Source organism: Vulpes lagopus, chromosome 1 (genome assembly GCF_018345385.1).
Source record: "Vulpes lagopus strain Blue_001 chromosome 1, ASM1834538v1, whole genome shotgun sequence".
Taxonomy (NCBI): domain Eukaryota; kingdom Metazoa; phylum Chordata; class Mammalia; order Carnivora; family Canidae; genus Vulpes; species Vulpes lagopus.
In genome coordinates this window covers 183779081-183923259 of record NC_054824.1, presented here as the reverse complement: position 1 = coordinate 183923259, position 144179 = coordinate 183779081, and the positions used below count along the sequence as shown (strand labels likewise).

General features: G+C 41.8%; 1 protein-coding gene across 7 annotated transcripts; it reads right to left on the bottom strand.

Moving 5' to 3' along the window:
- Positions 1-28635: 28635 nt before the first annotated feature.
- On the bottom strand, positions 28636-141467 carry CAMSAP2 (calmodulin regulated spectrin associated protein family member 2). 7 transcript variants are annotated; one of them, XM_041758793.1, is made up of 18 exons: positions 141329-141467; positions 118757-119016; positions 76499-76660; positions 67145-67228; positions 57179-57211; positions 54215-54356; positions 53776-53915; positions 47115-47211; positions 45436-45529; positions 41901-41983; positions 41540-41609; positions 38958-41160; positions 36776-36912; positions 36057-36277; positions 34963-35062; positions 34062-34177; positions 32218-32336; positions 28636-31569 (listed from the first exon to the last, which is right to left on the bottom strand). In XM_041758793.1, the coding sequence occupies exons 1-18, from the start codon at positions 141465-141467 to the stop codon at positions 31264-31266; spliced, it is 4506 nt and encodes a 1501-aa protein (XP_041614727.1). In that variant the 3' UTR covers positions 28636-31263. The 7 variants fall into 7 exon arrangements, with proteins under 7 accessions (XP_041614727.1, XP_041614745.1, XP_041614737.1 ...); XM_041758811.1 differs by having other exon boundaries at positions 34963-35035; XM_041758803.1 differs by having other exon boundaries at positions 47118-47211.
- Positions 141468-144179: the final 2712 nt, after the last annotated feature.

Below are 144179 nucleotides of genomic sequence, written 5' to 3'. Positions count from 1 at the left end.
CTTCTCTTTTATTTTTTAAATTTTATTTATTCACGAGACATACAGACCCAGGCAGAGGGAGAAGCTTCCCCGCGAGAAGCTTCCCCGCGAGAAGCTTCCCCGCGAGAAGCCTGACGCCTGATGCGGGCCCACGACCCCAGGTCACGACCTGAGCCATCCATGGAACACCCCCGGGCGCCCCAAGGGCTTGTCTCTCTTTTTTTTTTTTTTTTAAATACTTTATTATTCATGAGAGACAGAGAGAGGCAGAGACCCAGGCAGAGGGAGAAGCACGCTCCATGCAGGGAGCCCGTCGTGGGACTCCATCCCGGGTCTCCAGGATCACGCCCTGGGCTGCAGGCGGCGCTGAACCGCTGCGCCACCCGGGCGCCCCTAGGGCTTGTCTCTTAAAAGCCGGAGCTGACGATCCTAATGTTTACGCGAAGCCTCCTGACCCGCACCCATTTGCTTCTTGCAGGAGGAACGCGGAAGGGGTGCGGCGAGGTGCGCGCTCCTGGGGCGGGCGGGGCGCGCGGGCCGCGGGGGCCGGGAGGGGGCGCTCCGGGGCGAGGCGGCCCAGCGCCCAGCAGGTGTCCCCCCTCGGGGGCTGAGGGGGCGCGGCTCCCCCCGCCGCGTGGCTGTTCCTGGGAAGGGGTGGCGGGGTCTTGGCTTTGTGCGGGGCGCGGGCGAGGGCAGGGGACCCACCCGGCGGCGCCCTGCAGCTCAGCCCCTGGAGCCCCGGGGGGGGGGCTGTCTACACCGCGACGGCCCTCCGCACGCTGGGGCGCAGGTGTCCTCGGGCTCCCGGGGGGCTGGGGGAGAAGGATGAGCCGCTTCTCGGCGCCCAGACTGTGCCCCGTCGATGCCCTCTGCGAGGAGCTTTCTGGAAAGCCCAGCATGACTCGCGCCCTTCCTCTGCCGACCGCATCCTGCGCGCGGGGGCGGGGGCGGGCGCGGGCGCGGGAGGGGCGGGAGGGGCGCTGCCCGGGCGCGCGTGGGCGGCCGGTGGGTGGGGGGACCCGTGGGAGCTGCGGACACCCCCAGGGGCCACGGCGGGGGGTCGCTCCCCTGCTCAGGTCCCTGTGTCTAGAGGGCGCTTGCAGCTCAGGGCAGACCCTCCGGGGGGCTCACCCCACCCCTGCACGGGTGGAGCAGGGCCCGCCTCCCCCAGCCGCGGGGTCCTGGCCCGCACTGCAGGGGCTGCCTCGTGCCACCAGGCCCTGTCCCCGAGAGGGGACACTTTCACTGCTCCTCCTCCCCTCCCTCTCCATCATCCCTCCCTCCTCCACCCCTCCCTCCTCTACCCCTCCCTCTCCACCACCCCTCCCTCTCTACCCCTCCGACTCCACCCCTCCCTCCTCTACCCCTCCCTCTCCACCCCTCCCTCCTCTACCCCTCCCTCTCCACCCCTCCCTCCTCTACCCCTCCCTCTCCACCCCTCCCTCTCCACCCCTCCCTCTCCACCCCTCCCTCCTCTACCCCTCCCTCTCCACTCCTCCCTCTCCACCCCTCCCTCCTCTACCCCTCCATCTCCACCACCCCTCCCTCTCCACCCCTCCCTCCTCTACCCCTCCATCTCCACCACCTCTCCCTCTCCACCCCTCCCTCCTAGCCCCCAGGGCCGCTAGAGGATTCCACAGGACTGGTGGAGCGCCTCCGTGGAGCGCTGGCCCCCAAAGCCCCTCCTGCCCCTTCCTCTGGGGCACAAGGCCCGTTGCAGCCTGTCCTCCGCGGTGGGGCCACCAGGGGGCGAGGGCTGACCGCGCTTGGGTGTGGCGGGGGGAGGGGGTGGGGGACGCCCGGTGCCTCGGTGCCTCGGGGTGCACCGCAGGAAACAGAGCCTGCGGGTGGAGAGTGGAGCTGCCCCGCCTACCTAGCCTGACGCTGCCTTGCTGCCCAAGGCCTGCCGGGGAGGTCGGGGACCCTGTCTCTCCGGGGCAGACGCCCCCCCCTCACTGCAAACCCCAATCCCCAGGCTACCTTCCCTCTCCCCCCGGAAACAATCCAACCACGAAGACAGAAAGCCCAATACCAGAGCAGGGACAGCAGTGATGATTGTGGGGCTTGCAACTATGGCAGAGACCAGCATCCCCACCGGCGGCCGCGTGGGGCCTGAGGGCACCTCTGCTCCTCACCCCCCTTCCAGTGCTCCCGGAGAAAGCCCATATCTGCTAGAGGTCAGCCTGGTCCCCACGGGTTGCTTCCCTGGCCGGGTGAGTGTGCTGGAGAATTCCCAGGCCCCTGGTCCAAGTCCCTGTCTGAGCCGCACCCCAGGTCATGAGTTCGAGCCGCTGGCAGGGGGGTGAGAAAGGTGGAGGGCGAGAGTGGGGGCATCTGCTGCTCTGATCCGGGCCGGACCATCAGAACCCTAATAACCAGTTGCTTTTCTCAAAAGCCTGGAGACAAGGGGGCCCTCCAAAGTAGCGCCTGACCTACTTCACCTGGTAGGTGGTTATTGAGCAGCTCGGGGACATAATTTAGGAGAGGTGTGCGAAGTGTGTGTTTTGGAGTCGGACGGACAGCCTCGGTTTCTTCATCGGTTACATGGGGATGCTGGGCCCCGGTGTGGTTGTGGTGAGGACGGTGAAATCGTGTAGATAAGGTGCGTTTCAGCGTTATTTAACTATTGAAATCTCTCCACCCCGCGTGGGGCTCCAACTCATGACCCCGACTCCATGGACTGAGCCAGCCAGGCGCCTGGGAAAGGGAGCAATTTTTTTTAAAAGATGGGCTTTATTTCCCCCCACATTCGTAGTCTTAAAAGAAAAATAAGTTCTTCCTCACACCATACACTCAGGGAAAAGAAAGAAAGAACCAAGAAAAAAGGAAAGAAGCTTCTGCATAATAATTATATCTTCAGTGGTCCAAAGCTGTTTACAGGGGACCAAGTTTCACTTCCTGTGGTTTAGCTGCTCGAGGCTTCAAAAGGCCACCCTCGTCCTGTGACCAGGCCTAGGTCTGGGGCCTTGGCATAGATTAACCAGAAACAAATTCCTGCCTCCCACCTCTGTCTTCTCGCAGAATACTCTAGTACGATGAGAAAGGGAGAGAAAGGAGGAGGGTTTCCTTGGGGTACGGTGCTCTGGAAGTCAGTTTGAAACGATCCCCAGAAGCCACATGTGACCTCTTCATACCTCCCACCCCAAAGCTCTTACCCCAACCCCTCTGTGACTGGCCAGTGCATTTTCATCTCTCTCTCCTTGAATTCACACTCTAGAGCATTCTCTGCTAGCCCTGTGGGCGGTGGGCAGAGAAGGGGCTTAGGGCTTGGAGTCGGTCCCGTGGACCGGCTGGAAGGCACCGAGCAGGGTCTGGCAGAGGATCTGGAAACCGGGTTGAGCTGGGTGTCTGTGATGGGCGAGAGCCCCCTAGGCTGAAATCAGGGAGAGGAGGCCACTCAGTTTGTCCAAGAAACTTCGAATACGTCTTGGATGCTGGAAAGTGGGTGATGCCTACTTTCTCTCCTTGCCCAAGGCTAAGAGCTGGGATTCCAGCAGGCACAGCTGAGAACCCGAAAGGCAGTTTCTATATGGTCCAGAGCCAACGGTGAGTTCTTCTGGGCAGGGGGCTGGCCTAGGGGCTGGGGGACGGGGACCAGTTGAGCCTTATTTATCATTTCCACGTGGGCTTTTTGCTGTGAAAATGTGTTCTTTACTCATATGCAACTTCTGCGATTTTAAATTAGTAGTTTAGGATCCCTGGGTGGCTCAGCGGTTTAGCGCCTGCCTTCACCCGGGGCGTGGTCCTGGAGACCCGGGAGCGAGTCCCACGTCGGGCTCCCCGCAGGGAGCCTGCTTCTCCCTCTGCTTGTGTCTCTGCCTCTCTCTTTCTGTGTCTCTCATGAATAAACAAACAAATAAATAAAATCTAAAAAATTAAAAAATAAAAAATTTTGCTAAGGAAACAAGGAAATGTTGATAATCGGCAAGTCTAGGTGATGGATAATGAGAGTTCATTACACTAGACGCTTTCCTTTTTTTTCTGTTGGAGAGTATTCACAATAAAAAGCTTTAAACTATTATTTTAAACTACTAATTTTATTTTTTTCAAAGATTTTATTTATTTATTCATGAGAGAGACAGAGAGAGGCAGATCACAACCTGAGCCAAAGACAGATGCTCAACCACTGAGGCCCCCCAGGCATCCCTTTAGCAAAATATTTTAAAGGAAATCCCAGACGTGGGGCATAGCACTTCTAAATGTTTCAGAGTGCATCCCTGAAAAATAAACTGGGCACTTTTCTTACATTATCATGGTCATTATCACAACAGCCCCTTAATATCACCTGATACCAGGTCACAGTCAGAGTTCCCCGGTTGTGCCAACACTGTCTTCTAAAGTTGGTCTGTTTTTATCTGGGTCTAAGTGAGGTCTACACATTGTATTTGGCTCTTTTAATTTTGTGTAGGTTCCCTTCACCCCACTTGACTGTTTTGTTTTTTTATCATGTCAATGACTTGTTGAAATCAGGTCACTTTTCTCATAAAATGCCCTACATTCTGTGTTTTATCTGCTTGCCTTCTTGCGTCGTCATTGCACTTGCTCCTGACCTCTATACTTCCCATAACCTGGAAGTCATTCCCCATCCCCATCCTCACAATCCTCGGTTGTCACATTGTGTTTTCTCCCTTCTCACTGAGAACTAATCCCTGAGGTGACATATTAGCATCTTGCAATAATCCAGCTCTCGCCTCGTGGTTTTAGCATCCACCCGTGATAGTTCCCTGAATCAGTGACTGGCTTAGAGGTTGCAAAAGATGACTTTCTGTTTCTATTTAAAATAATTTTTTTCTTAAACAGCAGCAAACTTCCTATGGTGTGAGCAACCAGCTTCTTATTGACCTATCTTCCAAATTCAGATTATAATATGAGAAATCTCCCAAAAGGTGCCCATATTGAATTTTTTTTAGATTTTATTTATTTATTTATTTGACCGAGAGAGAGAGAGAGAGAGCGAGAGAGAGAGAGAGCGTGCAGGAGCAGGGGCAGAGAGAGAGGGAAAGAGCAGGGAGCCAGACTTGGGGCTTGATCCCAGGACCCCAGGATCATGACCTGAGCTGAAGGCACTTAATGGACTGAGCCCCCCAGGCGCCCCAATGATTTATTATATATTTTTTAAGATTTTATTTATTTACTCATGAGAGACACACACACACACACACACACACACACAGAATGGCAGAGACACAGGCAGAGGGAGAAGCAGGCTCCATGCAGGGAGCCCAATGTGGGACTCGATCCTAGGTCTCCAGGATCATGACTTGGGCCAAAGGCAGATGCTCGACCACTGAGCCACCAAGGCGTCCCTGATTTATTATATTTTGAAATAACTTCCCTATTCACGCAGCACTCGGAGGAGCCCCCGGTGCTCTGCTCTGAGTCTGAGAGGGCCGAGAGTATGTGTGCGTGGAGCTCCCTTGGTACCAGACCACAGAGAAACAGGTTCCTAAGAGTCAAAAAGGGTTTATCAAGTGGGCTAATAAATGAATATTTATTACTTTCAGACTTGATGTTAGTTGTTTTTCTTGCCTTGTCTTGCCTCGATGGGCTTGATCATAGTGATGGATGTGGCATGGTCAAGTTGTTGGCTTTCTGTGTGTGGGGGGGGCTGTTTTGCCTTGACTCTTTGATTTTTAATTGATGGATATATGCTTTCAGCCTTTCAGTGGGTGCGTTTTATAAAATATTTAAAAATTTTTAAGAGTAGTAAATTAGCTAAGTATCTGGAGAACAGGTTGGGGCTGTAATCATGGGGCTGTGGACCAGAGAGGTCCCGTCATCCAAGCCCCACTCGGGGCTGGGACCTGGCCTGCAGCAGCCTGACCATCCCCTGCTGGACACGGCACCTCAGCAGCGCTGTTGCGGTGCGTAAGGCTCCCGGCCCAGCTCAGATCAGAGAATGTTCTGGGCTCTTCAGGACAGTCCCAGCCCCGAGGGACAGAATGACCAGAGTCTACTCACAGGCTTTCACTCAAGGGACCCTGGTGGTCAATCAATTCTCTGGAAACCAATAATATACAAAATTGATTTATTCACAGAATTATGTACAGAATTCTTCATATAATTTTGAGTTTCCAGAAAGAGGAAAAGAAAAATAACATTTTGCCCACAATTAAAAGTCTGCGTGGCTTTTATTTCGTTGATGCCAGGACGCCTACACTTTCCATCTTTTCTGTGTGTGGGATGAAGACTCAAGTTGCCAGTGATTATTATTCTTCAGGGGAACTGGGAATCTTCTTAATTTCTCTAGTCCCACGGCCTTGCTGATGAACCGATGCGTGGCAACTGCAAAATAAAAACGTGTTGAATCAATGAGTTTGAGAGGAGAAATCCAAAGCCACGGTTTAATTCAATTCCATTTAATAAGTAGTTTGTGTTGTTTCTTTAACTCCCAATAATTAGAGTAAACGTCTAATGCTTAATATGGGTCACGTAGCCCTCAGCACTTCATATTAACACAGGTAACTCTTGCATGAGCCCAGTGAGATGAGAAGCACTATTCTGGTTTTACAGATGAGGATTTTGAAGCGGAGAGGACTGAACACCTTCCCCGGGGAACAAAGAAAGTGAGAAGCAGAGCTGGGGCTTCGACGCAGGCCCTGGCCCCAGCTTGTGCACTAAGGTCCTATGTTACACTGTCTTTCCCGGTCGGAACCTTAGGATCTGAAATAATAATCAATAATTACTGCCATGCACTTAATCCCATGAATGTGCTGGGCTACTTTCCAAAGTGCTTCCAAAGGCATTGCCTGTGAATCCCCAGCTGCTGCTCTTGAGCCGAGGGGCTTCCCTGTCCTCACGGAGAGAGGCCCTAGCAGGTGACGGGATCACACGGGGCAGCACAGGCCACGAGCCTGAAGGAGAAGCAGCAGGTGGCAGGGAGGTTTGTTCGGTTTGGAACATTCAACACCCGTCCTCACCCGTCCTCACCCGGCCTCACCCGGCCTCACCCGTCCTCACCCGTCCTGAGCTGGACGGCAGAGATGCTCGCGGCTGCGTGTTTATCAAAGTGAAAGCTCCTGAGCAAGTCGAATGTGTAATACAGAGGGTGGGTTATGGCTCATCCACAGAGAAAGGGAAATCTTCAAAAGTCACCCTTAGGAAATCTATCTAGCGGCATAGAAAAAATTTTATGGTATATTCTGGGGTGGGGGGGGAAATCCCCAAAGCAGACCATCTCATGATTCCAGCAATGTAAAATGTGACCACGACAGAGAAGGGTTGGAAAGACAATGAGCAACACGAAAATTACTGCAATTAGGGTGGAGGGTCTGGAGTTATTCTACTCTTAATATGCCATTTTCTTCCTTTATGGCCATTGTAATTTAAAAAATGAAACCTGAGAAGATTTAGAACAATAGGTTATTTTCTAAAAAAGAAGAAAAAAACACCTAAGACTTCGCTTAAAAAATTAGAAGGAATTCAGCAGGCCTTGTGCCCTCTCCTACACTGTGACTTTGTGCGCCTAGGATCCAGTGTGGGGACCACGGCAGGCACGACCTGCTTGTTCTAGGGTGGCTGGGGGCCGAGGCCAAGAGACAAGGTGGATGAGAGATGAGATGCGAATCTGAGCATCATGAAGACAGTCATTTTCAGAGCAGGGTGAGCAAGATTAATCACCCTGTGTCTGGCACATCTCCCCAGGGCAAACCACAGCCTCCACCCAGACAGTCGCAGCCGTTGTCTCAGATCTGTACTTCAGGCTTTACTGCCCACCAAAGCCAAGGCCCCTCGGCTTTCACTTACCAGCTAGGGCTACCCAAGCAACGTGGGGGTGGGGCGGGGGGGGTTGTGCACTATTTCTCCCCGTTTTGATCCCTTGCCTCAGCACAACTGCAAAGAATGCCATTCACCCTCTCATGCTGATGCCCAAGCTCTCCTTAGTGAGGGGCCCCTGATTCTATTAGTCTGGGTTCTCCAAAGAAACAAGATAAATATATCTATTTTTTAAAGGATTTTATTTATTTATTCACGAGAGACACACAGAGAGGGGCAGAGACACAGGCAGAGAGAGATGCAGGTTCCATGCGGGGAGCCCGATGTGGGACTCGATCCCGGGACCCTGGGGTCGCACCCTGAGCTGAAGGGAGACGCTCCACTGCTGAGCCCCCCAGGTGTCCCAGTAGATCATTATATGTATCTATCATATCTACAGATACATGTACACACATCTAACTCCAGCCATCTCTCAATCTACATTTACTATAAGACGTTGCCCCACACACTGCAGAGGCTGGTCTGTGAGATGTGTCCCAAGGTCTGCAGTTGGCAGGCTGGAGACCCAGGAGGGTCCATGACGTGGGGCCCATCCCAGTCTGAGTCCAAGGGAAGAAGACTGACGTCACAGCTCAGACAGTCGAGCAGAGAGTGGATTCCCTCTTATTCAGCCTTTTTGTTGCGTTTGGGGCTTTAGTGGGTTGGTTCAGCCCCCTGCCTCCCACCCCCCCACACACACCCCACGTTAGGGAGGGCAATCCTCTTTACTCAGGCTATTGATTCTCGTGTTAGTCCCATGAACGCCTACGGACACCTCAGAATAATATTTGACCAAATGTCTGGGTACCTTGTGACCCAGTCAGGCTCACCCATAAAATCAACCATCACTTAACCATTGATCTTTTGAGAACAGAAGCAGGGTCATTCAGTGCAGCGCCAGGAATCGTGCGCTCAGCGGGCCATTTCGTTTAGTGCTGATGACGCTTTAGGGAAGATACTTGCACAAGTTATACAAACTCCCCAAGACTCTAATCTCTAGAACAGGACAATAAATTCTATACCTCATGACATTGTTGCAGGGAGTCGTAAGATGATATATATAAAGCCTTTAGCTTGGTGCCTCTCATACAGTGTGTGCTCAGTGGATAGTGGCTAACGTTTTCACATCTGCTTCCGAGCGACGTTGTAATCACCTGCTCTATATAAAACGTCTCTGGAGTAATGTCATAAGGTGGCGATCTTGTGTTCTTTTAAAGTTGGGCAGATACCAAATTAACAAATATTTTTAAAAATAATCATTCCTGGGACGCCTGCGGGGCTCAGCGGTGGAGCGTCTGCCCTCGGCTCAGGGCGTGACTCTGGGGTCCCAGGATCCGGTCCTGCATCAGTCTCCCCGCAGGGACCCTGCTTCTCCCTCTGCCTGTGTCTCTGCCTCTCTCTCTCTGTCTCTCATGAATAAGTAAATAAAATCTTAAAAAAAAAAAATCATGCCTGGTGGTTGTCAAGGGTGCTCTCACACAGCTCCAGAGAGAATATACGTTTTTCAACAATTTGGCAAAATGCCCCAAAAGTCCTAAGCTGTTTATAATCTTTGATGACTACTTTCACCTCTAGGAATTTGCTCTGAAAAAAAAAAATGAATTAGAAATGGTTGCAAAAACCTTTGTACAAGGACGTTCATCATAGAATTATTTATAAGGGTGAAAAACTGAAACAAGATTAGGGACTTCAGGGTGCCTGGCTGGCTCGGTCGGAAGAGCATGTAATTCTTGATCGTGGGGTCATGAGTTCACATCCCGTGTTGGGTATAAAGATTCCAATAAACAAACAAACAAACAAACAAACAAACTTAAAATATTAGGGGCTTGGTTACATAAATGAGGTTATATTTCATATAGTGATGTATTGTTGTAACCTGAAAAACATATTTTAGAAAAACATCTAATGATATGATAAAATGTGACATATCGCTAAGTGGAGAAAGCAGGCTACAAAATAATGTATAAATGATGAGCCCCTGGCTGGCTCGGTTGGTAGAGCGTGGGACTCTCGATCTTGGATCATGTGGTCAAGCCCCACGTTGGGTGTAGAGCCTACTTAATTAAATAAAACAAAAAAAAGGAAGTGCCAAAATAACGTATATAATATACATTCAACGTGTAGTCACTGAGTGCCAGTTTTGTGCCAGGCACTGGGTATATACTTGGGAACATGACACACTCGGTCTATGGTCTCATGTAGATTGTCCCTAATTTAGCTGAAAAAAAGAAAAAAGAAAAGTGTATACACATGTATATTATTTACAGACACAGAAAAATATTCCACAGTATCTTTTCATGGTGGAATAACAGATGTTTTTCATATTTTCCTGTAATTTCCATTTTTTATTGATAAAGAACCGGTGTTTCTTTAATTATTAGGAGAAAACTCTGAAAAAGGCCCTGAAAAATTTTTTTATCTGAGTATAGTTAAGGCAGCGCGTGACGTTAGTTTCAGGTGTAGACCGTAGTGATTCCAGAGCCGTCCACGCGGGCCGTGCCCCCCATGGTGTAGACCGTAGTGATTCTGAGCCCTCCACGCGTCTGTCCCCGCACCACGCTGCTACGTGTCACCCGCCAGATTCCCTGCGCTCTGTGTTTTACCCCCGTGGCTTATTCACGTGCCATTCCAGATGCACAGGCCTGGATCTCCCACTCCCCTTCACCCCACCTGCCCATTCTCCCCGCCCCACGCCCCGCAACCCCCAGTTTGTTCTGTGTGTTTCTAGGTCTGAGCCTGCTTTTTGTCTCTCTAGCCATTTGTCTTGTTTTCTTAGATTCCGCATGTAAGTGAGATTATATGTACGTGGCTTGGAAGTTCTTAAAATGTTTGAGAGAGAGGCTGGGCAGGGCGTGAGCAAGTGTGCGCTGGGTTCAGAACGGAGCGAGGGCCTCGCCCGGTGCCCGCAGGAAGCGGTGGCAGGGGGTGAGCGGGCAGGGGGCTCCACAGGGCTCTGAGCTGCAGGGTGTGCTTCTCTGTGACCCTCCGAGATTCCCCACTTGTCCGGTTCGGTAAAGTGGAGCCGATCAGTCCTGCTTGCCACAGGGTCACGAGAACTGGTGGACTCGTGTGTGTGCTTCTTAAAAACTCGCGGCGTGTGGCACAGACGCAAGTGGCGCTACTATTACCCAGAGCAAGTGACTTGCCATCTGTGATCCTCAGCGTCCTCTCCTTAGAAGGGACAGAAAGGGTTTCTAGCTCTACAGGACTGTGGTGCGGTAAATGGGAGGCCGGCAGTGTCTGCCTTCAGGGGAGCTGCCACCACACACCCCAGGAGCACTTTCTGACTCTGGTGATAATGGGGAGGAAGAGTGATCCAGCCTCTTTTGCTCTCACTTTGCCTCCTCCTGTCCCCTCGCTTGCCAAGCACTCCCCGGTCTTTCGGGGCACGGGCCTTCCTATCCCTTGCCCCGGCCGCCTGGGGCTGCGGGTGCGGGCCGGGCTGGGGTGTGCAGCAGCTCAGCCCTGGTAAGGGAGGGCTTTAGACGAGAGAAGGGCACCCCCTGAGATGCCCTGAGTCGCGTCCAGAGGCCTCCATTTGCCCCCAGAGTGACACGGGGGCTGAGTCATATCACCAAGTGCAGCTTTGCCAGCTCTGCCATTCTTCTGAACTCTTCAGATCACTCATCACCCCGGGGAGGGCCCTGGGTTCCCACACTGTGCCCTGAGAAAGAACCCCGGGGGGTCAAGGGAGGTGAGAAGAAAGCCCAGAATTAGTCACAGAATGAAATCAGAATCACAGATGGCAATGGTGCCCACCCTGTGACCAGGTGCTGACCTTTTTTTAAAATACATATATATATATATAATTTTTTTTAACCTTGAGTATAGTTGATGCTGACTTTTTAAAAACCCAGAGCAGCTCCACCCTTCTCACCTCCACAGCAAAGGCGGGGGCGGGGGTGGGGGGCAGGAGGTGGGAGGCAGGGGGTGGGGGACAGGCCGCCTGGAACAAGATCATCCCAAGGGCGGGGCTCCTGTGGTTTGTCTAAAAGACCACAGCTGACAGCGACTTTCAAGAACACGACCGCCTCCGAGGACCCCGCCGCCCAGGCAGGCAGGCCCGGCTCCCGAGGCAGAGACACCCCAGGACGGGCCGCTGGCTGCGGGAGGGCAGGTGGCCTCGCCGTGGCCCGGCGCCCTGGCAGGTTCACAGCCCTTGATCACTGCCCTTAAAAAAAAAAAAAAAAGTTATAGAAAACGTGGAGAATAGAGAGACGGAGGGGAGGGATCTGTAGCTCCCGCCTCCTGCCGCGGGCTGGAGCCCCCCTCTAGGCCCTCCTGGGTGCCCCTCCATCACACATCCGTGGAATGCCTCGTCCTTCCTCCTGCTTCGCCACACGCTGGTTCATAGATGCTGTGGCTCTGAGGACCCTTCCTTGCACGGGTCGGGAGTGAGCGCCTACTGCATGCCAGGCAGTCCCAGGGGCTGCGGCACTGAAAAAAGCCCACGAACTGCCCTCAGGGAACCTTCTGGGGAGAGACGACCAACAACAAAGACGGAGGTAGAGGGAAGAGAAACGTCCCTGTGTCGCTTGAAACCTGTGCGGGAGAAAGAAAAGAGCAAAAGATGGTTTCTAGGCACAGGACATCGTGGCACATGATGTTTTGCTTTGACCAACCCCATCCAACAATGATCCGTGGAGCTTGAAGTGAGTGGGTGTTTAACTCAGGCAGTTTTACTGACCTTCTTTTCTTGTAGCATCAACATTTTTCAGTCTCCCCGCTAAGCAACATCTTAAAGTCTGCGGAACAGCAGCCCCTTATAGCGAGGCGGGCGTGACACCAGCAGACATTCCGGTTGTTCCCTTTCAGGCGAAGTCTTTAAGAATGTTTTATTTTATTTTATTTTATTTTATTTTTAAGATTTATTTATTTATTTGAAAGAGAGAGAGTGTGGGACGCCCGGGTGGCTCAGCGGTTGAGCACCTGCCTGCGGCCCAGGGCGTGACCCCAGGTCCTGGGATCGAGTCCTGCATCGGGCTCCCTGCATGGGGCCTGCTTCTCCCTCTGCCTGGGCCTCTGCCTCGCTCTCTGTGTCTCTCATGAGTAAATAAATAAAAGAGAGAGATGGAGCCCAAGCACAAGGCAAGGGGAAGAGAGAAGCAGGTTCCCCGCGGAGCAGGGAGCCCTACGTGAGGCCCAGCCCCGGGCCCCCGGGTCATGACCTGAGCTGAAGGCAGACGCTCACCGGCCTGGGCCCCCGGCCCGTTCGGGGTGTTAGAGCTGCGTGCATCGAGCTCCTCCTAGGCAGGACTGTTGTCCTAGGAGATGGCGGGCATGAAATCACAGGGTCGCAGCGAGGGGACGCTCGGAGGGACGGGCCGTGGGTGTCTGCTAAGGCTCGGGGCGCTGGCGGGCAAGCTGCTGTCTAAGGGCCGCTGCCCGGCAGCTCCTCCCCGAACCCGCGCCTCAGCTTCCTCAGTGAAAACCCGAGGCTCCGGGCCGCTTTCCCTGCTGCGGGAGTGTAAGAAAACGTCCAAGGGACACCGGCAGCCTAAGTCAGTGACCCCCCGGGTGCAGGCGGGGAACCTTCTCTGTGCCCAGTGGCCGCCGGGCCTCTGCAGCGGGAGGCGCCCGGCTGAGGAGCAGCAAGAACCGCAGGAGGCTGCGGAAGGCCGCCCGCACCCCGAAGCCCGCCCCGCACCCCGAAGCCCGCCCGCCGTCCGACTTCGGGAGCTTCGGGAGTCACTGAGGCACGAGCAGTGACCTGGCGTGAGCAGAATCCGGGAGCCAGTCGAAGAGCCGAGAAGTGCCTGCTCCGTAAGCGGACGCTGACGCTGGCCTCCCGACCCTGCAGCCTCGGCACGTGGCACAGAATCATTTTTCTTTTCTTTTTTTTGAAGACTTACTTATTTAAGTAATCTCTTCAGTCGGTGTGGGGTTCGAACTCACCACCCTGAGATCAAGCGTCACTCGCTCCTTGGGCCGAGCCCGCCAGGGGCCCTGACGCAGCCGAACTTCTTGCCTCACAGAGCTATGGTGAGGATTGGAAGAGCCGCGGCATACTTGACCCCTTAAACCGTGACAGTGTCTGAAGTTTGTCCTCCTGGCACCAGTGACCCCCAAGGCTGCAAGTCCTTCCTGTCTTAGGGGGTGTGGGAGGAACGTGCTTTATGTTTCTTAACAGTCTCACCAGGAGGGGCAGCTGACAGGTGGGGCCACAGTGGGGTGTGACGTTCAATCCACTTTAGTCCAACAGCCCCAAATGCTAAAGACGAATGCAATGGCATCAGGTAGGAGCTTAAGCAGCTTGAGGGGGGATGCCCGGGCTTCAGCCCCAACCTAGCACCCAAGTTGCTGACCTAAGTGGATGTTGCCTCCAAAGCCTGCGACTTCACGGTCCGGCTGCGAGGTGGTTCTCAAGGAGAATTCCGTTCCTTTCCCTGCCCTGCCTGACATTCCTTTAGGCCAAATCCTCTTAAATCAAAAGTATAAACACTGAATTCCCAAGCCCTCCGGAAACCTCAGAGGATAAGTCACAGAGTCAGAAAATGGACAGATGGTCCCCGAAACGATAGGAAAAAAGTGCCCACTACGTATTCAAGAACTCACAGTGACAGATTTCCTCTCTGAAGTGACACCCGGCTGGCAGACGCCCTTAAATCTTTTCCCCCCTTCTCTGTAACCTTCAAAATGTGTGAAATAATAAAGGCAAAGGATCCGTTGCCTTTCTGTAGGGTGACTGCACCCACAACGGTGCAGCTAACTGTCTAGGTCCCTGACATCACACCAAATCCCAGTCGTCTGAGGTTAACCTCAGTGACTGGGTTGAATTTTGTCTGACCCAGGGCTGGATTCGCCTCGTGACACTCATTTCACCACCACCGCTCAAGTAAAGAAAGACATGATTGTCAAGCTCAGGGTAGCGACAGTTTTTATTGAGTAAAGGTGAACGGACATAGAAGGTTCTGGTGTCTCTGGCTGAGTGATAGGGCATCTGAATGTCTGATGAAAGATTTCAGAATCTTCTGCGCAGAAGAAAGGGCCGAGATGATTCCCGGGGTGAGTCCTTCAGCTTCGTGGGAATGGAGAGAGGGAACAGGACCGGGGCGGGTGCAGCACCGTCGGGGAAATGGTCAGGAGGGCTGAGCCGGGCGGGCGCTGGGCTGGTTCTCATGGCTTCGGGAGCTTCGAAAATGAAAATCTGAACCGACAGTGACTAATGGCACAGCGTAAAGAGCTACCAAGATGACTAAGTACAGAAGGGCTGCCAATTCCCATGGCCTATAGAATTTTTTTGGAGAGGGACAGAGCCGGAGGCTCTGAGTTCCAGAAGGTGTTTCTCAGAAGGCAGCGGCTACTTGTAGGGGTTCTCTGGAAGCGCAGCCAGAGGCAGCCGGCAGCTTTTGGGGGGCTGGGGCTGGGGTTCCGGCCAGCGCTCCCCACCCCCCACCCCCAGGCAGAGCAGGAAAGCACCTGCGCACCTGCGGGGGCCCCGGCTGCTGTGCGCGCTGTTGCGGAGGGGCCCGCTGCCCCGCGTGTTGGAACCGCTGCCTGGGCGGGGCGGCTCCGGCGCGGGGTGGGGAAGGTGCGGGGTCGGGAAGGCGCTGGGGTCCGGGGGAAGCTGGAGCGGGAGGTCCTGGGTGTCCAGGCTGTTGTCCCGGGCGGAGGATCCGCTGCGCTCGGCGGAGGAAGCGCTGCGCTGGGCTGGCTCGGGCGCGGGGTCCGGAAGGTGCGGGGTCGGGAAGGCGCTGGGGTCCAGGGGGAGCTGGAGCAGGAGGTCCTGGGTGTCCAGGCTGCTGTCCCGGGGGAGGATCCGCTGCGCTGGGCTGGCTCGGGCGCGGGGTCCGGAAGGTGCGGGGTCGGGAAGGCGCTGAGGTCCTGGGGGAGCTGGTGCAGGAGGCCCTGGGAATCCAGGCTGCTGTCCCGGGGGAGGAAGCGCTGCGCTGGGCTGGCTCGGGCTCAGGGTCCGGAAGGTGCGGGGTCGGGAAGGCGCTGGGGTCCAGGGGGAGCTGGTGCAGGAGGCCCTGGGTGTCCCGGCTGCTGTCCCGGGGAAGGAAGCGCTGCGCTCGGCGGCTCGGGTGCGGGGTCGGGAAGGCGCTGAGGTCCTGGGGAGCTGGAGCGGGAGGCCCCGGGCGTCCCGGCTGCTGTCCCGGGGGAGGATCCGCTGCGCTCGGCGGCTCGGGCGCGGGGTCGGGGTCGGGGTCGGGAAGGCGCTGAGGTCCGGGGGAGCTGGAGCAGGAGGCCCCGGGCGTCCCGGCTGCTGTCCCGGGGGAGGATCCGCTGCGCTGGGCTGGCTCGGGCGCGGGGTCGGGGTCGGGGTCGGGGTCGGGAAGGCGCTGAGGTCCTGGGGGAGCTGGTGCAGGAGGCCTGGGTGTCCAGGCTGCTGTCCCGGGGGAGGATCCGCTGCCTGGGCGGGCGGCTCGGGCGCGGGGTCGGGGTCGCGGTCGGGAAGGCGCTGAGGTCCTGGGGATCTGGAGCAGGAGGCCCCGGGCGTCCCGGCTGCTGTCCCGGCGGAGGGTCCGCTGCGCTCGGCGGCTCGGGCGCGGGGTCGGGGTCGGGGTCGGGAAGGCGCTGGGGTCCTGGGGAGCTGGAGCAGGAGGCCCCGGGCGTCCCGGCTGCTGTCCCGGCGGAGGGTCCGCTGCGCTGGGCTGGCTCGGGCGCGGGGTCGGGGTCGCGGTCGGGAAGGCGCTGAGGTCCTCGGGGAGCTGGAGCGGGAGGCCCCGGGTGTCCAGGCTGCTGTCCCGGGGGAGGGTCCGCTGCGCTGGGCTGGCTCGGGCGCGGGGTCGGGGTCGGGAAGGCGCTGAGGTCCTGGGGGAGCTGGAGCAGGAGGCCCCGGGCGTCCCGGCTGCTGTCCCGGCGGAGGGTCCGCTGCGCTCGGCGGCTCGGGCGCGGGGTCGGGGTCGGGGTCGGGAAGGCGCTGAGGTCCGGGGGGAGCTGGAGCGGGAGGCCCCGGGTGTCCCGGCTGCTGTCCCGGCGGAGGGTCCGCTGCGCTCGGCGGCTCGGGCGCGGGGTCGGGGTCGCGGTCGCGAAGGCGCTGTGGTCCCGGCGGAGCTGGGGCGGGAGGCCCCGGGCGTCCCGGCCCGCGGAGCCCCCCTCACCCCGCCTGGGGGCCGCCGGGGCGCCGCCCGCGCTCGCTCCCGGCACCGCCGGCCGCCGCCGCCCCGGGGGCGCGAGGCCGTCGAGCTGCCCCCGCGCGCCCGCACAGCCCGCGCCAGGCCCTTGCGCGCAGCGAGCGGTCCAGCAGCAGGTAGAGGAGCGGGTTGGCGCAGCAGCTGGCGAAGGCCAGGCCGGTGGCGAGGCCGAGGCCCCAGCGCAGCGCCAGCAGCAGGCCGCAGGGCAGCGGCAGCGCCCCGAGGCGCGCCAGGTGGAAGGCGGCCCGCAGCGCCCCGAAGGGCAGCCAGCAGCCCACGAAGGCGGCCTCGACGGCGAAGAGGGTGCGCAGCGCGGCGGTGCGGGCGCGGCCCAGGCGCGGCGGGCGGCGCAGGCGGCGCGAGACGAGGCAGGCGCAGAGCAGGCTGGCGGCCAGCGGCAGCGCGCAGGTGAGCAGCAGCAGCGCCAGGCTCAGCGCCTGGAAGGCGTCGGACGGCTCCTCGCCGCACTGGCTGCCCGCGCCGCCGCGCAGGGGCCGCAGCCGCCGGGAGGCCAGCGAGGCCAGGCCGGCCAGCAGCGCGGCGCACCAGGCGGCGCGGCAGGCGGCGGGGGCGCGGGGCGCGGGGCGGCGGGGGCGCGCGCGCGGCGGCCGGGCCACGGCCAGGTAGCGGCCCAGGCTCAGGCCGGCCTGCAGGAGCGCGCCCGCGCAGCGCGTGGCCGCCAGGGCGAAGCCGCTCAGCCTGCAGAGCGCGGCCCCGAAGGGCCAGCGGCCGCCCCGCGCCGCCGCCGCCGCCCACAGCGGGAGCGGGAGCAGCAGCCCCAGGTCGGCGGCCGCCAGGTGCAGCGCGAAGGTGTCCACGAGGCGCCGCGGCCCGCGCCGTCGGGCCAGCAGCCAGAGCACCGCCGCGTTGCCGGGCAGCCCCGCGGCGAAGGCCAGGAGGTAGAGCGCGGGCAGCAGGGCGCGGCCGTGGGGCAGCTCGGGGGCGGCGCACGGCTCCGGCGCCCCCGCGCCCCAGCCCGAGCCCCAGCCCGAGCCCCAGCCCGAGCCCCAGCCCGAGCCCCAGTACTCCGCGGGCGCCGTCCCCGCGCTGCGGGCGCTGCAGGGCTCCGAGGGGCGCATGGCCGGCGGCGGGGCGGGCGGCGGGGCTCTGGCCGCGGGCGGGCGCGCCGGCACCTCCCTTCCTGCGCCCTCGGGGGGCGGGTGGGTGGGCAGGAAGGGAGCGGCCCGGGGCGCCCGCCCTGCCTCCCCGCGCGCCCAGGGCGCCCCGTCTGCGCTCAGCCCCACTCCGCTTGCCTCCCCCCCACGCCCCGAGCCGAGTTGTCTCCATCCCTATCACAGGCTCAGGGCCTGGGGAGGTGCGGGCGCTGCCCCAGGCCTGCTGCAGGCCCCCCTGTCCTTCGAGAAGGAGGGTGCCTGGGCTGCATGGGGGAGCCGGCCCTCAGGAGCACTTGGCCACCCCAGGCGCCAGGCTCGCTGTCCCAACTCAAACGGTGGCTTCTTTTTTTTTTTTTTTGCCCCAACCAGGCCCTCGTGAAGCCACGTGGGAAGGTTGCAAACTAGAAAGGAGATGGGCCTGGGATGGAGACCCCAGCACCTGTTTATCCGCCCTCCTCTGCCACACCTGCCTGTTAAGCCACTCGCACCTGTGAACTCGGGACACAGGATGACTCAAGATTTAGCAGCAGAGGGACGCCTGGGTGGCTCAGCGGTTGAGCATCTGCCTTTGGCTCAGGGCGTGATCCCAAATCCTGGGATCAAGTCCCACGTCCGGCTCCTTGCATGGAGCCTGCTTCTCCTCCCTCTGCCTGTGTCTCTGCCTCTGTCTCTCTATGTTTCTCATGAATAAATAAAATCTTGTAAAAAACGTGTTTGTTTGTTTTTTTAAAGATTTAGCAGCAGATCAGTTGTCTTTAATCAGGAGTCAGAAGCTTAGAGTCTTAGCTTAGAGATGAGGTTCTTATGGGCAGAGAGAGTCGGGAGGATTCATGGGAGGGTAGGAAGGGCGCCTCACCTTGAAGGGGGTGATGGGGTGATGGCCGCCCAGGAGGACAGGGCGGGCCAAGGAAAGTTTGCCCCTTCTACAGCAAGGATTCTGGGCCAACTCCCCAACTTTTTTTTTTTTTTATGCTACCATGCAACAAAACTTTTATTAACATTTTGAACAGCTATTGAGAAAAACAGCGATTCAGCTCTTACCAAAACTGGTAATTTCTAAACTTAAATTGGGGCAAATGGCTAGAGTGCAGAGCAATGCCGTCACTGGGCACTAAGAATTCAAGATTGGAGAATTAACAGCCACCCCTCAGACGGAGAACCAGGTGGACAGTTGACTCTTTCTGGATGTTGTAATCAGAAACAGTGTGGCCATCTTCCAGCTGCTTGCCTGCAAAGATGAGCCTCTGCTGGTCAGGGTCCAGATTCTTTTTTTTTTTTTTTCTTATAATATTGAAGTATAGTTGACATACCATCTATTAGTTTCAGGTGTATAACAGGGATCTGACAGTTCTGTACGTTACCCAGCGTTCACCATCACAGGTGCGCTTACCTCTGTCACCAGGTGATGTTGTTACGGTATTTCTGACTATATTCCCTATGCTGTTACTTTTCATTACCGGGAATTATTTGTTTGATACCTGGAAGTTGGTTCCTCGTAATCCCTTACACCCATTTCCCTCACACTCTGACTCTCCTCCTTGCTGGCAACCACCAGTTCTCTGTATTTATGAGTCTATACTTGATGTTTGTATGTTCATTTGTTTTTTTAGAATCCATATATAAGTGGAATCGAATGGCATTTGCTTTTCTCTGAATATTTCACTTGGCAGAACCTTGGTGTTTTTTTATGGATGGTTAATCTTCCATTTATATATCTACACACACACACACATAGAGCATATAGAAGAGAGAGAGCATATATATATACACCACATTGCCGATGCCTGTTTGTCAGTTGGTGAACACTGGTTGTGGTTCTAGATCTCGGTTAATGTAAATAATGCTGGAAAGAACATAGGGGAGCAGATACCTTTTTGAATTAGTGTTTTCATTTTCTTTGTTGTTGTTGTTGTTGTTGTTGTTGTTTTTGAGGAACTTCCAGACTGTTTTCCATGGTGGTTGCACCTATTTCTATTCCCGCCAACAATACACAGCGGTTCCCTTCCCACCACATCCTCGCCAACACCTATTTCTTGTCTTTTTGATACTCGCCATTCTGACTGGTTTGAGGTGAACCCTCGTTGTACTTTTGATGTGCGCTTCCTTGATGATTAGTGATGCTGAGCATCTTTTTATGTGTCTGTTGGCCCTCTGGGTGTCTTTGAAAAAATGTCTACTCAGGTCCTCTGTCCATTGTCTAAATGAGATTGTGGGTTGTTTTTTCTGTTTGTTTGTTTTTGTTTTTGGTGCTGAGCTGTAGGAGTTCTTCGTATGTTTTGGATATTAGTTCCTTATTGGATATGTCATTTGCAGATATCCTCTCCCGTTCAGTAGGAGAACATTTTGTTGGTGGCGTCCTTTGCTGTGCAAAGGCTCTTTATTTCGGTGTGGTCCTGATTTGTACTTTTTGCGTTTGTTCTGGGTCCAAATTCTTAGCAGACATCCCTCCCGGGAGATGCTCTGTTGGAACCAATCCCATCCAGCACTGCCACCAGAAATCAGTGACTGACCTGTTGGGCACTCGGGTGTTGAAAATATGAGGTGGATTATCAGTTTTGATTCAGTTCACTTTAGCAGCGAGCTCATGTAGCAGGCAGTGTTCTAGGCATTGCGAGAGAGACGCCATTCTCTACCTTAGAGGTTCCTCCTTTAGGCAGGGGGTTAGATACCCATGCAGCATATGCCACGGCCAACGTGCCAGAAGTCAGACTGATAAAGGGGAAAGTCCTCTTGGAGGTTAGAGGAAAGAGCGGTTACTTCTAACAGAAGGGTACATCAGAAATGGCCTTCCAGGAGATGACCCTGGAGTTCAGGTCCAGGAAGAAGCTGGAGGGTGAATTAGAGCGGCGGGACCTGGGCCCAGTGACCAGAACCCAGGGTGGGAAGTGGGTGGCAGGAGAGGAAGCAAGAAGGATGATAGGGAGCAGATCTCAGGGTGATCTTGGTTTCATTCTGTAGATGGTGGAGGCCACTGGGCATTCGTGAGTAGGGCATGACATCTGTCCATTTGGAGAAGGTCCCCGGCGGAACTGTGGATTGGACAGGGGAGAGGCTCGGGGCAAGACGAGCCCAGCGTAGGCTGTTGTCACTATTTGTGTGGGGATAGGGAACATCTGGAGTGGATTAGTGGCTGTGGGGACAGAAAGGCCGGGATCTATTCAAGAGTTACCTGTAGCATTGGGTGTCTCCATAGAGAGGAGTCAGCGATAGGCCTGTGGCGGATGTTTGGGAACCGTATGAATGCCATCCCGCTCACTGGGGTCAGGGGTCACAGAGAAGCTTGGGCATGTGGGCGAGGCCAGGTGATGAAATACCGTGTGATCCGAGCCGGGACACTTCTGGGACCTGTAGTAATTACCCCGGGCCATAAAGCAGACTGTTCTCTGCAAACTGGGACACAGAGTCACTCCAGCTGGAGGTCCCTGATGGCCCGTGGGGATCCCCAGGGAGTGCGAATGCTTAGGGGAGTCGGACAGGCCTGTGTCCAGGCTTTCTCCAAGGTGGTTTCTCCCGGGCCAATTGCAAGGGGCAGGAGGGCCCGGCGGAGCAGAGGCTGGGGAGGGAGTGGGTGCTGGCCCGTCCCTCCAGGAGCTTCCTCCGAGGACCCAGCAGGGGGCTGGAAGCCCATGGGGGCTGCTGGCGATTCAGAGCAGTTTTCTGGTGATCACCCGGCTGCTGCTGAGTGGCACCCACCTCCTGGGGGGCGACGGGGCTGCAGCCCCCTTCCCTAGAAGGCTGGCAGGGGCAGTGCTTGCTTCCAGAGCCCGGAGGCAAGCAGGGGTGGGCCGGGAGCTGCTGGACTTCAGGCCCGTGGCCCCGTCCCTCCGTCGGGCAGGGAGAGCATGGGGGGGCGAAAGCGAGGGGTGGGCAGCCGGGAGCCGCCAGGGGTAAAGCCGAATGGGGCAGGGGACCGAGAGGGGAGCCTCGGGAGGGGGCAGAGGGGGAAGGAGAAGTAGGTTGTTTATGAAAAAGACCGATTCTTGCTTCCTGGGGCTGCGGTCTCTACCCAAGGGAAGGCAGGGCCGACTCGGGCCTCCCTGCCTGTGGGAGGAGCATCAAAGGCCAGAGCTGCGCGGATTTCAATCCGCTTTCAGTGACCAAGGTCACCCCCTCGATTCTGCTCGCTTTTCCCCAGGGGGATCCCCCACAGGATCAGGAACCAGTCCCCTACTAGGGCGCCCGGCCTGCTGGGGCCAGGAGCTTGGCTCCCCTGACAGGTGTCTTTGCGCTCCCCTGGTCCCGGGAGCCTCCTGGGACCCCAGCCCTGTCCCCTCTCTGTGTCGTGGGCCGCCTTGCCTCGCCCACCGCCCTCCGCCGTGGCTGCCCCGAGCCTGGGAACAGAGGCCACACCTAGTGAGTAAACGGAGGCTTGGCACTAGGTTGCTTTCAGGACCAGACGCATTTTATTTCTGTCCCTTTGTGAGCGTTATCTGAGCTCCCACAACTTCTTCCCCCAATTTTGATTTTTCTGTACGCGTGATCTTAGCCCTGTAAGAAAAATCTTGCTCATTCTATTTGCCTCTTTCATCACAAAAGCCACACGGCCGCTCCGGCCTGTGGAGTCCAGCCTGAGGCAGTCGGCCCAGTCCCCGGGCTGCAGCCCGGCCCGAGCTCGAGCCTCGCTCCCGAATTCCTTTCCAGCCGGAGGGGACACTCTATTTGCCATCCCCTTCTTCTTGGACTTTTTTTTTCCACATTCCATTTCTGATGTTCTCCACAAATCTTTTTTTAACACAACAGTTTCAGAGTCCTCATAATCAGAATGTCCACACTTTCACAGTTTGCTCTTCTCGATGCCATGCAGGTCCACATTGTCCTATGTCGTTTACTGTTTATGTTTAATATGATGTTTCTAACATTTTGATTTCAGACATCTCCGATTTCTCTAGGTTTTTTTTTTGCTGTTATAGAAATTCGTAAGGGCGCCTGGGTGACTCCGTCGGGGAAGCATCTGCCTTCGGCTCAGGTCACGATCCCGGGGTCCTGGGAGCGAGCCCTCCCCCCGCCCCCCACTCAGCGCAGAGCCTGCTTCTCCCTCTGCCGCCCCTCCTGCTCTCTGTCAAATTTCCCCCCCAAAAAAAAAAAAAACCCCCGGGGGGCCCGGGGAAATTTTGGGGGCCCCCCCCCGGGGGGGGGGCCCCGGGGAAAAAAACCCCAAAACCCCCCCCCCTTTTTGGGGGCCCCCAAAAGGGGTTTGGGGGGGAAAAAAGGGGGGGGGAAAAATTTTTTTTTGGGGGGGGGGGGGAAAAAGGCCCCCCGGGGGAAAAAAAGGGGGGGGGGGGGTTTTTAGTGGAAAAAAAACCCCCCGGGGGGCCCCCCCTTTTTCCTTTTTTTTGGGGGGGGGGGGGCCCTTTAAAAAAGGGGGGGGGGGGGGTTTTAAAGGGGGGGAAAAAAAATTTTTTGGGCCAGGGGCCCCCGGGGGGGCCCCCCCCCGGAAAAACCCCCCCCCAAAAAAATTTTTTAAAGGGGGGTTTTTTTTTGGGTTTTTAAACCCAAAAATTTTTTCCCCGGGGGTTTTTTTGGGGGGGCCCCTTTTTTTTCCCCCCCTTTTGGGGGGAAATTTTTTTTGGGGGGGGGGGGGTTTTCCGGCCCCCCCCGGGGGGTTTTGGGCCCCCCCGGGGGGGCCCCCCGGGTTTTTTTTTTTTTTTTAATTTTTTTTTGGGGGGGCCCGGGGGGGAAAAGGGGGGGGGGCCCCCGGGGGCCCCCGGGGAAAGGGGCCCGGGGGGGGCCCTTTTTTTGGGGGGGGGGGGGCGGGGCCCCCCCCCCCGGGGGGGCCCCCCCCGGGGCCCCCCCCCCCCGGAACCCTTTCCCCCCGGGGGGGCCCCCCCGGGCCCCCCGGGGGCCCCCCCCCCCCCCCGGGGCCCCCCCCCCCCCGGTTCCCCCCCCAACCCCGGGGGGGGGGGGGGGGGGGGGTTTTTTCCCCCGGGGGGGGGGGCCCCCGGGGGGTGGGGCCAAGGGGGCCCCCGGGGGGGGGGGGCCGGGGGGGGGGCCCCCAAAAAAGGGGGGGGGCCCGGGGCCCCGGGGGCCCAGGGGGGGTTTCCCGGGGTTTTTCCCCCCCAACCCCTCTGCCCACAGCTCACGGGCTCTTTTCGGGGGAGACGCAAAACCCATCAGGAGCTTGAAAGCAGCGGCAGGGCGGCCCCTCGATACACAGTGGGCCCCAGGATTTGCCCGACGGGAAGTAGCGTTTCCTCCGGTGACTGTTGTGCCCACAGAGGCTTCTAGGCCAGGCCTTGCGGGCTCCTCGCGGACTCGCGGCGAGTTGCTCCGGGGACAGCGCGGCTTCCCGCTTTGCAGCGGTTCGGCGGCTCCCTGTGCGTTGGGGGCCCCACTCCGGGCTCTGCTGACCCCCCCGGGGCCTGCACCCCCCGGGGCACCCCGGGCAGCTCGCTCCTCCGGCCGCGGTGGCCCCTCGCTGCGCCGCCTTAGACGAGGCCGGGCCAGGGCGGGCGGCCCGTGAGCAGCAGGTCCACGCAGGCGACAGGGGAGGCCTCGGTCGTGCCACCGACGGTCCCGGGTCACCCGGCAGCCCGGCCCCCTCCTCTCTGCACCCCGGAAACTGTGAACTATACGAAAGTCCTTACAGGTTGGTGGTTCATGATTGCTTGGAGGAGTTATTTTGAAATGTCAAGTCTTTTCCGAGTTTTGCTGCGCCCGTTGGGACTTTTTGGGGTGGTTTTAAAGATTCGATTTATTCATTCCTGAGAGACACAGAGGCAGAGGCCCAGGCCGAGGGAGAGGCCGGCTCCCTCCCTGCGGGGAGCCCGACGCGGGACTCGATCCCGGGACCCGGGGTCACGGCTTGGGCCCGAGCAGACGCTCCACGGCGGAGCCCCCCGCGCCCCGGGCCTGCGGTGTTTGCCTCGGAGCCGTTCGGCGGCCGCCGAGAGCCGCTGGCTCCCGGGGCCGAGACGCCGAGGTCGAGGTCGGCGGGGGCCTCCCGCTGGGCCCACGAGGCCTCCCGGGCCCACGCGGAGCAGCACCGGTGCCCCAGGGCACCCGACGCCAGGCGGCCGCGGTGCGTGGGGCACACGTGGACTTAGGCCGTGCTGGGGCTCAGAGCTGGAGCGCGGGCTGTGGGCGCCGGACACGAGGCCTCGGGGACGACCGCGGACGGCGGGGAGACAGGACCGGAGGCTGTGCGGGCGCGAGGGACAGAGACCGTCGGGGCTTCGGCCGGGGTGGCCACGTGTGACCCAGGGAGTGCGGCTCTGCCAGGGGTTCAGGCCCGGTGCTAGACCGTGTGCCTTGGGGACTGTGGCACTGGCCGGGCCGAGGTGGCACCGCACGGGTGGGCCGGCGAGCGGGTCCTGGAGGCCTCGGAAGGGAAGGGGGCGCAGGGCACACGAGGGGCTGAAGGACGCAGGGGAGCCGAGCACCGGCCAGGCCCCGGCGGCTCGTCCAGCTGCACCTGGTCCCCCGAGGGGTCTGTGCGGAGCAGAGGGGGTCAGACCGCTTTGTACTTTTAGGGCAAAATCTCTATGGTCAGGAAGTTAGTGGTGGCCCCGGGGACGTGAGACTGAGTGTCGGGTGGGGCTGTCAGTCTGGGCCGGGCAGTCCTTTCAGCCACTCATCCGACAACTTGTGAAGACCTGAACGTAGGGACCGAATATAAGGCGGAGGAGTCCACGCATGACCTGCCCAACACGCACGGGTGTGTCCGGGCCTCCCGAGTGTTGCACGTCCGCCCTCGGTTTTATTTTTTTTTGATATTTTATTTATTTATTCATGAGAGTCACAGAGAGGCCGAGACAGGCCGAGGGAGAAGCAGGCCCCTGCGGGGAGCCCGACGCGGGACTCGATCCCGGGACCCGGGGTCACGGCCTGGGCCCGAGGCAGACGCTCCGCCGCGGAGTCCCCGGGCGCCCCCCACGGCCGCCCTCCGATGAGACTTCAGCCTTGGCCTTCTCTGTCTGCTAGGAGGGGCCCGCAGCGAGTGGCAAAGACCAGGCCGTCAGCTGTCCGCGGTGGCGGGCGCTGTGACACGTGCCCGTCGAGGTCTCTCGGGCTCTCCCCGGAACCGAGGCCTCGGCAACTCGGAGCTCAAGTCCGAGGAAAGCGGGGATGCGGCCTCTCACTGGCTGATAATGGAACAGCCTTAGGGGCGCCGGGGGCTCCGCGGCGGAGCGTCTGCCTCCGGCCCAGGCCGTGACCCCGGGTCCCGGGATCGAGTCCCGCGTCGGGCTCCCCACGGAGCCTGCTCCTCCCTCGGCCTGGGTCTCTGCGTCTCTCTCTCTGGTGAATAAAATCCTTAAGAAAAAACAAACCTAAAAACACCACCACGGAGACCCTCAGCAGCCAGGAAGAGCCCGCGCGGGCCTGAGCAGATGCTCGTGGAGGTCTCGCGGCGCCCGCCTGGCGCGGTCCCGGTGGGGGGGACCTTCCATCTTTGGCACCTTCGTTCTTGCACGCGGTCAGCGTGTCCTGGGTCGGTTGGATCGACCTTTGGCAGAGTCCGCCCCTTGGCGCCACGTCTCACTTCTCCGTCCTTCTCCTTGTCCAGCTGTTACAGCGGCGACGCCCCGGCCTGGTGCGGCTGTCGCGGGTCGGTGCGGCCTGGTCGTGAGGCGGAGGACGGAGGCCGCGCTAAGTCCTCAGGTTTCTGCCTTGGGCTTGGCCAAGGGGATCTGAAATCCGGTTTCGGCTCGGGCTGCGGTGCCACGGAGCAGCCCCGGGTCCCGCCGACTCCGCAGCCCCAGCAGCCCCGTGCGGGGAGGCCGCCAGCCGCACGCTCCCGCCGAGGCAGGACCGAAGGGAGGAGGGCTCGTGTGCCTCGGCCCAGGGCCCGCGGCCTTCCTCGCACAAACAGCAAACGGCGCAGGGGGCCCGGGTGGGGCCGCAGTCACGGCAGCCGAACAGAACTACGCGGGCCATCCTGTGTCCTCAGCCCCGGGCTGCTTCGAAGACCCACGGGGCTACTGAAGGAACCGATCGGCCCCCTGGAGAGGCTGCGGGGGGCGGGACGAGCCCTCGGGATTCCAGGCCCGCAGGGGCCGCGCCTACCAGAGCTAAAGGGAACAGAAGCCGCGTGGGCCCTGTTTTTTTTAAGACTTGTTTGCTTTTTCTCTTCAATGGAAAGTGAAAGCATTTTTTCTTTTTCTGACATAAATATAAGCCACTGTGGAGAGAGGGAACGGGAGTTAAACGCCACCGGGACGTTGCACACGCGCACACGCACGCCCGCTACCTCTCACCGTCCACGCGTCGGGACTTAACACTGCGGTGCTGGAAGCCTGTGGCCCACAGGTGCCAAGCAGACAACGGAACTAGATTCCAGCCGTAGGTGAAGAGCAGCTGGGAAGGGCCAACCCAGGCACGCAGCACCTCCCCCAAATGACGCCGAATTGCTCATTTGTTTCTTTTGCTTTTTAAGGAGATACACATCTCTCTCTCTCTCTCTATATATATATATATATTTTTTTTTTATGATAGTCACACAGAGAGAGAGAGAGAGAGAGGCAGAGATACAGGCCGAGGGAGAAGCAGGCTCCATGCAGGGAGCCCGACGGGGGATTCGATCCCGGGTCTCCAGGATCGCGCCCTGGGCCAAAGGCAGGCGCTAAACCGCTGCGCCACCCAGGGACCCCCCATCTCTATATATTTCTTAAAGATTTTATGTATTTACTGGAGAGGGCGAGCTCCGGAGCAGGGGGGGGGGGGGAGCCGCCGACTCCACGGTGGGCAGGAGCCGCACAGCAGGCCCGGCCTCATGACCCCGAGCTCGGGAGCTGAGCTGAAACCGAGAGTTGGGCCGCTTAACCCGCGGGGCCAGCCAGGCGCCCCAGACCCGGCTCTGGATTTTAGGCATCTGCACCCTCCCGAGGGGTAACAGAACCTCACGCCCACTTTATAGACGTGTTTTTCCACGTTTCTGATTCCGAGGCCAGAGGATTCCAACTGCTTTGCTTTCTCTGGATGTTATTCTTCGTGATCTCCCTGTGTGCACAGGTTACAAAATAAAGAAACGTTCCTCTTCACTACAGAATATCCTCCTCTGCCTCGTTAAGAACCATCAAGCCGCCAGATCACGGAACATACTCTCAAGTTGCGTGTGGGCTCCAGGGCACCGTGGTTTGTGCGAACGCCACCTGAGTCTTATGGTTAAATATTTTTATTTCTGAAAATCACAGCACTACAGAACACCGTGGAAGCGCAGCTCCGTTCCGAAGCGTGGGGCACGTACCCAGAGGATCTGCAGGCAGGGAAGCGCGCTTACGCATTTAGCCACGGCAGTTATCCCTTCAGGCAGGTAATTGTATATGACGAGTGTGTTGCTAGATCTTTTTTTCCTTAATTGCTCTGGTCTGAATGAGTAGAATCCACAAAATCAAAGTCGGAAACTTAGAGTAAATCAAGAACGGTTTTGGCTACTATAGACCAGTGAGTTCGTTAGCCATTTAATTTCAAAGGTATAAAGTGTTGATTTTGGCACAATTTACTACAAAAGGAAGGGATTTAACATGGACAGAATATAAGATGAGCACGTTTATACACCACTACGTAGACAATCCGAGCTAAGCACAGAAAGTTAGACTTTTTAACACTGCCTTATTCAGACAACGTCTAATGTTATCAAAAGTTGCCTCTCTGACTATTCAAGTTGTTCCATTTAAACATAGGTTAGGAGAGAGGAAAACTTTATGATGAGTTCACCCAAGTTCAAATATTAAGAAAAAAACATGTTCAAGAGACAGAAAAGGAGTCAGTCATTTGGTGCCATGCTTTTATTCAAATGAAAGGGGAAAAACTACACTGTACCAGGAAATAGCAAATATGACAGTATTTTACAGCACAGCATCTTAAAAAAACCTGTAAGCAATGCTCTAGAGTGGACAGGTAAGCACACCATACACTGTACATTGCCCAACAGTGTCCATGAAACCATAATTAAAAAGCTGAATTTGGCTTTAAACAGCCAAATAAAAACTGTAACAGTCATTCTAAAACAAAATTGAAAAGTCAAGAGGAATTAAAAGCTTTCCAAAGCTGTGTCAAATAGAATTTGACAGGCTGCACTGGAAATCATGACTAGTGTTTAGCAAACTTAACTGAATAATCATAATAATTTGACCTCTAATGATGAAAGCACCAGTATGTTTCAATATGGTTGATGGAAATCTCCAGACTTTATGAAATGCCATAATTTTCTTTGTATAATTTTTAAAACATAATTCTTTTAAAAGCTGCACCATAATAAAAAAAATCTGCAGATTTAAAGAAATATATCCATATTCCTTCTGTATTAATAAAGTAAAATATTATACTGAGAGCAATGAACTTTTGTGGCAATGTTCACATTCTACCTTTAGACATTATGGACATTCATTGTTGGACACACATGAGTTTAAGAAGAAAGGGTGGTCCTACCTAGCTTAAAATAGTTCCTCCATTGTCTTGCATCCAATTTTTAAAAATTTAATGGCCAGGTAATATCACAAAGAAGATTGACTTGATAAGGGAAATTTGATGGAAAAGAACAAATTTAGTAATGTAAAGTGCTTATTAATTCTCCTTTTGACTAATATTTACCGTATTTTGATTAGATTTACATTTTTTTTTAACAACTAGGCTTAATCTAAACTTGTATCTGACAGTCGTTTCCCTCTGTGATAGAAACTGTTGTCTGAAAGGTAAAATGTGCAAGTCCCCATTCTTAATATTCATATATTATATACAAATATGTATACACTTAAAATATAAGAGTTACATATCCTGGTCTTTTACATGCAAACAGTAGATCACAAATAGTTTTGAGCTACACATATATCTTGCACAGGTATTGGAAAAAAATCTGAAATTTTTTTTACAGTTTTAACAAATATACATAAATATAAGAACATAAATTACAGTAAAATATTGACAGCATTTGAGAAAATGTGGATAAACCCAGATGCACTGATGCCTAAAGGCCTTATAATAATAGAAAAGTACAGCTCAGGGACATCTCATTCCTATTCTCTTTTAAAATAAGTAAATACATCATGTGAGATATTAGTTATTTCTCTAAACAACTCAATTAGAGAAATGTATATATTTTAGTCTCTACTTCCCACGAAAGAAAACAAGCCCCGCATCTCATTTATGATACAATACTGCCTCTCCCCTCTACGTTTACACAGTTGTCACAACACTGAAACATGACAGGGTCACATAATCATTCAAGTCTTTTCCTGAGAATGAAGTTTTTCCCCAACTAACCCTCTGATATACACTGTTAAAGGAAAAAGATCATGTAGAGAAGATTTCAAGTGTGTACTTTAAGCTGTTCCACTTGAAAAGGATAAAAAAGAAGAAAAACTCAATATAAGTAAAATAATGTGAAGCTATTTTAAAATTAAACTGTAGCCCTTTGTACATGTTTAAAAATTCTAAATATAATTTTAATATCAGTTATAAATATAATGCAAAGACCTCTTGAGAACGTGTGGCAGGAAGTCTTACATCTTCAGACTGAAAGACGACTCTCAAAGTGTCATGCCCTTCTGCCAGCTTATAAAGTGACTTACTTTTAAAAGAGATAGAAAGCCTTTTGTGTTAAAAGAACAATCTAAATTATTCTGAGTTGGCCCGAAGTGGTGTAAAAACAGCACTGATTTAATCAGCAACTTCTTATTACATATTCCTGGTTACTCGTGTGGTTTAAAGTGAACCTACTAGCAGCTCTTTACAATACCTCCTCTTACTTAATACTTGAGTGAATAATAAATACAGAATTGCAAATACTTAGAATAATTCTTGCAAATGCTCTAACACCATAAAAACATGAGGGTTATTGTAAAACTAAACACTAGTGTTTCTCTTAGCATCATAAGGAAGGTGCGAGTTACCTCTGAAGGCGCATTTCCTACGCTCATGGTCTCTACATGAAACAAAATACAAAAGGTATCTTAGAATAAACTCCCAGGAGAGAAAAACAGCAAAATAAACCATCTGAACACAAGCATGTAGGTTAAAAAGTTAAAAAAAAAAAAAAAAAAAAAAAAAAAACAAGTAAAACACATAATTTGTAATCTTAGCCATAGTTCAACCGTCAGTCCAACTAGTGTCCATGAGGATTCAGCGCTCCAATGTGTCTGATATCACGCAGGTGAACCTGATGCCACAGATGTCCATTTGTGATCAGAACATTCCCTTCATCACTGGACTTACCACCTGTGGGAGAATCTTCTGCACCCCCAAAATACTGTGGCTGACGTTCCAGTTGTTCATGACAACAGAGCCTAATGTTCAGTTTCAATTAATAAAAGTCTTGTTGGCAATTAGAAAGATTTTCTATAGGCAGGAAAGATGAAGTGCAAATTTACCACGAATGTTCTGAAGCAAGTATCTCCCAACTCCTATGCTTTATTGGGTAGAAGTTTTTTGGGTGTTACTGGTCTCTTGGTCTGCCATAAATGACTATGAATGGTAATCGCATCAACACTGGCAGATAAAGTTTTAGCAGGTATGTGGCTAAACTGTTTCCGGTCAGAATTATATTTGTAAAGTCCCTCAATCATTTTTTTAGTGATAGATTTAGGGCCTATCCCCGTCAGTTTGTTAATTTCTTCGGTTTCTGGGCAGTAAGTATACAAAGACCTGAATTGGCAGCCTGAATCCCGGAACAAGATTAAAAAGTTGTTGGCATCTGACTTCTCCATTTCCTTCAGAATAAAAAAACAAAAACAAAACAATAAAAACTCTTAAACATTTTGCTGTATAAAATTTATGTAATTGTTTTACACCTATCTTGGTTAAATATTATGACATGATTTAAAATATAAATTCTGAAGAGCCAAAATAAAATGTGTATTATAAAAGCGAAGTACACTTGAATTAAAAATGTATGCAAACACTTCACCTCTGAAGTTCTGCTGGCTCTGTGTGGATATGATTATCGTGCAGGAAACTTCTAGAGATATGAAATATTTGCTAATCTTGATCTTAGTCAAACAACCATTAACAAACCAAGTGCTGATTATCAACCTTGCAATACAGCCTCATTTTAAAAAAGGAAAATTATATTATCTACATTTATGAAACATGAACAAGTAGCTCTAGGCAAGAAAAGAGTTCATAATTTTACATTATTCTTGAAGTCTCTTCTAGTCTTAATTAAGTCTGAAGTCTTCTAACACCCCATGTGAAAGTGAACTAACTCAGTCTAAAATTGAAACATAGCTACAGATCTCTTCTGGGCTGTTGATATCCTAGGAGGAGATGAAGAGTATTTTCTCTTGGATCGGTAGCTGTGAAGACTCCTTACAATTTTAGAATGTTGCCAAATTTAATTTTCATGCAAACGTGCTTACCTCCAGTATTTTTTTCTTCTGACCTTCATTTACTTTTCCAGCCAAACAGCAATGAGCTAAAGCATTTTGTATTATGTGCTTATTGGATTTTGCACTGGGTTCTTTGTAGAGCTTTGGTCCTGTGGTAAGAATTCAGCAGCAAAATAAAAAATAGCATTCCTAGGTCAGAACACTACTATGTTTAAATGATATAATTGTTCCTATACTGAGGAATCACTAACAAAAAATCAAAATCTGTGTCTAAAGGCCTCTGACTGGCTATCCTCCAGTCAGAACATTGTTTTATCCACACCGCGATACATCTTAGGGATGTTCCAAGGCTGCTGTGAGACGGCAGTGCTGGAAATCAGACAGGGCTATGTAATTGCCACACTGTCTGCTTCGCCTTCTTTCTGAAGTCTGGTAATGTTATTGGTGAATTTAAAGCAGAATGGGTCCATGAGTAATTGTAACTTTTAAAAAGAGAAGAAAAAGCTTCATCTTTCTCTTCGTCCACATGTCTGAGTTTTCTTAAAGCATTTGTTTTCTTTAACCAATAATTCTACTCCTCAGTCTGCAAAGTACAGAAGCATCTTCTGCCATTTTCCTGGAACATTCCTACTATGAAGGGTAATACAGTACAGACTCCCTACTTCATTCTCACTAAACTCTGTCCTGGAAGGCAAGGACTGTCCTTACCCTCAGTAGTGAGCTGAGAAACCAGTTACCTGTGCGAAAAAAAATCAGCCCTGATTTGCAGCATTTACCTATTTCTGTGATAGAAGTCACTGCTACCATGACCAGGGTATCAAGCTACTAATGGTTCTGCAGCCTGCATAATTCCTGAAAATTTAGCAGTTTCAAGAGCCCTATGGTACGAGCTCGTCTGGCACACCACTGCAACTCTAGCTCTAGATCTGGAACACTGCCTGGCAGATAGGATTGTTAAGTGAACGTAGAGAAGCAGAGGGAAAAACAAGGAAATCCTGGCCAATCCCCGGCATTAGGGGTGTCAAAGTGACCACAGGAGCGGAGTACATGTGGGAAGTTAGCAAGTTCTAACCTCTTTAGGCCTTCATGGGGCTTCCGCTTCCAGTGGGTCACATGCAGAGGGAGGCACACTCCCTGCCCCCTGCTCTTCCCCTCTGCACATCCTCCTATGCCTTTCCACTTTAGATCTCAAGGGCTGCTCATATTTCTTCTCCTGCTTCATTTCTTTTTAAGTGTTTTACATTCTCTTCTTCAATTTGCTTTTGTTTCAGTAATGCCCACCCAAACAAAGCTCGAGAGGATCTGATGGGAGGCTGGATGCCCTCCTGGATCCAATGTACTCTTCTTATCTTTCAGAACCTCCTTAATACTTTTGGGTTTGTTTTTTTTTTTTTTTTTAGTAGGAATCTATACCCAACATGGAGCTTAAACTCACCATCCCTAGGTCAAGAGTTGCACGCTCCACTGAGCCAGCCAGGTGCTACCTCCTCTCCCCTACACCTTGGCTTAATATATGTGAAAGATGCACAACTCTAGATACCTGAAATCCCAATGTTAGAGAGGCCTTTGTGGATTCTAGCCTTTTCTCAGTACAAGACTCAGGACCTATGTACTGCTGATAGAATTTCTCTAAAAATGAGTACTACTCATTTTGCTTAGAAATTGATTTCAAGTCATCTGACACAAGTTACTACCTCCGTAAGTGCAACCGTATCAAGAAACCGACCTCCCTAAAAGGGACCATCTGCACTCCGTGTTCCTGATCACTCTCCATGTCTAGACCGAGAGACGAACCAATGAAGCTTTCGTTAGTAGAGCCTGTATTTGTTCTCATGACTGTGGTAAATTGTCTCCCTAAAAATGTAGACTCTGACCTGTGTATTCTGTTCCAGAAGCTACTGAAGAGGTTGTCGATGCATTTTCCCAGTCCTTCTCCCCATTTCGACTGCCGCAACGACTTGGAGACAGGAAGCCTTCTACAGACTCAGATCTGAATGGTAAATAAAACATTTTTTTAATGCCTCAAACAGAAGAATATTTGGGGTCAGAAGGGGTATATCTGACAGTACCAAACAAAATAAAGCTTAAAAATCAAAAGATGGTGTAACTGCCTTATTCGCAACTATATATCCAAGAGCCTGGACAGAACAGGCATTCCGTAAGTACTTGGATGAAGTACTTGGATGAAAGGATGAATGTTTTCTGTTTTCCATATGAAATGTTTCCTAACCAATGGCTGCGACAGGTTGGTAATACAAAGATCAAAACTCAAAGCTCATGCCTGTCACGACCTTCTCTTTGTATACAGGTATTATAGTGTAATGTAATGAAATAGGACTTTCAGTTTCTAATCTACATCCCAGAGAGACAATAAAAAAGATCCTTCGTAAGTTAGGCAGCCTACTTTGGAATTATTCTATGGGGACAAAAGTAGAGAGGCAGGCACTTAAATGAGGTACTAATTCTGAACACTATGACTACCATAACCATATCAGCAATTACTGTTAATGTTCTACAGTTTATAACAAAGTATCTTACCAATATCAGTAACCCTAAAATCCTAGAAGATAAAAAAGTCAAATATGAACAGACCACTTTATATGTAAATTTCTTTAAACAGAAACACAAATAGTCCCAATCATGAAACTATAAAAATTTGTGTTATGATCCATTCATTATAAAATACAACATAAAAAAATAAATAAATAAAATAAAATACAACATAATTGCAGGAAACATTCTTTTCAGTGAAAAATGTTCACATTATGGATTTACCTTGGTGTCCTCTTGCCTGAATGCACACTCTCGTTGTCACCCGTGTTCAGTGATGCCAAAGAAAGGCTAGAGACTGAAAAAACACGATAAATTCGTGATCCTGAATAAAAACAAAATTAGAAATTTAAAAGGAGCAACTAGAAAAGAGTCTGTTCATTAGATAACACCAGCATATGAAAACTGCACTTCTGTGGTTTTTCTTTTTTTTAACCTTTTACTCTAAACCCGTGGTATGCCTGCATGCATATATGCACAATTTACTTACAATTAGCAGTGTACCTACTTTTGAGAAATAAAACTAATTGCTGTTAAAAGGGAAGTGATAATATGAGACACTGATAGTCTAGCTGTAAGAAAAAGAGTTAACAAAAGAAATTTAAAAGAATAAAATATATTTAGGAATATCTAATTCCTACATGGGAAATTAATTTACTAATTTTAGTCAGTACAGGGTATCAAGAAATTTTGTTGGCTAGAAAAGGCAGAGCTCTCTTTAAACAGTCAGTGTTATGTTGTTATTTTTCCTCAGTTTTGGAGTAACTATGGGAATTCTCTAAAATTTTCCATGGTGCTTAGTTTTAAAAAATGTATGTATTTTTAAAAGTGAGTATGTGTCCTAAATTTTAGGATTCGACTCTCAACTCCAAATATTATAGATTTGGACGTGTGACCATTTCTGTCTTAAAGAAGGGCCTCATGAATTCTTGTTTTTATATTCCTTATCATACTAATGTATTTCTTACGTATTTCTACGCATACAGTATTTACCCTTAAATGGACAAGCATGGAAAGGGTAATTAACAATTCAGAGAGATTAATATCTGAGAGCAGAGTTCCCTAATCAGTTAGTATTTACACTGGATGCTTTAGCACTCACCCTGGCTCTACTGAATATATGCATGCACACATAACACACTTAAGTCATAAAAAAAAAAAACCCAAAACGACATTTGCTCATTTTGGCTTTCCAAATTAGGAGCATGCATCATCTCAAATAGTGTACCCAATTTAGCATTCCAAAGCACAGTCGAGTTAGTATGAAAACCAGGCTGGTGTTTTTTTATGAACAGACTCTTCATAATAAGCTGTGTTACCTGGAGGACCTTTTATTGGTGTTTTGGGAGACTCGATATGATCTCTGTGAATAGATTTTGGGCGCTGTTTTTTTTGTTTTGCTATTTGAGGACGGGGTTTGATTACTGTATCCATGTCTTCCATTAGTTTCAATTGTTTGCGCCTCATGTACTCTTGTCTGATAAATTCTCTGCGCGCTCGCTCATCTTCCTTCTTCTGACGCTCTTCCTCAGTTTTACGCCTAAGAAACCAAATGGTTAAATTTCTTATTCTACACACTAAAGAAACCAGACATTGGGGAGTATGGCTTTGATGAGAGAAGGGAGAATTATTACATTTCAGCACCTTGGGGAAAAATGGTTTTTTAAAAATATACTTGAGATAATTTAGAGCATTAAAAAATACATACACCTACCATTGGTAAATAACTGCTTTTAAAAAATACATTTGTGTGTAAAAACCAGTGAAGTCACATTAATGTTTCTGAAGAACGTCACTTTGAAATGCCCCAAACTTAGCGTAAAAATGTACAAATGACCAATACTTTGGGAAAATAAATTAACTTCTAAAAAACACCAAAGGTCAGCAGTAATTCAGTTGTCTACATACACTGCAAACATCTGAAAAAGCTGTTAAGTATCCCTGAGAAAGCACTGCCTCCAGCTACAGCCTGGACGGTCCTTGGCGTGGCTGCGCACCCTCAGCTCAGATCCAGGGCCAGCACAGCCGTAGCCTTTACCTCGTTTCTTCTTTCTTATGCTCCATCTCTGCTTCCAGCTGCTGCTTGCGAAGCTGAGTCTCCTTCTCCCTCCGCAGTCGTTTCTCCAACAAAGCTGCCCGTTTCATTGCCATATCATTTTCTGCTTTTTGATCATCCTAAGCATGGATTTCATTGAAAAACAGGAAATGTTATACCACCAATATTCTCATTTTCAATTGTGGTCACATTTATAAATAAAAATACGAACTATCTAGTTATCCTTATTCCAACTCCACCATTATGAGGACACGTTCCAGAAATTAGGAAGGAAGAAATGAATTAAAGCAGTAACAGTTCTATCAACTACCAAAGGACACTTAAACTTACTTAATTACGTTTTCCAAACCTAGGAAGTTTGCAAAGAACTGTAAAAAAGGGGGAAAAAAGAAAAGAGAGAGAGAGGTTTTGTTGGACCTAATAAATAACTTAGAAGTAGAGAGTTTCCCCTCCATTTAAAAAACTGCATTAAAACTGGGGCACCTGGCTGGCTCAGTCAGAAGAGCATGTTGACTCCTAATCTTAGGGTCCTGAGTTTGAGCGCCACATTGGGTGTGGAGATTACTTAAAAATGAAATATTTTTTAAAAATTGCATTAAAATTGTATCTAAAATACATGCTCAATAAACTCAAGTAAAAGTACCAAAAAATTAGCTATACGGTAGGTCACATGAATGAAATCCCTGTTGCCTGGACAGAATGGACATGAAGGTACAGATGTGCTGCCTGTTTTATACTGAAGGATCCTCTTCCCTCTGTTTTCCTCTCTCTGCAGGTAAAAGAGGTAGCCAAGGTCTCTCAAATTAGTAAACTGTATCTGTTCAAGTCTATAAGAGCATTCTATTAAAAATTAGTCATCTTACATGGTTAAGAGACAAAATATTCAAATTTCTAAACTTTTTTTTAAAAAGGGGTTAAAAGGCAATCACTCTGGATGTTTCTAACATATTTTAAAGTTGATCTCAATTATAAAATGACCATAAGTAAAACTAGTGATTGTAATCACTCCAATATTCTTGGGTTCTTATTCCTACTGCTGTTTCAATTTAAAATCTTAAATTATAAACTGATCCTGTTGAGTGTTGTCTTTTTCCTCTGTATTCTGCATTGTGGAGCTATATACAGGATCAGAGATAATCTTACTGTAGTTCCTCATAATTAAAAAAAGAAACAAATCTGTGTTTCTGATAATTAAAAAAAAAAAGTCTACCTATAGTCTTTCCTATAGGTAATTTGAAAAATATGGGAAAACATAAAGATGAAGAAAATGGATCATTAGGAGAAAATTTTTATTATTTTATTATTATTATTTTTTAAAGATTTTATTTACTTATTCATGAGAGACACAGAGAGAGAGAGAGAGAGAAGCAGAGACAGAGGCAGAGGGAGAAGCAGGATCCATGCAGGGAGCTCGACGTGTGACTTGATCCCAGGACCACGGGATCACGACTTGAGCTGAAAGCAGATGTTCAACTGCTGAGCCACCCAGGCATCCCAGGAGAAAAATTTTAAAATGTTATTAGGCTTTTCTTGTTTTTCTAATACCTAGGATAAATTTTAGTATCTTCACCATCAAGAGGTGACACCGTTCGTTATTTGTGTTAGCTGGCTGCAGTACATTACATCCAATGTCAATACTGAAATAGGAGTCATATGCTAGGACCTTTATGGAATGCTTTTAAAGGAGCTATTGCAATAACTGTTCCAACTATATTTGTTATTTTTACATAGTACACCTTGCAAGACTGTATCCAGTCAATTTTTAAAAACAGATTAAGAAACAAAACATATAAAGATGTTGAAAATTAAAAAAAGAAACATACTTAGACACAATGCCAAATTATGTGTTCTTTACAAACTGACAATCGAGTAACTCTTTGAAGAGATCCAAATAGCTTCACATTCTTTAAAAGGCTTTTGTGAAAGCGAGCGAGAGGCAGAGGAGCAAAACCACCATATGTAAACCTGTACAGTGATGTTGGTGAAAGGAAGACTGTTCACCGTGCTTGGTTGTTACTACAGTCCACCAAGGGGGCTCCAAAATGTAGTTCGGGGTTAGTGGGAAGCCTCTAGCAGAAGGGACTACTACTGAGACAGGCAAGCATGCCAACTACAGCCAAACCCATCAAATGATGATGCCTGAAACGATGAAGATTAGTATTACCTTAAAAAAGAACCCACAGCATACTTTCTGGTCATCATCAAATTGTTCTTTATCACTTTCTCCATCATATTTTTCAACAGATACATCAACCTTTTCAGGAGGTTTCAGATCAGAGAGGGAAACTTCAATCAGATTAACATTTTTAGGAGCAGCAGGCGGGAAAACAGGCTTAGGAGGCGGCTCTGTGGGCTGGTTCAGCTGGTCCTCATTTGGAGTCAGACACACGGTCTCCGTGATAGGCTGCGACAGGACTTCGGAAACTGTGGACTCAAGAGGCTTGACCTCCTTTTCCTCCGGTTTATGCACATACTGTCCTGCGGGCCCTTTGGATTCCAGCTCCTCCTTTTTAACTTCTTCCTTAGGCTTGGATTCCTTTAACTGAGGCTCTCCGTCATCCCCAAAACATACAAATGACCTAGTCTGAATAGGAACTTGACTTGGTGAAAACCTCCGTAACCGAGGAAGACTATCCACAGACCGAGGGGGCGTCAGTGTTCGATTCAGAGGCGTTATTTTTAGTTCATTTGGCCTAGGAGTCCTTTGATTTTTAACAGAAAAAGACGTGCTCTTCCTGCTGGAAGACTGTGGAGATGGATGGGTAGGACGGGGGGCGTCCGACGAGAAGGGCGCAACGGCTGACGACAGGCCTGCCTGCCTGGAAGGTTTAAAATCTCGGATCTGTTTTTGCGGGGAGGGCTGAGGAGGGGAAATCACCCATGACTGTTGTTCCCTCATCTGCATTAACATCTCCTGCTGCAGTGACAAGCGCTGCATTTCTTGTTGTAGAAAATGCAGAGATGAATTTAGCTTTTCAATGGACTTTGTATATTCCAAGATCTCTCCCTCATTTAAAGTCTCCTCTGAGGGGCTTGCCAGGTTCCACTGCTTCTCTGGATCAACCGGTGTGGCTGGAGACTTCAGCCACTTGGCTTGAGGAGTCTCCATGCTTTCCTTTAGATCTGCCAGGGACTTGCTCCTCTGTCCACTAGCCTTTTGTGCATCCTTCTCTTTTGCTCGATCGGTATACACTTTCTCATCTTCCGCACCGGCTGCTTCCTCTCGAAGCGGGGAAATGCCGTCCCCTCTCTTTTTCACGACGGTAAGAAACGCCGTCCTTCCCATCTTCTGCCTCTGCTTAGTGAACGCCGCCTCCATCTTCTTCTTCTGGGCTTCGATAGCTCGCCGCTTTTCTTCCAGCTTCATCCTAAGGTGCACCATTTCAGAGGCCAACAGCTGGGTGGTGTCCCGGCCCTGTGGGAGGCCTGCTTCTTCCGGAATTTGTCCCCAAGCAACCACATGAGGAATATTAAGTTCAGAGCCCTCTGGTGTAGTTTTCTGAGAACTGCTCCCGCTACTTTTCCCATCAGTATGATTCAGTTTCCTGAATTTCTGTTCAGCAAAACTGGTCATCTTAACTCCAGAACTAGAGGAAGCACTGCTACCTGGCTGAGACTTGGTGCTCACAGTACTTGGACAAGGACTCAAAGCTTCTCTGGTGTTGTTGGTTCTCATATCATAATCCTGAAGAAATTTAGATGCATCATCCATGTCAGAGTCTAAGCTGACAGTATAATCTCTCAGAGAAGAATCTTCATCCATGGTTTCAGGGATATCTTCTGAAGGAACATGAATTCCAGTGTCTACTTCAGTATTGTCAGTTATGGGACTCAAGGCACCTTTTGTATCAGTTATGGTATCAGGACTAGACTGATTTAGCTTGATGTTCGAATTTAGGATACTCATTTCCTGGTTATGAAGAAAGAAGCCATTAGCAATGTGGTCTGACTGAGATGTATGGGGAGATTTTTCAGTATCATGAATTATTTGTAAAGCTTCTTCAATGCTTGGTGTCTCGATCTGATTGCCAAACTCATCAAGAAGTACTCTGTTTTGTAAAGCTCCATTTGGAAGCTTATAGTGAATGTTCTCATTAGAATTTAGTTCATTTGTATTAAGGGGCATGTAAGATTTGAGGTCACTGTGAGAGTCTATATTAAGCTCTTCTTCGATGCTTTCTGCTTCATCTTCTCCATTTACTGGCTTGAAGGACAAATTTTTCCTAGTATTTTTAGATACACGATTATTGTTCAGAGTTAGTCCTTCATTACTAATAGAACGAGTGATTCCTCGGTTTGGAGTGGATCTGTGTACAGTATTTTCTTTATCAAAAGAAATATCAAACGAAACTCCATGCACTGATGATCTAAAAAAGATTTAAAGAGAAAATCCTTAAATAGGCCCAGAAAAAAAATGATTTGCTACCCTTTAATAGTTATTTAAAATTACACTTCTTTTCTTTTCCCATTTCTCATAATCCTGTTGTTCTCAAGGTAAGCATAAGGCCACTGGATTACCTTTAAAATTTCATCTCTCGCATTTGCCTATATTGCCCTTTTCAAAGTTAGGTACTAATTGTAACTTGGCTACCAACAAAATAGAGAAAGAATTAGCATTTCTTTCTTTTTTTTTTAATAACTGAATAGTTGACAATGTTACATTAGCTGCAGGTGTAAAATACAGCGATTCAGTAAACAACATTCATTGATAATGTGAATATACTAAAAATAATTCCTTTTGTTTACCTTTTCTCTTTGGGCCATGTCCCTATGAAACCATCAACATAGGACATAGATGAAGATCTTCTAATTCCTCCTTCAAATGTGAAAAAAAGTCATTGAAAGTATGTAAAAAAAAATTTACAGCTAAACAGATTTCAAATATTTCAGGATTCATTAATAACACTAAAAAGTAAGTAAATCTATATGGAGAAATAGAGATTACTTTATTAAGAAAAGCAAGTGCAGAGAAACAGATCAAACTCTTAGTATATATATATATAAAACACTTTTCCAAAAAAAAAAAAAAAGGACTGGATATTTTTATTTACATTTATTACCAATCATTTCTCAGTTAACCTAGGCTTTTTGAAAAAAAATATATTACCTGAGGCTGAAGAATGAGCTTGGGGGCGCGAATGTCTAGAAGGCAAATGATGATGAGACTGTGTAAATGCAGCGCCTTCCCCACTGCAATGTAAAAGAAATTAAAAATGCTTTAATATGTTTTAGTTCTTTAATATAAACTTTACACAGAATGGCTGAAATCAGAAACAACGTTATCACCTCTGATTCTCCATCCTAAATTAAAAAAACAAAAAAGAAAACATAATATATATTGTCTGAACCAAAAATGGCTATTAATATGTGAATCTCTATGTATTTTATGTCTTTTAGTCAAAGAGCTTGAAACATTTTCATACATATCTGAATGTCCTTGTGAGATAAGGTATGGTATATTATTTTCATTTTACAAATAGAAAAACAGAAACAAAAGTCATCAGTTTGAGGGCCATCTGGGTGGCTGTCTTTTAAGCACCTGCCTGTGGCTCAGGTCATGATCTCAGGGTCCTGGGGACTTCAGGGGTCCAGGGGTCCTCAGCAGGGAGTCTGCTTCTCCTCTACCCCTCTCCCCTGCTGGTGCAGGCTCTCTTTCAAATAAACTTTAAAAATCTTTAAAAATAATTTTTAAAAAATAATTTTTAAAAAATTTATTATTATAAAAAATAGATAATTTTTAAAAGATTTTATTTATTCATGAGAGACACAGTGAGAGATAGAGAGAAAGGTGGAGAAGCAGGCTCCATGCAGGGAGCCTGATGTAGGACTCGGTCCCGGGACTCCGGGATCACTCCCTGGGCCGAAGGCAGGCACTAAACTGCTGAGCCACCCAGGGATCCCCTAAAAATAAATCAAATACTTAAAAAAGGTCATTAGTTTGAAATGTTTTGGCCCAATTTAAATCTCTAGAAACTATAGGTATAATATACCCCTGTAAAAGATCCTGGCAGCCTCCCTGCTCATGGACCTGTGTTAGCACATCTCTAACAGTTACATCAAAATTAATAATAACATACTGAGCTCACCCTGAAGGCCTCAATGCCTACAGAGATATGAAGCTTTCCTATTTCTTAATCCCACCCCATTTGAATTAATGCAAGGGATTAGGTAGTCTACTTCTCAAAATATCATGACATTTGGCCTGAATTTAGTTTTTCACCAACTTTCAAGTCTGTTGTAGCCTGCCTTATAGCCAGGTGCAGAAGTTACATGCTGTCCACCCCCCACCCCCCCAGCCAGTCGAGAATACACTGGGGAACAGGATGTACTATTATTACTATTCAATGAAAGCTTCATCAGTGAGCTTTTCTAAAGTTAATGATAGCTGAAGAATTTGCAGAACCCTGTTCTCTCCAGAGCAAATGATGATCCGCTTCTGTGTGCCTTTTCCCCCTAAAGTGCACATCACATTTCCTCAGTTTTGTTTGTAATCATTTGTTAGGACTGTCGGGGAGTACCCACCTGCCCCTGTCAGTCACGTTGGTTTCTGTTATCCCTTCTCTAAGACCCCGGCCTGTTTCTACCCTCCCTTACATCCCTGACAGGAGGCTCATCCTGACTATACACTTTAGTGATTAAAATATATTCACTCTCCTTCTCTAGCTAATGGCTAAAGTGTTTTAAATTCCTATCAACTGCCTCACTTTCACACTTGCCTAGGGAATTTTGATCTGGTGTAACTGCTAAGCAGGTTAGGAGTCAAGTGTGCCGAGCAGCTGCTACAAATGTTGTTTGCTTTGTCTGTCTTCTTCTTCGTTTGTTTTCCCCTCATAACCTCATTACTTAGGGGCACTCACATTTGTACACGTGATGGCGTTATTCTCAGGAAGAGTAAAAATATTTGACATTTTCCTGTAAAGTTCTACAATGGGAGAACTCCAGTGGATCACATGGAGACTTACAGAGAAATGAGAGGATCAGTAAGATCCTAGAATGACAGCTACACAGCGTCTCTTCAAGGAAAAGAATTTAGATATTCATCTGCTAGGAAAAATGAGTAAGGACAGCCACTCGGATATCTGAGAAACAGAAAAGAGAGGAGTCTTCTAGAGAGCCTGAAGACATTTTCCAGTGTCAGAAATGTGAAAAGTGGCCAACTCAGGTTCTAGAAATAATAATTATGGGATAATCTGGTCTTGAAGCAGAAAGTTTCAGAGATTTTAAAGACTTAATTGTACAAGAGTCATAAACTAGAATACTGAATGTTTTCTAAATTTTCAAGGAAGGAAATGTCACTATGTAATCAACCCAGGAAGACACTGAGGAAATTAATGTGTAAAAAAAAGTTTCCCAGGGACGCCTGGAGGCTCAGTGGTTGAGCGTCTGCCTTTGGCTCAGGGCGTGATCCCGGGGTCCTGGGATCGAGTCCCGCGTCGGGCTCCCTGTATGGAGCCTGCTTCTCCCTCTGCCTGTATCTCTGCCTCTCTCTGTCTCTCAGGAATAAATAAATAAAATCTCTAAGGAAAAAAGTTTCCTGTGGGAAAAAAATATAGAGAAGCTCCTAGATCAGCAATATCCTAACTTAACCTCTTTTTGTAAAATCTCAAGCTTAGTTACAGAATAGGCAACTTAATGGAAGTAGTAAGACAATTCATGGTAGTAAATCAGAGGGTAAGGGAAGGAAAATGCTTTCTTAATTTGTAGAAAATACTTTGCAGACATGGGCCAGTTCAGAGGTAAGAAGCCCGACGAAGGCTGGAAGGGTACTGGAAGGGTTCTGTCAAGGTTCCAGTTTACGCTCATTAGCACCCACTTGAGAGAGAGACTTCTTACATGTGTGAAGTAGGTGAGAGCTCAGTACAAGTTCATAAAGTACTTTCAAATGCTTATTCATCATTTTTAAAATGTATTTTTAATGGATCTACTTGGATTTCTAAAACACTGCAAAATACATCAATTTTAAACTTAAAAAAAAAAATCAGGTAAATTAGGGAGCCCAAAGTCAATATAAATTTTAGGTTCTAGTAAATACACATAAAAAGTTACTTACAGGATCTGCAGAAAAATATTTTTAAACCAACCAATGTTCTCTAGCATACATTTGGGCCAGAAGTCAGGATTATCCTGATACTAAATTCTTACTTTGCTTTCACTTCAGTTCCTGATATTAAGAACTAAAGCATCACACATAAAGATCCAATATTACAATAAACACTCCATTGTGATCTTTGGTTAGCTATAGTAACCAGCAAACAAAACACTAAGGGAAACTACCTCAAAGATTTAAAAATTAAAAAAAAAAACTTTTTTTAAAGCCAAATAGAAATTTAAAACTCCCCCCACCCCAAGGGTTATCATTTAAGCAGTTCTCAATGATAAACAAGTTTTACAGCAAAAGTTTGGTTTCAACCTGGTTATCTGAACTTCAGAATGTATTATCCCACTTTTGAGTGTGACTCATAAAAGCCTATTTATGAAATACTCATTTCTGTGTATTCCCTAACATTTAAGTTAAAACAGGCCGTAATACAGTAAGCTAATTAAAACTTAAGTCCAACTGAAATTTTAAAAACAAAATGTTATTTTGATTTCATTAGCAAATGAGATGGAAATAGTGAAAATGAAGTCATTCTGGACTCTACCTTGCAGTGAAGTCAGAACTACATGAACTGTCCAAGATGTCTGTTTTGGCTGCATTCAAGACAGGAATTGAAGGCATATCATTCACAGGTTCAGCTATAATAAAAGATATAAGCCTCAAAATTAGGTATTTAGCATGTTTCCAACATTATTTCAGAAATTTCCATTTTTCTTTAAGATAGCATACTGCAAATTTTCTTCTTAAATTTTCAAAGGTAAAATTTTAAACTCTTCTTTAAGTGTTCTGGCTTAAAAAAAATTCACTTAATTAAAGCTAACTGAGGGGGAAGGTGGGGAGAAAGAGGCCTAACAAAAAATAAACACATATTTAAAACTAAATCTGAGTGTCTAATTTTGCTAAAGCTTTCACAGAACTTCAGTTACATATGGTAATTTCTGCTTTTTTACGAAATAGTTGCTATTTTGGTAATCAATTAAGAGAGAGAATTTCACTGGTTAATAATTAAACCCCCTGGTAGAGTTTACATTTTTATAAATTACTCTGGGGAAGACTCCCATTTACTTTTTGCCTTTGAAACCTAATGTAATAGCAACTGAATATTTTGAATAGTGGGCTTCACAGATAAAAATCATAGACCACGATGCATGTGAAAATTCTGTATTAATTGTTAAAAGTTGTACAAGTATTGGTTATAATTACTGAAGACACCTGATCTTAGGGAAGAATGGCCTTAGGGAAGAATCTCAACTTCTTTGTAGGTATTCTTTGATACATAATGGCTCAATAATCAGAATCTGCCCTAAGCAGCTTAGAGATAGAACAGATGAAATACTCTTTATTACATATTTCATAGAATTTTGCTTGAGATACAGTGGGCATCCCGAAAGCAAGCTAATTCTATTCACTACAGTGACATGCCTTTCCCTTGACTACATATTTTTTCCTCCTTCCTGATATTTTTCTTCCGTTTTTTGGGGGAGGGAGGCAAAAGAGGAGAAGTAAGGGTAATGGTGAGAAAAATACTAAAGTTTGGAGCCAAGGAAAGCACATAAGTAGTTGGGATGTGTCTTGTGTCTGGCAGGACAGCCACTGGCAGCACAAAGAACTGGTCCCATAGTTATCCTGGAAGAACGTTCTTTAGTGGAGCTAAACTTATAATTTAGCTTAGTTTAGTAATAAGCCTCTGGTTTCATAGTGGAAGCCAAAGGAAAATTTGTTTTAGAGAAAATGCAGGAAGATATTTTTTGTTCTTTGTTTCTAGGGATCTTTACAGTAACCCCTTTCTTTTGTATTTGTTTTCTTATTATGTGCAATCAGTAGGTGATGTGTAATAATCACAAAGCATACCAGATTTAAAAATATGTATGTAAACCTTTTTATGGTTTATTGGTAAATTCAAATTATAGATTAAAGCCAAGCCATTATTTAAGTGGATTGCAGCTATTACAGTATTAAAAACTCAGCATCTAATGGGGAATAAAAGGTACGAAGAGAAGAAAGTAGGCAGAGTTGAAGCTAAAAGTTCCACAACACAAGCCTTCAAATTCAGTTATTCTCTCCTGTTATCTGCCTCACAGAGAGTTTAGTAGTTTTCAATATGAAAATATTCAGAATTTATCAAGGCTAGTAGCTGTTTTATAACAATAATAGGATCCCCTCAAACAGAATAAGCAGGGGGGTTATATAAACCCAGTTTTGTCTGTTTGCAGGAACACTTACTACCTCCTTGGGGACGAACAACACGAGGCTGCACAAATGAGGGCTTCACGACCTCGAACCACCAGAAGAGCTCTGCCATGAACACCAGATAATTACTCTACATAAAAGAGTTAGGAAAAGAAGAAAATCAGGTAAGACTTGACCAGAAAGTAACAATAAATACAATTTTATTCTGTTTTACCTATTAAAATATAGGTTTAAATCTCATTCCTTCATCACTGGAGTATATACATCCATGCTAGGCTATTAAATCTGAGATGGACTATTAATGCTTATAGGCAAAATTTGTAACAGCTACTCAAAACCTCTTTGCTGCTTTTCTCTGTATTTCCAGAAGAGCAGCCCAATTTATGTGGTAGGCATCGATACTTGTGACCATAGAACTCTGAGATATAATGTATAAGGCACTCTTTGTCCAAAGTCAATACAAACAGCTGAAACAGCTTTTGTCTCTGAAGAGTGGCTATCATTAAAAAAAAAAAAAAAAAAAACCTCTTTCCAGATCCCTAGAAATCTTTCCAAAACTTAATCCAGTATCTATGTGCTTGATGATGCTACACTCACTCACAGTAATCCAGGCTCTAAATAACAAAAAGACTCTAGATGGCTATGGCTAATTATTAATAATTTTGAAATGTACATACAGAAACATTAAACAATATAGCAACCTAACTTTGAAAGGTTATTAGTAAGTTGACAATGTCATTTGCCCTTTATGATTTATATTTGAAAATGCGAATAATTTTTAAAGTAGCTTAAAATTATAAGAAAAGACTAAGGGTCCTCAAAAGCACATTTCTAATACAAGCTTATATTTTAAGATGCATACATCATAGAAGTATAAACATGATGAATTATTTTAATTGTAGGCATCTGGTTAGATTAAAAAACACTATACAAAAAAAACACTACACAAAATCTGTTTTATAATTACTTAAAATAATACTTCATTAAATTCTGGCATCTAATAAAATTGTTACTATCAAATTAATATTTATTTATTTATTATTATTATTATTATTTTTTTTATGGTAGTCACACAGAGAGAGAGATAGAGAGAGAGAGAGGCAGAGACAAAGGCAGAGGGAGAAGCAGGCTCCATGCACCGGGAGCCCGACGTGGGATTCGATTCCAGGTCTCCAGGATCGCGCCCTGGGCCAAAGGCAGGTGCTAAACCGCTGCGCCACCCAGGGATCCCCAAATTAATATTTAATGAGTAAGGTCTTATTTCATATTACATTTCAGTTTCCAAAATTATCATTAGAAATATGGATGTTTTCTAATGCCATGTCTTCCTCCTGTTAATTTTTTTTTAAAGATTTATTTATTTTAGAGCTGCAAGCAGGGGGGAGGGGCAAAGGGAAAGAATCTCAAGCAGAGTCCCTGGTGAAGAAGGAACCCGCCTCGGGTTCTTGAGATCATGATCAGGAAGCCAAAATCAAGAACTGGATGGTAAACCGACTGAGCCACCCAGGTGCCCCACTTGTTAATTATGAATAAACCTCAAAGCTCTACATACTCTCATTTAGAGGTCATCTATACGTAAGCTGGTGATTTTCAAATATTCATCTTTTACCTGATAGTTCCAGAAGGCTATTTTGTATGTAGAAAGTGAGGGAAAGAGAAGAATCAAGGGTAACTTAGGTTTTGTCTTCAGCAACTGATAGTACCATTTAATGAAATGGGAAAGACTGGGATAATTACATAGTGGAAGGAATCCTGAGTTAATAGCTTTGAGATATTCATTAGATATTTATGTGGACTTGTCAGGTATGTGGTTGAATGTAGGAGTCTGAAATGTTATAGAAGATAAGGCATATGGTGAACAAAATTTGGTAGGTTTCCTACTTTTAGCAAATTCCCAGAATATTCAAACATTTATAGACAATACATACTGGTTTAAGCAATTGTTAGAATTTGTGATTTTTTTTTTTTTTTTTTGGAAAGGAAATGAGAATGCTTGCAATCGCAAGGGCTCTGTGTTGGATCCCATCCCTGCTTACTCTCTCAGAAGCTTTACATTCCTAATTATAGTTCTTTCTCCTATATATTTATTCTTCCCCTCAACAGAACCCTCCCTTCTTTGCTTTTCAACATGCTCAGGTCTTCCAAATGAAAAACAAAACAAAATCTTTACTCAGTAATTCACCATTCTCCAGTTTCTCCTCACTCCCACCTTTTTACCTCTTCATAAATTTCTCTAAGGTAGGCCTATGCTAACATCAGGCTTCCGGCTCCCTAATCCACTCCAGTCTGGCATACAAGCACATTATTCCTCCAAAACAGCACTTGCTCAAGTCACCAACGACTTAAATTTGTTGCTAAATCAAACAGATTTTTCAGTCTTCATCTTACATGACCTCTCAGCAGAATCTGATACTCTTGATGCCTCCCCTCTTTGAAAACTGCCATCCATGCCCATCAGCTACCAAATGACTCCCAAATGTATTGAATGTACTTACATAAGCAGTGGCCTACAGAACATTCCCTCTTAGATATCTCAAAGGCATCTCAAATGTCTAGAACTGAACTAGTGATCTTCCCCACAAATCTGGCCTTATTCTAGTTTTACCTCACTCAATGGCATCACTACCTCGGCGTGCATGCCAGAAACCTAGGAGTCTTCCTCAATGCCTCTTTTTTTTCCTCCCCATATCCAGTTCATCACTAAAGTTCATCATTGCAAATTCTGCATCCTAAATACTTCTGGAATCCACCCACTTTTCTCCATCTTCATCATAATCACTCTGATTTAAATGGTTTCCATCTTTTGTTTACAACACAAGAGCTTTATCTTAAACTATTAAGCCAAACAAACTTTTCAAAATAATACCCCTTCCTCCACTTCACTGGTCTTGGGAAAGTGATTATCGGCTATGAGAGCATACTTGATTGGGGTCCCTTTTTAATTTCTCCAGTTTCATTTAATACCACGTTCTCCAGAGTTCCCCATTTTACCCATCAGACTGTAAAATCTAGAAGGACAAAGCTTGTGCTCATCATTATATCTTCAGTTTTTAAAACAGTGCCTGGTACATAATAGATGCCCAATACATACATACTTATTGAATCAGTGTATAAATGAATGAATGATTAAATGTGTAACAAAAAGATCAGTTCACAAAATACCAAACTATTGACAGGGAATATTCCCTGGTAATGAGATCACTGTGATTTGTAATTTCTCTTCATACTTATCTCCGTAGGATATTTTCTAAAGCTAAGGTATAAAATTATAACTAAAGTATTGGTCCTAGGTTCCACTATACAAGTATAGTTAACTGAAATCTGTATCTTCTGGAAAACCACTGTTTACGTGCTCAACTAAATTGTTAACTGAGAATATTTTAAGGACTTTGGTGTTCAATATCACTAAACATGAGAGAAATGCAAATCAAAACCACAATAAGATATCAGCTCACACCCGTTAGAATGGCTATTGTCAAAAAGATAAGAGTTGGCGAGGATGTGGAGAAAAGGGGACCCTTGTACATAGTTGGTGGGAATACAAACTGGCACAGCCACTATGGAAAACAAAATGGCAATTCCTTAAAGAATTAAAAACAGAACTACCATATAGATCCAGCAATTCCACTTTTGAGCATTTATATGAAGAAACTGAAAACAGGATTAAAGAGAATCTGCATTTGTATTCATTGCAGCATTATTCACATAGCCAAGATATATATGGAAACAGCCCAAATGAATGGATAGAGATGTGGTGCATCCAATACAGTGGAATATTAATTCAGCCATGAGAAAGATAAAATCGGTATGATTTCACTTATATGTGAAATATAAAAAAGCTGAACTCATAGAAACAGAGAATAGAGTATTTACCAGGGACTGGGGAGCTGAAGAAAGGCAGGGGGGATTTTAGTCAAAGGGTAAAAACTTCTAGTTAGAAGTGAGTAACTGGGAATCTAATGATTATAGTTAATGATAATGTATTGCACACTCAAATGTTCCTGAAAGAGTAGATCACCACAAAAAGGAAATGGTAAATATGCGATGTGATAGAGGTGTTAGCTAATTCTTGGTGGTAATCATTTTGCATACTTTAAGTGTTGTATGTCAATTATAGCCAATAAAGCTGGGGAAAAAAATACTTTGGTAAGATGATACTATGTTCGGCCACAAGATGTCAGCACAGTAAGAGCATTTTCCCAGTAACCAAAGCTTTTAAAGATCATCTCTTTCTGAATTTATGATTAAACAGCAATAAATCGTTGCCATATTCCAGGCTTGATACCAAATTAATTTCATTTAACAGCTTTCTTTCCTTTAGGATAGTCATGCGATTATACATTAACATTCATAAACAATGTAAACAATGCAGAAGAAGGTGAGATGTACAGAACATGGAACACCAAGTACGGCTGAACTACTCTCCCCCAAGCCCTAATGTCAACCTCAGAAGAAACCACTGTTAATAGTTTTGTGTTTATCTTTCTAATTAACCTTTTTTCATATACAGATTTGCATACAAATAGAAAAAATAGTTTTTAATATATAAATTACATCACACTATAATGTTTGCTACCCACTTTCTTCACTTAATAACATCTTGGAGAGCTTTCCTGATCAGTAAAGATACCTACAACTCCTTCCTTTAAACAGCTTGACTATATCACAAAACATTTTTATTGTGTCCCTCCAAAGATGAACTGTTCCCAACTATTCACCACTAACAATCCTTATACGTGCCTTCTGTGCATTTTAAATTTGGTTACGTAATGGCAAACTGCCAACTGAAAAGACACTACAAGGACGCCTGGGTGACTCAGTGGTTGAGCATCTGCCTTCGGCTCAGGGCGTGTTCCCAGGTCCTGGGATCTGAGTCCTTCACTGGCTCCCCTCACGGAGCCTGTTTCTCCCTCTGCCTATATTTCTGCCTCTCTCTCATGAACAAATAAAATCTTTAAAAAACAAATAAAAAAAGAAAGAAAAAGAAAGAGACCATATCAGTATATGCTTCCCCTAAGAGGGGAAGGGGCTGCTCATTCCCTTTATCCTTATAAACACTTGGTATTAAAGCTAACCAAGTGACCGGGTGCCCAGCATCATGGACCAAGCAACCCCTTGAAGGCTTGAAGTCTTAAGATACTCAATGTAAGTCAAAGTTGTGGTTCTAATAATTTAGCAAATGATACAGAAAGTGACCAAAGCTTTTTCTGTAAACAGTTACTTTTTTTTCTCTTTTACTTCACGAATCTCTCTACCTACCTCCCCTCTGGCAACCTACTAGTTTGTTCTACTATTTCAGAGTCTGGGTATTTTTTTTTTTTAATTTGTCTGTTTGTTCATATGTTTGTTTCTTAAATTCCACGTATGAGTGAAGTCATATGGTATCTCTCTTTATTCTGACTTATTTCACTTAGCACTATAACCCTCTAGGTCTATCCATGTTGTTGCAAAGGGCAAGGTCTCATTCGTTTTATGGCTGATATTTGTATGTGTGTGCATGTGCATACACACCACATCTTCATCCATTCACCTATGGCTGGACACTTGGGTTGGTTCCCTATCTTGGCTATTGTGAATAATGCTGCAATAGACATAGGGGTACATATATTTTTTCGAATTAGTGTTTTCATTTTCTTTGAGTAAACAGCCAATAGAATTACTGAATCATATAGTAATTCTTTTTTTTTTTTTTTAAGATTTTATTTATTTGAGAGAGCAAGTGAGAGAAAGCATAAGCCAGGGGAGAGGCAGAGAGAGGAGGAGAGATAGACTCCTGCTGAGCAGGGAGCCCCCATGCAGAGCCTAACGCTGGGAACTGACCGACCCACCCAGGCACCCCTCATATGGTAATTCTTTCTTTTTTTTTAAGATTTTTATTTATTTATTCATGAGACACACACACACACACACACACACAGAGACACAGGCAGAGGGAAAAGCAGGCTCCACGCAGGGAGCGCGACGTGGGACTCAATCCCGGGTCTCCAGGACCACGCCCCTGGGCTGAAGGCAGTGCTAAACCACTGAGCCACCCGGGCTGCCCCTCATATGGTAATTCTGTCTTTAATTTTTTGAGGAACCTCTATACTGTTTTCCATAGTGACTGCACTAGTTTGCATTCCCACCAACAGTGCACAAGGGTTCCTTTTTCTTCACATCCTTGCCAATACCTATTTCTCATCTTTTTGATTCTAGTCCTTCTGACAGATGTATCTGTCCAGTTATCTATTTTAAATATGCCTGATTTAAGAAAATGTCTTTATATCTAGATCATGCCCAGACTAAGTCAATTCAAACATCAGGCTATATATTATTTATTGGAATTCCAAGGTAAACAACTTTCAAAGTAACCAGGACTTCATTTATGCTCCCACCATACTATAACAGCATCTGTCTAAGATTCAGAAACATGTAGTAGCTTATCCTCTATTGTGCTAACATGAGGACAATGGGTCAATTTTGTACCACAACTTTTAAATTTAGCTTTGTATTGTAAGAGAAATCTTTAGCTAACACTGTATTAAACCTAAAACAGGCAGACAAATAAAACTTTTTTCAAAAGCTCTTTTGACTGATATTAACAGTTAATTTATAAGTTTAGAGTGACTATGCCACTTATATATCTAGTTATATTTTTCCAAAAAACTTAAAGCAAAACAAAACAAAACAAACCACCAAGAATTATTTAATTTACCTTTATGGATGAAGCGGCATACAGCATGTCTTCCAGGGTGAAATGGCAACACTGGTTCAAATATTCTTGGCAAAATTCTTGAATCAGCTGCAGATTATATAGGCTATCAGCCAAAGACATGGTTTCTTTCAAGCAAATATCTTCAAATAGGAAAAGAGCAAGGTGATGACTTTGGGTTAATCTGAAAATATACATTTCATATCTATTTTATAATCTAGTGGCTTAGTACAAATACACAATTATGTGGAATCTGTTTTACATATACATACAAATATAGTGGCCACTACATAGAAAGACTTAGCACTACTTTACTGAACTATCTTCTCCAGGATTATATGTAAAAGTTTTTTTAAAAGCCTTCATTACTTATTAAATTCTGTTTTCTTAATATTTATCACCATCTATCTATAGCCTAGAAATATTTCACTGTAACACTTACCTTCTAATCTGACAACACCAGGACAGTAAAAATGAATAAGAGCAGCTAAAGCACAGCCATCTGTACCATCTTTCAACAAATTTTCTACCAATGGAATGCAAGGCAGTTGCTTGAGCAATGTTTGCTCCTTCCTATAACGAGCCTACAATAAAAGAAAAAAAGAGAGAGAGATGAAAACAAGTAAATACTAAACAACATACAGGGGGGAAAAAAACAGTATTATAGATTCTAATGTACCAGTTACATACATCAGGAGAAATGAGAACTATTCAGCAACACCCCTCTTTCCTAAATAATACTAGATATTACTTTACCAAAGTAAAATACAGAGCAACAGCATTACAGTTTCCAAGGACTTAGTATAACGTTATATTGCCAATTTACATGAAATGACATTTAAGCTAAATATTTAAAAATAAAAGCATCACACAATGGATTTAGAACATTTTGTATCCAAATTATCAGTTCTGTTCTTCCCTAAAATTCATTTATTTTAATGTTATATTTAATTTAGACCACGACTTCTTACATTCAAAAAGCAAGTGTACTGCTTGAGCAGAAAGAATTTTAAAAGCTCTCAAAATTGGGAAGCAGGTATAAGAATACAATACTATTCTTACAGGAAATTGGGCAATAAGAAACATCACTTTGAGGAACTAGAGTATCACCAAGCTATGCTGGCTTGGTATCTGAATGTTAAGATAATGTACATAAAGTATAACAACTTTGAAACTGGAAAAAAAAAAAAAAAACAATCCAAGTGAGGTTTCATTCACCAACAACAGAGCAAATATAAGGATTTCTGCTCCCCCTTAGAAAAACATAAGAAATCTTTGTTTTCTTTAAAACTGCTTGGTGTGACTGGATACAAATTCGTGAGACATGCTGTAAAATTTAATGGTTCAGAGAACAAGCTCTTGAGTCAGATTACCTGGGTTCAAATCCTGGTTCTGCCACTTAACTAGCTCTACGATCTTAGACAAATTACTTCAACTCTCATTTCTCAGTTTCCCCATTTGTAAAATACGGGTAATACTAGTACCTACTTGATAGGGAGGACTACTGAAGGATTAAGTAAGGAGACGCCCATAAAGTGCTATGCACATAGTGATAACTAAAGGTTGGCCTATTATTAGCTGTCAGCTCTCCTAAAGGCAAGAGAACAATGCTGAAGATTTAATGAAGATGCACAGTGAAGTATTTTATTAGGGAAATTTATGATTATATTGGTTACTGATATTTAAAGTTTTTTTTAAAGTAATCAAAACTAATTTTTCTTCTAACTCCATCTGAACTGGTTATCTCTATATTTTATGATTAAAATATAATTATGAAATAAAATACTTTTGTGAGAATAAAAAAATAATTTATTGAAAGGAAACATTTACTATTTGGTGGTGAAGTTAAATTTCCTTTCAATGATATCCCTCAGAAATGAAAAATGAAATATCTATTCCTATTTCTCTCTGGCTACCCAAGAACAAGATTCATGGAACATTTTTTCCTCTTGAAGATATTCAGAGAGCTTGTTCTTTTTAATCAGTGTGCACTAGACATCTGTATTTAATGGTATGCTCCAAACTCAGAGTACCTATATTCAGAAAAAATTATGTACATGGCACTATATAAATTTTTTAATTGATTACTGAGTTGAATATCCTATGAAAACTCCCTCAACGTTGCTGCTAGTAAAGTTTAAAATTTAACCACGAAAAATGAGCAAAGAAGACGTGAAGGGAAGGGTGAGAAAGAAAGAAGAAATCAACCAGTAGCATCTGCTAGCCTTAAGTTACCCTTCTCACATTTGGTAAGTCACAGTTCCAGATCTTTACACTCCTTTTCTGGCCAGCTAGAAACAAAATAGTCTCCCTCTTAGAAATCCTCTAAGTTGGCTGGGCTCATTCCCAAACTTCCCAGATCTCTAGCAGTAGCCTGTTTTCAGCCTACAATTTGAACTGGACTGAGTTGAGCACCCTGGGTCATGGAATAAAGAACTGAATTGTGTGATTTGTCCTACTGCTCTCTGCCAAGTAGCACTTCTATACAAGGCACACGCACACACAGCCTTATGAGGCTTTAGCAATAAATGTCAATGGCTTAGGATAGATTATCAGGGATTTGTGAGGACCAAGCTAAAATGCTTTCCTGAATATTATATCCTAAAAGATTTATCAGGTAAATCAACTTTTAATCTTGAAGTCATGTACAACTCGCATTTGGAGTTCATGAAAGTTGTAGTCTTTAATACTTAATCTTACTATATATGGCTTTATAAACTTGCTGTGTGGAAACATTCCCTGTTCTTTCTACAAATTGAGAAATCTGGCATTTAAGAGGGGCATTGTATTTTCTTTCTCTCAACACTATAGTGTATTTCTAAATGATATTTTTATTTCTGAGGGTTTGAAATACCTCTTAAGTGGTCTAACCACCAAGATATAACCCTTAAAGAACAATCCTTCAGGTCAAATCAGAACTGAGTATAATTTAGGTCCAATACTGGTACGGCCACCGAGAATATATCTCTTTTTTATCACACAAAAAGTGTACCCTACAACTCAGGCTGAAAGGAAATGAGTCTTTAAAAAAGATTTTAAGATACAAATTATTTGCATATGCAATTTATATTCATTTTTCCTAAAGTTATTAAAACTAATGAGAGTCTTTATCCATACATTTTTTTTTTTATCCATACATTTTTTAACATCGTTACTGACCGTCTGTAAAATATCAATAGGACTAACAAAAGAATGCTTATGCTTTAAACTATTTCTAAAGCTTTTCATCTAAACCTCAGCTAGATTTTTAAATCTTTTTTTATATTATGATCATATAAGCTTAAAATCCAATCTCTATGCAGCAACTAACAGAATTATATGAAATGACTATACCAACAAGACATAAACAATACCATTCCATAATTACAATTCTGGAAAGCAAATTGAAATAGCTGGGCAAACTTACTGGAACCAGTTTCCAAAACCATTTGGAAGGAGACTTCAGAGGAAGCAGCGGGGGGAAAAAAGGGAAAGCAAAAGGTAAAGGGAAAATTCATCAGAATGATTTTTAATTAACAAGTGACAGTAAAGCTTCTGAAAGTGGAGTTCCAAGTTTATAATTCTCATAATATTTTTTAATGTTAATATTTTAAAATATTAGGTTCTTAATGATAAAGATCTCCACCTTCTCCCCTCCTCTCCTCTCCCAATACAGAAATTCATTTTTCAGATACTCAGGATATTCTGTATACTTTGGCAGTGAATAATTTTATTTTCATGTTCTAGAATAACACATATTAAAAAATAAATCTATATCCCAAAAGGGAAGTAGAAAGATTCCAGGGCTGGATTTGCAATCATTATAATTCTCAGACACTAGTAAACCAAATTTGATAAGGCAGTTATTTCTTTCCAAAGAGAAAAAAAGAGAGACTATGTCATTAAGGGTACAAATAAAGTAAACAGAACTGTAGATTTGAACGAGATAATCATTTCTTTCAACTATATGATGAATTTCTTTTAATTAATGGGGCGAGAAAGTAATTAGCAATTCTTACTAAGATTTTCACAGAATCTCTAAGGCAAGCAGCTATTTACATAAAGAGAATATAAATGCTATTAATTTTACTGTCTAAAGGTATCCCAAATAATATAATTTTACTTCTTTAAAATGATGAATAAACTCATAATTTCAGTTAATATGAACAATTTGTGATTATCTTTGTATTTCCTAGCATGATTTCTAATAGCCCTGAATAAACATTTATTGAATGTACCAAACTAAATGAGGTCTGAATTAAAATTCATATTCAACTTTTAGGTAGAAAGTTTATTCTACAGAGGTTCTTGGCTGGTTCAGTTGGTAGAATGTGTAACTTCCTCTTGGGGTTGTGAGTTCAAGCCCCGTATTAGGTGTAGAGATTACTTAAAAATAAAATCTTAAAAAAAATTTTTTCCTACATAAAATTAACTGTAAAAAAAATAAGATTTGGAAAATAAGATATTTTAAGAACTTCAAGAGTCAGAAAAATATCACCTCAAGAATCAGAAAAATACCAACTTTCCATAAAAAGATAATATGTGCAGTAAGTTTTCCTTATTGCTTCAGGAAGAAAAACCTTCATAATTTTGTTGCATGTATGTTAATCTCTCATTTAACCAGGAGTTTGGGGCAGCTGCAGTTATGATAACCATAAAAAGTATAAGAGCAGGAACAAAGGAAGCCTCCAAGAATGTGTCAGGATCCCAATGTGTAAGAGGAATGTAAAAAACGGGTTTTCTTGTTGTGAGAATAGAAGAATCCATTATATAGAAACTGATAATAAGAAATTTATTATGAACTATTAAAACAGGAGCTATGCAAAGGAGTCTCTACTGGTTCAAGTTATTCTATGTATCTTGTAAAATATTCAAGAAGACTTTTTACTAATTTAGACTCTTCTGGCCTTCCTCCCACCTCTCCACTGACCTAATTTACTGATAGCAATCCTATTCGAGGAAAAAGGAAAAGGATTTAGATTGCCTAGCTGAAGGAAATATGATTTTAAAAAGTAAATATACTAAAAGAATAAATGCCTATGCTATTCATGTTTATAACCTCATGAGCTTATAACCTTATAAGCCCAAATATATAGTAGAAGCTCCCTGCTGAAGGAGAACTGTATTTCTGAAGTAAACAGCAATTGCCCCACCCCCTCCTTTTTAATTTTCAGAGAACTAGGCAAACTGCAACCTCAAATCCTGTTCTAAGATGTAATTATGACACCAAAATGCTTTTAAAAGGCCACAGATAACTGGTGGAAATTTGTTTATTAAGTCCTTACTGATGACAGGGACCAACCTGGGCAGTTCAGATTTCCTGGAATAGTTCTAACTTCCAGCATTCCTTGAGTCTTCATCACACATTTGGCTCACTCTAAGTTTTCATTAGTTATTTTAGGTCTTGCCATTAATATTCCCCACACAGTTCTATGTCTTCCTCTGGGTATATACAATCACTCTGAGATTTGGGATAATTCCTAAAGTTCTTCTACATGCTCCCAAAACACGTTGGGAGGATACTGGTTCGACCTGGCTTTTGCTGGAGACCTCATGGAATTGGAATTCATTAAGGAGTCAATCATAGTGTGACTAGTGTGACCTGTCACCTCCTAACTCATTAGACTTAAGAATCTCTTTACCGCTGTAGGTCCAAAAGTTGTGTTGAACTGCTGATAGGAATGTAAAATGGTAGAAATCTCTTTGGAGAAGATTTTGGCACTAGTTACCAAAACTACATATGCATTTACCCTCCAATCTAGCAATCCAATTTCAATGGAGCTTACTGAAAATCCAAGAACACAAAAGGACATTATTCTTCATAGCATCATTTGTAATTATAAGATCCTGGAAATTACTTAAATGCCCCTAGGAAAATGGTCAGAGAAACTGTGGTATATACACAACAGAGTACATGCTGCTGCAAAAAAGAATGAGGAAGATACCTAGGGACTATGTGGAGTAACTTCCAGGATATACTATTAGTGAAAAACACAAATTGCAAAAGATTAAATATATTTTGTTAAAGGAGAAAAAACATATACATATGCGCTTACTTGTGTAAAAACAAAAACAAGAAAGATAAACCAACTAATTATCAATAAGGGTTGGCAGAGAGGGAGAGGTAGAAGAAATAAGGGGAGGGAGTGATAGTCTCTGAGTTTAACTTTTGTGTAGTTTTGACTTTTGGAATCATGTTAATGAAAATGAAATTAAGTCAACACGGATGGAGCAAAAAAGCCCACTAAAACTAAATGAAAACAGAAGCCGGGCAGCCCGGGTGGCTCAGCGGTTTAGCGCCGGCTTCGGCTCAGGTGGTGGTCCTGGAGACCCGGGATCGAGTCCCACATCGGGCTCCCTGCATGGAGCCTGCTTCTCCCTCTGCCTGTGTCTCTGCCTCTCTCTCTCTCTGTATCTCTCATGAATAAATAAATGAAATTAAAAAAAAAAACAACCCAGAAGCCAATAAACCCAAATGTATTTCAAAGGAATAACAGAAAAAAAAACAGAAAAAAAAAACAAAAAAAAAACAAAGGAATAACAGAACTACAATGAAGTGGTGGGACTCGAGTAACTTTAGAACACAGCATTCTGACCATATATTATCAATCTAAAGAAAAAGGAATTACATTGTATCTATAGGAGATGACGGATGTTAACTAAACTTATTGTGGTAATCATTTCGCAGCATGTGTAAGTCAAATAATAATGCTGTCCACCTTAAACTTACATAGTGCTGTATGTCAATTATATCACAATAAAACTGGAAAACATAAAAGCATTAAAAGGAGTAAAACAAACTAAAAGAATTAAAAAGAAAAAGGAATTGCAAACAAATCTTAAACTCCTTAGGTTTTTTTTTCATATTGGTATACACATAGCAACTCTGACGCTATTTTATAATGAATTGTAGGATTGAGCAAATAAGAACAGTTAACCTTCAAACAGTACAGGCTTGAACTGTGCAGGTCATTTACACGTAGTTTTGCAGGGTTTTTTTTTGATAAATACAGTATAGCCTTGGAAATGTATTTTTCTCTTCCCTATGATTTTCTTAATACCATTTTCTTTTCTCTAGCTTTACTTTAAGAATACAGTACAAAATACATAAAACATACAAAATACATGTTAACTATTTACATTATTGGTAAGGCTTCTAGTCAACAGTAGGTTATCAGTTCTTAAGTTTCTGGGGAATCAAAAGTTATAACTAGATTTCCAACTGCATGGGTGGTTGGCACCCCTAATCCTCACCTTATTCAAGGGTCAACTGTAAATATCAATGTCCTCTCAAATTACTTATTATAAAAGTAAAAATAATAACCAGAAGTTAAGAAACCAGACAATATCTTAACCAACTGATAAAAATTAACATCACCTACTAGGGGCAATGGATATCATGTACCTCTGGACATAATACTGTGAGGAGGACACAATTCAGTCTTAAAAGCACAAGCTTAATTTAATTGTAAGGAAATATCAGAAAAAAACAAATTGAGGGATGGAAATGACCTGTGTTCTTTAAAAATGTCAAGGTGAGGAATAAAAAAGAAAAGCTAAGGGGCAGCCCAGGTGGCTCAGCAGTTTAGAGCCACCTTCAGCCCAGGGCGTGAGGGAGCCTGCTTCTCCCTCTGCCCATGTCTCTGCCTCTCTTTCTCTTTGTGTCTCTCATTAATAAAAATTAATTAATTAATTAATTAATTAAAAAATATAAAAAAGAAAAGAAAAGCTAAGGAACTTCCAGGTTAAATAATACTAGAGATATGACAACTAAACACATTGAAGGGGTAGGAGGATATGATGTTTGCAACTCACTTTCAAATGTTTCAAAAACCTCTGCATACATATGGGTTTGTGTGTGATGTTTATGTGTGTGGGTATACACATACATACATGTGTGCGCACACACATAGCAAGAAAGTAAATGTGGCAAAATGTTAAACTGATGAATCTGAGTAAAGAGTATATAGGGCTCTTTTTCTATCTTGAACTTTTCATAAGTGAAAAATATTTCAAAATAAGTGTTCTTAAAAAACTTTATTAAGTCTGTATCAATCCAAATCTTTGTAGAGTCTGTGTCCAAATGCACAAGATCCACAGAGCTGCTGAAGAAATCTGTTTTTACAGTACTCTTAAGCAAAGATGAAAATCACAGTGCTAGGACATCTAACTAATATTTAAGTCTCTCCAAGGCAAGTCATCTTTATAAAATATTGTTGAAGAAAAAATTCAGAGATAGTATGATATTGTAAAAAAAGGTTTAAAATGCCAAGTTCCTCATTTAACTACACTGAACGTGGTTGGTAACACAACTAGGGCATATAGATTAGGAAGTTACTTTACGAGTAAGGGTGAGTAAATGACTATGAAGGAGAAAAGGTATATTGACAATAGGTATAAAGAAAGAAATGAATTAGCACTGACCACAAACGTCCACAGAAGAATAAACCGTAATTACAGAATAGAATCTTAGAGATACAATTCCTTAAAAATCATCTAATTTGGGCAGGTCAAGTCTTCACAATTATTTGACTGAAATAATGGTATGAAAAAGAAACCAAGTAAATCTAAGAGTCAAAGCAAATGATGTATCTGAAAATGATGTACTATATTAGAACATTACATGTTTTATATATATGTGTGTGTGGAATAGACAATCAATTACAAAATGATGGGTTACAAATCAATGTTTCCCAAAGCATGCTCCAAACAACACTAATTCTACAGGATGTTAGTAGATGTCATTCACGAAAGCGGTAAAAGATTAAATATGTTTGAGAAACAGCTAGACAGGCTTCTTAACTGGGCCTTCAATGTTTTTATTTTCTTTTTGAGATTATTTATTTATTTATTTGAGAGAGAGCACAAGTGGGGTGGGAGGGCTGAGAGACAGGGAGACTCCCGCTGAGCAGGGAGCCCGGTGTGAGGTTAATCCCAGACCCCAGGACCCTGGGATCATGACCAAGCCAAAGGCAGGCACTCAACTGACTGAGCCACCAGGTGCCCTGGTTGTAACATTTTTAAAGGGACACAGACAGGGCAGCATTTCCCAAATGTATCTGACTTCAGAATCTTTCTGGGTACCTGGCTGGCTCAGTCGGTAGAGCATGCGACTCTTGCTCTCAGGGTCCTAAGTTCACGTGAGATACAGTGCTCACTTAAAAATAAACAAAACTGGATTAAATAAAACTTAAAAAAAAAGTTATTTAAAAAAGAATCAAATAGTATCTAAGGTACTATTTATTTATTTCATTTTTAAAGATTTTATTTATTTGTGAAAGACACAGAGAGAGGCAGAGACACAGGCAGAGGGAGAAGCAGGCTCCATGCCCGGAGCCCGCTGCGAGACTCAATCTCAGGACCCCGGGGTCATGCCCTGAGCCAAAGGCAGACGCTCAACCACTGAGCCACCCAGGTGCCCCTCAGGTACTGTTTAAAAAAATAGAACTGAAAACAAAAAGGTCATAGTTTTTAATTGCTAAGGAACTTTGGTAAAAATGGAAATTCACATGGCTGACGTAATCAAGCAAATATGTATAAGCATTCACCTACTGTCTCACCGGGTAAAGTGTAGTCTATTTTGAGACTATACCTTTAAAGGAAAAGCAATTAGAGCTCAGTTAATATCCTTTCTCCAAAGATAATTCCTTCATCCAATTCCCACCCCTCTGTAAAACATCTCATCAGCATTTCTATTTTAAAAGTGGCAAATGAAAAAAAAAAAAAAAAGTGGCAAATGTTACAATGAATAGACATGTACTTTTAATATTGGGAGAAACAAACTTTATTCACTCTACAGTTAGCACTGTAAATTTCAAAATACAAACCAATGAATTCATAGCTATTTCAAAACTACCTGAGTGGTCTACTTACTGATGTCCAAATGTGGTAACTGCATGTCTCCACTCATGTTATTCCCTATGACATAGTGCCCTACTTTGTAAAAATCATAAAACCTACTAAGGCCCTGTTCAAGTCCCACATCTTCTAGAAACCACCTTAAATATTTCACTCCCAAGGTTATCATAAATCCATAAGTAATATATACATATATGAAAGTTTATAATAACCAAGTACTTACTATCCTCACTAGCCTTTTGCTCTGAATCCTTACTTTTACTAATATATTAAGAAAGGAAAATTTGAGAATCATTTTAGTCACAGAATTTAGAAGCCATTTAATTCAACTTTTAAAATTTATAAAGAAAATGAGGCCCACAGAGTTCAAGTGCCTTAGGAAAGGTCATGAAGCTAGTTAGTGGCAGAACTATTCTGACTTTAAGTCCATACTCAGTTTATCATAGCATTTTTTTTTTTTTTTTTTTTACAAATTCCTTAAAAGAATGAATGCTGGACTCAACGTCACTGGCTATAAACTTTAGAGATCTTTCAAGTAGGGTTGCCAGATTTAGCAAATAAAAATATGAGATGCTCATGCAACTTATACCAAAAATTTTTTGGTATTTCTCTGAAATTCACATTTAACTGGGCATCCTACTTTACAATAAAAAGGATATTAGAAAGAAAAAGAGCAACTTGAAAAAAAAAAAAAAAACCTGGGAAAAATAACAGTAAACTGTTTAAACATTTTCCTAGGACATGGTCCTACTCAAATGCCTTCCTTTTAAGACACCAACTAATCCAATAATCAGAAATACATCATCATCAGATCTAATAAATCTGAAGAAATACCTTTGGAATTCTAATTTTGGTCTAGCACTAATAATATTGCAGTGCAAGTATCCCTCATCAAATGCATATATTTTAGCCAGTTACAGATGGCTGTAACAGGAAGTTTCATAAAATAGATTTTATTGGACATTTAAGTTGAGAATAGGTGGGAAAGGACAAAAGGTAAGAAATGCTATCATCCAACACCACAGGCCCTGATTTTTTTTTTTTTTTAAAGATTTTATTTATTCATGATAAAGAGAGAGAGAGAGAGAGACAGGCAGAGGGAGAAGCAGGCTCCATGCCCGGAGCCCGACATGGGACTCGATCCCGGGACTCCAGGATCACGCCCTGGGCCAAAGGCAGGCACTGAACCGCTGAGCCACCCAGGGATCCCCGGCCCTGATTATAGCTGGATAAATCATAGACAACAAGGTTAGCATCTAGTCACTTGGCAAGCTAGCCTGAGTAAGTAGAAGGCGTGGCAACTTCTTACCAATTGCATAGTAATAAAGAAAGAACAAGTCATTCTATCTCTTGTCCCTAAAAGGAGAAAAGGATCAAGAATTTTGCTTTTATGGGAATAAAAAATCAAGAATGAAGTGATTAAATTTCCAGCCAAACCAACCAGTTCAAATGCCAAAAATCTCATTGTTAGATAATAGAGATTTCTTTCCCTAGTTTATGCAGAGTGGTTCCTCATAATGATGACACCTGTACTTTGCAGTAAGACTATGTAAAATTACATAGTCTATGTGAAATTTTCATAATGATTCTAACAATTGGAAAAAAGAGAAAATTCATTTTGAAATAAAAATATGTATTGTGCTAAAATAACGTATGTATTAATCCAAATATTTAAAAATGAATCGGGATCCCTGGGTGGCGCAGAAGTTTAGCGCCTGCCTTTGGCCCAGGGCGCGATCCTGGAGACCCGGGATCGAATCCCACGTCGGGCTCCCGGTGCATGGAGCCTGCTTCTCCCTCTGCCTATGTCTCTGCCTCTCTCTCTCTCTCTCTCTCTGTGACTATCATAAATTTAAAAAAAAATTTTTTTTAAATTAAAAATGAATCACATTCATTTCTTCATTTACCCAAATGAACTCATGTGCAATTGCATGAGGCTAAGTGCTATTAAAACATCAAAGTGGTATAATACAAGTAGTGTCCAGATGCTACATTATAGCTTTACTTTTTTTAAAGATTTATTTATTTATTCAGAGAGAGAGAGGCAGAGACACAGGCAGAGGGAGAAGCAGGCTCCACGCAGGAAGCCCAACATGGGACTCGACCCAAGGGCTCCAGGATCACACCCCAAGCTGCAGGCGGCACTAAACCACTGTGCCACCGGGGCTGCCCTATTATAGCTTTTCTTAAAGGTGTTTCACCCTGTTTGGAATATAAATGGTATTTTTTACTTCATAAAACTGTGTTTACTGGGTCCTAGGTCAGCAAATAAAATCCCTATTTAGTTCATAATGTGTATACAATACTGTAGAATTCAATCATTATATTTAATAAACAAGATTTCTATGGAAAAAGGCCATGAGTGTTTTAACTTAGGATGATGCCATCTTAGCTCATTCCTGATTAGAACCAGGAACAAAACTGGGGGCAAAGGATTCAACTTCCACAGGATGAGAAAGAGAAAAGGAGGGAAACTAATAGGAAAGGAATGGGGGAAGAAGGAAGGAAGAGACAGGGAAAGAAGCTGGTAGAAGACAGGGAAATGGAATATGTGATCTGGAGTGATGGGAAAAAAAGATTTCCATTCTGATGTACCTCTAGGGTAAAAGGACGTCAACAAAGTTGGGATGAAGAATCAAGGATGGATAGTATATTCAGCAGGTAGTCAGTAAGCCAAATGAGGGAAATCACTGTGATCCCAAAATAACATATTTAGGCAAAATATTAGGTGGTCTCCCACAAAAGTTTTCTATTGAAATTGGTAATACACCAAACAGCTTTGCCTTGCCTTCCTTTTTTTCTCTTTCTCTTCTAATAGAGGTATCAATAACCAGGAGCATTAGACCAAAATGAATAGAAAAACTGTATAATAATAAAGAAAATTTAAATTATCCAACTGGAAGATAAGATCTCTGGACACTTATGATTTCTTACAACTCAATTCAAATGCTACACAATATGTTTAAAGGGCTCTCATTATGGTACATATTAAAAGAGATGATATAATATAGTGTAAGAAATATATTTCTGGTCTTATTATATGACAAAAACACAAATTTTCAAAGAGGAAAACTCTAAAAGCCACAATAATTTTTAAAGAATGAATCCACATTAATGTTTCTTCTCCCTTTATAGAATAACCATATGCACAACTTACAATTCCTGGAATATATTTTAAAGGCTGGTCTTATTACAAGTCATTGTAAGGCTGATACACTGATAATGTTTTCTTGTTGTTTCATACATTTTACCAAAGGCAAAACCATTATTTTTTGCCAAAAGTACTCCAGAAATTAAGTTCTGATCATCAACAATTTTTCCTAAACCCCTTCATTCAATTAACCTTCATTTTGTACTAATACTCACTTGGCATTTATGACATGCTTCCTAGGGCACAGGTAACACCACCAAAAAAAAAATTTAATGAACACATCTATTAACTAATATATATATATATATATATATATATATATATATATATATGAACATACACAGTCTATTCATAAAGGCACCTTTTTTTCTTTGAAATATATACCTTTTGACCTCCTGGAGCTTCAACTGTGTGGTGTTCTTTCAATTTCTGTTCCTGTTCCATAATGTCTTTCAAATGTTCATTTACCTTAAAATATAAAAATACTAATTTGAATTTATATTCAAAGATGACAATAAAATAACATGCACCTTAAAATGCCTGTGGTCAGATCTCTGATGTCAAATATCAGTACCACTCAAATGAGAAAATTTCATTTTCCCAACTAGAAACAGATATTTTACAAGTGTTTTATTTGATATTCTAAAATTAATTTATTAAATATTTATTGAACACCTACTATATGTAGGAGCTGGATAGAGTTCTAGAGAAAAAAAGTACTCAATTATATCCAACTTTAAAGCTTAGGCAATAAATTTTTTTTAATCAAAATTTTATATCTCTTTAGGACTAGGAAATGGAAGTATTTTCCGTAAAATTAATGTTTTCATTACCAAAGAAAACATCAGGTTTTTTTTTTTTTAATGGCATGAAGCATTTTTAATTTTATTATTATTTCAATTCCAGTATAGTCAACATACAATGCTATATTAGTTTCAGGTGTACAATATAGTGATTCAACAATTCTGTGTATTGCTTAGTACTCAAGATGAGTATACTTTTCATGCCCTTCACCTATTTCATCCATCCCCCCAACCCTTCTCCCATCTGATAACCATCTATTTGTTCTCTATAGTTAAGAGTTTTTTTGTGTCCTTTTTTCCTTTCTTTATTGTTTCTTAAATTCCACATATGAGTGAAATCATGTGGTATTTGTCTTTCTCTGACTTATTTCCCTTAGCATTATATTCTCTAGATCTATCCACGTCGTTGCAAAGGGCAAGTCTTCCTTCTTTTTTAATGGCTAAATAATATTTCAGTGTGTGTGTGCATGTGTATATCCACACACTAACAGAAAACACTTTGAAACTTTGAAATCACTTTGTGATTTCACGACTTGTCCCTGAATCATGAGTGAATTTTAGTGCAGTCATAATGCCACAGCCAAAATAGATGAAAATAATTTCCCTATGAGAACTTTCTAGGGAGAAGGTCTAATTTATCTCCTATTAGATTATTCAAACAGTCCATAGTCCAAAAAGGTTAAGAAACAGTCTGCATAGTACATAAAATATTTCTTAAGAATTAATTTAAACAATTCTGGATTTTGAGTTAATGATTTTAAGGTCACTCTAAGTAATAATAAATGTTCCAATTGTTTAATTATGGCACTCTGGAAAACACTGATACCATTATCAACCATCACAACTCTTAACTAAACCCATAATTATCTGAGCTCTTTTGCCTAAAATTCAGTTTAGTGGCTAAAAATAAATGGAGAATTTTAATTCATGATAAATTTAATTAACAATAGTCACTAAGAATCTTCTATTCCTGATATTTCTAAGGGGTTAATAAGGGGTTTAATCAACAGCTTTATTTTGTTATGTGAATCTGTGATGCTCTAAAATTTCCTACTTAATCTCTGAGGTCATCAATTTGATTGTATAAAAATATTTTTTCTAAGAGACAGTAAAATTAGAAAAGATCTGGGTCTGAATCAAAATCTGCACTTACAAACTATGACCTTAATAATTTCTTGATACCTCTGAGCCTCAGATGCTAGTTTGAATAAAAGCTACTTCCTAAAATTTAGGGTATTAGGGTATTATGGCTCAAAAATTGTCCCCAGTGATCCTCCTGGGTATGGGCAGGACCTTTGCTTCTAACCAACAGAACACAACTAAGGTGGTGGGCTATCACATCAGTGATCATATTACATAACATCCTAATTTCCATTGGCTCGCTGACTCTCTTCTCTTGCTGGCTCTGAGGAAGCAAGCTGCCATGCTGTGAGCTACCCTATGGAGAGGCCCACATGGCACGGAACTGCCAGCCGTGCCTCCAGCCCAGAGACAGTAAGAAACTGAGGCCTTCAGTCCAACTGCCTGCACTGAACCCTGCCACAACCACAGGAACTCGGAAGTGGATCCTTCTGTAGCCACACTTTCAGAGAACACTGCAGGCCGGGCCAACGCCTTGACTGCAGCCTTGTCACAGACTTTAAGACAGAGGATGCAGCTAAGCAGTGCCTGGATCTGGGACCCTCAGAAACTGGTAATACTCTTACTGAAATTATAAGAATAAATAAGTAATGAAATAAGTAGCTGAGATAATACAGAGAATAAAGAAGATAATGTGTAAAATATACCAAGTACAGTACATGATACACAACATATTATACTCCATAGGTAGAAACTTATAGTCATTGCTTATAAATAATACATCCCCCCAAAGCAGTATCAGATAGCTAAATGTCTGTAAGGACTTTCATAAACTCTAATAAAATATTTTAAAAGCTTATGTAATGGTATAAATCATCCCAAAAACCAAAATTATGATTGTAAGAAAATTTTATATGTTGATAATTCATTAACTTTTATAATAGGGAGAATAAAAGAAAACTGTAAGACATGTTGTAGACATGACAAGACATGGCCATGCTATTAACTTACTTGGGTACTTAAGATAGACAATTGAGATAATTAGCTTAGTGACTCTTAAACCAGTTCCTAAATGCTGGCTACAAAGTTCTACCGCTGAAGTTGAATCATGATATTTTTTGTGCAACTCAAAGATAAAAGTTAAAGGAACGTATCACAGAGCTCATCATTACTTCGAGATATTTTACCACATGAACCAGTGCTGAAGACTAGTGAACTAGAGAATAATGTAACAAATAATTGTCTTTAGCAATATGAATTAGGTAAAAATAAATTGCTAAAATGAAATACTAAATTTAAAATACCCATTAATTTAAAACTATACACTAGCTTTTTTTTTTTTTTTCCATTTTAAAATATAAAATAGTAGGGCTCTTGGCAGGCTCAGTTGGTAGAGAACGCGGCTCCTGATCTCAAGGTTTTGAGTTCCAACCCCATGCTGGGTGTGGAGATTACTTTAAAAAAAATTTTTTTTTAATTAAATACATAACAGTAATGTGTATCCTTGCCCTAATATAAGTCTAAAGTTAGTCAATATTTCACCTTCCTCCTGAACAAAACAAACCTTATTAGAAAGGCTTTAAATCAAATCACCTCCTCTCATCTCCGTATTATTTCAATTAGAATTACAGTTCTGGGCAGGTGGGTGGCTCAGGGGTTTAGCGCCGCCTTCAGCCCAGGGCCTGATCCTGGAGACCAGGGATCGAGTCCCATGTCGGGCTCCCTGTCGGGGACCTGCTTCTCCCTCTGCCTGTGTCTCTGCCATGTGCTCTCTTTCTGTGTGTCTCATGAATAAATAAAATCTTTAAAAAAAAAAAAAAAAGAATTACAGTTCCTTATGGGCCTCAAAATTAGACACTATGACTTTTTTATAATACTTATTTAAATTTACTCATATATATATACTGATTTTGCTTTTGATCATTGCTTCCTACTTCCTAACTTTCTTCCAGGTTCAATTTCCTTCTTACTGAAGTACCACCTTTTAGTAGTTCTTTCTGCAAGCGTTAAGTGATGAACCGTCTTTCTTTCTTTGAACAAATTTTTTATTTAATCTTTAATCTTGAATAAAAGGTCTAGAACCCTAGGTTCATTGCTATTTTTCTTCAACACTTTGTAGATTTTGCAGCATTATCTTCTGGTTGCAAACACTACTGTTAAAGAAGTCTATTGTAGTGACTGCCATTCTTTTAAGAGACTGTCTTTTATTTTTGGAGTTCTGCAGATTTATTACTATACATATGTTGATGTGGATTTTAATTTATCCTGGTTGGAACTCACTGTGCCTCCTGAATTTGAAAGTTTATATCTTTATTGTAGAAAATTTTGTATCTTGGGGTGGCTGAGTCAGTTTCAGCATCTCTCCCTTTGGCTTAAGTCATGATCTCAAGGTCCTGGGATGGAGCCCTGCACCTGCTCAGCAGAGAGTCTCCTTCTCCCTCTGTCCCAATCCCCGCTCATGCTCTCTCTCTCTCTCTCTCTGAAATAAATAAAATTATTTATTTATTTATTTTATTTATTTATTTGAAATAAAATCTTTTTTAAAAAATTTGTATATCTTCAAATATATTCCCTTTCCCTCATTTTTCTCTGATAATCTCTTTTTGGAATCCCAATTTGGCCTATAGACCTAACTATAAACCTTAATTTCTTTTTTTTTTTAAGATTTTATTTATTCATTCATGAAAGACACACACACAGAGAGAGAGAGAGAGAGAGAGAGAGAGGCAGAGACACAGGCAGAGAGAGAAGCAAGCTCCATGCCGGGAGCCCGATGTGGGACTCAATCCCCGGTCTTCAGGATCACGCCCTGGGCCAAAAGCTGGCACTAAACCGCTGAGCCACCCAGGGATCCCCTGAACCTTGATTTCATATATTCCATCTCACTCCTCTGGGCTTCATTCTGGGTAGTTTTCTTTCAGTTAACCAATTCCCTCTTCAACTACATTGGACAAGAGATGTATTAGGAGGCTAGGGGTACAATGAAATACAAATCTAAAATGGTCCCTATAATTGTAGAACCAAAAAAAGGTACAAGAGATCAAATTTAAAAATGCTATTAGAAGAACTGTAAATAAATAAAGAAGTGAGAAGAAAAGAATGGGAGTGGGGGGACCTATTTTAGGAAGGCTGGATTTATCAGAGTGGTAACTTAAGCTGAGACCTAAAAATGAGAAGCCAGCCATGATAAAAACAGAAAAAAAAAAAAAAAAAACCAGCATTCCAAAGAATAAACAATAAAAGCAAAGGTCTGTGGTGGGGGAAAACTTGGTATGTTTGAGGAACTGAAAAAACAGTATGGCTGAAAAAAAAAAAAAAAACAGTATGGCTGAAACATGTTGAACTCAAAGGAGGGACTACAAGATGAAACTGGAAAAAGAGGCAGGGCCAAATAATGTTAAGGTTCATGTATTCATAACTTCTATGTGCCTCTGCATGATTTAGTCACTTAGTACAATCTTACCTTCTGTGGTTTTGCTTGTTTTTCAGTTCAAATTCATTTTCAGCCAATAATGCTAACTAATTTAGCCATACTATTCCTATTTTTCTATGATAGGTTTTTTATGCCTTATGGGCTATTATCCAGAAAAAATGGCAACTAGGTTAGGGTGAACCAAAATAATAGCCAAAAGGAGCAAAAACATACTAAATCTGAGAGGCAAGAGTGAAGTCATAATGAGAGAATAAATAATGAAGCTCGTATTGGTAGACTGGAGCAAGAAAAAATACACCAGGAGGTTCAGTGGTTTCAACCTCTATGTAAAACTGAACAGGGTAGGGTGGCTATGCCTGCATAAAGGTGCCAAACAATCCCAGTTAAGTGACTTACTTATCCTTCTAAGAGATTCCCGAAGTTCTAACATGCCTAGCTTAATTCTGTAGCTTTATCTAACTTTTTGATTTCTTAAACATCATCTCTCTGCCAAACACTGTGCTAGTCTAGGCACCAATAAAAAAAAAAAAAGGCACTGTACCTGTCTTCACATAGATTATTCTAGTTTAAGCAATTAAGTAAATTAATTATGAACTCTCACAAGTGCTATGATGTAAAGCAATGGAGTGTTATAGCAGAAAATAATATTTGACAGGTACCTGTCAGGGTTTCAGATAAGGTTGTAAGGAAAAAGTGCTAGCTAAACTGAGAAATGATGGAATGGAACCCATACAAAAACCTGGGAGATGAGCTGCCCAGGAACAAGAGACATCATGATCAGAGGCCCAGGGGTGAGGCATACAGCTGGAACGAAGTGAGAAAGGAGACCAGTGGCCATGGGCCAAGGACGGAGAAGTACACAGGGTCAGACTGGACAGTATTCTGTAGGCCATGGTACATTCTGCATTTTAAGTGTAAACTGAAGCCCCTATGAGTTCTTTTTTTTTTTTAAGCATATGACCATTTTATTTTATTTTTTTAAATATTTTATTTATTTATTCATAGAGACAGACAGAGAGAGAGACAGACAGACAGACAGACAGACTCCACGCAGGGAGCCCAATATGGGACTTGATCCCGGGTCCCCAGGATCACACCCCGGGCTGCAGGCGGCGCTAAACCACTGCACCACCGGGGCTGCCCGACCCTATGAGTTTTAACAAAGGAGTGACATGATTCAAGTTACATTGTAGAGAGATACTCTGAGAGTTCTGGTTCTGGTAATAGTGGAATAGCATATATTATACTAAGCTTCCCAGAACCACAATTATAAACTGGACAAAGTATAAAAAGCATTTGTTGAAGGTAGTGGAGAGCAACCAAAAGCAGGCAGAAATGAGAAAGGACATGACCTTTGAAAGAAAGGAACATGCTGAGTGAAATTTATGTTTCTATGGTTTTCTCCTAAATCCACATAACACATAGTGGCTAGAACTCAAGCAGAAAACTAGTTTTGTTGGATTGAGGACCTGAGGGAGAAATCTAGGCTGTCAGAATGGCTAGATTTTGAGGAAAAATTATCCTGGGAATGAAGGAATCACTATGAGGGAGACCCCAGCTCCCTGTATAAATGCCCCTCAAATCCTTGGCTGAGCCCTGAAGTATGCATGTGTAGGAAAGACTTCACAGTGTGCAGAGGGGAAACAGGTGCTAGGAGGCTGAAGAAGTGCCTGCTGCAGAGGAGATGCTGTGGCACTTGAGTCCTACCAAGGTAAGCACTTTCTTTGGGTTCCCCACTGAAACTTTAGAAGGGTCACACATGATTTACAAGTAAAGACTGAATTTAAGACGAGTATAGAGAAGGATTCACTGGATTTGTCAAGATAGAAGCCATCTTCCAAACCAACTCATGAGCAAACGCAGGATAGGAATGGGGATGGGAGAAGGAGAAGAAAAGGCTAGTGAATGAGTAAACTACTCTGGAGAGGTTCTGTCTATGGAGGAATGGGGTTGTATCTGGGTAGGGAAGTTTCATTTATCAGGATGAGAAACACTAGAGTAAATCTATATTCTTGTGAGAATGATCCAACAGGGAGGGAGAACTGAATGATGCAGGAGAGTGAGGGAATGACAGCATGGTCCACACACCAGTAGCATCACCTGAAGCTTCAGAAATGCAGACTCTCCACCCAGAACCCAGACCCACTGAGTCAGACCCTGCATTTTAACAAGTTCCCAGATGACTCTAATGCACATGAAAGCTTGATAAGAACCAAAGCAGAGGATCGATGACCATAACAAAGGAAGAAAGAGTTCTAGAGCTATAAGTAATAAGAAACTGCCCTCTGACAGGAAGGGGAAGGGTACTTTCTCCACTTTAACAGCAGGAAAGAAAGAAAGACAAGGAGTACTGATGCAGAAAGGTTTACAGATTTGGTAGCAAGAAGAGAAAATTCCCACCTAATGGCTCCCCATCTCTGGTCTCAAAAAAGGATGAGGCAAGGTCCTCAAATGACAGTAACAGGGAATGGGTTTTAGAAAGTCTGAGGATCAGAGAAGAGAGAATGAAATCATCTCGAAATATGAGAAAGTGAACTTCTTAGGGACACACTTCTTGGCCTGGCAATAAGCACTGAGTGTCCACTTGAAGTTTGTGCTTATAAATTTAAAGTGAAACTAGCTTCTTTGTGTAGATTTTTCCAGCAATAATTATCTCCATAGGCGCACCGTAGAGAGAAGGTGGGTAACTGAACTCAACCAGGGTTTTATCAGATAAGTCACAAGGATGGAAAAGGAGGTGGCATGACTGACAGTACTTGCAAGAATGTAGTTCAAAAAGGAAAAATGTCAACTGAGATTCTAAGAATGAACAGGCTCAATGGTTTAGAATTCATGATGAGGCTGAACACTGTTAATAGCAGGGGGTATTAGAGTAAGTGATGGAATGATTGAAGAATGAGATGCTTGCAATAGGATATGGAGGTTACATCCTGATGATGAATAGGCCTAGGATGTGACCAGAATTCTCCAAAACTGAGGAGGAGTGGAAAAAAAAAAAAATCACTAAAGATGAAGAAATAAAGGAACTCCAAGGGGAGAGTATTAATTGGGCCTCCTACACTGATAATGATGATAAAGTTTTTATGTTTATAGCTTCTTGTTATGCAATCATTCAAGGGAAGGACACTCGAAGATATAACTTTGTTAAATCTGCTCAGGTTTTATGGATAAGGTTTCACTGTCTCTGGAGTAATAGTTGCAAATGAATGCACATCAAGAGGAATTAATTACTCAATCTGGCAAGGGGAGTGATTTATTGACAATTTAAGCATCTTCAGGGCACAAGTATAACTAATCATAGTTCCATAAAAATTTCTAAGAGGAAATCTACAATTGATACAATCTTATGCAACTTAGTCAAGCAAACATAAGAATCATATAATAGGAAAAAATTACTTCCTTCTTGGATTAAAAAAATATTTACCCAGCACTCACAGTATATAATACCCTACTCTGAGTGCTGGGAATTTTATAATTATCTAATATGAACTAAATCATTATTAAATGTAATTATAGATATTGCTGAATATACAGAAATTTATTTTCATCATTTTAAAAGAATTTTTTAGTCAAAAGGTAACGAGAAAATTTAAGCAACTTAAACAAATTTAGCTTTCATTTTGATTTAAAACAAAAACAGTAATGGAGTGTACCTTAGTCTGTTCAGGCTGCTGTAACAGAAATAATCATAGAATAAGTGGGTTATAAATAAATTTCTTTTAAGTTTTTAATTTAAATTCAATTTAGTCAACATATAATGTATTATTAGTTTCAGGGGTAGAATTTAGTGATTCATCCATTGCATATAACACCAGTGCTCATCACATCACGTGCCATCACCCAATTACCCCATCCCTCCCACCCACCTCCCCTCCAGCGACCCTGTTTGTTTCCTGGAATTAAGAGTGTCTTATGGTTTGCCTCTCTCTCTGTTTTCATTTTATTTTCCTCCCCTTCCGCTATGTTCATCAGTTTTGTTTCTTAAATTCCACATATGAGTGAAATCATACAGTATTTGTCTTTCTCTGGCTGACTTACTTTGCTTATTAGCAAAACATCCTCTAGTTCCATCCAGAAATTTATTTCTCATAGTTCTGGATGCAGGGAATTCTAAGATCAAGGGACCAGCAGATTTGGTGTCTGGTGAGGGCCTGCTTCCTGGACATCTTCTTGGTGGACATCACATGGTTAAAAGAACAAGAGAGCTTGCTGGGCCCTCTTTTATGCAGGCATTAATCCCATTATAACCTAGTCACCTCCCAAAGGCTTTACTTCCTAATATTATCGCAATAGGGGTTAAGATTTCAACATAAGAATTTTGGGCAGAGAAAACTGCAACCTATAGCAGACTGGCAATGCATAATTGAGGATTTCACTTTTTCTGGTTGAGACTTATTTTTACTAAAGTGAGTATATTCCTACCTTATTAATCCAGTACATGACAGCATCCTCAATATCATAGGGCAGATCCGTAGCTTGAAAAAAAGCTGAATACTGTTGAGCACACGCAATTACTTTCTCTATACTGACCATTTCTACGGTATAAGCCATCATTAGGGTATCTATCATGGCCAAATGAGCACTCTGCAAATATAAAACAAGAACACATAGTTTAAAAATTACACTTAGAAACTGCTGTATATATATTTTAAAATATTAATAATTCCTAGCAAACACAACAGAACTAAATAAAGATTACAGAAGACAAGCCTCAAAAAGAAAGCACAATTGAGAGATGGGCTAACTGAACCAAATTATCATTGAAATAATTATTGAGGATCTTTAAGACACTCAGAAAATGTTCCTTTTCCTGTTTTTCCTATTTTTAATAATGCTGTAATCATTTACTCGGCAATACAATTTAAAAACTTCAAAATGCTGTGCCTGGCAGGCCCATCATTAATGGTACTAGTCAATTTCTGATCTTGGACTATGCTCTTCTCAGACTTCACATCCACATAGTAGAAGTTTATATTTTCCTCTTCTAAAATGTCTCTCAAATCTACCCTCTCCCTTATTCTGGTTGCCACAGTTCCAGTACAGACCATCAACATTTCTCACGCTTGAAGGAGGCAGAGAACTCTCTGATTCTCCTGGTGCCAGCTTCCTCCTCATCCTATTCACCTGGCAGCCCAGGACTTCCAATCTTTCCTTTGCCTTTTTTGTTCATTGGTGTTGTACATATTCACTTGTTTTTAAGTACGAAAGTGTTGCTATACGGTGATTCTTGAAAGTTCCAAACATTATAAAGCACTTAAAGGTAGAAATAACCTCTCTCCTAGTCCTCCTCTCCTAGCAATGTGTACAGTCTGCTATGCATTTTTACAAAAAAATTTAGTGCACACTAAGTAGGCAAACATTTACATTGTTTCCTATTCTCTGGCATTACACACAAGGCTACCACATCATATATCTCTAGGAATAATTCTTTGGCTCTACTGGGCCCAAGAGCAACTATATTTTAAGTTTTCACACATAACCATTAATCTGTTCCCAAGAAAGTTTCTGGCAACCCTCATCTCCCACCAAGAACGTATCACTGTGCCTGTTTCCTCACATTTTTTCCCAGCATTTGATACCATTCACTTTTATCATATGTATCAGTCTGAAGGGTTACAAAAAACTCCTCTCTTGTCTGACTTTGCATTTCTCTCAATAATGAGGATGAGCGTCTTTTTACATGTTAAACAACGAATGTATTTTTTTCCTTGGAAGACTGCCTACTCGTATCTTTTTGCCTATTTTTCTCTTTGGGATGTTCATCTTTCCTTATTTCTTGATTTGTGAGAGCTCTTTATATATTAGGAATATTGAGAATATGTTATCCTGATAGCAAATACATTTTCCTAGTCTGCCTTTGGATTTTCAACTTTGTTTAGAGTGTAGTTAGCTACAGGGAAGCTCTAAATATATTCTTGGTAAAATCTGTCCATCTCAATGTTCTCCTTTATGGCTTCAGAATTTACCCATGTTTACAAAAGGCTTCCCCACCCCAAGAATATGGAAATAATGTCCTCTATTTTTTGTTACCTTAAATCTATCTAGAATTTTTTTTTGAAGACATTAAAAGTAGGGATTAGTCATTTTTCCAAATCAGAGATTTCATCATATCATTCTCTCATGAAGTCTACCTCATTTACTTTATAAAAGTCTAAAGTTCTTTAGTAGAGTTCTTTAACAGTTGGTCCCTACCTATAAGTCTAGCCTTATAACTCACCATTTCCTTCCCCTAATCTACACTCCTTTCAAAATAGCCACAGAGGACTGCTGTTCCACAAATCTGTCACCAAATTTCAGGTTTCCATGCCCTTGCTATTGTCATTCCTTACAATATAGTCCTGACATTGGCCTGATTGTTACCTTCATTCTAAAGGTTTTTTTCTAATTCACTTTCAAATCAAAATGACTCATTTTTCCTACAGAATGAGTACAAGCTTCTACAAGATAGAGTTTGTACTTGCATTAAATTCTGACTTATGGGGCAGCCCGGGTGGCTCAGTGGCTTAGCACCGCCTTCGGCCTAGGGTGTGATCCTGGAGACCTGGGATCAAGTCCCATGTCAGGTTCCCTGCATGGAGCCTGCTTTCTCCCTCTCCCTCTGCCTGTGTCTGTGCCCCCTCCCCCTCTCTGTCTCTCATGAATAAATAAATAATAAATCTTTAAAAAAAATAAAAATAAAAATAAATTCTGACTTATGTGAAATAGGGCATGGGCACTAGTATATTTAAGAAGCACCACAGAAGCCAGGGTTGAGAACTACTGACTTATCTCACTATAGTACAGTCACCTGTATACAACACTAATTCCCTCGTGAGACAATAAGATTTTTGAGGGCAAGGACATGATCTTAGTTATCTTCATATTTCCTATACCTAATGTAGTACCTGGCAACTAACAAGAGCTGAAAAAAAGGAAAGAAGCGGGATGTCTGGGTAAACAGTTGGTTAAACATTAAGTATAATTACTAACATATTTTTCAAAGCAAAAACATGTTCTCATTTCACAGATTACTTAACTTCTATAAAATCAAAAACAAATTTTTAAAAACTCCACTCTTGTCCTTAGTTATTTCTATATGATGTTCAGCCACTTTTAAGCTAAAAACTTTCAAAATAAATAAGTAAACTAAAAACTTTCAAAGCTTAGTATGACTTTTTTACCCTTTAACTTTACAATATGAGATAAATTAAAAATTATGCAAACAGAAAGGAGGGGAAAAGCTGCATATAAAAAACTTAATACATCATGCAAATAAAAAAGTATATACATAATGAATCTAGAAAAGACCAACAGTAAAAAAAATAAACTCTAGGCCACATCAGTATAATGCATATCTCTAAATAAAATATACATATGTAATTTCTTACCTAACGCATTAAGACCAGAATAATAATGATGACAGCTAAGAGTCCTATGTGCCATGTGATGTTGTGAAGACACATTGTGTTCAGCATTTGTATAAAACTCATTTAATACGACAACCTTGTGGGAGGGATTATTATTATACTTATTTTACAGATGAGAAAATTGTGCCTGTTCAAGGTTACTCAGCAAGGAGGTAGTGATGCAGGGATTCAAACCCAGAAGTCTGGCTCTCGAGCCCCCGTCTAACAGCAATACTGCAGACTCATCCCAATGCTCCCGTCCTTGAGTCTGTGAACGGCAGCAGGGGGGCAACAGTGGCAGAAGCAACATTTGTGCATCGAGGCCGCCAGGTGGCAGAGCAGAACGGGCCGTCTAGGAGCAGCAGCAGAAAGACTGCTTACAGAATAAAAAGCAGCTCCAATGAAAAAGGAAAGGACACAGAATCCCAATGAATTTACTTAACAGAGCTTAAAGTATTATACAAAGGCCAATATTAGGTTCTATATCTGTGTTACAAAAGTTATATTTTTGTTACTGCCAATCAGTGGAGTCTACACAAAATAAGTTACATTTATGTATTAGAAATGAAAGTTAAAGCTATTAAAGTGTTTAATTAGCCTCATAAATTAAGATAAAAGTTCTAGTATTGTATGTCTAGTGTATGTATTTTATTATTCTTGTATCAGATTTAGACACAAAACTTAAGAAATTCTTAAAAAGAACCTAGGTCTTGGCCTACTGTGGTATATAGTAGCTATATACCTACCATGTCCAAGCAGTCCTAGAGGGATAGAAGAGGGAACCAAGACTTAACAAATTAATCATGAAGATTTTGAATTATTCTGCTAAAATGATATGCACAGCATATATACATCAGACTGTGGTTTGTCAAAGTTAATTCCAATTCAGAAAATTATACTTTATAGATTATTTATTTTTAAAACAGGTTTATTGTAAGTTTTGTTTCTCTTTAGTTTACATGGAGATAAAGTAAAATAGCACTTAAAACCCTACTGAAATACCACTACACACTCATTAAGAAGACTATAATTAAAAAGTTACATAATAACAACTGTTGGCAAGAATGTGGAGAAATCAGAACCGTTATACCCTGGCTAGTGAAAGTGTAAAATGAGGCAGCTGCTGTGTAAAAGAGCTTGGCAGTAAACAAAGTGAAACGAAGAGTTATCTTTGGTCCTATAATTGTACTTTTAGGTAGACCTATCCAAGAGAAATTAAACCATATGGGGGCACCTGGGAGGCTCAGGTCGTGATCCCGAGGTCATGGGATTGAATCCCACGTCGGGCTCGCCGCAGGGAGCCTGCTTCCCCCTCTGCCTGTGTGTCTGCCTTTCTCTCTATGTCTCTCAAGAATAAATAAGGGATGCCTGGGTGGCTCAGTGATTGAGCGTCTGCCTTTGGCTCAGAGTATGATCCCGGAATACGGGATTGAGTCCTGCATCAGGCTCCCTGTGGGGATCCTGCTTCTCTCTCTGCCTGTGTCTGTGCCTCTCTCTCTGTGTCTTTCATGAATGAATAAATAAATCTTAAAAAAAAAAAAGAATAAATAAAATCTTTAAAGTAAAATAAAACCAAATGTCCACACAAAATCTGTTCATAAATATCCATAATAGCCAAAAAGGCAGAAGCCTGAATGTCCATCAACTGATGAATGGATAAACAAAATACATATATTCCTTCCATAAAATTGAATACAACTCAACAATAAAATAGTGATATATACAACACAGATAAACCTTGAAAACAACATGCTAAGTAAAAGATGCCAATCACACACACACAAAAATACATATTATTCCATTTATATGAAAAGTCCAGGGCAGCTCGGGTGGCTCAGCAGTTTAGCGCTGCGCAGCCTTCAGCCCAGAGCCTGATCCTGGAGACCCAGAATTGAGTCCCACGTCAGGCTCTCCGCATGGAGCCTGCTTCTCCCTCTGCCTGTGTCTCTGCCTCTCTCTCTCTCCTCTCTGTGTATTCTCATGAATAAATAAATAAAATCTTTAAAAAAAAAAAAAAAAAGAAAAGTCCAGATTGGGCAATATATAGAAATAGAGAGTAGATTAGTAGTTGCTTAGGGTTGGGGGTAGGAGATGGGGAGATAGGATGGTGATAGTAAAGGTGTAGGGTCTCTTTTCAGTGTGATAAAAATTTTCTAAAATTGTGAGATGCTTGCACAATTCTGAATATACTAAAAATTATGTTGTACACTTCAAATGGGTGAAACTATTTGGTATGTCAATTATATGCATGCTGTTACCAAAAAACATCAGATTAATTTGTGATGCTCATCTCCCACTTTTCCAGTATAATACCTTATATATTACCATTTATGACTCTAGTAAGCCTTACCCATATGTTTGCAAAGTATCTTTATAAATACTTCAAGGTGAAGGGTGGTTTATTTTTCTAGATAAAAGGTTATTTTAGTATTTTAAGAAATGCCTAAGAAAGATCATAAATGACGACCTTTAAAAATAAACTATATAAAAAAATAATAATAAACTATATATCTTTTATCTAAATTAGCTGGAGCGATAAGAAACTGAAAATAAAAATCTGTGAAAGGAAAAGAGAATTTAGCATATTTACGTATTTTCCTCTTTTATCATCAATGTGTAATTTCCTGCTTAAAGGTATGCAGAATAAAAACTTAAGGAAATAAGCAAATGTTAATTATTTTTAATAAAATAACATAACATAACATAAAATAAAATAAAATAAAAAATACCCCACTGTCTAGAAAAATAAATCACCCTTCACCTTGAAATAGCTAGAATCTTAAGAGATAGATTTCTATAGTTGGTATGAAAATAGAAATTTTCCAGAAAAAATATAGACACTTCTAATCATAATGTCTGTCGTCTGGGATAAGGAAATCTTACTTATTAGCACATCAAAAATCCAGCCTATCGAGTGGGTTGACACAAGCAACAAAAAGCACTGGCCTTAGAAACAAAGGAATATACACGACCAACAAAGATTTTAGTTGTAGCCTCCAGCAGAATGACAGTACTGCTGTTCATGACCTCCTCAACCTGTATTAAACACAGGACCAAAGAGTGACACTGTTGCTCTGCTGTTATCAGATGGAATGGTGAAAGTGGCAGCACTGGCAAGGGAAGTGATGGGCACAGGATTCAAGATTATTGAATGGCCCCTCAGATTCAATATTATTTCTGCCAAGATTTAACAAATATAACGAACAACAAAAAAGCTGAGAGTTCTCTTTAATCTCTTTCTGTAGGGGTAGCATGGGCATCGGGTTTATCTTCTGTCATTTACATTTGGTGAATTTGATAATCACACTACCCATTGGAGAACTGTTTTCAAGATCATTTTAAATCAAACTGACACTAAGTTTTATTACAAAAGGAATATATACAAAAACTAGTACAGCTCAAATGTCTATTAAAAGCCCCTGACCAATGAAAGATACTATGTCTCCTTAGCAGTTCCATCAACTTCATCTGGAACATGTCCAACCTTTAATGACAAGTGTATTTAAATGAGGCTCTACGGGGTAGACATATACGAAAACAGCATACCAGTAGCCAAATACATATGGTAAACAAAGAAAATAGTTCACCGCAGTGGTTCCAAATCTGGCTGTTTATCAAATCACAAATTACCTAGCGCCAAACCTTAGAGGTGCTGATCCTTTAGATTCCCAGAGAGAGGCCAAAGAATAGCATCCTCACAGGAATCTTGACTCCAACAGTCTCCACAGCCACAAGAAATTAAACCTCTAAGTGCATCTCTAATCACACCATTTCACAAGGAAAAGCCTTGTGTGACTACCCAGGGCCTTCCCACAAAATAAGTCCCAAATTATTTGATTAATTAAGTTCTTCATGATCTTAAAATAATCACTCTTGTCAGGTCACATCTTCTACTACTTCTATTTACACTCTATGGTCTAGTAGTGTAAATTAAGAGCAAGGACTATTTAAGCAGAGAGCCTGGGTTCAACCTCAACTGCACCACCTACTATGTGGTTTTGGGCAAAGTCCTCAATTTCTTTGTGCTTCAATATTTAGGGTTGGGGTGAAACACTCAAAAGCTATGCCACTTTGTAACCAGGAGGTAACCTAGACTGTCCAAGCAGACTACTCAACCTGGCAGAAGTTGCTACAGCAACATTGAAAAAGGCACAAAAACAATTGTGAAAATGCTGCCTGCACTGTAACTACAGCATGGCTGGAGGATGCGGAGATACTGCTGATGGAGGGGGATCTCTGCCTGTAGAGATCTCTGCCCATATTAAGGTGGGCACGGGAGGCAATGCAACTGGCCCTAGCCAAGAGCTCATTAGGATGAGGATGTACCTCTCTGGGAACGACTCCTTGGGGGAGGTGCTTATTTTAATATTCAAATATGGAAAAACCCTATGGCTTCAGTTTTGAATTACAGGTAATCAGTAAGAACTTGTGATTATATATGTATAATTTCCCTAGCCCTAACGTGAAGAAAGGGCCTAGAAGCAACAGCTACTAAAGTAATAATAAATAATCTGTGTCCAGGTCTTGGTATCTAAATAACATTTCCCCCATAAATATAAAACCAAAGCTTCTTAGAAAATGTCTGAATCCAAGTCAGAGATAGAAAAAGTACAAAATGAACCTGGAATATAACAGTTGTGTCAGAAAGAAAGAAGTATTCAAAGACTGATGGGGAGAGGTCAAAAGGTGATAGAAGCCAGCTTACGTGGGACTCCCTCTGGCCAAATATGGGCCCACTTGAATATAAAAAAAAAAATTAATGACAATAATGAGTTATAATATAAGGAGTTAAAAAGAATCCATGAGTCTATGGTGATAATCATTAAGGGGGAAAGAAAGAGAAAGCTTTTCTTTACAGAGCAATGCCAAATAAGAAATGTAAAAAGAATGACAGTATTTTAAAAATCACCATATTCCAACCACCAATGCTGTAATTAATTCAGCAGAGATCAACAGATGCTGAAACCACTAGGTGGAACATTACTGGGAAACAATATGCAATCAACATCAAAGTATCACTCCGCACAATACTTCCTCATTACAAAGGAAGATACGGTCAAACTTAGTATCACCAAAAATGGGACCAATTGACATGAATGATATGCCTCCTGATGAGATTCAGTGGAAAGTATACAATTTCCAGATATAATGGAAAGTATACAATATCAATAATATTGATTCTCACAGGATTCCAGGTACCCATGACCACCTATGTAAGTCATTCTTGCCAAAAAATTTTAATCTGAATCTAATTAGGAGGAATTGACCAGAAAAGAGGCGGTTAGGGTATAATCTACAAAGTAACTTGTTTGCATTCTTCAGAAATGTCAATGTCATGAAATAATAATAAAATAAGGTAGGGAGAGAAAACGGTTCTAGACTTAAAGAGAACAAAAACACATGACTAGCAAAAAGTAGTAAATGATCTTTGATTGGTTCCTGGTTTGAGAAAGGAAGAAAAAAAGCCTTTAAAGAACATTTTAGGCACGATAACTGCAGAAATATAAATATGTACTACGTGTTAGATAATATTTTGTAACAACATTTAATTTCTTGGTGTGATGACAGACTTTAGTTTTGTAGAAAACTGTTCTTATTTTCATAAGATTCTGAAATGACTGTGTGTGAGTGTCGGTATGTGCGCCAGCAGACAAGAGACTGAGAAAGAGAGGGAGCAAGGGAGGAAAAAGGAGGAGAAAAGATAAAAGCAAATATGGCAGAGTATTACTGTAAAATATTTTTATACTTTTTTTTTTAAAAGATTTTATGTATTTATTCATGAGAGATACAGAGAGAAAAAGGCGGAGACACAGGCAGAGACAACACAGGCAGAGAAAGAAGCAGGCTCCATGCAGGGAGCCAGACGCGGGACTCGATCCCGAGACTCCAATCTCCAGGGCTGAAGGCGGCGCTAAGCCACTGAGCCATCCAGGCTGCCCAAATACTTTCATTAAACTTTTTAACAAATGAAAAGTTTAGAATAATTTGGAAACAAAGCTCATATTCATTTTCCACACAAATTGGCAAGAACATTTTATACACACACCCTTATATGTGCTATACTTAACTCACCTAAGGTCTAAAGATGAATTTACAGATCTTGTATTGATACTATTACCCTAAAAAAATTATGTTTATAGAGCAAGCTCTGTCTGCATGATGGCTGGCTAAAACTGGAGCTGCTAATATATCCATGGAGTAAGTTTTCTCTGGGGGCACCTGGGTGGCTCAGCAGTTGGTCTGCCTTTGGCTCAGGGCATGATTCTGGGGTCCTGGGATCAAGTCCCACATGAGGCTCCCTGCACGGAGCCTGCTTTTCCCTCTGCCTGTGTCTCTACCTCTCTCCGTGTCTCTCATGGATAAATAAATAAAATCTTAAAAAAAAAAAAGTTGTTTCTGTTTACCTTTTGATTCCTATGTTTTTGGTGGCTTTCTTCCCAAGCCATCCCTCATAAGGAATGTACTTCAAATGTTTATTTGTTCAGTAAAGAAGTCATTAGATGGGTATGGGAAAATACACAACCTTAATGTAGTTCTAGTTAAGCAATACTTGACAGTCCTGTTGCTACAATCAGATACAGCAGCTGAGAAAGTTTCAATAAACCAAAAAGAAAAAAAAAAAGAAATGAAAATCAAGAGAAAAACCTTTAAGAATGAAATGCCCTCAACTGGGTTTCAAAGCAAATATAGGCCACTTCACTGATACCGTAAATATGAAAAACAAGATGTTTTAGGTCAGTTTTTAGGCACCAGTAACATCCAAATGAAGCAGTTTTCTCTGCAGCAACCCTTCCAAAAATTTAACAAATCTCAGGATCAAGTGAAAATCAGTTGTACCCCTTTTAGTTATTATTTTGCTTTATTATATACAAGTAATCATTTTTTGGTGAGGAGACTTCTAAGATTTACTCTCTTGGCAACTTTGAAATGTACAATACAGTTTTTTTTTCAACTATAGTTGACATATAATATTAAATTAGTATAATGTTAGCTGTAAGTCTGTCATATACAGCCTTTATTATGTTGATGTATGTTCCTTCTATGCCCACTTTGTTAAGATTATCATGAACGATGTTTAATTTTGTCAAATGCTTTTTCGGCATCTATGGAGATAATCATGATTTTTACCCTTCATTTTGTCAATGTGATGTATCACCTTGGTTGATTTGCATATATTGAACCATCCTTGCTTCCCTTGGAATATATCCCACCTGGCCACGGTGAATGATCCTTTTAATGTATTTTTGAATTCAGTCTGCTGATATTTTGTTGAGGATTTTAGCATCCATGTTCAATCAAGGAAATTGGTCTGTAATTCTTTTTAGTGGGGTCTTTGTGTGGCTTTGGTATTAGAGTAATGCTGGCCTCACAGAATTTGGAAGCATTTCTTTCACTTCCATTTTTTTGGAATAGTTTGAGAAGAATGGGTATTAACTCTTCTTTAAATGTTTGACAGAATTCAGTCTCATCTTGATCTTTTGTTTGTTATAAGTAACCATTTTTTCTATAATACATAGTTAAATATATTATTTTGAATAATTTATATACTGATATTCAACTTTCAAAAATCCTAGGCTAGGAATAAAAGTTGGGCAATAAAAAACAATCATAATTATTAAATTTACTGATCTCTTATTATACGTCAAGTACTACATTAGATGCTTCACAGGCACTATTCTATTTAATTCTCACAATCACAGAAGGTGTACAATATTTTCATTCCTTACTACCAATAAGAAAGTGTAGCTTAGAGTTTCAGAACTAGTCCAAAGCCAACTGTTGGCAAACCCCAGTCTGTCCTACTCTAGTGACAAAATATTCAAACACTACAATTCGAAAAAAAATAAAAAATTAAAAAAAAACACTACAATTCGGTTTCAGTAACAGTGAAGCATTCACCAAAGACACTGAGTCCATTTCTGCTCCAAACTGTAGCATTCCCTTTTTTAAAAAAAGATTTTATTTAAAGAGAGAGAGAACAAGCAGGGGGGTCGGGGGGCGTGTGGCAGAGGGAAAGGGAGAAGCAACTCCTTGCTGAGCAGGGAGCCAGATGTGGGGCTCCATCCCAGGACCCTGAGATCATGACCTGAGCTGAAGGCAGACACTTAACCAACTGAGCCACCCAGGTGCCCTGTGAGATAACCATAGGTTCACATGCAACGGTAAGAAACAACGGAGATTCCATGTACCCTTTACCCAGTTTCCCCCAATGGTGACATCTTGTAAATCCATAGCACAGTATCTCAGTCAGGATACTGGCACTGATAAAATGAAACTATAGAACCTTCCATTACTAGGATCTTTACCCGCTGCCCTTTGCTAGCCACATATATTTCCGTCCTGCCCTTCCCTCTTCTTAAACCCTGGCAACCACTAATCCATTTTTATAATTTTGCTATTTAAAGTACGTTACAAAAAAAAAAAAACAAAAAAAAAAAATAAAGTACGTTACAGAAATGAAATCATACAGTATGAAACTTCTGGGGTGGCTTTTAAACGCCGCATAACTCTATGGAGATTCAGGTAAGCTGCTGCATGTAGTAATGGTTTTGTTCTTTTTTTTTTTTTTTTAACTGCTGAGTAGTATTCCAATAAACCTCTTAAAGCACTGATTCAAGATTATGATAATCATTTTTATAAATGTAAATACATCAGCTTGACCTACACATTAAACATGCAACACAAACTATCTCACTTATACTTGTAGAAAACTGCTAAATATATTAAATTGAAGTACTAAATTATTTAATATAATGGGTGGCTAATTTTCCCAATTTAATTTACCTTTCCTAAAATGTTTAAAGTTCTAACTAAATTAAAGTTTTCACTCTTAAAAATAAGAATCCAGGTTTAAAAAAAAAAAAAGAATCCAGGTTATATGGCACAGTTAAACAGCAGGATGCCTGGCTGACTCAATTGCTAGAATGTGCAACTCTCAATCTCCACTAATTCAACTTGATCTCAAATTAACAAAGAAGTGGTAAGATGAGGTAGCCTACTCAGGGATACTTCTGCACAGTCTTTACTCATCTCCTACTAAGTGGTCAGTATTACAGTGCTTATTTATTATGCACACGTACATATGCATGCATGTATGCACACACAGAAAAATACCAAACCATAAGTCTAAAAAGGTTTCACAAGTACTTGCCCGACAATGAATAAAATTCAAATCTTCTTTTCTGTGCTTTTGCATGGAATCATCAGTTAACTATTCCTTTTGCCCATGAGAAAATTTTAAGCTATTTTCTATGCATTTCTTTAGGTTTTAGATGAAACATCACAGTACCCAGAAAGTTCAACCTGACCACTAATCCGTACCTCTAACTAGATTAGGATTAGGTGCCTCTCTGATAGGTTCTGAAGCACTTAACTGTGGCAGTTACCAGGAAGTAACTGCCTAATTTCTTGTCTGCCTCTCCTTCTAGACTCTAAGCGTCCTAAAAGTGAGGAATGTGCCCCCATAATGTTGCTCTATATTCAATACACATTAGTGATCAACAGGCAAATTTGCTGAATGAATGAGTTTGCATGAAACACATTATAGTAATGACTGGAAGACCTAGAAACTAGTCTTCTATGACACTATATTTACTCAATGTAAACAGAATTATCTGATGTGCTTTCCCATGGTACCCATTTTGATGGAGAGGCTATTAATAGTTATTTTTAAATAGGCACTTTAAGATATAATGCTATGCTTTTAAACATAATTACTATTATAAAAAGAGAGTAAACCATCACTCTACCTAAATCCTCTAGAACCAAGTAAGTCATTTTTCTAACATTCATTTACAATGTAGGCTGGCACTTTTAAGAATTTTACAGGATTTAGATAAATGGCTTTAGTCATCTTGCTGAAAGTATTCTTCCAAACTATAATCACAGGTAGCTAAAAGTAGCTCAGTTCAACATTTATTTGTAATAATGTGATATGGTTAATTCCATCCACTTTCACTTCATCTTCACTGCTTTTATGCTAGTACCATCTCTTGCTCAGATTTCTGTAACAGCCTTATTAGTCTTCACATTCTTTCTACATTCTCTTCAGAGCAACATGAGTGATCTTTTAAAACACAAATCAGATCATATCACCTCCACATTTTAAAGAACTCTTCAATGACTTCCCAGTGCACATAGAATAAACATCTCATCACAATTCATTAGATGCAACACAACTGATCTCTGACTGCTTCTCAGATCTCATTTATTAGAGCCATGCTGTTTTTTCAGACAAGCCTATTCTGGTCTAGGAATTCTGCATTTGCTGGCTCTTCTGATTACATGGCTCTGCCCTCTCACCTTTGCATGCCTAATTTGTTTCTTTTTTCTTCCAATTCCAGGCAAAATATCATCTCCTCAGAGAGATCTTCCCTAAACATTCTGCCTGCATTCCAAATTATTCTTTATCAAATCCTGCTGCTTCATCTTCTTCACAGCAGTTTACACTATCAGATGTTATCTAATTCACTCATCTTTGTCTTCTGCCTACCATATTGTCCCCCCTCTTCACCCCTACCTCTGCTGCCTTCTGCTTCTCCTACTCTCCCCTCCTACCCTTTGCTTTTACTATCTCTGCTATTCCAGTTGAACACTTGATGTAAACAGGAGCCTTGCCTAATTTACAAAGATCCTAATACACAGCAGGGTTGAATGAAGCAATACATTTCAGCTCCTAACACCTATAACTTGTTCTGAACCATTCTGTCTCATCCTGCCTTGTATCTGGCAGTGATCTCTGATCTTGCTTTGTATTCCACTCATATCTTTATTCTTATCTTCTCAAGCCTTGTATTTGATACTACTCCTCTAACATTTGGTTGCCTTCCTCAATTACAATTCATATTCACCTCTTAGATCAGGTCTCTCCTAACTAGTTTTAATTAGGTAACCCACCTGATTCAATAAGCTCTTAGAACTCTTCCAAGATGGATCCTCAAGGTCTAGAGCTCCAAAGCATGGAGGGAATACAAAGCACTGGTTAAGTGTGTAGGCTCTCTGGTGTCAAGATGCCTGGGGAAAATCTTGGCTCCACCAATGATTGGCTCTGTAACTCAGATTAGAGCACTTAACACCTCTGTATCTCATTTTCTTCACTTACAAAATAGGAGATAACAACACTACCAACCTCAAAAGAATTGTTAGATATGAATGGATTGATAAATGTAAAGGGCACAGAGCAGTATTCACACCAAATACTGTGTAAATATCTATTGTTGTCTAAAATAAAATCACTTCTGATTATGAAGGAGTAGACAGTACCAGACTTGCCCTCCTGTCATAAACAACTCAAAAACTGGACAAAATATATATAAAAACAACTATTCTCAGACACTGGACTATAGACAACATTATAGAGCTGTGATCCCTGAGAGAAAGAAACAATGAGAGCTCTATAATCATCTCACCTTTATGCCAAAAAGCACTTTCTGAAACACTAAACAGAAAAAGGAAACCCACACTCTCCACAGTGGTCTCATTGCATTCAACAGATAAGACTGCAGTTTGAGGGGAAGAGAGAAGGGAGGCTGCTAAAACTTGTGGGGAAGAGTACGAGAGAGGAGGAAGCTACACAGTAGGGGGTCCCATTTGGTTGAATAATGCACATGAACCAGCTAAGACTCTACAAGGCTAGATAAAAATACTCCACCAGGGAAAAAACAACTACAAAGGAGCTATAAGTAGAAGAACTGTCACAGTTCACTTGGGCTTCAAACCATCTGAATTGCAACTAGCAAGAATGGAGACACCACACTGAATATCTAGGGTTTCACATGAGATCCTGGAGGGTAACATCTGAGTAGTAGGCTTAAAACAGCCCTAGAAGCCCTAGAATGAAGCTACGCTACTCTAGACCCACCTTAACAAAGCTCCAAAACTAGTACCAAAAGAATCATGCTGATTTGCAGGTAACTTAACTACCTACAAAAATAAAGTTTAAAAAAATTTTTTATCTTAATTATATGTTCACAAGAAATTTACCAAAATTCAAAACTATAAAGGAGGGGGAAAAAATCAGACACTCAAAAATGTGATAGCTACAATGCCTACCATTAAATAAAAAATTACTAGATAAAGGAGCAGGAATCATCTCACAATCAGGAGGAATCAGAGAGAAACGACAGAGATAACAGAATTACCAAAGACTTTAGAACAAATAGTATAAAACATAAATATACAGGGGACAGAAATGTAGGCAATAAAAAAAAAGAGAAATAAATGGCATCTTTATAGCTTAAAAATATAGTATGAGAAATGAAAGGTTCACTGGATGAACAGCAGAAGCAGCACAGTAAACCTGAAGACACAGTAAGAGAAACTATCCAAACTAAAGCACCAAAAGAAAAAAAGCATAAAACAAAAAAAGAAATGAGCCTTATGATCTATGGGACAACAGCAAGCAATTATGTAAATGTAAATGTAGTCCAAAAGAGGTGGCAGGGAGACAGATATATTCAAAGAAATAGGGCTGAAATTCTTCTAATTTTGGTAAAAGCTACAAACTCACAGATTCAAGCAGTTAAAAAAAAATCTCAAACACAAAAGCTTACTAAGGCACACTATAACCAAACTGCACAATAATAAAGAAAGAAATCTTAAAAGTAGCTAAAGAAAATGACACAGTACATACAGAGGAACACTGATAAGACTACATCTGACTTCTCCAGAAACAAGGCAAGCCAGGAGAAGAATGTCATCGTTAATGTTCTGAAAGAAAAAGTTGTCAACCTAAAATTCTACAACTAGTAAAAATATTCTTCAAAAATGGAGGCAGAATAAAGACATCTTTTTTTTTTTTTTTAATTTTTTATTTATTTATGATAGTCACAGAGAGAGAGAGAGAGGCAGAGACACAGGCGGAGGGAGAAGCAGGCTCCATGCACCGGGAGCCCGACGTGGGATTCGATCCCGGGTCTCCAGGATCGCGCCCTGGGCCAAAGGCAGGCGCCAAACCGCTGCGCCACCCAGGGATCCCAAAGACATCTTTAGATAAGGAAACACTGAGAAAATTTAACATCAGCAGATACACACTACAAAAAAAAAAAAATGTGAAAGGCTGAAATCATACAAAGTATGTTCTCTAACCAGAACAAACATAAATTAGAAATCAGTAACAAAAAATGATATCTAGAAAATATCCAAGTACTTGGAAATTAAAGACAATACTCTAAATAATCAATGAGTAAAGAAGAAATCACAAGAGAATTTAGAAAATGTTTTTAATGAACGGTAATGAAACAGCATTCACTGGTGTTAGACACCACGTCAAAATCTGCAGAACTGAAAGGGCAGTTCATGACTTTAAGTATTTATATTAGAAAAGAAGAATAGTTTAAAATCAATTACATAAGATTCCATTCTTAAGAAGTTAGGGGAATTTTGATTAAATCAAAATAGTAAGATGAAAAAAAAGGAAATAAAGGTATCAAGAATACAGAAAACAAAACAATAAGATCAACAATATAAAAAACAAGCAAAACAATAGTAAAAAATAATAAAATGAGAAGCTGGTACTTGGAAAAGAGTAAGAGAATTGATTAACCTCCACACAAAATAATATCAGGAAACAATGAGGGGGCATCACTCCAGGCTTTATAGATATTAAAAGGATAATTAGAGAACATCACAAACAACATAGTGCCAATAAATTTGACAAATTTTGACAAAGCAAACAAACTTCCTCAAAGACTAAAAATAAAAATTTTAAAAAGACTAAAAATAATCTAAATTGACATGAGAAACAAAAAGTCTTTATAGATGTACATCTTTTTTTTTTTTAATTTGTAATTAAAAATTTTACCACAAAGAAAGCATGTAACCCTGATGGCTTTACTGCTGAGTTCTATATCCAACATTGAAGGAAAAAGTGATAGCAAACTTAGACAAAGTTTTCACAAAATAGAAACTCATTATATAAAGTCAGTATTACCTTGATACTGAAGTCAAAGATATTGAAAGAGAAAAACATCTTTCATGAATATGACTGTAAATATCTTTGGGAAAATATCAGCAAAGTAAACCCACCGATATATGAAATAATACATCATGGCCAAATGAGTTTCAGACTAGTTTAATATTTGAAAATCAATCAATGTAATCCCCATATTAATAGGACAAGGAAAGCCATATGATCATCTCAGCAGACCAAAAAAAAAAAAAAAAAAGTGACAAAATACAGCCCTTATTCATGATTTAAAATACATTCATACAATTTTTAGCAAACAGGAATAGAAGGGAACTTCTAAACTTGATAAAGGCAATCTTCAAAATCCTACAGATAACATCATACTCAATGAGAACCAAATACATTCCCCCATAAGATCAGAAACAGTGAGGATCTTATCTCACCATATTTATTTAACATTGTTTGGAAGTCTTAGGCAGTGCAATAAGGGAAAGGGAGGGGAGAAAAGGCATACATACTGGGAAGGAAAAAGTAAAACTGTGTTTATTCATAAGCAACATGATTGTGTACATAGAGAGTCTGAGAAATCCACAAAAAACCTACTAGGAAATGTACATTTAGCAAGGTTATGAGATAGAAAAATCAATGTTCCAAATTCAAATTGTATTCCTCCATATGAGCAATGAACAAAAGGAAATTAAATTTACAACCAATTCCACTTATAAACAAACATGAAACAGAGTAAAGTTTAATAAAATATTCACAAGACACATATACTAAAAACTAAAACACTATTGAAACAAAGAAATCCAAAGTAAATGGGTACAGATAACGTTTACAATAGAAATCAATATTGCTAAAATATCAGTTCATCTGCAAATGACCTAGATTCAACACAATTCCAATCTCAATCTCAGCAAGCGCTTTTTTTTTGTAGAAAATGACAAGTATTTCTAAAATTTATCTGTAAGAACAAAGAACCTAAAATGACTAAAACAATTTTGATAAAGGACAACAAAGCTGGATGTTACACTAACAGATTGTAAGACTTATTATGAAACTACAATAGTGTTATGTGGTACTGGCCTAATAAATATATAAATCAATGGCACAGACACACATATCAAAATAAGTCACTGGAGAAAGAATAGCCTTCAACCACTAGATATTCCTATTAAAAAAAAAAGAATAAAATAAACCTTGACTCTTCCTTCTCATTATACAAAAATAAATAAAATACCAAATGAATCATAGACCTAAATGTAAAAGCTAAAACTATAAACATTTAGAAGAAGAAAAAACGGAACAAATTATTCACAACTACAATATAAGCAAAGATTTTTTAGGCCATAAAAAGTACTATCAAAGAAAAAAAATGGTCTTCCATCAAAAGTTTAAATTCCTTGAAAGACACCATTAAGAAAATGAGAAAGTAGGGCAGCCCCGGTGGCTCAGTGGTTTGGCGCCACCTTGGGCCCAGGGTGTGATCCTGGAGACCCGGGATCGAGTCCCACGTCGGGCTCCTTGCATGGAGCCTGCTTCTCCCTCTGCCTATGTCTCTGCCTCTCTGTGTGTGTGTGTCTCTCTCATGAATAAATAAATAAAATCTTCAAGAAAAAAAAAAGAAAGAAAGAAAACGAGAAAGTAAACCACAGACTAGGAGAAAATATTTGCAATATATGTATTTGACAAAGGACTGTAGTCAGAATACGTAAAGAACTCTTACAGTAATAAGAAAAAAACCCATTAAGAAAAATGAGAAAAAGACTGAAACAGACACTTCACAAGATATATAATGACTCAATAAAGCATATGAAAAAAAATACCAAGTTATATTGGTTATCAGGGAAATACTTAATTAAAACCACAAGGAGATATAAATTCACACAAGAATGACTAAAACTAAAACGACTGAGGATACCAAAACTGTTGGCAAGGATATGGAGCAATTAGAATTTTCATACATTGCTGGTGGCAAAAAAAAAAAAAGTACAATCACTTTGGGAAACTGCTTAACAGCTACTTACAAGTTAAACATACACTTACATAATTACGGCCCTCCAATTCAACTCTAGGTATTTACCCAAGAGAAATGAAAACATGTGTCCTCACAGAAAATGTACACAAATGTTCATTCACAGATGCTTTATTTGTAACAGGCCAAAATCTGGAAACATCAATGTCCAACAAGAGGTGAATGAATACACAAATTGTGGCATTCATACAACAGAATAATATAAAGCAATAAAGAGGAATAAACTACACTTAACAATATGCATGAATCTCAAAAATATGAGCAAAGGAATCTCATTTAAAAAGAGTTCATGCAGGGGGCACCTGGGTGGCTCAGCAGTGGAGCATCTGCCTTCCGCTCAGGGCGTGATCCGCTCAGGGCATGATCCCGGGGTCCTAGGATCAAGTCCCCCATCAGGCTCCCGGCAGGGAGTCTGCTTCTCCTTCTGCCTGTGTCTCTGTCTCTCTCATGAATAAATAAATAAATAAAATCTTTTTTTTTTATTTTTTTTTTAATTTATTTATGATAGTCACACATAGAAAGAGAGAGAGAGAGGCAGAGACACAGGCAGAGGGAGAAGCAGGCTCCATGCACCAGGAGCCCGACGTGGGACTCGATCCCGGGTTTCCAGGATCGCGCCCTGGGCCAAAGGCAGGCGCCAAACCGCTGCGCCACCCAGGGTTCCCTAAATAAATAAAATCTTAAAAAAAAAAAAAAAAGAGTTCACGTGGGGCACCTGGGTAGCTCAACTGATTAAGCGTCTGACTCTTGATTTTGGCTCAGGTCATGCATGATCTCAGGGTCCTGGGATAGAGCCCCACACCAGGCTCCATGCCTGGATTCTCTCTCTCCCTCTCCCTCTGCCCCTTCCCCCCGACTTGTACATATGCTTGTTCTCTCTCTCTCTCTCTCTCTCTCTCAAAAAAAAAAAAATATATATATATATATATATACATATAAAATAAAAAGAGTTCATGCATTATGCTTCTATCTATATGAAATTCTAGAACAGGTAAGACTAATCTACAGTGACAGAAAGGAGATTAATAGACGCCTGGAGTGGGTTAAGGGGCTAACAGTAAAGAGACACAAGGGAATTTTAGGGGGTGATAAAAACATTTTATATCTTAACTCAAGTAGTACTTACATGAATATATACATTTGTCAAAACTCAAAACTATATATACTTTAAATAAGTACATTTTATTTAAATTATTTCTCAACAAAATTGATTTCTTTTAAAAAAGATCTGGCCAGGGATCCCTGGGTGGCGCAGCGGTTTGGCGCCTGCCTTTGGCCCAGGGCGCGATCCTGGAGACCCGGGATCGAATCCCACATCGGGCTCCCGGTGCATGGAGCCTGCTTCTCCCTCTGTGTCTCTGCCTCTCTCTCTCTCTCTCTCTCTCTGTGACTATCATAAATAAATAAAAATTAAAAAAAAAAAAAAAAAGATCTGGCCATAGGAAGTCACTCAGGCTGTTAAATGTTGGATACCTGATTTCTCACCTCACAAGGCATCTCATAAGGTAATACATCAAAATTATCTAAAAAGTTCTGATATAAAGGTTTACAGTGCTTTTATTGCTTAAGGTATTATATAGTCAGTGTCTGACTATGAGATTAACCTGCAGTACAATATATTATTTAAAGATAATCTTCAAACTTCATTGTTATCATTTATTTTTATGCTTTCCCAAACAAATGTTAAATCAATTAATACTTTAAGGAACTAAACTAAAAGATTTCTGTATCACCTTCATGTGCCTAGTCCTTTAAGAAAGGAGTTGCCAAAAAAAAAAAAAAAAAAAGTTGCCAATGAGCCATCATGCAAGCAGGAAAAAAATAACCACCAAGACAACAAAACTAGGTTTTTATGAAAAAAAAATTAAAATAATTCTTATAGCCAACAAGTCAAGATTTAAGTACAGAATATGTATATTGTCCAAATGTCCTAACCATAGTGACCTGGGCAAGATTTATTTTTATGATAGTTTATACATGGCAGCTCAGGCTTGTCCACCACCACTCAACATAATTGCTGTTACTTTATGCCAACACTGTAAAATGACAGCTACGTTCTTTCATTTGCTAACCAATGTGACATTCCTAGTATATTTTAACCAGTCACATATGGTGCACTTCAAAGTATGTTTGTGCTTTATAGCTTTCCAGATTTGAAAGTTTCCCAGGCATATGTAATGATGAGTCAAAAACTACTTCAAATCTCAAAATCTAAAACAAGCTACATAAAATACTGAAATATGCTTTATCGTATAAAAATAAGCATCAGTAAAGGCTCCATTTAACAATGAAAAAATTGCCTGAAAGGAAGTTTGTCAGCAGATTTCTTTCAGCTGGGTGTGTACGAAAAATGCTCCTGACAGTACTCACTTTACCAGGAAAAAAAAAAAAAAAAAGGAAAACATAAGGTTGCGACACAATGATAGCTGTTCTCTGATTTGGCTCTACCACCAGCCCAGCTTCATTTCCTAACAATATCTATGAGAAAGAGAAAAAGAAAGGTCACAATGTCTCCCTTGGTAGCTCCTCATCTTAGGTTTGTAGGAAATACAAAGACAACTTAAAATTGAGTAACAAGAGGGAAAGTTTCACAACATTTGAACATAGCTACGGCAGGAACTCAAACAGCAGAGTAAGAAGTAAGATTACCTTTTCACCAACCTTCCAAGTATCTGGAGGTCACCCCCTTCCTTCTAGATGAATACCTGTTGGCAAGCAGGGCCCACATTAACATCCGAGACGGGGGAACTAAAAGATCACATTTTACCTAAGCCACTCTCTTGGCCTTAACACACAGACACTGACCAGAACCCACAAAGCTGCAGGTCTCAGAAAAAGTCAAGAGCTGTAGATCTGGAGGCACGTCACCAGCGAACTGCCAGAGAAATGTATGCTCACTCGAAACAAGTTCAGGGGTGCCTGGGTGGCCCAAATGGTTCAGCACCTGCCTTCAGCTCAGGTGCTGGGATCGAGGCCCACATCTGGCTCCTGGCTCAGCGAGGAGTCTGCCTCTCCCTCTCCCTCTGCCTCTCCCCCTGCTTGTGCTCTCTCTCGGTCTATCAAAAATGAATAAAATCTTAAAAAAAAAAAAAAAGAAGAAAGAAAGAAAAGAAAAGAAAAGAAAAGAAAAGAAAAGAAAAGAAAAGAAAAGAAAAGAAAAGAAAAGAAAAGAAAAGAAAAGAAAAGAAGTTCAAATTTATGAACCAGGGTGCTTTAAATGGATGCTCGTCAGCTGTGAAGCAATTATTTTCCTTGCCTCTCAAAAGAAGCTGTTGACATAATTCTCAAGGAATGCTCCTACCTACAATAAGCTGTCAAATCTTCACTCTGCGAACTCTAAGGTGAAGAGAAGTGTAAAGAGATCAAGAATGCCAAGTTCTGGGCAGCCCCGGTGGCACAGTGGTTTGGCGCTTCCTGCAGCCCGGGGTGTGGTCCTAGAGACCCAGGATCGGTGTCCCACGTCAGGCTCCCTGCATGGAGCCTGCTTCTCTCTCTGCCTCTCTCTCTCTCTGTCTCTACGAATAAATAAATAAAATCTTAAAAAAAAAAAAAAAAAAGAATGCCAAGTTTTGGGCAGCCTGGGTGGCTCAGCAGTTTAGCACCGCCTTCAGCCCAGGGCCTGAGCCTGGAGACCTGCTGGGATTGAGTCCCGTGTCAGGTTCCCTGCATGAAGCCTGCTTCTCCCTCTGCCTGTGTGTGTGTGTGTGTGTGTGTGTGTGTGTGTGTGTCGCTCATGAATAAATAAATAAATAAATAAATAAATCTTAAAAAAAGAAAAAAGAATGTCAGGTTTTTTTTTAACCCCCTTGGCTGGCAACATCTTAGTAGCACTGACTTTTCAAACAGTTGACAAGTACTGCCACATAAAATGCAACCTCTATAATTCTGGTAGAACACGATAAATATAAATCCATTAGAACATTAATTTGTAATGAATCATTAACTATTGCCATTATACTAAATTCTAATTTAGGTCACTAAAACTTCATTAAATGAGGCTATTAATTAAAATGCTGTTTAACAACAAAAAAAAAAGATTGAAAAAAATTAGTATTCTTTGCATTTTCAGGCCTTCTCCAGTAATATTCTTATAATTACATGGAAGCTAGTGGCATGATATAAACTCTGTTAAAGATGGAAAGGAAAAGCTTTCCTTTATTTATTTATTTTTTTAATGTCTTATAGAAAGAGAGAGTGCATGTGCTTGAGCTGGGGGTGGGGGACAGAGGGAAAGGGAAAGAGAGAATCTTAAGCAGGCTCCACTTTCAGCACAGAGCCCAATATGGGGCTCAATCTTACCACCCTGAGATTATGACCTGAGTAGAAATCATGAGTTGGACACTTAAACCTACTGAGCCACCCAGGCACCCGAGGAAAAACTTATTTTAGATAAGTAGTACCAACGCATAGTATAATAATAAAACAATGTCACAATATCCAAAAAATTTCTGAACCTGTATGTCTCAGAATTTTATATTAAAAGATAAGGTATTTTCAGTTTTTATTTTAAAACGACTTTAGAAAAATCTATGAGATCTCTCTAAATATATGATGTTCTGTATTTATTAAACAGACTCTTATTTTCCCTGATATATAAGACCAAAAAAATTATTAACTAGCAAATTGAAGGAAAAATCAGAAGAAAATAGGTATCACATAGATCAAAAAGAGTCTGGTACTACTCAGAGTTGTTCAATTCTTTACCCAATACTTTTGACTGTTCTCCACAGTATCTCGTATGCATTACTTAAATATTTATGCTTCTACTTGTGCCTTCTTTTGTTATTCTAAAACACCCCCTCCATCAGCATCTCAATCCCATGGCTTCAACTAACTGGTGATTCCCAATCTCTATCTTCAGCCCACACTTCATTGGACACCTCTCCTTAGTGGATGTTGGGAAGGCATCTTAAACTTAAAGCTGTCCAAAACTAAATTCATTATCTCTTCACTCTACTATGGCCATTTTCCACACAATTCCTTCCTCCCTTCTCTTCCCTATCTCATGTAGGTCAATACAATATATACTCTGCCTGCTTAGTCTAACTCTGATCATGTGACTGTTTGCTTAAAAACTCTTTGGTGCAAAGAGGTCCAAAACATCCATCAGCAAAGGATGAGGCAAATAAATTTTCATGCCTCAGAGTATTGTGAAGCCTTCAAAAATGATTGTATGTATCTATATATTCATTAACGGAAAGATGGTTATGAAGCCTTTCTAGGTACTCTCCCTACCCTAACAACACCGTTTGCCATAGCTCCTCCAGCTCTAAGTCTACCTGAGGATTCTGCTTAATTTCTTAATTTACCAACAAGTAAATTCCTCCCACGATTTGTTCACAGATTTCTGAGGCAAAGAATTTGATTGGCTTCATTCATCATTTTGCACAGGGCAACAGAGCAGAACTCACAGATCACTCCCTACTCTTTAAATTTTTATCTACTCCTACAAAAAATGGCTCTGGCCAAATGCAATAAAACTCTGAATCAACTTTTATAATTGAAAATTTTCTAGGTCCATAAATTGCAATTACATAGTGAAAGAATATGAGCAAAAACCTAAAAGCTATTGCAACTGGATTCAGTTTCTAAAATACATCCTTAGTATTTAGAGGCCTATCCCATGCATGCTTCACTCCAAGAAAACAAACTGGTAAAAATACAGGTGCAAAATATGAAACAGAATTATTAAATTTTATGTTTTTATTTCAGCTTTACTGAAGTAAATGACATATAAATGGGTAAGAAACTTAAAGTGTACATATACTTTATTAGATATTCCTATCTTGATTGTTAAATTTTAACAACACAGCTAACACAAGAATCAAAGGTAGAGAAAGGAGTCAGCAAGTGAGCGAACTAAAGCCAAAGGTCTATGGTCTTTTCCCCATGATTATTTGAAAGCAGAGACACTTATCATGTTAAAATGATGAAGTAGAAAGCCAACAACCTAATCACTTCATCAGATTCTATTATAAATTCCAAAAGCTCCAGAGCATCCTCCAGAATACCTAATACTAGAAGCTCAATAAATACGTACTTCAGGAAGAACTGCAGCTCACTCTATCCAAATCTGTAGAAAAACCAAAACCAAAACCAAAACCAAATCTCTACTTCTCTCTTGGTAGCAATTCTAAATGACCTCTCTTTCAAAATATACTTAATTCTTAATTTAAATATTCACCTTCACTGATTCAGTATCTTTTCTGGGCTAGATGCTGGAAATGTGATCAACATGGCCCTGTCTTTGAGAAACTGATTCTGTAACAAAAAGCACACTTTCTTTTAGCCTTGCTTGGGTAGAACTACTGTAAAGTATTAAGAATTTGATTTGTGGACTTTCACCTTGGCTCCAATATATATAAATAAACTAAAATCTATAATCCATCCTTTGTAAAACATGACTTATGAAAGTTTCCAAAAACAGGCTTTAATAGATAACGTTGTTTGGTACTTGTAGTCTATCAGTACCATCTTTCTTCAACTTATCAAAGAAACAAAAGTCTTAATAATGGAGATAAAACTAAACGTGGTAATCACTTCACAACATATACATATATCAAATCATTATGTTGTACACCTAAAATGTGTATCAATTATACCTCAATAAAAATAAAACACTGAAAGATAAAGTGGAGATAAATGCAATATTCCTTTCAGATTATTATATAACTTTCACCGTGTCTCTTCCAACTAATTCTAAGTGTGTTTTTGAAGTAGCTTCACCATATAGACAAAAAATTGAATCCTTTTAATCATAAAGTTGGCTTAAGGAGAAGGAAATATTCTTCTCATCTGAGCACCCCCTACCTTCACTATACTCTATACCCAGGAAAGAAAAAGTGCTAACAAAATAGACTCCAAAACACTGACTGGGCCTCCACAGTTTGCAGGGATGGTGTATTCAAATATCAAGGTCAGCATCAAGTCCTATGTGGTCTCCTCTTTGTTGGCTGCCCACGTGGCTGCAGTGTTCATGACCCCAGAACTTGCTCCCTTAAGAGGAAAGGCCAGTCATCCTTCTCTTGTTCGCTCTTCGCTATGACCAGTAAGATATAAGGGGAGCTCTCTTACACTGTTGGTGGAAATGCAAACTGGAAAACAGTGTGGAGATTCCTCAAAAATTGATAACAGAGGGCAGCCCAGGTGGCGCAGCGGTTTAGGGCCGCCTGCAGCCCAGGGCGTGATCCTGGAGACCCTGGATCAAGTCCCACGTCAGGCTCTCTGCATGGAGCCTGCTTCTCCCTCTGCCTGTGTCTCTGCCTCATTCTCTCTCTCTGTGTTTCTATGAATAAATAAATAAAGTCTTTAAAAAAAAATGATAACAGAGCTACCCTATGACCCAGCAATTGCAGCAATTGGTAAATATCCAGCAATTCCTGGGTATTTACCCTAAAGCTACAAATGTAGTGATCCCGAAAGGGCACCTCCACCCCAATGTTTATAGCAGCAAAGTCCACAATAGCCAAACTATGGAAACAGCCCAGATGTCCAATGACAGATAAATGGATAAAGAAGATGTGGTCTATATACACAACGGAATACTACTCAGCCATCAAGAAAGATGAAATCTTGCCACTTGCAATGATGTGGATGGAACTAGAGGATACTATGCTAAGAGAAATAAGTCAATCAGAGAAAGACAATTATCATTGATCTCACTCATATGGAATTTAAGAAACAAAACAGAGGATCATAGGGGAAGGGAAGGAAAAGATAAAACAAGACAAAATCAGAGAGGGAGACAAACCATAAGAGACTCTTAATCACAGGAAACAAACTGAGGGTCACTGGAAGGGCAGAAGATGGGGTATCTGGAGGCATAAGGAGGGCACCTTTTACCTCATACACCTTATACACCTTATGATGTACTGAGTACTGGGTGTTATATAAGACTGATGAATCACTGACCTCTACTTCTGAAACCAATAATATATGTTAATTAATTGAATTTTTAAAAAAACTTTTTTTAAAAGATTTTATTTACTTATTCATGAGAGACAGAGACAGAGAGAGAGAGAGGCAGAGACACAGGCAGAGGGAGAAGCAGGCTCCATGCAGGGAGCCCGATGTGGGACCCAATCCCGGGTCCCCAGGATGACAACCCAGGCCGAAGGTGGCGCTAAACCACTAAGTCACTGGGGCTGCCCAATAAGAACATTTTTAAAAAGATATTAAGAGGATCAATGTGAAATCCAAGTTCTTTCTCCCTCCTTTAAAACCTTTAAAGGTTTTCCAAGTAACAGGGCCAGAGGCAGCACCTGCCTGGACCCAGTCTTCTCCCCACTCCTGTTCTTCCTTTCTTCCTTCCTCACCTTCTCACTGCCTGTCCCTCCTTCAGCTTCTCACTCAACTTCCCCACTCTTTCTACCACTGGCCAACCAGTTCTCTATTTTCTCCAGCCCTTCCTGCACACTCACCCAGGCTTCTCTCTCTTACTTTCAGGTTCCTTTTCCTCTGAAATAGGCAGGATAGCCATTGACCCTACTGAGTAATAAGTCCCATGTTTGGCTGTTACAGGAACATAAAGGACATCTTATTACTACTTGGTTCTAGGCCAGTGTAACAGAGGACAAAAAGAGCTCTTTTATACTTGGTCCAGTGTAGCTTACCAGAATTCTGCTCTAGGGGCTGGAACCAAACCTGAGCTAACAATAAAATGTTTTCTTTGTCTTGCTTTGCTTTCTCTGCCTTTTCTTTCAAGCACTTCTCTACAAAGCAACCTGAAGTCTACGTCAAAGGACAAATGTTCCTGAGCTCCCTGACCAAATAATATAAGAGCACCCAACTTCCTGCATTTTCAATACCCAAGACAACTCATTTTCTCAAAAGAATAAGTTTGGTAGAACTTTTTGATATAAGGAAGAGGCTTCTGAATATCCTTATCTGTTCATTTACTGCTTCACCACGCAAGAAGTACTGGTTTTATATTAATATATAGCACTCTTGTATTTTTTAGTTATCACATACATCTTATCCAGTCTTTTCTCAAATTATTTTGTCCTACTATGACATTACTATATTAAAATACTGACAATCTTGAAAAAGGAAGCTTCTCTGCTACGCTATAATTACTATAATGGCTTTTAATGATTATCTACCCACCTTCTTTTCCCTAAGTGCTTTCATTCAGTCCCATGGACTTCAAATGTTGGTGACTCTCAAATTTAAATCTCTACACAGGACATCTGAACTTCAGACTCATATATTCAACTACCTGGCAGCTGGAAGGCATTGAGGACTTTACAGGTCTAAAATACAATTCCTGATTTTCCAGATGCCTCACCCCACCCCTTTTCCCTCTCTCACCTTCTATACCTGCTATCTATCTACAAAGCAACCTGAAAGCACTTTTTACAAAGTAAACCAGATCAAACTCCTTGTCCTACCTAAAATCCTCCAATGATTTCCATGTACACTCAGAATAAAATTCAAACTTCTTATCATGGTCTACAGGGCTCTATACCTGCTTTACCTACAATCTTTATCTCCATCTACTCTATCAATCTTGCTCATGACTAACCTCAGTGGCCTTCAGTCCCTGAAGCATACCAAACTCACTCCTACGTCAAGGCCATTAACCTCACTGTTCCTTTTGCCTCAAATGTTCTTTCTCCAGATTTCACATGCTCATCCTTCTGGCGTTTTGAGTCTCAGTTCAAATGTCAACTCTCTAGACAGGACTTCCCTAACCATCTCCTATGAAAATAGCATGTTCCACTTCCATGTTCTAGCCCCTTCTTGATTTGTTTTCACAGCATTTACCATGATCTGAAATTGTTACAATTTGTTTAGTTTTTTACTGCTCATCTTTGCTACTAAAATATTAGCTCTAAGAAAGCAAGAGCTTGATATGTCTTATTACTGCATCCCTTGCCCAGGCCCAGAAAATTTTTCAACAAATATTTACTGAAAGAAACAAGTATTTCATATTGTACAAATTATATCATTTTATGGTAAATAAACACAATCCTAAAACTTCAATTCCTGAAAATGTTTCCTTCAGGATATTCTTAGTTAGGAATCTTATAATCCAGACACAAAGTTTATTTATTTTGTGGGTGACCTACCAACTCAGGGCCTTCGATTTGTTCTGTCACCAGTGCTCTTTCTCCTTATTTTTGCCTGGCTCCTTAACATGTAGATCCCTGCTCAAATACATTCCATGTAAGGATGCCCTTAACCATTCTAACTAAAGAGAATAGCACATAACTGCTTCAGATCACTTTAGCACATTATCCTGCTTTCACCTTCTTCGCAGCCCTTACTCCTCTCTAAAGTCACCTTTCTTTACTTGTTTGCTTACCAATAAAGTAGAATTTATAAATTCAAGAAAACAGTAATCAGCACTCTTACATCCCTGCATGTTTATTAAAAGAACTTCACTCAAAAGAAAGATGGACCCTGGGACAGCTTTGTAACATAGCTCACTGGGTAACATAGCTCACTCTTTTTTTTCAGAACAGTACAGGCTCAGAAGGGATCTGAATATTATAAAGATTTTTTTTCTTTCTATTACAGAAGTTCATTTATCCAGATATATGAACGCAACAAGCATCCAAATGGAACACTTTTTAAAGTTTTTAATGATCATCTATTTTCTTTATTTAAATCACATCACTGACATCAGTTAAAAACAATGTTAAACTGCTATAATCTACCACACTGCAAAAATGATTTGGCATCATGGGGCTGAGGTGGGAGATCAATCTGTTCAGAACAGACTGGGGGTATAGATGGCTACAGACTGCTCTACAGCAAAGGACTGTAATTGTGCAAATTAGAAAAACCTACATTTCTATGTCAAAGCTGCGAAGACACCTCAATCTCTGTTTCAATTACATACGTGTGTATAAATATATAGCAATCATTGTGTATCACATATAAATATAAACCACTGGGCAGCCTGGGTGGCTCAGCGGTTTAGCACCGCCTTCAGCCCAGGGTGTGATCCTGGGGACCGGGGATTGAGTCCCTCGTCAGGCTCCCTGCTTGAAGCCTGATTCTCCCTCTGCCTGTGTCTCTGCCTCTCTCTTTCTCTCTGTGTCTCTCATGAATAAATAAATAAAATCTTTTTAAAAATTAATTAATTAATTTTTAAAAAACCACTATATCTACAGACATTTAGCAACCTACAATGAATAGTTATCTTTTTTTGTTTTAAAAGATGAAAAGCCCTGGTTAATATATATTTAATTATCTTCAGTAAACATCAAAAATTACTGCTGGCAGGTCTATAACATCAGATGACTCCTTAAGCACATCTTAGCTTTTGCTACTTTTGAGTTATGAAGATGAAATTACAAACAAAAAGAATATAAAACCTTCATTATTCCAAAGTGAATTATCATAACATTAGCTGGAAAAGATATATGTTTCCCCATGTTCATTATAGCATTGATATTGTAAATATCACAATAACCAAGATATGGAAACAACCTAAGTGTCCATCAATGGATAAAGAAAGGATGAAATGTGAAAACACACACACAGACACAGATACTATTCAACCAAAAAAAGGAATGAAACCGTGTCAACTGTGACAACAATGGTCTTTGAGGGCATATGCGAAGTGAAATCAGTCAGAGAAGGACAAATATCATACAATCTTACTTATATGTGACACGTAAAACAAAAATAACAAAAAAAAAAAACAAAAAACAAAAAACACAAGCTCACAGATACAGATAACAGATTGGTTGTTGCCAGGAGTTGGGGATGGGGATGGGCGAAATTGGTGAAGGGGGTCAAAAGGTACAAACTTGCATGACTTAAATAAATCATGAGGATGTAATGTGCAGCATGGTGACTATAGTTAGTAGTACTGTACTGAATTATTTAAAAGTTCTAAGAGAGTAAATCTTAAAAGCCCTCATCACAAGAAAAAGAAAATCTGGTAATTATGTATGATGACACATGTTAACTAGTCTTACTATGGTTATTTCACAATATATACAAATATCATCATTATGCTGTACAATTGAAACTAATACTATATATCAATTATACCTCAATAAAAAAATTTGGAAAAGTAAATTATCTGGTTTATAGACAAAGTTTGAAGCAACTTTTTCCATCATCTTTAGATGCTAACTGTGAAAAGCTGAATTAAAGAAAAAGAAATTGCACCTGAAACTGTAGTGCATACTACATTTCAAGTCAAATAAAATGATTGAAATTTTTTGAATTGGGACATAAGATAGATATCAAAGTCCCATTTCAGTAAAACTAATTGGACAGCAGTATACCACTGAGATTAGATAACATAAATCTTAAGGAGGCAAGTCCACATACAAACTCTCTTCTCATTAAAACAGAAGCTACTGGTAATTGCATATTAAAGAATATTTTTTTATTTTATTTATTTATTTATTTATTTATTTATTTATTTATTTATTTATAAAAGATTTTATTTATTTATTCATGACAGACACAGAGAGAGAGAGTGAGAGAGGCAGAAACACAAGCAGGCTCCATGCAGGGAGACCAACGTGGGACTCGATCCCAGGTCTCCAGGATCACACCCCGGGCTGCAGGCTGCACTAATCCGCTATGCCACCAGGGCTGCCCTAAAAAATATTTTTAAGAAAAGCATGGGTGTAGTATTTAGTTTTCAATACCAACACTGTCATTTACTGCTCTTTTCTAGAAAATAAAGCAATTTAACTAAATTGGTTTTTAATGTGGGTTTATAATCTATCCATGGGTCATACATGAAGTCAATTCAGTTAGTTATAATAATATTTTTTTCCAGCTAGAATAGAACAAAAATCAAGTTAAAAGCACAAATATTTTTGCTTCTGTAATAGATGTGTAACTAAGCAAACTAGGTGTGGTAAATACATTTGCAGTAAAATGTACTTCTGTGAGTCACAGTCAAAAGGATTTCAGAACTCCAGACCAAATGATTGCCAGGGTCTTTCAGCTCTAAAACTTTATTGCTAAAATGTGTCTTTGACTTGGAAAAAAAAAGTCAATGGATGGCTTCTTCTTTATTTAATGTTTAGCTACAGTTCTTTTTAATACAAGCAACAGAATATAAATGTTAAATTAACTATGCCAATTTAAACAAAAACTGGGACTTATTGAGAGGGCACTGGAAGAGCTAAACCACTAAGCTCAGGGAGGACAGAAACTGAGGAGCGCTGGGGACCTCAGCAGTGCGAGTTCACAGTCTTGGCCTAGGGCACCGCCTCTGTAGGATGGGGTGGCTCCAACCACTACTATCACTGTGCTGTGATTCTCCCTCCATCTGGGTTTTCAGATTCTCAGTAAACAATCCAATCAGCCCACCATTCACCAGGTATCTCGACTCTTAGATAAATCTGCAATGGCCAGGAGCAGGGAAATATGCATACACATGGTCTCTGGGGAAATAGGAAATTGTCCACTATCTCAATCTGTCTAAAACATCAGATCTTTGTGGCCAGAAATTAACAAATCATTTACTGAGCCCTGACTAAACGAGACCTAATACCTGGTTCAATATATAAATATATACAATGAATACGACACTAAAACATCAAGTTGTACACCTTAAATACATGCAGTTTTTGTTGAACAAAAACTGAGTTCAACAGAGTGAAATCAAGTGAAAATGTTTTCAACAGATAGAAAGGAACATGGATTTTATGTAAGAACAATTTTTCAATATAAGGAACAGACACTGAACATTATAATAAACATTTTTCATTTCACATGTTCTTAAAAACTTAATTAGATAGAAGTCCTATTTTTTAACCAGTGTTGTGAAAATAAATCCTAAAATATTTTTAAATAAAAATACTATTTTGCAAAGCAAATCACTCTATTTCTTAAAATTTACACCTTTATATATTGTGGTAACTAGAGGAGATACATTCCCTACATAAGAAAAGAGTACCTGCTATGGTCTGGATGTTTGTGCTCCCCCAAAATTCATATGCTGGAATTCTAAAGCCCAAAGCAATGGTATCAGGAGACAGGGCCTCTGACATATGATTAGGTCATGAGGGCTCTGCCCTCATGAATGGGATTAATGCTCTATAAAAGAGGCTCCAGAGAAATCCCTGCCCTTTCTACCATGTGAGGACATAATGAGAAACTCTTAGTCTACAACCCAGAAGGAGGTTTTCATCAGAACCCAACCATGCTGATCCTTGATCTTGGACTTTCTAGCTTCCAAAACTGTGAAAAAATAAATTTATTTATAAATTGCTCAATCTGTGGTATTTTGTTACAGCAGCGTGAACAGACTAAGACAGGCCCATCAGTCAGTGACCAAAACAATTCCCTTTGTTCCTTGCTATTTCTGTTCTTGGAATTCCCCTCCATTGAGGCACACTCTCTGTGTGACATCCTACTTCATGCTGACATTCCCTATGGGTCTCCCCAGAAGCAATGCAGATTAAAATGCACAAGAACAGAAAAAAGGATGGCAGCAGAATGTAAAATAAGCACTGGGTTCAGAGTCAGGAAGACCTGGGAACTGCCTCTGCTCTGTCACTAGCTATTTGATCATGATCTGTTCACTGCCTCTTTCTATAACTGTCAGAGGGAACTTAAATAAGTATCTATTAAATAAATCCATCCATAAGTTATTTCTCACTTGAAATAGGGCAGAGATGATGATAACTGCCCTATTTATCTTTTCTGGGTGGTAACAAAAAAAGAAAGCATAAACTATTAAGCAAAAAAATTTTTTTAAATTAATAAATTATTAAGCAACAATGAAACCGTTTTTTTTTAACTTAAGTATAATTGACATATTAGTTTCAGATATATAACATGACTCAATATTTGTATATATTGTGAAATGATCACAATAAGTTAACATCCATCACCATACATAGTTACAGAATTTTTCTTATGAGAACTTTCAAATTTACTATTTTAGCAAGTTTCAAATATGCATTATAGTATAATTAACTGTAGCCACCATTACATCCCCATGACTTACTTTTAACTCTAAGTTTGTATCTTTTGCTCACACCCAACCTGCTGCCCTCTGGCAACCACCAATCTGTCCTCTGTATCTATGAGCTTGGTTTTTGTTTATTTAGATTCCATATACGATCTCACTTTTTTTCCTATTTGCTTGCTTGGCTGGATTTTTTGAAGGCCATCTGGTGTAAATGGGATAAGCATGGCTTTGGAGACAGCAGATTCAAGTTTAAATCCTACCATCATGTTTTTATCACCTGTTTGGCCTTGGGCAAATTAATGCACCTTTGGGGGTGTCAGTTTCCTCACCTATACTACAGGAATACTAACACCTCTCTCACATATTGCATTAACAACCAACATTTGTCAAGTATGCTCAACTCTGCTTATTCCTCACTTCATTCTCACAAGTCTAGACAAGTCTCCACATTGCAACTCTTTGAATTCCACATAATCCCTAATGTCTTACAAAAGCATCTTTAGGGCAGAAATTATCTACTTCATCACCAATGCCTAACCTAGTGTACAAAGCAGAACTGAATAAGTTTATTATATCAATGAATTCCCATCCATCTTTGTGGTAAATATGTAAGAATAACATAAGCTATTCTAACAAAATACATATTAATTTTATTTCATTTCTCTGTACACACACTCCCTTTTACTTTATTCACTCTTTTTTTTTCCAACAGGTACTAAGAAGAAAAGAGAAACTTAGGACAAGACAGAGTCATCTTTATCTTTCCCATCAAAAATAAGAGATTTAGGAATAGTAGCTGAAGATTTTAAAACTATAAAGCTATCCCTTTACTTCTGGGTTGTCTTGGGTTTTTTTTTTTTTTTTTTTTTTTTTTTGGTTTTTATCATTATTAGCTAAAAATATCAGGGTTCAAAAACACCAGGAATAACAGAGGATGGGGAGGCTAACATCTAGACCCTGAATCTCTGAGAAGAACAGCAAAAAGCTATCTTTTCCCAACTTCTAGTAGTTAACCACCTATTAATCAGATTTAGCATAAGGGATGAAATTTTTTTGCCAGTCCTATTCTAGCTTCTCCATTTCCCAGCTCTGAGGAGTCAAAAATCACCTCAGAAATCCTCCCAATCAAACCCTCTTCTGCATCTCAACGACCTCTGCTTTTAGTTCAGGTCCCTGGCTATTTTAACAGCCTCCTCAGTGCTCTCTCTTTCATAATACCACCAGTGACTTTGTGTAACACAAATCTGATGGTATCCTCTCTGGTTTAAAACCCTATACTAGGTGGCTCCCTATCATTTCCAGGGTAAATACACGCTTGGCATGATATCAAAGGTCATTCATGCTCTATCCCCATCTAACTCTCTGGTCTCTTTTCTCCTCATTTCCTAACATGTGCCTAATTATAAAGCTACAACCAAACTTCTTGCTTTTCTGTAAGCATATCATGATGCTCTCACACTCCCTTTTAACATCCTGTTATACTTCCACATACACTACATTATAACATGTCCCTCTCTGCCTACCTGGTAAATTCCTTCAAAATTCAATATAAGAGTAGGACCAAGTTTGGTGCCTCTGTACTCCTAAAATATATGTATTATAGTTTAGTTATTTTTCTACTATCGCCAGTAAAAAGCAAGACACTGAAGGATAGAAACTTTTTAATCACAATAGATAGTACATAATAATGTAATAGTACATAGCAGAAGCTCCAATAAACTAAATAAGTTAATAAAAGACCTGACTTTGGTTTTATCATAAATACAAAGGGTTGTGAGACCATCTGGCAAAATAAACACCTGTCATCAAGTTACTCCTATGAGAAAGTAAACCTGGAATTCTAAATAAATTATTACAAATAAACACTGAACACAGGAATATAATAAACATGGTTGGGATCCCTGGGTGGCGCAGTGGTTAGGCGCCTGCCTTTGGCCCAGGGCGCGATCCTGGAGACCCGGGATCGAATCCCACATCGGGCTCCCGGTGCATGGAGCCTGCTTCTCCCTCTGCCTGTGTCTCTGCCCTCCCCCTCTCTCTCTGTGTGTGTGTGACTATCATAAATAAATAAAAATTAAAAAAAAAAAAAGAATTTAAAAAAAAAAAACATGGTTGTAAAATATCAAAAGATAACATGAATTGGTAACTAAGGTGTATATGTTACCTGGAAAAAACGGAACCCAAATTAGGTACATGATTAGTGGGAAAGAAAAAACTGAGATCCAGCACTGTGGGTGAATTTTTAAAACCCTCTTTAACAATATCTATGGGAATTTAAAATAATTTTTACAGACAAGTTCTGTTCTTAACTTTGCAAGTCATTATTATATAAAGGTAACTAGAAATTAATATCCATGAATGTAATGTTTACATTTATATAATCCTCCTCCTTTGACGTGCAATTTTTAATTTTCTGAAGTAGGGGCAAAATTTTTTAAAGCTTCCACATGAGTAAATTACACAGAGTTCCAACAGATGATGGCACCATGGAAATCCGTAAGAACAGCTGCCAAACAGGACCAATATGTTGGAGAAGAGCAGGCAGCAAGACAAAAAAAAAAAAAAAAGGAACAACACAATGTTTCTGAGATCAGCTTCTCTGTCCTCAACACCAGCCATATATCCAGCAAAAATAATGGTGACAAGGGAATTACCTTGCACATTCTTAAAATCAAGAAACTCACATCCACCCAGACAGGCTCTATCATAACTCTGTCGCATCATCCATGAAAAGTCAAACAAGTCAAAGGCTACAGTTATTCCCTAGTACACAAAATTAACATAACCTTCAAGACAGGTACATAATGGGTAAATTACTTTGAGAAGAAGCATGGGCAAATTACCAAGATTTTAAACCACCAGGCAGACTTCTTGGTAGCATACCCCTTCTACTTCCTTCTACCTCTCCACTTCCTACTTTCTCCTATTATCCTAGTTCAATTACCTTCCTATTACTCAAAGACAAAAAAAAAAAACAAAAAAACAAAACAAAAAAAACACGTAATGGTTAACATGGGTTTCGTTTTTTTGTTTTAAGATTTTATTTTTAAGTAATCTCTACAACCACCATGGGTCTCAAACTTACAACCCTGAGATCAAGAGTCACATGCTCGGGGCTCCTGGGCGGTTCAGTCAGTTAAACATCCGACTCTTGGTTTCAGCTCAGGTCATGATTTTGTGATTATCAGATTGAGCCCTGCGTGAGGTTCTGTGCTCAGCACAGTCTGCCTCAGATTCTCTCTTCCTCTCCCTCCTGCTCTCTCTAAAATAAATAATAAAATAAAAAATAATAAAATTAAATAAAATTAAATTAAAATTAAAATAATAAAATAAAATAAAATAAAATAAAATAAAATAAAATAAATAAAATAAAATAAAATAATAAAATAGTTGCATGCCCTACCAAATGAGCCAGCCAGACACTCCTAGAACATGGGATTTATAGTTAAAGTGGAGATGGTCTGAATCCTGCCTTTACTAGTTTACTAGGATTGCTCTGTGACTTTACTTAGGTTCTCAAACTCTCATTCCTCATTGGTGGAACAGAAACAATATATTTTCCTGTTAGGGTTGTCCTAAGAATTAAATTATGTGAGATACAATATATAAAGTGCAATCACTCCACATGGCACAGCCAACTAAATAAAAAGAGCCACTAGAGAGTATGAGAAGTGAACAAGTACACAGATAGATGTAAGCAAATCAGAAAGATCTGAGAACTAATAACTGGTGTATTTTACACTAAGATGACAGTGTAAGAGATCACAAAGTGTTTCCCAGTATTTTGTAATGTTTTATTTGTTTACTGCAGGCAAGGAAAAAACAAATCAACAAAGCACCACCACTATCAGCAGTACCACCAATAAAGACCAAAGAAAATAATAAAAACTTATTCCATGATCTTGTAACCCACAAAAAAGTTTAAAAATCCTTAATTTCAGGGATCCCTGGGTGGCGCAGTGGTTTAGCGCCTGCCTTTGGCCCAGGGCGTGATCCTGGAGACCCCGGATCGAATCCCACATCGGGCTCCCGGTGCATGGAGCCTGCTTCTCCCTCTGCCTGTGTCTCTGCCTCTCTCTCTCTCTCTGTGTGACTATCATAAATAAATAAAAATTTAAAAAAAATCCTTAATTTCAGCTCATAGCCTCTTCATGATCTAACCTTAACCTATTTTTTAGCCTCATCTCACTTTTATGCCTCCATGTAGTCAACACGGTCACTTGTAATACATAACCTACTCTCACAGTTCAAACTTGAGTCAAATAACTCCTTCAACCTGGTTACCATTCTCACCTCATCCCTTTTCCTACCCACTGAAACCCTCTTAGTCATTCTGTCCCATTCTGTCCCTCCCTGATCTGCCCTAGCAGGAATCATCATATCTACTTCCTGATCCCCTGTTGCTTAAACTTACATTTAGAGCACCCATTTCACACTAATTAGTGTTTTTCTGCAGCCTTCTTCTTCATCCTAAGCTCAATGTCATTCAAGGGGAGGTGTTAATGGTCAGCTGAATGCAGACCACGAAATGGGATAAAATGAAGTAACACTCCTTTACATATACAAATATCCTTCTTCAAAGTAAAAAAATATTTCCGTTATCTTTCTGTCTTAACCACAGCTTCACTGGCCTTCCATTACAACAAAGCAGCTTACTAGCTAGCAAGCACAAATCCAACAACTTTCTAGCTTATACTTTCTGAATACCCAAAAACCTCATCCATTATAATAATACTGATACTTCATAAGAGAACATTTTATGATTTACTTATCAAATGACCTAACAGTCCACTTTAATTTCCATTAAAGAAACAGGATATTCAATCTTTTTTTGGTAGTCATTAAAAGCAAGCACATCAAAATAAATTTTTGTTTATAATGATTGTCCCAAACAAGATTTAATTCAAAACGTTCTTTTGCAATCATATGAAAATCAATCTCATTATTCAATACCACACATACTATATTCCCATACACACACACATATATACACATATTTAAATAACTGGCTTTTACAAATATCAACTCTTATATCCCATACATGATTAGAAAGCTAATTCACAACCAAGAGTTTGATTCGTAACCAGACTACGGTTTAAGACAGTTAAGTAAACGTGACTTCAAATATTTAAGTGCATAAATTTGCTTCAGATAAGAGCACTGTAAATGAGAAAGTAACAATTCTAGCTCACTCAGTTTCTAACTTTTGTTTTGCTAGTGCATTTATACTTCTACCTTAACAAATCACTTAACCTCTCTAAATTCTAAGTATCACACATATAAAATGACTCTGCATTAGACCAAATTTCCCATACATTCTTGATCGTAAAAATAATCCAGAATACCTGTTTAAAAATACACATCCAGGGCAGCCCAGGTGGCTCAGCGGTTTAGCGCCACTTTCACCCGGGGCCTGATCCTGGAGACCCGGGATCGGGTCCCACATCAGGCTCCTGCATGGAGCCTGCTTCTCCCTCTGCCTGTGTCTCTGCCTCTCTCTCTCTCTCCCTCTCTATGTCTCGAATGAATAAATAAATAAATAAAATCTTTAAAAAAAAATACACATCCAGACCCCTCTTCTAAAGGTTCTAATGTCAGTTCAAGTAAGAAGACCGGGGGAGTCTATTCAAAGTTCCCAGGTACTCACATTCCCCAGGTTCCTCATCACTGGAAAGTTTTATACATACTGGTTTCTGATTTCTAAAAGCTCCTCCTGGCTATAAAATTCTATGAATTTAAGATTTTTATGATACTCAGCAACTCCCCCAGCCTAACCTGCTGATATTGAACGCAATATACATGCAAATTCATTTTGCTATGGAACAAAGTTTGAAATCTTCTCTGTACTCTGTATCTTTTTTAGTATCTAACTCCGTTTGCTACCAGTCCTTCAATTTTCACATCACCCTAGTACCAGTATTATTTTGACAAATAATTTGATAGATAACGTGATTTGCGCTCAGCATACTTCTGATTGAAAGATGTTCCCCTGTGATTTTAATGTATACAACTCTTCTCTAGTAACCCATTCAATCATACACTTAATGCTGATTTCAAGCACGCGCTAAGGTTAGTTCTCAGAACAGTATGTATAGCACTGTGACTGTATTTTGTTTGCATTTGTCTTTTACTTACATTTTTAATATTCAATAGGCAGATCCTAACTATAATCCCTTCTCAATCCTACAGATATTGATTATGTGCTGAATGAACTTTAATACATTATAATTATTAACTGGCTTTAAAGCACAATGTCTAAAATATCTTCTCATTGATGTAAATATAGAAGAAAATATTTTAAAGGCTGTACTCTCAAAAATCTCTGTAAAAGCTGTGTGATAAAAAAAAAAAGCATACGTTCTCCAACATGTGTTCACGTTACAAAAAAAGGCATTCCTCCCAATCTGTACCTACCTCAAAATTAATAAAATCTGTTTAGTCAAACCTGCCTTATATTTAAGTTGATAACTGTCCTATCACAATGCAACTTTTCCAAAAGGCTGTAAGGCATATAAAAATAAAGATCCCAAAAGTATGAAGATAATTTAGAGATTAAAGCAAGGAAAAAAAAAAATCAAAAAAAAAAAAAAAAAAAGAGATGAAAGCAAGGCGTGGGATTGGGAGTCAATATATTCAGTGTAATTAAACACACTATTTTTCATTATACTTCCCAAAAAGCCAGACAAAGAAGAAAACTGAAATGTATTACTCTTATTACTCTAAAACCAAACAAAACAGTTTCTTAAGGAACAAAGTTTTTAACAGTACTCTGATAAATTTTCTCACATAGGTTTTAGAAAAGTAGTAATATATTACAACGTCACCAATCAAAATTTCACAGCAATTGAGAAGCTTTAAATCCAATTGTAACAAAAGCTTAAAGTATACACTTAAAATACATGTCAATAAATGTGACACTGCAAAGGGTCAAGATGATGTAGTCAAACATGAAGTGTTCTAAAAACCAACAGAAGTTAGAACCAGATAAAGAGCAATTCTGTATCACTTAAAGCATGGTATTTATCAAATTTAAATGTATTCACAGCTATCACCAAGATCAAATACAGTGTAAAAGAAATACCAATGTAACTAGCAGTCTTCCAAACCCCTCACTTTTTAATTATTAAAATATCTTCATATTTTATCTTTACATGCATCAAACTTCACTAGGCAAATAATCCAGAAAATGTCAAGTTTGTTTCTTTCTTATTCAAGAGAATCTAAAAGAGATAATAATAGATTACCTAACAGATCTAACCATATTTGAAAGCAACACAAATTCACAAAGTCATTGATGTGCTTTGTAACAATCTATTTGGCCTTGAAATAATAGAAGTGGAAATAATCATAATGGGAGCATCCAATCACAATGATTCTAGAAAGGTTGAATGTGAGATACTGCTAGAACACCTATGTAGAATTCTGCTCACCCCTGGTGCTGGCAAACTGTTTACATATACGATATGTACCCAAAGCAGACATACAAAAATCAAAGGGTAACCATAGGTGAATTTAAAGCCATCAGTGAAAGCTGAAAATCTCTTATCTGATAATAAACATTCTTAGTTATCCTTAATATAAATCTATAAATTAATTAACCAAATTTTTCTTGAGACATTATTCCCTACTCCTCATAACAAAATATTTTTTTAAAGAAGGAAAATAGGTAGAAAGTAGGTCATTACCTCATTTAGTACTAGATGTGTTAAACTAATTTTTGTTCACCCTTCAACTTTATAATTTTGTGTATTCTCAATATATTCTTCTACATGTATCTTCCTCTTCTACAACTAGTCTCATATAAGAGCATGAATTAATCAAATGTGCAGATCTGTTTTTCCTTCTAATACATTCTTGATGACACTTAGCGTTTTGTGAAGTTAAGCCAAAGGAGTACACCAGACTGAAGCAGCATACGATGATCCTAAACTTTGGGTTTATCTCCAGAAACTATCATGACAAAGCTCCTGCATGCTTGTCATAGGCCAGGTTAGAGCCCTTCATTCACAAGAATGAATTAGTAGTTATTAAATTAAAATATGTGATATGTAGAAATTTACCAAGAGGTCACTCAAGCATGTAAATAAACACTTAGAAATCTCGTATCTTTCCTAATGAGAATAAAATCAATATACTTTCTATGATGAGAAAAACAAGTTTTTAAATTAAATTAAAAAATCAAAAAAAAAAAATTAAAAAATCACTTTAAAGTAGCTAGAAAGAACGTTTAATTGTTTCTCCTGGGTATCAGAATGGTACCATACATTCCAAAATAGTTTATCAAAATCTTCCTTTTTGTGGAAACAAGGTTTTAAAAAAAATGACAGTCTTTAAACTCTAGGCAGAGATGACAATCCAATTTCAAAACATATTTCCCTCTGTTTTATAATACAATTCACATTCAAAGGTATGCACTTCAAACAAAGTAATCCTGGATATATAAAAGACTCACCATCTGTATGGGTTTCTTGTGGAGATCTCGTTCAGTTACCAGTTTTTCCTGGTCAGTGACATAAAGACCTTTCTGTGCTAAAGCCTGGATTACAGCATCATGGCCCAAAAGGGGTTTTGCAGCATCACTCTTGAGAATGAGACTCCCAGCACGACAGTACAGTTCAGCTGATAGAAGCAAATTAACAACAGGTGGTTTGATGTGTTCCTGGTCATACTGATCGGTATAAAACGGTTCTCGAAGCTCCTCTGGCACATTTTCTATAAAGATTAAAGGCAAAAAAATTCTTATGTTTATAAAAGAAACACAATTTATTGAATAGTTATTATGTCACAGAAGATTCCTTTTCAAAATAACAGTAACTCCCAAAAACTAATTTCAGTACATTTCCTCACATTCAAGCAGTCAACCAGGAAATGCACTGTAAACAGATACTGCAGGGAAATGCTAGGCCTTTCCAACTGACAGCATAAAATCATTTGCCCAAAGCTGTACAGCTAAGCACTTGCAAAACAGAGACTGCCTAACTTATTCTGTCCCTTTCTCAGGGTCTCTGGTCTCTCATCCTTCCTGCTTAACCTGCTGAAGGTATTTAGGGGCAGTTACAGCTATAGTTTAGGGGAGAACTACTCTTAAAAATCCCTAACCTAGTAAATCAGTGTTATCTCCACCTTACCACTCACTACTCCCCATTCTACCCCAAGAAGCCCTCTTGGACACCCAACAGACACATTAAATGGACACAGAGAGTTTACAAACAGGACATGAGAAGGAAACTAAAAATTTCAGAGTTTCTTTTCTGCTAGCCATTTCCCTTGAAGAACATCAAGTCCCACTCTCCCAATGTCTACTTCTAAATCAACCTTTAGGAGCTGCTTTTGCATCTGACGGCAGCCAGATTATTAAAAAAGCATAATAAACAAAACACTTCTCACTTTTTTTTTTTAGAGAGATTTTATTTATTTACTCATGAGAGACACAGAGAGAAGGCAGAGAAACAGGCAGAGGGAGAAGCAGGCTCCATGCAGGGAACCCAATGTGGGACTCGATCCCGGCACTCCAGGATCACACCCTAGGCTGAAGGCAGGCACTAAACCACTGAGCCACCCAGGGATCCCCACTTCTCACTGTTTTACAAGTTTTCTTGTCTTTTCTACCTTGTATTTCTTCCTCTTCCTCCCACTTCTTACCTGGGCGCTGTACTCTTAATCAAAGCCAAGACAAGAATGAGGTTTTGTCTTCCAAAAGGAAAGGTAGCCATCTAAGTTACAGGTTAACATGGAGCTACAACCGGAGATCCTGATAGCTCTGGCGTCACACCTAGCCAGTTCCTCGCCTGCCTTCTGTTTGGAACGTGAGGTCTAGAGGCCAGACATCCCCCATCGCTAATTTTAGGAGTCTTCTGAATAGGCAGCTTTAATATAATCGTAAAATAACCCCGAGTACTAATCAAAATGAGCATTATTTTTATTTTTATTTTATTTATGATAGTCACAGAGAGAGAGAGAGAGAGAGAGAGAGAGGCAGAGACACAGGCAGAGGGAGAAGCAGGCTCCATGCACCGGGAGCCCGACGTGGGATTCGATCCCAGGTCTCCAGGGTCGTGCCCTGGGCCAAAGGCAGGCGCCAAACCACTGCGCCACCCAGGGATCCCCAAAATGAGCATTTTTAAAATGTATTCACAAAGTATTAATATACTCCGTAGCAATTTTCACCCTAAAGTTTTTGAATAGCTCTTAGTATTTAGAAAAATATTTTCATCAGCGGTGCCTGGTTGGCTCAGCGGGCTAACTCTTATTTCAGCTCAGGTCACAATCTCATGGGTTGTGAGAGTGAGCTCCATGCTTAGCGGGAGTCTGCTCAAAGAGTCTCTCCCTCTACCCCACCTCCCAGATGCATGTGTGCACATGCCCTCTTCTCTAAGATAAAGAAATCTTCAAAAAATATGTTTTCATCATACAATATTAATGATTTCATGTTCATTTTATGTACCATCATGGTTCTGGGGAAATTCACAGAATTAGAAATAATCCCCACCTTCAAGGAGCCAATAATCTACAAAAAGACTAGACAGACAAATAAGCAATTCAGAAATAATGATTAGGCACCAAATGAAAGAATTTAAGTGCTAAATGAACAACTGTTCTTAATGAATAATTAGGTGCTTAGAGTTCACAGCAAGCAACATCACAGTGGGCTGGCAAGATTTTATCCTAAAGAAAAAGGATCGGAAGAATGGTCAGGATTTGTTGAGTCAAAAAAAAGTCTCTAAACAGAAGGGGAGAGCGGGGAGAGAGAAAGGAAGAGAAGATGTGAAGAGACACCAAACTAAACAATTTGGGTGGAGAAAAGGGTTCCTGTAGGTTAAGAGTAATAAAAGCAGGAAAGCTAGAATGGGAGGTTGGAGATAAGACAAAAGTAGAATCTCTTTCAAACATGAAGGCTTTACACAATAGCAAGGAATTGCTTACTGTTTAAAAGGAGAAGAGTGACACAGTAAGAATGAGGTTTGGGGGGCGCCTGGGTGGCTCAGTTCGTTAAGCACCTGACTTCCGCTCAAGTCATTATCTCGGGGTCCTGGGATGGAGCCCTGCTCAGCAGGGAAATCTGTTTGTCCCTCTGCCACCCCCCCTGCTCCTTCTCTCTCCCTCAAATAAGTAAATAAAATCTTTTTTTAAAAAAATAAAGAATGATGTTTGGGGACAATTAATTTGGTCTTCAATACTGACAATGGTAAAAATCAGACATAGATTATAAAAATAAGGAAACGAAGCTGAAAAACAGTAGTGAAAACCAAGAAGTAGAAGAACTAACAAACCCAAAGGGAGCCAGGACTAAAGCAAAAGAAGGGGGTAAAGATGGCAGAGACTATTAGGCCTGGGTTACCTGGGAAATAGTGGTAACATTAATAGAAAAAAGAAAATCAGAGGAAGCACTAACTGTGGAAGCAAGATCATAAACTCAGTTTTAGATATGCTGATTAGAAATGACAGCAAAAATATCAAAAAAGCAGCTGGGGATATAGGACTCTGGAAAGAGGTCAAGAGTAGATATATCAATTTGGGACTTTGGAGACATCTAAAAATATCATCCTCACTTAATAAATGAAAACACCTTTCTTCTTTCATAGCTACCTTAACCAGTAGTGAGCCAGCCTTAAACTTAACAGCTGCCTCAGCATGATATATAAGCACAGGTATAAACTATAGAATAAGGTGTTGGTAAATTTAGTATCATAGGAAATACTATAGAAGTTATTTAGTAGAACTCTATTAAGAGAAATTAGTTGATCGTAAGATAATTATTGTAAAATGTAGGCCTAATGGATTTTTATTTCCTGTAACAATAAAAAAATGACTAATATAGGTGACTTGGTATCCAAACATAAGCTATGCAAAGAAAAGTGACTGCTAATTATCAGGATTACAACCTTCTCCACTGCACCTGGATATCTACCTAATATTCATTTACTGCCTTTACATCCATTCTCACAATGATTTTTATAACTTGGTGAAAGTGGCAAATCAGACAATATGCAAATATATATTAAGAATATACTAATACTAAGGACTTTTATGTATCAAGACACTGTCCTAAACATGCCTTCTGTCATTTAATACTAACAATTCCCTTGTCCCCATTTTACAGATAAGGAACCCAAGAATGGTTATCTTGCCAAGGACACACAGCTGATAAATGCAGAGTCCTAACTCTCAACCATCTAGCTAATAGCTTAAAAAGTAACAATAGTTTGCCAAAATTATTAGGCTAGAAGGTAGAAGACATGAAGCTGAGGGGCTATTTCCATTTTATTATGGCATGCCCACAAACTTAAGTTATAAAAGAGCAAGTTTTTAAAAGATCCTAACGCAAGGAAAAGGGAAAGGACCCATAGCAAGCCAAAGAATGTTTCACAAATATGATCCCCAAAAATGCCGAAAACACGTTTTCCCACTCCCTAAAAGAATACAAGATTGCATATCATAGATTGAATATCATAAAATAGGTTTCAAAAACAAGTCTTCAAGATCTGAACATTCTTAAGACTTCATTTTGCCAACTATACAAAACTATTTTGTTTGAAATTGCATCATATTGTGAAACAAATGAACTGAAAAAGCATTTTAGAAAACAATCAATCAAAGATAAGAGGTTTTACCCTCTCCTTAACCTCCAGAACACAAAAGGAAAAAAATTAATGCATAAGGAATGGATGAGTGAAACACCACTCCTAGAATTGCAAAGGATAAGAGACAAGTTTTTCTTGTGTACCAGGACTTAAGCAGACCTACGTTAATGACGTTATTATAAATCCTAACTAGATCTAAGTTTTGAAATTAACAATCACCTGAAATGCTTGAAGTACAAGTAAAGGGAGTAGACAGTAGTACGAGTAAAGAATTACTCAAGGCGATTTTCTATAAAGATGGGTTACTAGTTGCACTCATACGCCAGCAATGATACAGATTTCTTTAAAACAATGAAGGGTAGAGAGGTAAGAGGGGAATGCATTTTAGAAATATCACCACGCTCAGCCATGAGAAGAACATTGCCTTATTTTCCAAATCTAAAAAAAAATTTCTCTAAAACAATTACTGAGAGAACTAATGAGTTGCAAAAACTCCAAAAGAAAATAAAACATAGATCTTGAACTTGAAATTAACCAAACATAAATATGGTAAATAACATGAAAAAAATAGTACCAGTATCAGAGAAAGTTATAAGTCATTTTTTACTTATAAAAAATGGAAAAAATTTTTAAAATCCACTTTTGACAAAGATGCACCTTTCCACATGACCAGAGGGCAAGGTCCATGTCCTTTATCTTCTTTAGGATATAAATCTCCAGAACATATCTTAATGCCTAGTACATGGTAAGCACTCAACACATATCTGATAAACAAATAAAAATGTTACTTTAAAAAAAAAATAGTAGTCATTAGCCTTGTCCTAATATTTTAAACCTCCCCTCAACTCCCAGATTCTGTGCTAATAATTATAACTTACTCCTTGTATCTGTCTTAAAAAACTTTAGAGTTATCTCCTAGGTCACTCTTCACTTCTGCAAAGAAGTAAAACCCTCAAAACCAAACCTCTTTTCAGTTAACCTACTTTCACTACCATTAGGAAGCAGCATGGTATAGTGGGGGAAATTCGGGCATTGGGATGTATAGGCTTTGGATTTAAAAAGATGAGTCTGAATTTTCCCAGTTACCTGCTATGGGATTTTTGAACGCAATAATTAATTTCTGAGTTTAAGTTTCTCCATATTCTGCAGATATGCCTCAATCTCCTCCTTCTCCTCCTCTCTCTCCTCTCCCCCAATGGCCCATTATGCTCCAGACACCCACGTCTTTCTGCTGCTACAGCACGTCTAGTTTGTGACTTTTGGCTTGTGCACTAGCTCTTCTGCTTCTCACATTCCTCGCTCTAACCTTCCACGGACAGCTCATTCCATTCAGATCTCAGCTAAATGTCACCTCCTCAGATAATACCTTTCCTGACTACCCAATCAATCATCCTATTTTAATTCTCTATATAACAGTTATTACTATCCTATAATATCTATGTTTATTTCTGCCTCTCCCCATTACAATGTAACCTCAAGGAGAGCAGGATACTTCTCATTCCTGGGTCACTAGCACCCAGAACAGTACCTGGAACACAGCAGACACTCCAATGTTTACTAAAAGAATGTAAAGTACCTAAACACAGAGCTTTGCCTTCAAATGAGATGCCAATTAAAAGTGAACTCCCTCTACCCTTCCACTTACCAAAGGATGTGTTAAATGCTGTTCAGCATTCCTGAGCTTAAATTACCTCCTCCAATCCTCCCACTACCCTGTGAGACTAAAGCACCTCTTCTGAGCCCCAGCTCCTCCTAAGCCAGCTAGCCTACTCAACTCTTCACTAGGATGTCACAAAGGAACCCCAAATTCAAAATGGGTGCCAAGTTTCTTACTAACGAGGGCAGTTATAAATATAGGAAGGGACTAGAAATGAACTAGAAAGACTAGAATGAACTCTGCAGTGTTGGACTAAAATGCAAAGTGTCAGTATAAACACATGGTGTTTTATATCTGTCTACATACAGAGAAAGAAATAGATGTACTTTATGTTATATATACATATGTGTGTGTTTCGTAGCCCTGTCTCTGAATCCCCAGCAGCAATAGCCTAGCACCTATATCTTGGTTTCTCACTAAAAGGAAAGAAACGGCTATTTCCAGAGCTGGAGAAGACAAAGTACAAGATGAGCTAAGAATGTATCTGTATGTATTTGGCGGGGAGGGTATGTGCACACGTGCCAAAAAGAAAGAAAAGGCCAATAAATGATGGGGCCATTCAGAAAGACATAGAATGGAAGGAGATCCCACCGGCCAAATCTGGTACAATATGAACATCAAAATATATAATAATAATAAAGGATTGTAACCCATCGGAAAAAAAAGAATCAACAAGTCCATCCTGATATAAACGAAAAAATAAGCCAATGAGAAAGAAGAAAACCCTTCTTCTTGATGTAGAACAGCAATTAATAAATGGTGAAAAAAATGATAGTAATAATGGTAACAAATGACTTAAGCAAGAATCACTATCGTATGTTAAAATTTTGGGTAAAAGTTTGATAAACAGGATATTTCAATTTATCTCTCCATAAATTATTAATTAAAAATGGAATAATAATTTTATGGTGCAGAAACAAGGCAGATTCCACTTTAGCCAAGTGATCAAAGCGAACATTACCAATACCAAAATGAACATTATATGTCTCCTGATACGATTTACGGAGGCTTTAACTTCTCTTCTGGGGTAGTTCCGCAGATTCGTGTAACTTTAATCACGAAGACACTTAAGACAATTCCAAATGGACATTCTATAAGATAACTGGTCTATTATAAGACAAAAATTTTATAAAGAAAAAATCAACACTGCAGGCTCATACCTTGTGGGGTACCAAGAAGAGTAATTCCCTGTTTCTTTCCTCTCCCTCTGCTGCACCTACCTCTCTGGCATTATTATACATTAGGGAGGATGTCAAGTTTTTCAATCTTAGCAAGAAGAGAGAGTAAGGAAATTCCCCCTGGCTAAACATCTCTCCTTTGGGGCTGCCCAGATGCCAACTGGTTTGTCTCTGGATGCCTCCCAGGCACTCTTGCCCAAGTCCCCTATGCAATGCAGGGATGGAGCTGTATAAGGGGGCAACAGGGTCTATCTGTTCGTGGAAAGACAGGTGGTGATGGCAGCAGTGGCAAGAGGTGCAGGGGTGGGTCAGCCAAGGAAGAGAAGAAAAAGAAGGGAAAAGGACAAGAAAAAAGAAAACCAAAGAAGATGGCAGGTGGAATGGGATGGGAAACGGTCTCTAGCGTCTGGATCTCCAACAATTCTTGTTGGGAGCAGGGAGGTCTCTGTGCACTTTGTCTGTCTTCATAGTATCTGGGCATTTTGTTGGGACACTGCCAGCACCAGCACCCATGCTAGGATCTCATCATCAGCCCAATCATTCAGACCAAAGGCAGAGGGGACAGCTGCAAAATAAGGGCCCACAATAAGGGATCTTATACCCAGATCAGGGTATAAGAACACAAGAGGGGAGGCAGCCCAGTCAGCCCCTGCAGAGAACTGGCTGTCTGTACCAGAGGGTAATGGAGGGTTGGCAAGAACTAAGACAATGCCTAGGGAAGGGGCTTACAGCCCAGCTCAGCATGCAGCTCAGGGTCTCAATCTTTAAAAGTGTCAACATCATGAAAGACGAAGACAGACCAAAGAACTATTCCAGGTAAAGGAGACTAAAGAGACAAGTCAACTAACTGCAGTGCATTGATACTGTACTGGATCTTGGAATGAGAAAAAAAAAAATAGCAATAATGACATTAAGATAATTGGCAAATTTGAATTAGGACTATGAATTAGATAATAATATATAAAAGTTAAGTTTCCTGATTTTTAATCATTTTACTGAGATTATATATAAGAAACCAATCATTTTAGGGGATAGATTGAAGTATTTAGGGGTAGGGAACACAATGTGTCTCATATAATCTCAAACAGTTCAGAAAATATTATGTATACACATATGTATGTATACAAACATGTTTGGGGCAGCGCTGGTGGCGCAGCGGTTTGGTGCCGCCTGCAGCCTGGGGTGTGATCCTGGAGACCCGGGATCGAGTCCCACATCAGGCTCCTTGCATGGAGCCTGCTTCTCCCTCTGCGTCTATGAAGAAATAAATAAAATCTTTAAAAACAAAACAAACAAGAAAACATGTTTGTATGGGAGAGTGGGAAAGAAAACGATAAATGGGACAAAATGTTAACGATTGGTAAATCTGGCCAAAGGGTACTAGGGAGTTCTTTGTACTATTCTTATATGTTTGAAATTATACTAAAAAAAGTTATGAAACCTAAAAACGCTCCAAGTCAGTCTTTTCTCCCAAATCTGATCATCTTCTGGCATTCCCCACATTGAGGAAAGACACCACTATCCATCAAGTAGCACAAGCCAGAAACCTAGGCATCATCATTAATGCCACCCTCCCCCTCAACTCCCAGATAAAATCCATCCCCTTCTCACAGTCTCAACTCACATCTCCCAGGTCCAAACTATCGGTGAATTCTCACGTGAATTACTTCGTTTACCCCTAATCATCTTCATACATCCACTCTTGTCCCTATTTCTCTACTACAGCCAGAACCTGCTTATTTTCCATAAGCATATTTGATCATGTCACACACCACCATGAAACCCTAGGGTTTCCAATGACTTTCAGTGCCTTTTTTTTTTTAAACATTTTTTTAAATTTATTTATTTATGATAGTCACAGAGAGAAAGAGAGAGGCAGAGACACAGGCAGAGGGAGAAGCAGGCTCCATGCACCGGGAGCCCGACGTGGGATTCGATCCCAGGTCTGCAGGATCGCGCCCTGGGCCAAAGGCAGGTGCCAAACCGCTGCACCACCCAGGGATCCCGACTTTCAGTGCCTTTAAGGATTAAAATCCTCCCTCTGACCTTAGAAGGAAGAAATGATCCTGTCCCTACCCACCTTGTATTAGGCATCCCTGCTAGCCACATTCAGTTCCTAACAATCACACATCCTTCCAATGCAGAACCTTTGCCTTTGTACATTCTGGTCACTATTCAGAATGTTCTTTCTCCTCATTCTTTACCCTTTCAACTTCTTGGGGGCCTGTGATCCACTCAGTATGGTGCAATTCCCCCCCCAATGAAGGGAAGAACATAGCATTTATCCTTCCTTCCCTGTACCTCAGTGTAATGTACTTTTATTTTCTAGACTAATCAATTTTATTATAAAAGAATAAGTTTCTGGTTTGTAAAATACAGGTGAGAGTATAGATAAAACACAGAATTCAAAGAATGTGTTAAATAAAGATGAGTGGTTATATGTTAAATAAAGATGAGTGGTTATATGTTAACATAAAAGGGATTAAAAAAACCCTCCAAAAGATACCTAATATTCATAAGGTATCTAGGCATTAAATATTCATAATATACACTAAATATATATAAAGCACTATTCATGATGTATTGAATATGCATGAGACTAAACAAGAGGCAATGAACACTAAATATACATGAATACTTAATATCTGAATGTCTTTAATTTGGTCAACCACTGGTGACATCCATTCTGGCCTATTTGTCCTCTGACCAAGTAACACAAAACCCGTGGCTATTCATCAGGCTTACTGGTAAGCTACAGCTGTGACAGGCCTGTTCCCTGTGTCTCTCTGATAGAGCAAGTGTGTATCACTGGCCTATGCGTCACTATGGGCCTCTTTGTTCAAACTTCAGCCCCGGTCCTTGTGAGCAACCATCATCATTAGGGAAGGCTAATGTAGCAGAAAGAGATGGACATATAAACACTGTATATTGCAGGATTCGGGGAGCACGGTTCTTTCTCCCTGCTTGCCTCTATCTGAAATGTGTTAACTTACCTCATCTCTTTCTCCTTGCTTCTCACTGTAAATTGATTTAACAAACCTTATGATTTAAGCATTTTAATTTGGTCTGTGAGCCCTTCTTTTCTGTGACCTCTGAGGTAGTTTGCCTGGTACCATACTTAGAGGCTACCATTCATTAAGGTAGTTTCCCACATAGGGTAACCATATACTTAACAAAGACAAGTTTCTTTCTTTCTTTTTTTTTTTTTTTTTTTTTAAATTTATGATAGTCACAGAGAGAGAGAGAGAGAGGCAGAGACACAGGCAGAGGGAGAAGCAGGCTCCATGCACCGGGAGCCCGACGTGGGATTCGATCCCGGGTCTCCAGGATCGCGCCCTGGGCCAAAGGCAGGCGCCAAACCACTGCGCCACCCAGGGATCCCGACAAGTTTCTTTTTAAAGGAGTTTTCCAGCCAATAAATGAAATCATGATAGAGAGATAACTGAGATATTAAGTGCCTCCTGACAGAAATACACACCACCTGTTAAGTATGCCAATAAATAAATAAATTTGAATCTATATAAGTCTCTAGATCTTACTGCCTATTTATAAACCTGTTTTGCCATGGAGACCCAGACTGCAGGAAATTTTAAAGGACAAATACTCTGGTTCCTCCAATAAATAAGTGCAAGCAAGATAAAATGCGGTGTAGGAGTAGCCTTACATATTAAAAAAACTTAAAGAGATATATCAACCAATTACAAAATATGACCCTTATCTGAATACTGACTGGAACAAATGAACTGTTAATAAATATAAATAAATAAATAAATAAATAAAAACAAAGATTTATGAGACAATCAGAGAAATCCTAATACTGATGACACAGATAGGTATGACAGTGCTGTGATGATGGCAGTACCACGGTTATGTTTAAAAACAGAGTTCCTGACTTCTGGAGATACATATTAATATATTTATAGATGAAATGATACAATGTCTGGGATTTGCTTCAAATAATCAGCATGGCCAGAAAAAATCAGTGTAACTAATAAATCGAGATTGGGCTATGAGATGATGGTCATGGAGGTTGGGTGCAGAGTACACGAAAGTTCACTGTCACTGCACATATTTGATACTTTCTAAAATCAAATGGCTCTTCTCATACTTGATATTTTCTAAAATCACATGGCTTTTCTCTTTTCAAAGAAAAAGGAGAAGAGTACAGAACTTTCATTCATTGATTAGAAGGAGCTCTCAATACTGTGATACACGGAGTGAGGCCTGGAACTACTACAGCCATTTGCTTCCATGAGAGAAGACAGCAGGAGAATAAAATTCACGAAGAAGGGCATAGCCAAGGAATCATGAAGAAATCGAACTGGATCCTTGATCAAGTAAGAGGAAAAGCTCCTTCTACCTCAGAACTTTTTCAATAATGTAAGCCAATAAATCCTCTGTACTATAAGCCAATTTGAGATGGATTTTCTATCACTACAAGTGAAGATATTCTGACACAATCTCCCATTAACTTTCAACCTACTCTGGTCATAGTTCTGCTTCTACATTCCCCTCAACGTGTTCTCAGCCAAGTCATCAATAATTTCATCATCTGTCTCAGCTGCACCTCATTCTCCTCCATCTCAATGTTCTCTTCTCTGTGCTTGAGATTCCACACTTGCCGGTCTTGCTTTCGTCCTCTCTGGCTACTCTATGTCTGGCTCCTTTGCTGGCTCTGCTGTCTTGGGTCCCCTTCCCTCTCGACTCTGTACTTTCCCTCAAAGTGACTGGCAGTTACTCTTTTTATAACCACTTATGTGTCTCATCCCAGAGATCTTCTAAATTCTACATGCAAATTCTTAAGGGCCCAACGCACCCACCACCATTTTGGATATGCCTCAAATTCAACACTGTTCTTACTCAACAACCAGGCTCTCTACCATTGTTCCCTTTCTCAGTAAACAGAAGCAATCTTAATATACTCAACACAATCTCATCTTTGCTTCCACATATCCAATCAATCCAAGTTTTATCTTTTGCATTCATCCACTTCTTTCCATATCCACTGCTATCATCCAAATTCAAGCGGTCATCATCTCCCATCTGGACTATAACTTCCTAATTATTTCTCCCTTTGTAACTTGTGGTCTCCCCCAATTCATTTTCTACTTCCAAGAAATCCTTTTTTTAAATGTGGTCAAATACACATAACATAAAATTTACCTTTTTAATTTGTTTTTTTAAAGAGAGAGAACTTGGGGGTAAGGGGCCAAGAAAAAGAGAATGGTAAGCAGGCTCATGACCCTGAGATCATGACCTGAGCCAAAATCAAGAGGTAGACACTTAACCGAGTGAACCACCCAGGTGCCTCTTCCCCATTTAATCATTTTTAATGTACTCCAAAAGATCTTTTTTTAAAAAACAGACTTCCAATGATGTCACCTGGCTTAAAACAAGTGGCTCTGGGTCCAGATGGAAAGGAGACTTTTCACTAGATCTACCCTTACATACCTTTTGAGTTTTCAATCTGTATCTGTCTCACCTACAAAAAAACATTTGTGTGTCAAAAAGTAAATCTTCAAGATCTTATAATCACAATCTCTAGCATCTATTTAAAAAAAAAAATGGAGGTGGCAAAAAAAGACAGTATTTCTGCTGTCGCAAAATCTTTTACATTACAAAGTTCTACAAAACTATGAATTAGAGAAAAATTAACAGTCAGCAACCCCTTTATTTGAATGTCATCAAAAAAAGAGAAGGTAAACCAGAAGATGGCTGAAAAAGAGAAATCTGAGAGTTGTAGAAAATGCCAGTAGAAAAAAATGAAACCATCTACGGTTGACTCTCAAACAACCCAGGAGGTTAGCAGGAGCGCCAACTTCCATGCAGTCAAAAAATCTGTATGTAACTTCTGACTCCCTAAAAACCTAACTAATAATAAGCCTTACTGATAACATAAACAACCGATAACACATTTTGCATGTTATATTTATTAAAATACTTTATTCTCACAATAATACCTAACTTTTCTTAATTTCTTTAGCATTTCCAGGCTATGTGGTTCATATACAAGTTTTTTTCAAATTGTCATAAACCTCAAAAAAATTTTCCAATATATTTATTGAAAAAAAAAAATCCGTGTAAAAGTGGATCTGTGCAGTTGAAATTCACACTGTCCAAGGGTCAACTGTACTTTGAAACTTAGAGTTGCTGAGGACAAATGTCTTTTAAAATATTTCCAAAGTTTCATCAAATGTCTTTTATTCCAAGAGCCTAAAGTACTTAGAATATGCATGCAACTCCCATTTTAGAGACAGAAAATGGTGTGAAGGGATAAGCACATTCAAAATAGCTTTTTAGGGATGCCTGGGTGGCTCAGCAGTTGGGCTTCTGCCTTCAGCTCAGGGCAGGATACCGGGATCCAGGATCGAGTCCCACATCGGGCTCCCTGTGAGGAGCCTGCTTCTCCCTCTGCCTGTGTTTCTGTGTCTCTCATGAATAAATAAAGAAAACTTAAAAAAAAAAAAAAAGCTTTTTAAGATCATACACATACATCCTCAGGAGCCTATGTCTGTGAAATATGGGGGGGAGGGGTGATGAACACTTATTTCCATTAACTGAAATTCCATTTCTTTATCTCAATAGGATAGAGATACTTCATAAACATTACCAGTCATAATACAGCAGAGTAGGGCTGTAAGTACACATAAAGAGCTCAATGGCTTCCCTATTGCCATATGCCTAGCCTCTATTTCATTTTGTCTAATATGTAGTGAAAAATATTTCTAACAAAAAGAACTATTTGAAATTATAAGATACATAACCTGATTCTACAGTGGGAAACAGGGTATCTAAAGGTAGCCTCAGTGTGAGACTGATAAATTCTAACACTTGGCAATTTATTTTTCTCCTAAACAACTCAAAGCCATATACAAATGCGTATTATTATGACTATTCATAAAGTAGGGGAACGAAGAGTACTTCAGTGAAATGCCCCAGGAGAAAAAGGGAGTAAGTGATAGTAGAACCAGAAAGATACTACTGTATAGGCCGTTAACTTAAAATATTATGTTGATAGAGTCAATGTTTAAGAAGAAAAGGAAGAACTGTGCAAAGCATATGTTGGAAAGTGCTAAATGTCATAAATAAAAAACAACCGTAATCTTGGCTAAAGCACCAAGCCTGTCACTACTAATAAATGTGAAATATTTAAATATTATTTGTAATCTGCCAATAGAAAAGGGTCTGTAAATCAGTCTACATGGAAAACTAGATTCACTGGGAGTGGGAGGAGACTCTGAAATGGCATACTAATGCTAAATTTATTTTTTCTTTTAAAAAAAGATTTTATTTATTTATTTATTCATGAGAGACACAGAGAGAGACGCAGAGACATAGGCAGAGGGAGAAGCAGGCTCCCTATGGGGTGCCTGATGTGGGACTCGATCCCAGGACCCCAGGATAGCGCCCTGAGCCAAAGGCAGACACTCAACCACTGAGCGACCCAGGCTTCCCACTAAATATATTTTCTATCCCTGTACTAATTTATCAAATATGAGGAAGATTAAATATACTTTTAAATTCTGCAAAACAAATTTTAGACTTATATTTGAAAGGTTTTCATTCATTATGTCTTCACTTTCAGGACTATGGTATAAAATTGTAATGAACTATGGAAAGCATATAACATAAAGGTTAAAATACAAATTTTACTATCATGAAGACTTATACTCCAATTTTGGTTCCACCACTTATAAGCTGGATGATAAAGGCAAGTTATTTAACCCCTTCATTTCCTCATTAACAAAAAGGGCAAACTACCTCATTTCCTAAATTCTTACCCTCCATTCGAATACTTCTGAAATGAAGATTTCTTACAATTAATTTTGGCTTTAATGTACAAAAACCCTTTTTAAATTACAGGTGTATCTTATTATCTTTATAGCAATGGTTCTCAAGCTGGGGTTACTTTGCCCCCCCCCCCCCCCGGAAGACACAGGCAAAGTCTGGAGACATATTTGGTCATCACGGCTGGGGTGGAAGAGAGGGTGGAGAACACTACCGTCAACTAGCTAGTAGGACAAGGATGCTGCTAAAATCCTACACTGCATAGGGCAGCCCTCCACAACAAAGAATTAGCCAGTCGATAGTTCTGTGGTTTGGAGACCTTGCCTTACAGTTATAGTGGAAGAAATAAAATGGTATCTCCTGAATAGAATTGTCCTCAAAATTTAAAAAAAAAAAAAGTATAAAATATTCAAAATTGTACTTAGCAAAAAGTATGTGTTCAAGAAATTCATCATTTTTTTTTAATACAACACACTTACAATAATTTATCTACGAAACAAATGCCAAATTCCTTAACCTGGCTCTTCAAACAATTCTGCTCCAATTTACCTTTCAAGCTGGATCTCCCACCATTTCATTACATAAACCTCTTCCAATCCTACTGGTCCATGTTGTTTCACTAACACTACCTTGGTTTCAAAACTCCATGCCCGCACACGGACTATCTCTTCCACCTACAATGCCTACTTTCCATTCAGCCTGACTCCCTTCAGGGTCAACTAACTGCCACCTCCACTTCAGAGGTCTTCCCTCACAGTTCCCTGAGGCTGAGTGTCCTCTGCCCCCCCTGCTATTCCTCCCTCTGCGTGTCACTGTTCTAGTTACATGGCCCTGATGTATCTCCTGACTCTACTATAGTCATACACGTAGCACATCTCCTTTACTAGAACGTAAACTCTTAGAAGAACGGCACAGTCCAAAAACCTGTAGGGTCCCTGGCTGGCTCAGTCAGTAAAGCGTGCAACTCTTGATCTTGGGGTTGTGGGTCTGACCCCACGTCGGGTATAGAGATTACTTAAAAAAATAAATCTCAAGGGGGCCCCTGGTGCTCAGTTGGTTAAGCGTCTGCCTTCAGCCCAGGTCATGATCCCAGGGTCCTGGTTGGAGCCCCGCATCCACGCCCCTGCTCAGCGGGGAGTCTGCTTCTCCCTCTGCCTCTTCCTCTGCCTGCTGCTCCCCCCCTACCCCCACTTTTATGCAAGTTCTCTCTCTTTCAAATAAATAAACAAAATCTTTAAAAGAAGATAATAAAATAAAATTTAAAAAAATAAATAAAAACCCCATAGCATTTGACACTGTTAATAAGACTACTCCCTTGAAATTTTTCCTTCCAGTGCCTCAGTCTTATTACACTTTCTTAATTCTCTTCCTGACTCTCTTGACTGCTTTAATTCTGCCTCTTTGGGATCCCTGGGTGGCGCAGTGGTTTAGCGCCTGCCTTTGGCCCAGGGCGCGATCCTGGAGACCCGGAATCAAGTCCCATGTCGGGCTCCCGGTGCATGGAGCCTGCTTCTCCCTCTGCCTGTGTCTCTGCCTCTCTCTCTCTCTCTGTGTGACTATCACAAATAAATAAAAATTAAAAAAATAATTTAAAAAAAAATTCTGCCTCTTTTCCCCAGTGCCCACCCCCCAAAACATTGTAAGTGTTCACTACCCTAAATTGTCACCCTCACATCTACTCCAAAATTTCAGTTACATTTTATGCACAGAAGACTCTGAAATTATTTCCAGCCTCAACTTCCCATTCATACTCCATACATATATTTTTAGCTACCTACTTCATTTGATTTCTCAAGATATTTGGCCAAAACATCACGCATAAGGCTTTTTTCAAAAACAAAGCGGATTTCCCATTACATCGTGCTGCTTTCTCCATCTCTGCCAATGGCACAGAGATTCATCCTCCCAGCCTCTAAGTCTCAAAAGCTCAGGCAACCTCTCCTTAAAACCTCAGGTGACCTCATCCTTTTGTATATTAACTTTTTATTTCAACCATTTCCCATGGGCCCCAAATTCAGTCACTTAGAAATACTCAAGATTATAACTTGGCAACTTTTTTCCTATCTTTTGCCTCTTTTTCATTAATTTCACTTCTACTCAATAGTACAGTGGTTAAAAGAACAGACTGAAGTTCAGATTCCAGCCCCATAAACTGAGTGGCTTTGGATGAGTTCCTAAACCTCTGAGCTTTATTTTCCCCACCAGTAAAACTGGAATGATTAATAGTTTCCATCTCTTAGGCTGTCATGAGAATTAAAATAATAAAACATACAAAGTACTTGATACACAGCAAGCACTTAATATTAGCAGCTTTAGTATCATTTCCACTCTACCAAAAGCTTTCTTGCTACCTGCCTGAACTCCTGCAATAACTTCCCAAACTGGCATCTCTGCTATTATTTTTTGTTTTTACCCACTGTCATCACAACCCTCACATACACCTGAGTCAGATCTTCCACAGGGTTCTGACAGCAAAATGTGTTCAGTCATACAAAGCAAAGACAAAGGTGTGTTTGTAATTGTGAACAATTTTATGTTACTAAATGGTATATGAAAAGGAGAATGGTTTTAAAAAAGAGAGTAATAGTTGATAACGTTGAAATGATGTATTAAGGCTAGGAAGGGGGCCTTACATTCCATGTTAAGAACTCCAAATTCAAGAATTTCATAAAGAGGTTTTATACCCACCATTTTCCCTAAAACATTTAAAAGAGCAGAACACTGAAAGCAAACTCAGCTATACCACTGCCGAAATGGGTTAATCTGTTCAAATACAGTAGACAGCACAGCTTAACTTCCTCTTTTGCAATTTGCTTCAACTAATGAGCATCTGTTTATTAAATTCATCTAAACAAACTTATTCTCCATTTGATCTAAACTGTATCTGCATTCTTCCACAAAATAAACTATTAAAGGGCAGCCTGGATGGCTCAGCAGTTTAGTGCCTGCCTTCAGCCCAGGGCCTGATCCTGGAGACCTGGGATCGAGTCCCACATCAGGCTCCCTGCCTGGAGCCTGCTTCTCCCTCTGCCTGTGTCTCTGTCTCTCTCTGTGTCTCTCATGAATAAATAAATAAAATCTTTAAAATAAATAAACAAACAAACAATTAAGATTTGGGCTATTTGGAATATTTTTAGTGTAATGAGAAGAATATGACTCAAAGATTCCGACACAGCACTTCGAATGAAGTAAAATACTCCATCTGCTTTCTAAGTATTACAATACTAGTGCTTTATTTATTTTATATGGTTCAATAACTTCATTCTATGCCCATCATCAATTTCTAGCTATCATTTTATTTATTACTTTAAGATTTATTTATTTAAGAGAAAGACGGAGAAAGAATGAGACACTGCAAGCAGGGGGAGGAACAGAGGAAGAGGGAAACAAGCACACTGCCTGCTGAGCTGGGAGCCCAAGGTGCGAAGGGCTCAATCCCAGGCCCTGAGATCATAACCTGAGCTGAAATCAGGAGTCAGAAGCCCAGTCGACTGAGCCACTCAGGCACCCCTATAGCTATAATTTTATTTTACTTTTTTTTTTACAGCTATCATTTTAAATGACTTTTCCAACAACATAAGATTCTAAAATTGACTACTTTTTAATATATCAAAAAGTTTGAAGGTTTCTCATAGAAAAAAACTAAATACCTGAAGACCCTGTATATCATTGTTAAAGAAGTAACTTTATTGGGGTGGCTGGGTGGCTCAGTCAGTTGGGCTTCCAACTCCTGATTTCAGCTCAGGTCATGATCTCAGGGTCCTGTTATGGAGCCCTTTGTGGAGCCCTACACTGAGCAGGGAGTCTGCTTGGGATTCTCTTTTTCCCTCTCCCTTTGCCCCTCCCCCTGCTGCGCACACTGACTCTCAAATACATATATAATTCTTTTTTTTTTTTTAAATATTTTATGTATTCATTTGAGAGAGACCAAGGCAGAGCATGAGCAGGGGAGAGAAGGCAGAGGAGAGGGAAAGGCAGAGGCAGGCTCCTGGCTCAGCGGGAGCCTGATGCTAGACTCAATCCCAGGACCTCAAGATCATGATCTGAGGGACACCTGAGTGGCTCAGCAGTCGAGCGTCTGCCTTTGGCCCAGGGCATGATCCTGGACTCCCAGGATCGAGTCCCACCTCCACCTCCCTGTATGGAGCCTACTTCTCTCTCTGCCTGTGTCTCTGCCTCTGTGTGTGTGTGTGTGTGTGTGTGTGTGTGTGTCACATGAATAAATAAATAAAATCTTTAAACAAACAAACAAAAAAAGATCATGATCTGAGCCAAAGGCAGATGCTCAATCAACTGAGCCACCTGGCACCCCTAAACAAATCTTTTTTTTTTTTTTTTAAGTGATTTTAGTAAATCACAACTTAAAGTTGGGCTAATGTTTTGAATACCGTTAGGTAATACCTTTGAAATATGTTGTCTATTAATACTTACTGTTTTAAGTGTTTGCAGCAAATGAAGAATATTTCTATCAAAAGAAACGAAACTACTTTTTCTCTAGTCAGTCCATATAAATGTGGAGTGAACAACCTTTGAACGGTGGTTGATTAAAGAATAAATAAAATGTACAGACATAACATTCTCAATGCATTAAGTTCTGTTACTAAGTCACCACTCTCAAGGTCTTCTAAGTTTGGTTCTCACTATATTTCGAGTATCATCTTTTTATCTGTTCCAGTTGTTGCCAAGGCAAATGTAACCAAGTACCAACAATATTCATCTAAACCATCTGAGTGTGTTAAGATCTGCCCACTCTTTAAAATAAATAGATAGAAAGACAGACAGACAGACTTGTAATATGTACTATGTGCACATTTTTCACACTCCGCAGAGTGGTGTAAAGAGCAAAGACTTCAGAGTCAGAAAGACCTGAGCCAGCGTGTGGAAGCCACCACTTGCCAGATGTTTCATCTCAAACAAATTAAAAGCTCTTGAACCTGTTCCCTCATCTGCAAAATGAGAACAGTATCTACCTCGAGGGTTGATGTTGGAATAAATGAAGCAGTGTATTTAAAGTACTGAGTACATAGCAGGTATGCCCTGCCTCCACCAATGCCATACCCTTGAGTCAGTCAAATGAAAACTTATCTCTACTCTTACTAAAAGTGTGATACTAGGAAAGTTGTTTAACCTCTCTGTGCACTGGAGAAAATGGGGAACAAACCACCTACATCACAAAGTTGCTGTGAATCTCTAATATACAATCTAGTGCAAAGCATCTAACACAGTGCCCGGCAGAGGATGGATTTCATTGATATTAGATTCCTTCCACTTCTTTTCTTCAAAGGTGTTCAATATGTGTTCGTCAAGCGGTCCAGAATCTGGCAAACTTGCCTGACATACATCCAGAAAGTAGGCCATTTTCTGGATAGTAGCCTTTGTGAATCAAGGGCAACATTTTGACATCTTGTGCTATAAGCCTCCTCTCAGTTTTGGGAGGAAAGAAAGTATTTTTGTTGCTCCCTCTTCCTTCCATTTTGTACACGTTGCTTTTCCACGTAGGTCATTATGTAAATTTCCCTCTATCTTTTCTAAATACCTAAATAGCTTTTATTTCTTCTCCAGATGGATATTAGCTTCAGCAAGCCGCTTACGGTAAAACCAAAACGCATCTATTATTCTCACTGCTGATATCCGTGGTGCCAGAAACGAAAATACACTGACACTCTGCGTTTCCTTCTACGTGTTAAGTCCACACGTTCACTTCCAAATAAATCTTTAAGAAGTATTTCAAAATAAGTTTTAATTATACCTACTCCTCATGCCGTTTTAAAACCTTAGCATCTACTTCAATAACCAAGTACAAGAGTTTAAACCAAAAGCTGTCATAAACATAAAATCGCATTAAAGTTTCCCTCAAACTCACTCAATAATTTTCCAAACACCGAGATTCATTTGCTAGTTAACGTGTGCAGCTCTGAAAATATTCAGTTATGGGTGATCCTCAGGAAGAGTCCATTAAACCATTAACTCCCCTATTTTCACGGTCTTCAAGTGGAAGTAAGCCATTCTCCGACAGAAACAAAACAAACAAACAAAAACCCTAACACCTTACATTTAACATGCGGGGAAAAGTCTGCAAATACTAAGAAACTTTTCAACAGATACTTGACACACCTAAAATGTCTTAACCGGGGCACAGAAATCTTACAAAACGATGCTTAAAATTATCAGACAAAACTTCCTTTCACGAGCATCCTCCTAGGAAAAGCTCCCTCATTTGTTCAGGCCTCTGCAGCTTGGGCTCCTACAGCAGCCGCGAAGGAATCACAACAGGAGGTCCCTTTCCTGTTGTTCTGCACAGACCGCGTAACGGGAGAATGTTTAATTGCTCACTGCGCTGTACAATCCGTGTCAACACCACATGCCCTCAAAAACACTCCTATCAGAAAAGGGGAAAAAAACACAATCCCCTAGTAGGCAGCGTGTGTTCCTCTTAATCGATGAAGCCAAAATACGTTTGGCAGCAGGACCAGGGCTCACCGTAACCGATGAAAACAGCATCCCACCCCCCGCAAGCCAGAACATGGGCTTCGAGTAACTGGTTCAACGGGGCCGGGAGCGCAGCGGGGCCGGGGGACCCACGCAGGCCTGGGCACGCGGCAGGACCCCCGCTGCCCCCGCCCGGGGCCGCCTGGGGGGGGGGGGGCTCGCAGCAGCCGAGGCCGCCGCGTCGGGATCCTCACGGTGCAGGATGCGCCGCCCGCCTCCTCCCAGGGACACGGAAACCGGCGCCTGCTTCCCGGTGCTGTGATCACAATTGTGCCGGGGGAGAGGGGCAGGCGGCGGCGCGACGGAAACACCCCCCGCCCCGCCCCCGGCCCCGGCCCCCACGAAACAAAAGCACCCAGTGTAGACAGCCGGCCCGACGGCTTCACCGACACGGGGTACGTCGGCTGCCCGTGACGGGGGAGTCCCGGCTGGCCCGCCCGGGCGCCCATGGAGGCAGGAGCGGCTCTATTCCTCCTTTCTCTCTGGTCCTCCCAGCATCCCATCCCCATCCCCATCCCCATCCCCATCCCCATCCCCATCCCCTCCTGGAACCACTGCGAGGAAGAGGAGGGGGAGGAGGGGGGGAGGAAAGAGAGGAGGAGGGGGAGGAGAGGGAGAAGGGGAAGGAAGGGGGGAGGGGAGGGGGAGGAGGGGGAGGAGGGGGAGGAAGAGGATGGGGAGGACGAGGGAGGAAAGAGAGGAGGAGGGGGAGGAGGGAGAAGAGGGGGACAAGAGGGGGAGGGGGAGAAAAAGGGGAGGAGGGAGGGGAGGAGGGAGAAGAGGAGGGGAGGAGGGAGAAGAGGAGGGGAGGATGGAGAGAGGGGGAGGAAGGGGGAGGAGGAGGATGGGGAGGAGGGGGGAGGGGAAGAGGGGGAGGACGGAGAGGAGGACGAGGAGGGGGAGGAGGGAGGGGAGGAGGAGGATGGGGAGGAGGGAGGGGAGGAGGAGGAAGATGAGGAGGAGGGGGAGGATGGGGAGGAGGGAGGGGAGGGAGGGGAGGAGGATGGGGAGGAGGGAGGGGAGGGAGGGGAGGAGGATGGGGAGGAGGAAGGGGAGGAGGAGGCAGGGGAGGAGGAGGAAGATGAGGAGGAGGGGGAGGATGGGGAGGAGGGAGGGGAGGGAGGGGAGGAGGATGGGGAGGAGGGAGGGGAGGGAGGGGAGGAGGATGGGGAGGAGGAAGGGGAGGAGGAGGCAGGGGAGGAGGAGGAAGATGAGGAGGAGGGGGAGGATGGGGAGGAGGGAGGGGAGGGAGGGGAGGAGGATGGGGAGGAGGAAGGGGAGGAGGGGGAGGATGGGGAGGAGGAGGGGGAGGACGGGGAGGCGGCGCTCACCTGTCCCGAAGGCCTTGGCCACCAGCCAGGCCAGATTGCAGGCGACCTTGGCCCTGGAGAAGTCGTAGTGGTCGAAGGGCTTGATGGCCGGCACGATGAACGTCCTCTTGGGCTCCCGGGGGTCCGCGGCGTCCCCCATGTCTCGCGGCGGCTCTCGGGCGCGGGCTCCGGCCTCACATGCTGCGGCCCCGCGGCGGGAGCGGCTCAGAGCATCGGCGCCGGCGCCGGGGCGAGGCCCGGCCGCGCGGCCTCGGGGAGGAGCAGCCCAGCCCTGCGCGCCGCCAGCCCGCCCGCACCCCCGCGCCCGCCGCCCCGGCGCATAGGGCCGCGGCGTCCGTCCGTCCGTCCGTCCGTCCGCGCGAGGCCGCGTCCTTTGTCTCCGGCGGGTCCCCGGGCTCGCGGGAGGGGGCCGCAAGGGCCCGGAGCGCTAGCGGGGAGCGCGGGCTGCGGCGATCACCGGGTGCGGGGCCGCCCCGCCATCGCGGGCCCCGCGCCCCCGCGCCCCCGCGCCCGCCTGCCCCCGAGCGCGGACACCCCGCAGGCCCCGGGCGGGCGGACGGACGGACGGACGCACGGACCCGCCGCGCCGGGAAACGTCAAGCCCCCCGCGGCCCCGCGGCCCCTCCCCGGCGCTCCCCTCCCGCCGCCGCCGCCGCCGCCGCCGCCCGGGCCTGCCCCGCCGCCGCCGCTCCCCCCGCGCCGCCCGGCTCGCCCGCTCCCAGGCCGCCGCCGCCGCCGCCGCTGCGGTTTTCCGGCTGCCGCACTGGCTGGAGGGAGCCGACGCGGGCACTGCGCATGCGCCCCGGCGCCGCTCCGGCCGGCGCCCCCGCCCGCTCCCCTCCGGCCGCCCTGCGCTCTGAGCATGCGCAGCCTCGCTCCGCGCCCCGCCCCGGGTCCCGCGTCCCGGATCCCGGATTCCGGATCCCGGATCGCAGCTGGGCCGCGCTCGCCCGGGCGGGCGTCCTCCGCGTCCCCGGCGGCTGCTCTTGCTGCTGCTGCTGCACGAGGCTGCACGACCGCAGGGACGGGACAGCAGGGCCTACACGGGGGGAGCCGCCGTTTACGGACACGCGCGCCCCGGGACGCGCCCTGCGGCCAGGCCGACGGGCCGGGAGCCCGAGTGCGAGCCCCAGCGGGGCTAAGGGTCGGGTGTGGTCGCTGCTGGACCCTCGATGGCATGAACCGAATGGATGGAGCTGAGCCTGGGGCTTCATAACCAGGACCGGGAACCTGCAAAACCCCAAACCTGTATTAATCTCATCACATCAACATGCTTTTCTTTTCTCTTTTTTTTTTTTTATTTTTTTTTAAGATTTATTATGTATTCATGAGAATACACAGAGAGGAGACAGACATGCAGGCGGAGGGAGAAGCAGGCTCCATGCAGGGAGCCCGACATGGGACTCGATCCCGGGTCTCCAGGGTCACGCCCTGGGATGAAGGTGGCGCTAAACCGCTGAGCCGCCCGGGCTGCCCTCAACATGCTTTTCTTGACTCCATCCTCTCCATGTAAGCTCTCTCACCCGGTGACGGGGCACAGCCCCCCCCCTCCGTCTTCTGCAGATAAGGCACGGAGTCTTGTGCACAGCAGCCTGCCACCCCCCATGACCTGGTGTCTGCAAGCCTGTGTGGCTTCCTTTTGTCAGAGCCGCTCTGTTTTCCCAAAAGGGCATGTTTTCTGCAAAATCTCTGTGTCCTTGCTCAGTGTGGTCCCTCTGTCCACCTGGCGAACTCCTACGCGACCGGGAAGCCTCTGCATAGAAATCCCTTCCTCCAAGAAGCCTTCCCAGACAGCACCTGACACATCCCGGTCAGTGCTGTCACGTAGGTTCCGATACGGGTCCCAAGGCCCCCTGTGCTTATTCCTGTCACAGCATTTGACACATTGTATCAGCAGCTGATCATGTGTCTTTCCTACTGGCTACACGGTGTATCTCCAGGACCTGTTGACTGCGCAGCCCATCGGAGTGACTCAATTAACATTTAGGGACTAAGAATGGATGTCACTGCAGCTAACACTTAAGGCGATGGGACTCGCTAATTCCTCGCAACTTCTCATTTAAAACATTACCTAATTCTAATTATTGAAAAATCGTGTGTTATCTTCGTCTTTCAGATGAGAAAGCTTTAAGAAAAAAAATGTTTAACTACCCTCTATCGCACCGGCAGATAAACTAGCAGATCCAAGATTTGAACCTAGGACGGTCTTACTCCAAAGCCTAAGTTTTAACTACTAGGGTCTCCCTGATATCACCTGCCCTTAAAACAGAAGCAAGACATGTGGGATCCCTGGGGGGCGCAGCGGTTTGGCGCCTGCCTTTGGCCCAGGGCGCGATCCTGGAGACCCGGGATCGAATCCCACATCGGGCTCCCGGTGCATGGAGCCTGCTTCTTCCTCCGCCTGTGTCTCTGCCTCTCTCTCTCTCTCTGTGACTATCATAAATAAATAAAAATTGAAAAAAAAGAAGCAAGACATGTGAAGTATGAGGGGAAGGGCGTTGGACTCAGCTCCACCAGCAAGCAGGCCCTTTTGATCCAGTTTAATCCCTACAATTACTCCACCCTGCGGGCCCCTGGGCGGCTCAGCTCAGTCGGTTAAGCAGCTGCCTTCTGCTCAGGTCATGATCCCGGAGTCCTGGAATCAAGCCCCACATCAGGCTCCCTGCTCAGTGGGGAGTCAGCTTCCCCCCCCACCCGCCCCTCACCCCACTTGTGCTTTCTCTCCCTCTCATTCTCACTCTTTCACATAAGTAAATAAAATCTTTTTTGAAAAATTGCTCCACCCTGAACCGACTAGAGCACTACAGTTAAGTCTTGCTAACAATGTGGGCTAGGAAAAGAATATCAGTGA

Coding starts and splice junctions, on each gene's coding strand:
- CAMSAP2 (XM_041758793.1), bottom strand. CDS start 141,467: ATGGGGGACGCCGCGGACCCCCGGGAGCCCAAGAGGACGTTCATCGTG. Junction 119,017..141,328: donor GGCCAAGGCCTTCGGGACAG/GTGAGCGCCGCC, acceptor TAATCTTTATAG/AAAATGTGCCAGAGGAGCTT. Junction 67,229..76,498: donor TCATGTACTGGATTAATAAG/GTAGGAATATAC, acceptor TTATATTTTAAG/GTAAATGAACATTTGAAAGA.